This window comes from Mustela nivalis (genome assembly GCF_964662115.1).
Source record: "Mustela nivalis genome assembly, chromosome: 9".
NCBI classification, from domain to species: domain Eukaryota; kingdom Metazoa; phylum Chordata; class Mammalia; order Carnivora; family Mustelidae; genus Mustela; species Mustela nivalis.
The window spans coordinates 112,061,221-112,197,549 of NC_139028.1; the positions used below are offsets into that span (position 1 = coordinate 112,061,221).

General features: G+C 55.9%; 6 protein-coding genes and 1 long non-coding RNA gene across 13 annotated transcripts in view; 4 read left to right on the forward strand and 3 right to left on the reverse strand.

The window, feature by feature from the left end:
* The first annotated feature begins 3,494 nt into the window (after positions 1-3,494).
* On the forward strand, positions 3,495-61,775 carry MARK2 (microtubule affinity regulating kinase 2). Its single transcript, XM_082748189.1, is given in 20 exon segments — positions 3,495-4,119; positions 28,796-28,822; positions 28,824-28,892; positions 45,218-45,397; positions 45,561-45,614; positions 48,394-48,442; positions 48,745-48,810; positions 48,921-48,991; positions 49,217-49,273; positions 49,914-50,150; positions 50,847-50,966; positions 51,076-51,175; positions 51,252-51,364; positions 52,574-52,706; positions 52,981-53,159; positions 53,443-53,540; positions 54,637-54,798; positions 55,446-55,703; positions 58,822-58,866; positions 59,544-61,775. Coding segments are annotated over 20 exon segments (2,433 nt in total). The 5' UTR covers positions 3,495-4,065; the 3' UTR covers positions 59,905-61,775.
* LOC309873176 lies at positions 35,172-39,983 on the reverse strand. Of its 6 annotated transcripts, none has more exons than XR_014316208.1 (5): positions 37,285-39,973; positions 36,746-36,983; positions 36,271-36,652; positions 35,938-36,069; positions 35,172-35,848 (listed from the first exon to the last, which is right to left on the reverse strand). It is a non-coding gene; the product is annotated as an uncharacterized lncRNA (long non-coding RNA). The 6 variants fall into 6 exon arrangements; XR_014316209.1 differs by having other exon boundaries at positions 35,193-35,848; positions 36,449-36,652; positions 37,285-39,961; XR_014316210.1 differs by having other exon boundaries at positions 35,747-35,848; positions 35,938-36,652; positions 37,285-37,398; positions 37,516-39,980.
* On the reverse strand, positions 61,329-67,343 carry RCOR2 (REST corepressor 2). 2 transcript variants are annotated; one of them, XM_082748222.1, is made up of 12 exons: positions 66,504-67,338; positions 65,664-65,720; positions 65,274-65,354; positions 64,997-65,049; positions 64,749-64,910; positions 64,489-64,613; positions 64,319-64,388; positions 64,027-64,242; positions 63,607-63,684; positions 63,413-63,470; positions 63,051-63,280; positions 61,329-62,955 (listed from the first exon to the last, which is right to left on the reverse strand). In XM_082748222.1, exons 1-12 carry the CDS (start codon positions 66,628-66,630, stop codon positions 62,638-62,640), a joined length of 1,575 nt encoding a protein of 524 aa, XP_082604348.1. In that variant the 5' UTR covers positions 66,631-67,338; the 3' UTR covers positions 61,329-62,637. The 2 variants fall into 2 exon arrangements, with proteins under 2 accessions (XP_082604348.1, XP_082604349.1); XM_082748223.1 differs by lacking the exon at positions 63,051-63,280 and having other exon boundaries at positions 66,504-67,343.
* Positions 67,344-83,472: 16,129 nt separating this feature from the next.
* Positions 83,473-99,452, forward strand: NAA40 (N-alpha-acetyltransferase 40, NatD catalytic subunit). The gene is made up of 8 exons (XM_082748264.1): positions 83,473-83,755; positions 89,720-89,815; positions 91,524-91,576; positions 95,392-95,487; positions 95,567-95,725; positions 95,898-95,981; positions 96,438-96,515; positions 96,797-99,452. The coding sequence occupies exons 1-8, from the start codon at positions 83,750-83,752 to the stop codon at positions 96,936-96,938; spliced, it is 714 nt and encodes a 237-aa protein (XP_082604390.1). The 5' UTR covers positions 83,473-83,749; the 3' UTR covers positions 96,939-99,452.
* An 8,078-nt stretch (positions 99,453-107,530) lies between these two features.
* Positions 107,531-109,785, forward strand: COX8A (cytochrome c oxidase subunit 8A). The gene is made up of 2 exons (XM_082682471.1): positions 107,531-107,739; positions 109,469-109,785. Exons 1-2 carry the CDS (start codon positions 107,626-107,628, stop codon positions 109,562-109,564), a joined length of 210 nt encoding a protein of 69 aa, XP_082538597.1. The 5' UTR covers positions 107,531-107,625; the 3' UTR covers positions 109,565-109,785.
* Positions 109,786-116,443: 6,658 nt separating this feature from the next.
* OTUB1 (OTU deubiquitinase, ubiquitin aldehyde binding 1) lies at positions 116,444-123,409 on the forward strand. Its single transcript, XM_082748259.1, has 7 exons — positions 116,444-116,564; positions 118,215-118,276; positions 118,533-118,631; positions 122,177-122,295; positions 122,543-122,627; positions 122,744-122,938; positions 123,050-123,409. Exons 1-7 carry the CDS (start codon positions 116,507-116,509, stop codon positions 123,245-123,247), a joined length of 816 nt encoding a protein of 271 aa, XP_082604385.1. The 5' UTR covers positions 116,444-116,506; the 3' UTR covers positions 123,248-123,409.
* Positions 123,410-124,255: 846 nt separating this feature from the next.
* MACROD1 (mono-ADP ribosylhydrolase 1) overlaps positions 124,256-136,329 on the reverse strand; it is a 141,448-nt gene continuing 129,374 nt past the window's right edge. The window contains 6 exon segments of the mRNA XM_082748247.1: positions 124,256-124,417; positions 124,712-124,793; positions 125,088-125,161; positions 125,351-125,381; positions 125,537-125,658; positions 126,139-126,255. Coding sequence (XP_082604373.1) covers positions 124,380-124,417; positions 124,712-124,793; positions 125,088-125,161; positions 125,351-125,381; positions 125,537-125,658; positions 126,139-126,255 — 464 coding nt within the window. The 3' untranslated portion in view covers positions 124,256-124,379.

The following is a 136,329-nucleotide window of genomic DNA, read 5'->3' on the forward strand; positions in this document are numbered from 1 at the left end:
GGTAGATGTCTTTTTTTTTTTTTTTAAGATTTTATTTGTTTATTTGACAGACAAAGATCACAGTAGACAGAGAGGCAGACAGAGAGAGAGACAGAAGCAGACTCCCTGCTGAGCAGAAAGCCCGATGCGGGACTCAATCCCAGGACCCAGAGATCATGACCTGAGCCGAAGGCAGCAGCTTAACCCACTGAGCCACCCAGGCGCCCCTAGATGTCTTTTTTTGTGTTTGTTTTGTTTTGGTCAGGTTAGAAAACTTGGAAGTACCCTGAATTCCTCTCTCACACACCCCCTAAGCCAGTCCATCCAGAAACCCCCACAACCCTATTTTCCAAATACATCCCCAAACCAACCACGTCTCACTTACGTCCACTGCTGCTGTTCCTCTCCAAGCCACTATTATCTCATCCCTGAATTATTCTAAAAGTCTCCTTCTTGGTCTCCAGGCTTCTTCTGCGCCTGCCCTTCTGCTTTACCCTCTTCTCGACTCAGCAGATGGTCTGATCATGTCCCCGCAGCGGCTCTCCAACCACGCCAAGGGAAAGCCAGAGCATGGTCCACCAGGCCAGACTCCATGACGTCTTTCTGCCCTCTTCTCCTACTACGCACTCCCTCTCTACTCCAGTCCCAGTGGCCTTCTTGTTCTCTTGCCCCAGGACCTTTGCACTGGCCTTCCCTTCTTGCCTAGAATTCTCTTCCCCCAGATACCCACAGATACTCACTCCCTCACCTCTTGTAAGTGTCTGGTGTCACCTTCTGGGTGAGGCCAACATTGAGACCTTAATAATGCAACTCATACTCTCCCCACTCACCCCTGCAATCCCGATCATCCTTAGCTGACCATTTTTATTTCCCATAGCCCTTAATCCTTACTGTTATGCTTGGTGTCTGTCTTCCTGTAATTGATATTTAAGTTCCCTAAGGGCAGAGATCTTTGTCTATTTTGTTCACTGACCTAAGTGAGGAACCTAGAACAATGTCTGGCACATAGTAGGGGTGCCATAGAGATTCGTGAATGGATGGGTTTGCAGATTGAAGGGGGTAGCTGTGTGGCAATAACTAATCTTTGAGGGGAACTAGGTAAGTTAGGGGATTTGAGAAAGTGACGCTTGAATTGAATCTTGAAGTCCATCTGGGAGCCCACGGTGGCGCAGAACACCGTGAGAGAGCTTGGTGGCAGGGCAGGAACTTGGGGGGATGGTGTCAACCAGTGATACCAAGCAAGGTTAAGTTGAGGCTAGACTGTGCAAAGCTCTGAATGCAAGCTAACACTTTTCTTACCACCGGGACCGGCTCCCAAATTTGTGGGGCCCAGTGCAAAATGGAAACGCAGGGCCCCTTGGTAAAATTTCAAGAGGGTGACAGCAGAGTATTAAATCAAACTCAAGGCCCTTCTAAGAGTAGTGATCTGTGGGACCGCGTGGTTTCCAGGCCCAGGAAGCCAGCTCTGCAGATCTCGCATGGGAGCCGGTGAGAGCCTTCCAGTAAGGCAGAGATGTCATTGGAGCTGGATTTGGAGCAGATTATTCTGGCACGTCTGGTGGGATTAGCTTGGAGGGAGTCTGGGCATGGAGACCAGTTGGACAGCCTTGTGAGGAAGAGGAGGGGATGGGTGAAGTAGGGGTGGGCACTCAAGGACAGAAGGCAGGGGTGAGAACTGGAGTGAGTTAGAAGCATGGAGGAGGTAGAGTTTGCTTAGACAAGAACATGGCCAGGAAAGACCCCAGGGCATCCTCCATTGCTCTTGCAAACCCTTTGCCCCTTTTCCCTACTTTCCAAACCCAAGCCTTGGAGTGGTACGGGGCACAGGAATCAGCGGTGTGTCTCGCTTTGGCCACCAGAGGGCAGATGATTCTCATGGATTTTCCAGATGAATTTGGGGTGGGGGGTATTGGACTATCCTCCCGCCTCACCTCTTCCTCTCTTTCCCTCGCACCTCCTTCTGTGCTCCTTCTTCCTCAATGACGGGGCGCCTGACTGGACCCAGAATGGTCCATGAGGAGGTGTCCTGAGCACCGTAGGTGGCACCTGTTGCCTTAGAAAGTACTCCATACTGCAGTTTGTTGCATCTGTCCAGCTGCCTATTTCTCTGGGTGACTTGGCCAAGATGGGAGTTGAAAGTCAAGTGTCAGAAGTCCATCTAGCACCTTTCCCCACAATTCCTGGGGCCTATCTCCCCCTGTACCTTTGGGGACTTGCTGCTAGAGCCTGGTCTCGGGCTCCTGCGGGAACTCTGGTTTCTGTCCACCTTAAACTGTTGTTGAGCCCTGGGGTGGAGTGGGACAAGTTCCCATAGGTCCAGGGTATAATGGGTTGGGGGCAGCTCAGAGCCAGAGGAATGAAATCATCCTACTGCCTTGCCCTGGTGAGACAGACTAGGGGGAAGTGAGGAGTGAACTTCCTGTTGGAGGTGGGGGCTCTCAAAAGATAGGAGACCTCACTTTACTGATGAAACTGAAGTCCAGGAAAGGAAGAGAACTTCTCAATCCTAAGGAATCCTCATTTTCAACCAGTTTCTTTTTTGTGTGTGTGAGTTTTCTGGTCTTAGAAATGAAATGAAAAATGAATTAAGATGCGACTGTCTCCTCTGCCTTACCTTACAGGGGTATTTTAAAAGGTAACCGGCGTGACTCAGTATTACCATAGTGCAATGTCGTTTTGTGCTATTTTGAACAATTTAAAAAAAGAGGTAAGTGGAACTCAAAGACGTTATTTGGAATGTCATCCCTGGAACAAAGGCATGAATTCTCTTAATATAAGGACGTCAAGAAGCCTAAACTCAGAGATGTTATGTAATCTTTCCAAGATCACGTCGTATTTTTCATTGCACCGAGCTGGGGCTGGAATGCAGGGCTGGGGGAGACCCCCGTAGCCTTCCACAGCCGGGAGCCAAGGACGCTGACCTGGTGCCCGCCCCGGACCTTAGGGGACACTGTGGACTAGATGTGGGGTGTATGGATAAACAGAAGCCCAGATAGACGATGGCAGGTGAAGACAGCTAGGTAGGTCATAACGCTGCACTTGACAGGTGACACACATGTTGATAGGCTGGATGACAAAGGAGACGGATTTTATGAGGGACTGGCAGACTGATGAGCAGACACGCAGACAGGGAAGTTGCTTTAGAACCAAAGGATGCCAATCGTTGGGATGCTAACAGCCTTATTTTCTATTTAGTCAAATAATAACGTGCGCAGGTGATCCGTGCTCCCGGTTGGAGGTTTGAAAAGGCCCGGAAACTGACGGAAAGAAACGAAGAGTCAGGCTCTGGGCACTACCCGAGGGAACTCGGGGTTCGCAGGGCCTCGGGTGTTGCCGGAAATGGCCGACGACTGCCGTGCGCTGTGGGGCGGGACGGGGGCGTGGCCGGCTCGCTGCACGCGGCGCCACTTCGGGTGTTTCCGGAAACCGCAGCGAGCCTGCCTGAAGTGGGCGGGGAAAGGCCTATGGGCGTGGCTGGAGTCTCCCGAGTGGCTTCGTGGGTTTCCGTAAACAGAGACGAAGCTTGGGCTTCGGAATCGAGGCGGTGCGCGCGTCCCCGGGGGTTACCTTCTTCGGGTGTTTCCGGAATTCACCCGTAGCCCGCGGCCGAGAGGAGGAGGCGCGCCCCCCTCCCGTTCCTCGCCGCTTCGGATGTTTCCGGCTGCTGCCGGCGGAAAGAGCCGAGGGCCGGCGGTGGTGGCGGCCATGTTGGGAGCAGCAGGTCCGGCGGCGGCTGCCTGTGTGCCGGGCGCGGAGCAGTGCCGCTGAGGGCAGGGGAGGAGCGAGGCAGGCGGCCGGCTGCGGCGGCAGAGAGTAGGCGGAGCGGCGCGGCCCGGCCGAAAGGCGGCACAGCCCAGCCGGGGGTCGGGGGGGTGCGGTCCGGAGCCGCTCGGAGCCGGCGCGGCCTAGCCCGAGCGGCGCATCCCCGGGCTGGCGTGAGCGGCTGCCCGGCCTCCCCGCACCCCCGGCCGGGGCCCATGCGGCGGGTGCCCCTGCTGTGAGAAGCCCCGCCCGGCCGGGCTCCGCGCCTTCCCTTCCCTCCCTTCCTCCAAGCTTCTCGGTTCCCTCCCCTGAGATACCGGCGCCATGTCCAGCGCCCGGACCCCCCTACCCACGCTGAACGAGAGGGACACGGAGCAGGTAAGGAGCCCCGAGGGCTCCCCGAATTCTCTGGCTGGGCCCCTGCACCTTGCAGAGCCTCCTCCCTCCTCTGCTCTCCTCGTGTCCCTGCTGCCACCCTGCAAGCCTCGGCTGCCCTGTCATCTGGCTCTCAGCCTCGCACATCCCCCTCGGAGTCCTGTCCTGGGACCCACCTCGTCCTGACTCCAAGCTGCACACTTGTCTTTTCTGCTGACCCCCCTCTCCCCTCACCGCCTTCCTGCGCTCTTCCGTGTTACCTCCCTAGCTTTCCCTCCTCTTCCCTTTTTCTCTCAGGGGCCTTTCTGGTCTTCCTCCACCCACGCTTAAAGCCGCCACCCTCCCGCTCCTCGAAGAGCACCCCGCGATTTGCCCCAGATCGTCGTCCACCCCTTCCTCCATCTCTCTAGTGTTGCTTCTCCTCCTCCCGCACCGGTTCTCCCAGTCCCTGCTTATCACCCTCAGGGTCCCTGCCCCGGAGTGTTCTCGATCCGTGTCCTCTTCCAGTTCCCCCAGCCTTCCCCCCCCTTCCTTCTCCGAATTGTGCTCTCCCTCTTGCTTGCAACCCACCAGCTCCACCCTCATCACCTTTCCAAATGGTTCGCCTACTCTTTGCTCATCACTTTCCCTTCTTTTCTCCAGGAGCTCCCTGGTGCCTCGCGCTGGCATTTGTTGCTTCCGTGTTTCCCAGACTGCTGTCATGCGCATAGTTTTCCCACAGGTTGTCTTTGGGGTTCCAGTCCGGAGGGTTCCCTTCAGAGCCTGGATCCCTCGGGTTCTGTTCCCCCAGGTTTGCTTTCAGTCTCTGGGTTTCCTGTTTTCTCCCGGAGCGCTTTACCGACCTGCTCCCTGGACGCTCCCTGCCGAGGGAGAACATTCTCCCAGCCCCACTCTGCCAGTACAACCTGTTGCTGAGTCCTTTCTCTGGCCACGCTCCCTCACCATCCTTGCCCTTCTGCCTTCTCACACTGCCACACAAACCATGATGCCTTCCTGTGTCTTCACTCCTGGTTCTGTCACTTTTCAGTTTCTTCCTCCTTGCTTGATGCCTTCCGGTCTCTCTACCCTCACCCAGTCTTCCTTGCTCTACCTTTTACCCAGCGTTGCCTTTCATCTCCGGATTAGTCTCTTGCCTTTTCCACATCATATTTCTTGGCCCCACACATGCCCCCGTCCCGTCTTTCCCGATTGGCTTGTGTTTGTAACTCCCGGGGCAGGCACTCAGTATACTAGTTTCTTGAGCTACACTGCCCCCCGCCCCCGCCGGCCCCCACCTGGCAATCACTGCTATCATCTGTCACCCAAGCTTTAGCGTTTTCTGTGTCACCTCACCTGTGAGCTCAGAGGCATCCACTTTCCACCCCTCCCCTTGCTTTCACCCCGTCCCTTGCTGACTGCTAACTGCCCCGGGGAGAGTCCCCTGACTCCTTCTCACCCTTGTTGGTGGAGAACTTTACTAGGCCCAGAAAAACTTGACTTGAAAAAGGAGCTCTTCTCCCCCGGGGCTGCAGCTGCCTTTCTGCATCCTCTCCCTTACGACATCCTTTATGTTTTCCTCTTGTTGCGCTCTTTCTTCGTAGCTCGGTAGAATGTTGTTCTATTCTCTTGCGTGTTCACATCCTTCCCTGGAAAATCTGCCCTTGTTGCGTTTTCCTGAGTTTTTCTCTCGTGTCCCCCGCCCTCACTCTGTCACCTGGGCAGTCAGGAACTCAGGGGGAGTTCTGGTCCGAGTTTTTCTCTGCACCGGTTGACCCTTTTGTTGCTGATGGACTCATTGCTTCTGGGGGTGAAACGAGTTGAGAGGGGGGCCCGGTGAACTTCTGTTTCATCACTGGGTTTTGCAACTGGCTGTGCATGGGACTGAGGTCTTTGGAAACCGGAGTGTGGTCTGTATCTCCCAGCCTCGCCCCCGTTTGCCAGCTGCTAGTCTCCTTGCTGGGAACCGCTTTTTCTACGCCCTCCTGAGGTGGCCTGTTCCATTCCTTTTCCTATCACCACCTTTGTCTTAGCAGGTAAACCCTGCTAAACCGGAGAACTTTCCCAGACTGTTGATTACGAGCGGGTAGGAGGAGGCCAAGTGACTGACTGACACCCTCAGGCATGTGGGGAGTGGCGGCGCCGTGCCTGCTCGCTGGCCGAGGCTGTGGGGGGTATTGTGTTCAGCAAAGTAGAGCACGGACCGCCTCAATGTGGTTTCTTTGTGCTGTTTACTAAATGTAAATGTATTCTCGCCGTGGTCTTTTTCTTATGATGTGTGCATTGATTTCCTCTCTTCCCTGCCTGGCTCGCAGACTGCTGAGCGCGTAGTAGGAAGTCGGTGCACACCCATTGATTTTGTGAGAGCAGGAATCGGGTGAACCATTTGGGAATGCAAGCTGCTCTTTGATAACGGAGTCTGGAGCAGTGGCTGCATACTTTGTCATCCTGTTCCAAATTTACGAATTACTCATCCCGTTTGCACTTTATGGACTAAAGTGCCCCCAGCCGCTTCACCGCTTCTCCTGGCGTTCTCAAGGTGGCCAATGATGCTGTCTACTTGACGTTAAGTCTCGCCCCAGCAAAAGCACAGCCTTTGGAAAAGCTTGGATACACCTACCCCAGGCAGATGCCTGTATTTTTCACAAAACAAGGAAAAGGATGAGTAGCAGCCCTCCTGGTCACGAGGCCAGGGATGCCAGAAGCATTGGCCTCCTTTAGAGTAGATGGTGCCACCAGGTAGAAAGCAAGAAAGCCTCTGGTCCGGTTGCGATTCTGGTCCCGGAAGTTCAGTTGTTGCAGTAAGCCATAATGTTGTAAAATAAAAAGCGAGGAATTTGGTTGGGCTGATTGCTTCCCCACAAAGATGCTCTATCGCTGTATTTAGGTTTAAATTACTTACACTGGTTTCACCAGGAAGTAGGTAAACAAACTCTCCTGGTTGTCTTTAAGCTCCCACCCCTTGTTGCTCTTCCTCTCTCCCTTTCTTTATTAAAACATGTGGCTGATGAGAAGCTGTTTCCAGGAGCTCTTTGATCACATCTGAATTAAACACACATCACACACACACACACACACACACACACACAGAAAATGTGGAAGCATAAAAATAAACCTTGTGTTGCAGGGAGAGTGCCTGTTTGCTGTCGACTCTGCTTCTCGCAGGGAAAGTGGGAGATAAAAGAAAGTCAAGCCCCGTAGTCCCGAGATGGTTCTGTGACACCTGGTTGCAGATGTGCTTTCTCTCAGCCATAAACTCTTCTTTCATTTGCAGAAGGAGGGTTGTGACCTGGGGCTGGTAGTTTTGATTCTCAGTCTGCGAGGAGCCTTCTGTCCACTTTTCCAAATGGCTCTGCTGGCCCGGAGGCTTGGCGGTGGTGAAAGCAATCAGCAAGATGACTGTTTTGTCTTCCAGCCGGGGCAGCAGTAATGGGCCAGTGTGGAGGGGGTCCAGCTTCCAGAGTTCTGCTGCTGGCCAGAGCTTCCCGTAGCTACACCTGGTAGAGGGCCTACTGGCTTCAGACCTGCCCCACCCCTGGGCCTCAGGAACCAGGAGGGAGGCCTTCTGACAGAAAGCAGGAGCCTTTCAGTACCAGCCCTGCTTCGGCCGCAGTGGGCAAGGGAGGGGGTCGCTGTCATTCTGCTGGGGAGCGAGCGGTGGTGTTGATTCTTTTGGGTGGTTCTAGGAAGAGGATTGTGGAAGTCTGGCTGAAGCGAGCAAACCTAACTCAGAGAATCCTGTAACGAACAACTGAGCCACTCTAGACACACATCCCTTGGATGCCAGTGTTGATTCTGGCTGAACACTGCATCGAATAATTTGGTTTTAGCGTCGACTCTAGCAGAGAGCTGGGTTGGCTCTCATTTCCCTGACGTGTCCTGGGGGCTGTGCGGCGCTCTGCTCTGGGGCAGACTCTGACTTCTGCCCTCTGACTCTGGCCAAGGGCTCCTTAGTGGTGCTGCCTTCTGGTCAGGGGTGTGGGTGGATGACATTCTCACTTCCTGCATGGCCCTAGAAATTAGAATGAGGCCCTGTAAGAGCAAGGGCTGTAGGAGTCGGGAGCTCGCGGAGTTGCTCACCAAACCATTATCTTTGAACCCAGTAAAGGTAACCACTGAGTGAATTGTAATAATTTCTCTAATCTGTGGACTTTGAGAAGTAGCTAAACGGATGGATGCAAGAGAGTCGTTGAAACTTGGCCTGCTTTAGATTAACATCAAGTTTGCACAGGGAATGACTGCATCTTTCAGATGGTGACCAGAGATTGGGCCTAAGATTCTTTTCACTGTCAGTGTCTTAACTGATGCCGGTGAGATAGGAAAAAATTGAGAATATGCCTGAGAGGTTTGCATGGTGAGAGCTCTGGGAAGGCAAAAACTTCTCCGACTATACACTTTCCCCTTTGGACAGAACAACCCAGTTCTCAGTGGGCATTTGACCAGGACTAACCCATTCCTCCATGAACTCTTTCCCATTGCGCACTTAGCCACCTGGCTGGCCTTTCTCTTCTCCCAGGAGCTTCCCTGACTTTCCTACATATGTATTATGTCGGCTGGAATGAATATTTTATGCCTAGAGTGCAGCCAAGCCTCAGACTTTGTGGCCCATTATCGACAAGCGGGGTGGGGGATGGGCGCCACCTTTGGCCCCATGATAACTCTGCTAAATGGACTCTCCGCCACCCCACCTCCCCCCAGCAGCACTTTGAAGCCTATTAATGGATCGGGATGAAGTAACCTCAGCAGATGGAAAGGGCAAGGAGGGTGGTTGTCCTTCCTTCCCCAAGACTGCCTGATGAGGCTTTCCTGCAGTAAGCGGGTCCCGCCGCAGCCCCCCGCCGCCTGGTTAAGCTGCAGACTGGCTCCTGGGCCGCCTCCGGGAGAGGAGATGGAGAAAGGGTTTGATTCTGTCAGAGCTGGTGGTGCTGCCAGGTTTGCCACTTGCCTAGCAAAGCAAAAACCGAGAGTGATGGGGAAAGGGTGGGTGGAGCTTGAAACCTAGGCTTCCTCCTCCAGCGGAAGTTCAGCAAAGTGACAAACCAGATAGGTGGCTGGGTTTCCTTCTCTTGATGGAGATGCCAGCATTTGTACCTTTTTGCACTTCTCGCTTGGATTCTCCAGGCTTTCTCGCAGCCTTCATCAAACATGAGTGAGTCACTGCAGTGTTATCTGTGCATTTCCCCCTTCTGTCTCAGCAGAGGGAAGAGTAAGCCTTTACAAACTTTGTGGGGGAGGAAACCACCCATTTCCACTTCTGGCATGGGAAGAGGCCATCTCTCCCGACGTTAACTCTGAAAGCTCTAGCTCTTGGAGCAGAATGTCACCATCCCACCACAGCCCTTTTGGTGTTGGCCACCGCTAAGTGCCATTGCTGTCTTTTGGGCTGTCGGTGCATCTGATTCTGAGACCATACCAGGAGAGAACCTGGTGGCCTCTTGGTTTCCACTGATCCTCCACTGAAAGAAGGATCCCAGGGGGGCCTGGGAGGCTCAGTGGGTTAAGTGCCTGCCTTCGGCTTGGGTCATGATCTCAGGGTCCCGGGATGGAGTTCCGCATCGGCTCTCTGCTCAGCAGGGAGCCTGCCTCCCCCACTCTCTGCCTGCTTCTCTGCCTACTCGTGATCTCTCTCTCAAATAAATAAAATCTTTAAAAAAAAAGAAAGAAAGAAAGAAAGAGGGATCCCAGTTCTTTCTCTTGCCCACTAACCCTGCTCGGGGCTTTAGGGGCTACAAATAATCCTTTCACCTGTCTGTCTGCTTTGGCTAGAGGGTTTGAAGTTTCTTGGTCCCTAGGCACGCTTTCTCCCTACTTCCATGTATCCCTACATTTACCAGTAGAAAATGAGGGGAGAAGCGCCAGAAACAAATGCATTTCCTTTTGCTCCTCAGACGGTTAATGTTAGGCTTATGAAGCCGGGTAGGCACAGGTTTGGTAGGCGAGGGCAAGGTAGACACTGATATTGATGGCTGCTTGAGTCCAGAGGGACAGCAGATAGGAGGGGAGAGGCGGGGGGGGGGGGGAGGGAGAGAGGAGAAAAGGAGGGGTGTGTTCAATGATTGGCTCCAAGCCACCTTTTTCTTTATAACATAAGGAAGGCGGAGCAGACCTGAGGCTTCTCTGTAGAACCAGTCAAGCTGGTTTTGAGCAGCCTCGGCCTATTTTTCTTGTGTGCTCTTTGGGAAGTTGGCAATAGAAAGGTCTGCCTCCTCTGGGGCTCTGCTCATTGAGATAGGAGTTTAGATGAGATCTGTAAATATCCCCATCCTCTCCCAGTACTGAACGGGTCTCTGAGCCGGGCGTCTCTGCAGGAGCAGGCTCTCTCTACACCCAGGGATGCTCAGGGCAACTTTGTCTTACACACCTTTCACCGGACACTCTAAGATACGATTTCTGTTCTTGCCCCCCCCCCCCTGCCGCCGCCACCGCTAGTCACGGCTTGGCAGAAGGCCCTCCAGCCTGGCCCGGGAGAAGACACTGGGTCTGTGGCTTGGGATGGGAATGGATTCCTGGCTGTTGTGATCTGCTGGCTAAATCCAGTAAGACACCCCCCCTCACTCCCCCACCTTTCGGCTTGATGCAGTGTGACTATCTGTCCAGGCCTGTTGGGGAAGAAAAAGGAGAAAAAAAACTTTTTGGTCTTTGGCAGTTCAGCAGGTACTTCAGCCATGGGGACAGTGAGTCTGTTGCCGGTCTGTACCTGTAGGAAAGGTGGGAGTCATCAGTCACCGTGTGCTGGCACTTCCTGAACAGCGAAAGGGAAGTCTTCTCCGGGAAAAGACGGGATTCTAAGGCACCTATGCCCATCAGCGCTACTAATCTAGCAGGATTGTTTTCCCAGTCCCCCACTAAACGGAAAACTCCCACGTCCGAAAGTTCGCTGATTAATGAGTGAAACCACCTGCAAACATCATTCCTGCCCTTGCCCTTGCTCTTGCCCTTGTCCTTGGGGGCGGGCTGCTCCTGTCGATACTACGATGATGTACTCATTGCTCCTCCTGAGCACCATTTCGGTGAAGGTTTTGTTTTGGTTACTGATACCCTGTATGGAGAGTATCACCCTCCACCGTCTTCAGATCGGAGGGTCTGCTGGCCTTCCCCTACCCCCCCCAACCCTGTCATCTCCCCGCCTCCCCACCGCAGATGGCCATCATCTGAGTGTCTTTGCATGTGGTGTTGGATGCACTTGTGGCTTGTTGCTTTGTTTTTGCCCACAAGAGTTTGAATTACTGGTTCTCTAGTCACAGGAAGTGGGGCCCCTTAGGCCTGCTTGGTCTAGCAGTAGCATTCTAATTGAGTTGAGCTTATGGCAGAGTTGCAAAGAGATCCCAGCACTTGGAGACTTCCAATAAGTGGTGTGTTGTGATTACAGCAGGTTCTCCAGATTCCATACCCTGGACTGGAGTCTTGGTCAGTCTCTACTCTGACCTCGGGCTTACTTAATTGCTCCAGGCATGTTTGCTCATCTGTAAAAATGGGGTAATGCTATCTTGTAGGTATAGTTACTGGGGGCATTAAAAGGGGTACTGAATATAAGGCACTTAGAATAATGGCTGGCAGGACATCGTAATCACTGTCCTCACCATTTAGTGAAGCAACTCAGTGGGTTTTTCTGAGCACCAACAGCTCCGGGTCAATGTATGTTGGAATTTCTCTGAATTGATTAAAAGAATCTTGGTTTCTTTTAGTCATTAGGGTCCCTTAGGTGCTGTTTCCAACATTTTTTTTTTTTTTAATTTGTTTATTTTGGGCGCCTGGGTGGCTCAGTTGAGCATCTGCTTTTTTTTTTTTTTTTTTTTTTTTTTTTTTTAAAGATTTTATTTATTTATTTATTTGACAGAGAGAAATCACAAGTATTTGACAGAGAGAAATCACAAGTAGATGGAGAGGCAGGCAGAGAGAGAGAAGGAAGCAGGCTCCCTGCCGAGCAGAGAGCCCGATGCGGGACTCGATCCCAGGACCCTGAGATCATGACCTGAGCCGAAGGCAGCGGTCCAACCACTGAGCCACCCAGGCGCCCGAGCATCTGCTTTTGGTTCAGGTCATGATCCCAGGGTCCTGGGGTCCGCCACCATCAGGCTTCTTGGTCAGCGGGGAGCCTGCTTCTCTCTCTCCCTCTGCCTCTCCCCCTGCTTGTGTTCTCCAGCTCTGTCTCTCAAATGAGTAAAATCTTAAAAAAAAAAAAATTGCTTATTTTAGGGTTTTTTTGGTCTTTTTTGTTTTGATTTTTGTGGGTGTTTTGTGTGTGTGTTTAAGATTTTATTTATTTATTTGACACAGAGAGAGATCACAAAGTACTCAAGAGAGGCAGGCAGGGGCGGGGGGTGGGGAAACAGGCTCCCCACTGATCAGAGAGCCTGATGCGGGGCTGGATCCCAGGACCCTGAGATCATGACCTGAGCCTAAGGCAGAGGCTTAACCCACTGAGCCACCCAGGCGCCCCTTGTTTTTGTTTTTGAGCCAACCCCCTATCTGAGTGGAAATGCTGTTGGAGAGGTTTAGATACTATTGAGATCACTTTAAAAAATGGATTTTACTTTTTTTTACAGGATATCAGTATTGGGTGATCTTATCAATTTTAAAAAGAAAAAGAAACACCCCAAAACATTACCTTTTGCTTGCCCATATTTCGGTGTTATGAGTGGTGGTGTTGGTGGTGGTGTATATGCAGCCTCATCAGGGCCTAGAAGGCCAAGTCCAAAGTCACCAGAGCATGGGTTTTTCTGAGTGTTGGGATCCGGTGTTACAAGAAGCCTGCTGAGCGAGCCCAGGGGATTTCTTTCACGTTCCTTTCTTCTCAAGTGCAGTATTTACCCTTTGGCAACAGGAGAAAGCTCCCTGTTTCTCTTAAAGACCACATGGGAATTTAGCAGCTAATGATTTTAGGTTCCTTTTTCACTAGCAAGGGGGCCTTCAGGGGCAGGTCCTTGTTATCTCTGCTGGCTTCTCTGAAGTGAGAAGAGAGCCTCCCCTTTGTGAGGCCTGGAAGGGTCTCGGCCATTTCTCAGCGGCTGCTCCTAGGAGTTTGCGGACTTTGAATCTTGGGCTGAGATTTTGGTCTCAGTCCGTTCCTTGTTTATCTTTATCTTTCCAGCTTCTAGAGCCTGAATGCCTGGCCAGTACAGCAAGTAAGTTGCTTCCTTTTCTCACATTGCAACTGCCAAGGAGAAAGGTAACAGTGTCGCCTCAGAGCTCATCAGGGAATATTTCTTTCACTGTATTTTCCTCTTCCTTTTGACCCCTCTGCTGACTTCTCTCACTTCCTTTTTTTTTTTTTTTTTTTTCTGTTTGGTTTCTTTGAACTCTGTTGCTTCATTATCACTGTCCATCTCGGGTTTTCATCTCCATGGCCCACTCTGCCTGACCTGTTTCTGTGCCTCTTTTGTGGCCTGGCTCAGGAGAGGGATTCTGATAGTCTGAGAGCTCCTTCATGTATAGAATCCCAGAACCACCCAGTCCTTTCTCCTATTCGTCTGATTTCTATAAAGTTAGGGATTTGCTGCTTTAGAAAACATTTTCTTTTTATGTCTCTGGAGCCACCTTCTTTAGTAAAGCCGGGCTTGGCAATCTGACAACTTATTAGGGGCGGCATCCCGGTTTCCCTGGTGACATGGTCTAAGTTAGTTCTCGGCTGTTTTCCCGTGGCCTGCCCGGAATGCTACAACACTGGACCCTGTCCTGAAAGAGATCCAAGGAGAGAGTTGTTAATTCTGGTAATGCAATATTGAATGTGGTCCCTGAAGTGTGATTTGAGGACCCTGGGGCTCCCTAAGACCTGTTTGGTGGTACGTGAAATCAAAATGAGTTTCATCCCAACATTAATGCAGTATTTGCCTTTTTTCACTCTCATTTTGTTGGTGTACAGTGGAGTTTTCCAGAGGCTGAGTGATGTGTGCTGACATCATCACTCTGATTAATGAAATGTGTGCTTCTGTATTCTTGTGTTTTCTGGAATGTTTAAGGTAGTCCTTTAAGGTATAAATATGAAAGTTTGCAAGGATGAATTCAGTTTGTTCTCAGTACTTCTCCTATACTCTTAGCAGCTGTCTTCAGTTGTGCCTGCTGTAATCCCTGTAAACCTCATTATTGTCCTATAAATCATTATTTTGAAATGCCAGCATTTTCCTGGCACCTTCGAGGAAACAAGTAAGTACAACTTGCAAAACTTACTTGTAAAAGCTTTGGGGGAAAGGCTAGAATATTTAAAATTTCACTTACAACTTATTTTCGCACTCTATTCTAAAACAGGAAAATTTATCCTATTTCTCTTATATTTAAGAATGGATTGTTGGCTTTTAAAAAGGGAGATTAGAAGATTTGCGGTCTCTCTTTACTGAAACGGACACATCAGGACACATCAACAAGTGAACGCGAGGAATCTGAAGAACCTAGGCAGGACTGTAAATAAGAAATGAAAAGTTATTAAAGGAGATGATACTATAACGAAAGCTGTCTTCTCAGCAGTATAGTTGTTAACAATGTACTTTATCAGGTCTTATGCAACAGAACACATCTGTGTAGTATTACAGTGCTGGTTAAGTTGCAACATCGTGTCAAGACCAATCATTCAAAGCTTAAAGAAAAAGGAATTTGAGTATTTTAAGCATACACACCATGAGCTCTTTAAAAGCCAGAATTTGCTCCAGCTTTCCAGCCTAGAAATGGAAAAAATCATTTTTCTTACCGGATAACTTTTTGACATCACTTTGGCTGGAAAAGCCTGCCCAGTAGCCGAGAGACTAATAAAGTCTTGAGCAGCGGGCATTGCTGACTGCCCACTGGCTGAAAAGTCAGTAAAAATCCAGGGCAGGAGCACTTCATGTGTTACTCTGACTCGTCGAATTAAAGATCTAGCTACAAATACAAAGACTGACTTCATATCTTGTTTGCAGAATTGTTCTTTTGCCTTACCAATGTACAGACTTACAGACATGGCTCAACCTGTGTCCGCACCAACTACGAGAATTTTGTTTTTTGTGAATGCTCAGCAGCTAACGCAAGTAGTAATAAAGATGCAAGGGGCTCAGTAACGCTCTTAACTTTCACGGTTCATGCTGGAACAACTTTGTTTCCATTTGCACTATTGGTGCAGAAGCAGTGACAGAAAAATGCTGGCATCATAGCGTGAATCAAGGCAGTGAGTGGCACTGGATTCTACTAGTGGTGGTAGTCGGGGACTTCTTTCCTGCTGTCGTTTTTTTTTTTTTTTTTTTTTTTAAGCCATTTTACTTAAGAATGTCTTAGATGAAGCACTAAAAATTATTAATTTTTATTAAATCTCAATCCTCTAATAAAAGTCTCTTTAATATTTTGAGTGATGAAATGCCAAGTGTCCTTGGAGCCTCGCTGCTGGATAGCGTGGTACAGTGACTGTCCTGAGAAAATGCACTAGTGTGTTGGAACTGAACCAGCTGCATGGGTCATCGTTTTTACTTGAAAGAACAACTGGCGGATAAACTCTGGTTATTCATACTCGAGTGTTTAGTGGACATTTTCTTGACGTTGAACGGAGTGAGTCTGTCACCATTGCCAGTGATAATATCCAAGCTTTCAGGTGAAAATGAGACTTTTCAAAAACCTGTGTTTGTCAAAGAGCTTTTTGATGAGATCAGTGGTAAAATGAATGGAATATGATTTTTTGATACTGTATGAAATGTCAGTATTTGGAAATTCTTTATAATTCAACAAAGGAATATTTCCCAGATTGTCAGTAGGTAAAACAGCCCCTTACAAAGTACAAGATAACCAGTGGATTTTAACATAAAAGGACACGAAAAATTCATTGATAAATTTTCAGATTGCACATCGCAACTAGCTTTTACAAACTACTGCTTTTGAGTTTTGGTCTAGTGTCGAAGAAGATAAATTCTCAGGCTTTGAAAGGCTGTTAAACATCGTTTTCCAACTACAGGTCTGTATGAAAGGAGATTCTCTTTATATCTTAAAACCAGAACAACAGATCGAAGCACATCGAATACAGAAGCAGATATAAGAAGTCGGCTCTCGTCCATTAAGCCAGACATTAAAGAGATGTACAACAATGTGAAACAATGCAATCTTTGCCATGAATTTAATTTTGTTTTAGAAAACACAGTTTTTTCACACAAAAATGTAGGTTTTCCATATAAACATTTAGTGGGCTTAGTGTTTTGAGTGAATTAATGAAAATATTTTTTAAGTTACCATTTCAGTTTCTAACAGGGTAGCTATTGATAGCTGTAACCCCCATAAACAAAATATTTCTGCAGTCCTCAGTAATTTATTAAAGAGTATAGAGAGTTCTGGAGATCAAAACGTGAAAAAAACCTTTGTTTGTAGACAAAACTTGAGCTGATTGTCTGTCTTGAGTTGGTTACTTGCGGTGACTTCATGAGGAGCCCCTGTTTACAGTTCGTGCTGCTATATTGTCCTGTCTGGGCCCCAGAGACTTTGACCCAAGCTAACTTATTTCCTCCTTATAATACGGACAGCATTGGCCCCTTAAGGTTTTTCGTTGTTTTATCTGTGGCTTTTTGGTTTATTCCCCCTCCCTCTTTTTCCTTAAAACTTTTTCTTTTCCCCATTTTCCCATTCTCTTTATTCTTTTAAGTGTTCCTCATTTTTCCCCCTAGTTTTTTAGCGTGGAGTTTTTCGAGTTTTTGTCTGGTATTGTGTTTTGATTGAATTATGAGATAAGTTCATGGGGAGGACTTCCTTTGGCATGTGTGAAATTGTGATTTGGCAAATACAGGTATTTTTGGATGTTTTTTTTCTCTTGTTTTTTTTTGTTTTGTTTTGTTTTGTTTTGCCTTGTTTTTCATTAAAATAAGTAACTTAAGGGGCGCCTGGGTGCCTCAGTCGGTAAAGCTTCTGACTTTTGGTTTCAGCTCAGGTCATGATCTCAGGGTTGTGAGATCAAACCCCACATTGGGCTCCACGCTCAGTGCAGAGTCAGCCTGAAATTCTTTCTCTCCCTCTCTTTCTGTGCATGTGCACTCACACGCGCGCGCGCTCTCTCGCTCTCTCAAATAAATAAATATATATATATTTTAAAGTAACTCATGTTTACATGCAGTGGTGTATTATGTTCTTTTAAATGGATGGATACATAGTTAAGTCTTTTTTATTTCTTATATAGTAACTATTAATAGATATAGTGCATATAAACAAAAACTTTTGGGGGACTCCCGTTATTTTTAATAGTTGCAAAGAATTTCTGAAACCAAAAAGTATAAGAAGCACAGATGTAGACAAAATTTGGATTAATTCTCCCTGGCTTTGGTTGGTCAGTGTCTTGGTAATTTCATAAAAAAACATTTTGCAATTCCTAGCCCCTGTTTAGTCCTGGCTGTGCCTCAAAGAGGCACTTGCCGGCTTGGTTTGCTGTCACTCTGGCGGAGGAAACTGGTTCTCAACGACCTGATCCAGGACTTTGACCAAAGTTAGCTCTTTTTCTTCTTCAGATACAGAGCATTGGCCGTGTGAGGTTTTTTAAACAGGTAATTTTTATTTTTAAATTTTGAGATAATGTTAAATTTAGAAACGTTGCAAAACTTTTCTAAATTTAAGAGAGTTCCTATACATTCTTCACTCTGCGTCCCCTTGTGTTAACATCTTAGATAACCACAGAACGTGTATCAAAACTAAGAATTAATAACTTGGTGTAATACTATTAACCAAAACTAAGAATTAACCTTGGTGTAATACTATTAACCACAGTGCAGAACTTGTTCAGATTTCATCAGTTTTTCCACTGATGTGCTTTTTCTGTCCTAGGACCCACTTCAGGATCCCACATTGCGTTTTGATTGTTATGTCTCCGTAGTCCACTCAGATCTGTGACCATTTCTTAGTCTTGCCAGGTCTTTTATGACATTGACCATTTTGAAAAATACTGGTTAGTTTATAGAATGTTCCCCAATTATGGTAACCTGAAATTTTCTCGGGGCCTTATGTTCTAATTCCATTTTTTCGTCGTGGTGAGACACACATAAAATTCACATTTTAATCATTTTTAGGGGTGCCTGGGTGGCTCAGTGGTTTAAAGCCTCTGCCTTCGGCTCGGGTCATGATCCCAGGTCATGATCCCAGGGTCCTGGGATCGAGCCCCACATCGGGCTCTCTGCTCCGCGGGGAGCCTGCTTTCTCCTCTCTCTCTGCCTGCTTGTAATCTCTGTCAAATAAATAAATAAAATCTTAAAAAAAAAATTCACATTTTAATCATTTTTAAGTCGAGTGGCATTAAGTACATCCACAGTGTTATGTAACTGTCTTTATCATTTCGAGAAATTTTTTGTCATCTCAAACAAATTCCGTATCAATTAAACAAGAACTCTCATCTCCCCCTCCCCTAGCCTCTCGCAACCTCTGTTTTACTCTCTATGAATTTGACTACTCTAGGGACCACATGTAAGTGGAATCCTACAGTATTTGTCTTTTTGAGTCTGGCTCCTTACACTTAACATAATGCTTTCAAGGTTCATGCATGTTGTAGCTTTTTTTTTAGATTCTATTTATTTATTTGATAGATGGAGATCACAAGTAGGCCGAGAGGCAGGCAGAGAGAGATGGAGGAAGCAGGCTCCCTGCTGAGCAGAGAGCCTGATGCGGGGCTCCCAGGACCCTGGGATCATGACCTGAGCCGAAGGCAGAGGCTTTAACCCACTGAGCCACCCAGGTGCCCCATGTTGTAGCTTTAATTCCATTTTTTTTTAAGATTTTAATTTATTTATTAACAGACAGGAATCACAAGTAGGAAGAGAGGCAGGCAGAGAGGGGGGGAGGCAGGCTCCCCGCCGAGCAGAGAGCCCAATGTGGGGCTTGATCCTAGGACCCTGAGATCATGACCTGAGCCGAAGGCAGAGGCTTTAACCCACTGATCCTCCCCGGTGCTCTTTAATTCCACTTTAAAAAGTTAACTCAGGGGCGCCTGGGTGGCTCAGTGGGTTAAGCCGCTGCCTTCAGCTCAGGTCATGATCTCAGGGTCCTGGGATCGAGTCCCGCATCGGGCTCTCTGCTCAGCAGGGAGCCTGCTTCCTCCTCTCTCTCTCTGCCTGCCTCTCTGCCTACTTGTAACCTCTCTCTGTCAAATAAATAAATAAAAATCTTTAAAAAAAAAAAAAAGTTATCTCAGGAGGTGCCTGGGTGGCTCAGTCGCTTCAGTCTTGGTTTTCAGTCTTGGTTTGGCTCGGGTTCCTGACCTCAGGAGATTGAGCCCCACCTACTCAGCAGGGAGCCTCCTTGAGATTCTCTCCTCCTCCCTCTGCCCCTCCCCCCCACACCCTTGGGTGCGTGCATGCTCTCAAATAAATACATAAATCTTTAAAAAAAAATGTGAACACGGGTTTTACTCTGATGACATGTCTTGAGTTGTTAGAAAATCTAATTATTGGGACATGTAGTTGTAGTGAGCTTAGTAATATTTTAAATGAATTAATAGTGTAACATTTTCTCAGTTTTAATTATAATACAGTCGTTATAGCCCACATAAACAAAAGCTCTTTGAGGTCCTTGGTAATTAAGAGTGTAAAGAGAGTGTAAAGGGTTTCTAGAAGTGTGAGAATCTTTTGTAGACAAGCATGGGGTTGATCATCCCTGTCCTCCATTGGTTGGCTACTTGATATGACCTCACACTGAGCCTTTGTTTTGCAATTCCCTGAGTGCTGGCTGGGCTGCTGGAAGGTTGATTCTAGCTGAGGAAGCTGGTTCTTAGTGACCCGAGGGACTTTGACCAAAGTTGGCTCTTTTCCTCCTTCTAATACGGAGCATTGGCCTTTTTTTTTTCCCCATTAAAAGGATCATTTGGCTTACTTGGATTTCATCATGACAGATTTTTTTTTAAGCTTCTGCGTTGGCTATTGGTCAATTCCAAATTTGAAAACAGCAAAGCTTGCTTAGCTTCTATCCTTGAAGAACCTTGGTGCCCATAATAGCTGAAGGCCAGTGGGCTGCAGTCGCTCACTGCGGCCCTAGCACCAGCAGTCTGTTCCCCCGGCCGCTGCGGAGCCCACAGTCTTTGTTCCTATTTCTTCCATGCTTAACTCTTTGGTGGCCCTGTTTCTGAATGAAACATGCCCGCCAAATCCCACACTTGATGGAGAAACACTTTATTTTCTACTGTAAGAGGTAAGCAGATTTGGTAACAGGGTGCGAACTATCTTTGCTTGATGAGTCTTTAAGGGACAGGTAAAATAGCGGTAGATAACAAAGTTTCGGAAGTATTTTAGCATTCTCCGCCTTGTTCTTTGGCTCGTACTCATTCTCCAATGCCCATGACCCCCCTGACTTTGGAAGGCTTCCCTTGGGGCAGCTAGGAGTAGACCTTGGGGTCTCCTCTAATTGTCACTTGTACCAGCTTGAGGCAGATCTTTTAAAATTCATCCCATTTGCTCAGAATCACTTCTCATCGGGTCATTAAAAAACAGTGTTTAATCAAGTGCTCAACTTATATCAATTTGAGTCTGCATATGGACTTGCAGAATTATAGCTCCATTTCCCATCACTCAGCAGTCCCATAATCCTCTGCTTTTTACACAAAGCTTACTTCTTTTCAGATTCACATGTGGCTTTCATTTCAATTCCAGAATTGAATTTGATGTGCTTTTCTCTCTCTCTTCGGCCACTGGTCGGTACAGAAGATAGACTTTTGCTATCAAAGGAGATTTGTTCATTCTGTTAGCTAAGCCAGACTCCGTAACAGTGCCTCCTGGATGGCCCTCTAGTACATTACTTTTCCACGTGGTTAGGGAGCTCTAGAAGGGACCAACCCGTTGAGGGCTTGAAGGGTTGACTACACCTTCCCATCCTCGCTCACAGGGCATAGTTTCCGCTGAGGCCACTGGCTTTAGCTATAGACATCATAATAGCCAATATGGATTGAACACTTAACCAATATGGATCCCAGACACTTGTTTAGCTGTCTTACGATGATTAACTCATTTAATCTTTGTGACATGGTAGGTCCTCCTGTTTTACAGATGAGGAAACGAGAGGTCCAGAAATGTTGAGTAGCTTGCTTAAGGTTACAAACCTGAGCGGTCCAGTGTGTGTCGGTGTCAGAGCAAAACTTTCTTGACTGTGGTGAACCCTTTGGTTCTGCTTCAGTTGTATCCACGCAGTAGGAGGTAGGTAGATCCCTTAGGATTTGCTTCTAGTCTGTGAGGAGTAAAACCTGTCGCCCAGGTTGGCTTCTGAGTGGTCATGGCCTCCTTGGCCCCAGATTGTTTCTGTTCTTTGTCGCCCAAGGGTGAGATGCGGCTCTCTGGGCTTACCTTTGTGGTCTTGACCGCTCCTATAAGAGCTACGGAAAACTTTTTAAAAAAACTTTGTTATTTAATCCTGGCTTCTGATTGTCCTCTCTGTGTCTTCTCATCTTCTGGATTTTTAAGGACCATTTCAAAAAAGCCAGAGTCCCGAGACCTAAAATTGGTAACCAGCAGTAAGGACCTCATAGCATGGGACCGCTTAGATTCCTAGATTTGACTGTCTTACCCTGTAGTGCCCGGGAATTGCTGGGATTCTAGAACTATTTTTGTAGGTATTCCCCCACACCTCCCTTCCCCCAAAAAAGGAAAAAAAAAAAAAGCTTTTGTGCGTGGATCTTAACTGTATGTTTTATCACAAAAATAACGTTCTCCCTTTACAACCCTCTACGTGCCACTGACACAGAGGCCCAGAGCTGCTTGCTTTTGGCTGTGACTGCCAAGGGCGCTGAGCACCGCAGCTGGTAGTGCCAGGCCGCTGTGTGCATTCGGTTCTTGCCAGTTCAGTCCTGGGAGCTGAGCTCTGGCCGTCCTGCTGGGCCTCTCTCTCCCGTTGCTTGTTTTATGTGCCACTACTTCCTGTTTGCTTTTGTTCAGTCTTTCTTTTGGTTCCCCTCTCTCTCCCGAAGCCAGCCCCCTACAGCCATGCTTACGGCTCTCCCAGACCTCTGCTGTTGTGTCTTAGACTCATTGTTCTGTGCCCCTCTATGGAATTTTAATTAACTTGAGTTTAGGAGTTTATGATTGGATTTACTTGCTTGTCTTACCTGCGCAATAGTGCCCTTTTCTTGATCCCGTTCGGCATTTGGAGTTTTATTAGCAAAGTTCTAAAATTGTAAGGCTGTTGTAAGATGCCAGCATGGAGCGAGGTGAAGCAGTAAGCTGCTGCCCTTATTTCAAGCCTCATTTGCCCACCTGTGCCCCTCTCATTGCCCTTGCAGAGGAAGAGTCGTACTTGGCGTTCAAACCCGATTTCGCTTTTCCAAGATCATGGTTATGTGCATTTCTAAATTACTGTAGAACCCGTCTTTCTGTTACCGGGTGAAACCAAACTCCAGGTAGGTTACCTGGAGAAGCAAAGCCTGTGGGCCCCCTGGAGAGGGGTCACCCCTCTCCACACCCACCTCCAGTTCACTTTTATCTGCTAGCGGAGGTAGCTGCTGTTCACACGAAGGTGTCTTTTAGTGACGCAGGCCACCGCGTCCTTGGAGAGTGCATGGCAGTGTTTTCTTAATAATAAAAAGGCTGTCGTAATGGGTTAGGCCCATAGGGGCTCGGCCCTTCTATACTTGTATTCCCAGGGAGCAGAATCTCTACCTTAATTACCACGTCGCGCAGGTGGAGAGGTGTGGCTGCTAATTGATTAGACCACAGTCCTTTGCATTGATGCGGAACTGTTGGGGTGGTTTTGCTTTATTTCGTTTCTAAATAAACAAATAGATTTGAGCCAGGTAAGTTTATTTTGGAGGGCTGAAGAGCCGAGTAGGGGGTGAATCTCCTGTCTTTAGCGCCACTTCAGTGTCCTTTCCTAGCTTGGCGGTATGCACTGCATCGGCTCCCCTGCCGTCCTGGTGTGCGCCGTGAATGTGTCTTTCCCCTCCCTGCCGCTCTGTGTGCTCCCTCTCTGTCTGGTAGAACCAGATTCCTTTATTTGGTTTGCTGTTCGTTCCCTCCTATCTTGGAATGGCTGAACTCTATTCTGAAGTGTATTTTTAAGATAGTGTTTAAAAGCAAACACCCTGCCTTTCTTGAAACCACAGAAACTGCTTGTGAAACAGCCGCCAGGGCAAGCTGCCAGACCTGTGCTCTTAACCCACCCCAGTGACACATGTCAGACCCCGGCGGCGCCCCGTAGTCCTGACGGTGGCGTGAGGATTTTCTCAGTAATAGGAGTGTAGTGCTGAGCTCCCGGCTTTGCCTCCAGGATGCCCGCATTATAACCCTTTTCCCAGTAAACCGTTCCAGAAGAGTCTTGTGTAGCTAATCTGCTACCTACTCTATTGGAAAGGCTTTAAACAACAAACCCAATTCCTATTCCCCCTCACTTTTTTTTTTTTTTTTTAATTTTAATTTCAGGAAGTGATTTTCTTTTGAGGTGATTTGGACCAAGCCTCTTACCAGCTTTTCCCATTTACCTTAATTTTTTAATTTTTACCTTAAAGTTAGAACTGGCTTCAGAATTGTTTTTCTCCACAATGGAAGAGAACGTGGGCCTTGATCTTATCCCCAGGTTCTGAAATGACTTTTTTTTCTTTCTTTTTCCTTTTTTTTTTTTTTAAGATTTTATTTATTTATTTATTTGACAGAGATCACAAATAGGCACAGAAGCAGGCAGAGAGAGAGAGGAGGAAGCAGGCTCCCTGCTAAGCAGAGAGCCCGATGCGGGGCTTGATCTCAGGACCCTGGGATCATGACCTGAGCCGAAGGCAGTGGCTTTAACCCACTGAGCTACCCAGGCGCCCCATCTATCTATCTATCTTTCTATCTTTCTTTCTTTCTTTCTTTCTTCTTTAATGGCATAGAATTTTCTCCGTTTGTCTAGGGAATTTTATTTCTTTCCAGGTACTTTCAGAAATGAGTATTTGTTCCTCCCTACTACCTTCCAGAAGAGCTCTGCCACTCTGGTACTGCCAGCTCTGCCACTGCTGGTAGCCCGATAGGTAAGGGTCCTGTTTAAAAACTGGGATCAGTGTGCACTGAGCCCTGGCACTGATTGAGTGGGAGTTAAAGGGGGAGATGGGGCTTGACGACCAACAGTTGGAACATAAAAGGAAAAATATATAAATGTGGCTCCCTCTGCAGGGTCAGCACTGTAGTGGGGGTTCCAGATGCCGAGCTTTAAGAATCCCTTGCAAACTTCCCCAAGAAGTTTTGTTCTCTTAGTTTACTCTGACTTCATTTCCATGACCTGAGTACCTGTTCTGACTTTGTGTTTAAGCTCTTTCCCATCTTTGCTTGTCTGTTACGCCTGTCCCTAGTTTCCAGATGGGGAGGAGACCAGGAAGGCTCAGTGCTTGGCTCTTCAGTGGTTCTCCCTGGATTGGCTTCCTCTCGGGCTGTCATCCACAACTCAGCACTGTTGACTCAGTGGGCAGGCATTCCCATTCGCTGAAGGCCCAGGGTTTATACAGATCCTGGCAGAACTCTGTGGTCCTAGCTGAAAGCGGGACCTGCGACTTTCAGATCTCTTCACCCATGGTTCTTCTGAAAAAGAACAAAAGCCATAGACGTAAATTGGGAGGAATAAGTGGACTGTTAACTCTAGTTCCGATTTGGTCCCACATTGGGCTGCGTGATTTGTGCTTATTTATCTCTCCTGCTAGATAATCAGCTCTTTTGAAGTCTGGGCTGTTTTTATCTTTTTCTGTATCCCTTCCTCCCCCAGAGTCTTTTGGAGTGCTTTATGCATGGGCATGTCTCAATTATTCGTGAAATAAAAAGGCAGAAAAATTTTGAAATAGGCATTCTTTACGGATAGCCAGCCTTGAGGGAGTGTGTCCATGTTGATTTGTAAATCAGACACCTCTCTATCCAGTTTTTGGACATACGAGTCTTAATTTGTGTCTTTTAATAGGTGTAGTGATGACTAAAGAGACAACTTTTTCAGGATGAGAGGGTAAGGAGAAAGGTTAACGTTATTGGATTTTGTTAAGCACCCAGAGAAGAAACCCTAGGGGGAGAACACACTGCTGAGGAAGCCTTGTCTGGTTTCCTGAAGTAGGGACTGGAGCCGGAAGGCAAGCCCTCCTCCTTTTGCTGAGTTTTCTTCTTGCCTCTGACACACAGCATCTCTGGCTACATCGTTGCTTCTGGTTAGGTTGGCCTCATCCTTCTCTCTCTTGGATGGGTGAACAGAGGCACACTGAGTGTTGGGGATTTTGTCCAGAGGTGGTGAGATCATGTGGTCTGCATCAGAAACTGGAGTTATTTATAGTGGGCGAAAAGCTCAGGAGCATGGCACAGGAAGAACTAATTTCACACCACCTCAGTGCCTGGTGATGATGAGAACCCAGATTTTTCTTTGAGCATCTCGGGGGATGATGAGTTGCTTTTCTGAATTGACCCAAGAACTATGAGATCAGGGACCATGTTTTCCAGGACTGTTGTGGGTAGGGCAGGAATGAGAGGATGACCATTTTCTCCTTTCTTCTCGATTCCCTGGTCCTTGTGACTCAGGGTGTGAAAGCTCCACCTGACTTTTGAATCTCCTGCTTTTGAACTGGTGCAGAAGGCGCTAGTTGTGTTAGGGTGGTGGCAAAAGGACCTGTTGGACTGGTCTGCTGGGACCCGCCTTCCCCCCTCCCTGGCACAGGGCAGGGAGACTGAAACTGCTCCTTGGGGCTCTGCCAAGCCAGTCTGTCCTCGTGGGTCACCTGCCCAGGGCAGTCAGGTGGGCAGCTCCAGACTCAGGAGCTCCCCAAGGAGCTAGGCTGCTGGGGAGTCCTGCTGCGGGTGGGCTTGGTCACGGGGTGTGCCAGTGTGCCAGGAGGTGCCCATGTGATGAGGAGCACCTCCTGGGTGCGGCTGACACTCAGTGTGCAGAGCCCTGGGGCCTGCTGGAAATAGACTCTGTGTCCCCGTAACTGTCCCTTGTGCCTTAGAGCCACGCTTATGGTAGGCAGAGAGTCTGGGAGGGTTGAGGAGCTTATAAATTGTGCCTAAATGAAGTCTAGGGAGGGAGAGGATCCTTCCCTAGGGCACCCTGAGTTCAGGGTTGTAATGTTTCTAAGTCTGGGGTAGTCACCTGAGTAAACTTTAATTTTTTCAGCCCTTGGCAGAGGAGATATTCCAATGTGTGAGCCTGGTGTCCGAGGCATATTATGTATGGAACCAGACTTTCAGGCAGGTTGACCCTATATAAGCCAAGGAGGGTCAGGATGTGGTCTTGAGGATGTAGAGACCATGCCCACTTCCTGCTGCTGTCTCAGGGGCAGCCCGGAAGGCTTAGGAGCACAGAGGCCCTGAAAACCCTCATGCCCACACAGGACAGACTTCATTTTATAGGTGAGGAGATACAGGGCGCACAGGAGGGTGAATGGCTTGCTCAAGGTCATAGAACTTGTTTGAATGGGACCAGGTCTGGAATCACTCTATCTCTCTCGGGGACCTTGGCACTATACACCCCCTCACTTCCACTTCAGAGGCAGTCCTGCTGCTTAGGAGGCCTGCATAGGCGCTGACCCACAGACCTCATGGCAGAAGGGAGGCTGGGAAAGGACAAGTGGAAGGGCAGCAGGCCCCAGCTCCACACAGCGGATATGCATTCTGAAGTCCTGCCAGGCACTCCATCCGTAGAGGTGCCAGAAGGCCTTGGGGAATGGATTGAGAGCAGCGGGCACTAGCGTTCTAGCCCTGACCTGGTTGGAGGGCTCACGTGAGGCAGAGTTGTGCTGAGAGCTGTCAGGTGAGGAGACTCTGGGAGAAGCAGGAAGACCCTGACCCTGACTTTCCCTCGTGAATTAGGAAGACATTTATAGAGAGCCTGCTAGGTGCCGGATACTGTACCCAGGCACTGAGGACACAGAGATGACCCAAGTCCTGGAAATTTCCCTCAGGCTGCTCTCAGTCTTGAACAAGACAGCCACCAAGAGTTGTGAAGTAGGCCCTTGAGCAAGCCACGAAGTCCTTGTTCAAGAGGCTTGAAGTGATGTGTGTCAGGGACCTTGTGAAGTCAGAGGAGTGGAGCAGGGAAAGCTTCCTGGAAGTGATGTCTGAGCCGGGGCTAACCAGGAAGGAAAATGGGAGTGCATGGTGGAGGAGAAGTGTTCCAGGCAGTGGGAGGCAGTAGCAAAGGCCTGGAGGTCGGGGAGAACATTCTACATTGGAACACTGTTGGTTGGAGCCCAGAGTGAGACTCTAGGAAGGGACAGGGGCCAGGCTGGAACTGCAGGCAGGGAAAGGGAACCAGCCAGCTCATTACGCAGCTGAAGGAAGAATCCAAAAGCCATGTGGGTCTGGACTGAAAATCCATTTTATGGATTGCGTTGGTATTTTATGGATATGTAAACATATATGTCTCTACATAGACATTTACACACGTACACACGTGCGCACAGATACATAAATGCGTTGGAAGAGCGCTGAGCCTGTGAAGCCGGCACTTCCTCTTGCCAGTGCCCAGCGCCCTGCTGACGTGACTGTTGGTGCCCCCCACCCCATGTTGCAGAGTGAGGGGCGGGACTGGTTTTTTACCTGCTGGTTTGGGTGGAGAGGAAGCTGAGGCTACCGTCCTGGTCAGGGGACTGTGGCTTTAGCTTTGGGGCGGGCTGACTAAGGACGCTCAGAACCGATTTCCCTCTTCTCCTAGAGGAGTGACTCTCAGGCCACTGCTGCCACCTGAGGTCCTGGCCAGCTTTTCAAAGGCAGCCTGTGGAAGCCCCTGGTAGCATTGGGTGAGAAAGAGGAAGGACCTGGTGGCTGTCCCTCCTGCCACTCTGGACAGACAGTTCTGTCGCTCAACAGCACCTCTCTGTGGCAGCCTTGGGCTCTGCTCTGGCGAAGGAGGCGTTCTCTCCTCCCCGTGGGAGGGGCCGTCATCTGTGGCTTCTGCTCTGCCCTTGGTCACAGAGTCACTTGCGCAACACAGCCAGTGAGAGTCCCCCTGCCGGCCTGTCCTCAGCTGCTTGAGTGGCAGACCTTAACTTCCAAGGCTGGAGAGGTGACCACGCTCCAGACGGCAGGGTTCAGGGCACAGCTGCCAAAGCATGTGAAGAGTGACCCAAGGTTAGAGCATGGACTGTCCACCTCAGAAAGGCGTCATGGGAGGCGCCTGGGTGGCTCAGTGGGTTAAGGCCTCTGCCTTCGGCTCAGGTCATGGTTCCAGGGTCCTGGGATCGAGCCCCACATTGGGCTCTCTGCTCAGCAGGGAACCTGCTTCCTTCTCTCTCTCTCTGCCTACCTGTGATCTCTATCTGTCAAACAAATAAATTAAAAAATCTTTAAAAAAAAAAAAAAAAAAAGGAAGGCGTCATGGGACCATGTTTCGGTTCAGACTGCATACGGATACGGATGCTGCCCTGCACATGGCTGGGCTGTCCCTTCCCCTGCCAGGGAGTGAGTTTTGTTCCTTTGCTCGCCTGGCTTTTACTGTTTCCCCTTCTGCCTTTCCCCAGGGACCGTAAACCTGCCCACCTCCTCTTATGTTCTCGTACTGATAGGAGTACCATTCAGAGTTCTTGGCAGGGGACCAACTCACTTCTATCCGTGTTGGTTTCCCCTCCTTCTCCCAGTGTGTCTGATGTGCGCGTTCCCCAGAGTTCCTTCTGTGGCTGGTTGGCTCTGTAGGGCCGAGATTGGAGCGCGCGCCACGGGAACTCAGCTGCTGCCCTCCCTGGTTTTAGGGGCGGAGCTTGAAAATAGAGAATCATAATCTCCCTCCTCTTCCTCCTCCTCCTCCTCCCCCCCCTTTATCCCCCTCCTCCCCTTCCTCCCCCCTCCCGCCCCGTCCCACCCCCAAAACTGCCAAGCAAACTGGAGTGACCGGCTCAGAGGCTCCAAGCGGGGACTCAGCCCACCTCACTGCCCCGCATGACAGCAGCTCTCTGGAGGAAGATGAATGCACGCGTGAGTATGTGAGCGCCGGAGCACATTCCCGTCTCGGGCTGGTTCTGTGTGGCAGGTGTGGACGCACGTGCTGTCAGGGAGACCAGGGCTCCTTAGAGGAGATGGTGACCCAGCCAGGTATGTGTCTGCCCAAGACCCGCCCCCTGCTTCTCTGAGGCATGGGGAAGTGGAGGCCCCCCAAATAGCCCTGCTCTTCGAAAGAGCTCAGTGGGTGGTTTGGGGAGGTTGTTCTTGGAATCCCTTGCAGTGTGGTACCCCTCTTTTCCCTAAGCCAGGCTCTCTGGTTCCTAAGCCGGACTGCTACCCTCTGTTTTCATAGTAGGGGTCTATCTTCCCTGGTCTCAGCTAGACTGAGTAGAGGGTTAGGGAAGTGGTAGCTGCTCCCCTTTGCTAGAAGGGGAAATTGAGGGAGGGAGCGCAGGTTGCCAGCAGGTGTTTGACCGGCCCTCTTCTGCCCACCTTTCCAGCCAGCCAGGGAACACCCAAGTGGAAACACCTTGCTGCTAAGGCTCAAGCGCCTGGGGCAGTGACCAGACCAGAGTAGCCCAGGCTTGCCCAGAGAGGGGCCGGTTGGTTACTTAGGGGCTGTGACAAATGGCTTTGTGGTGGAACAAGGGGGGGAGAATCTCATTTCGCAGAGCCAGGGGCCAGCTTCTCTGCAACTTTGCTCTTAAGAGCTTAGGCTGCCTGGAGCCACGGACTCAGGGGCTGACCTCTCTCCCCTCCTCCTCCCTGTGTCTTGTGACCAGTGCTGCCATTGTCAACTTGACTTGCTGGTTAGAGAGGATGATCCTCATTGGGTCCCCAGACTCCCTGCCACCTGAGTCCCTCTGCCCTGGAGCTGTCCCTGATTGCCTCCCTGTTCTGGCTTTGAGGAGGCAAGAAGTGGTTTAGGAAGTTCTGTTTGGGTAGTTTGACTTCCGGTTGGCCTGTAGACCTCTGAGAATGGAGTGCTTGCTTCATCCAAAGACCCCCTCAGACCCTCCCTGCGTAAACCCCTACATAAACCTACGTAAACCCTGTGTAAACCTCCCTGCGTAAACCCTACACCTTAGACATTTCTTGGAGAGCCAGAAAGGCTTTGCTTGGGTATGAATTTAGTTTGGGGCTCTTCGTGGGGGACTATGTTGCCCTTAGTCTTGCCCCACCCCCACAAAACCCTAACATTAACCTTTCGTACAAAGAACATTGAAAGAATTGAGCAGTGCCTCAAGGTCACGGGATCATAAGTGCATTTGGCGTAGTTAGCTGGTTTGGTGTTTGGAGATTTCTGCTTTATATTTAAGCAAAAGATTTCTTGACAGGAGGCCTCTGGGCTGTGTTGCCAGTGCTTGCCCTGTGTACAGGGTTTGCCCCCTTCCCTCCCCTGACAGGTTGTTTTAATCCTCTTGCCTATAAACAAGTGCAGCAGAACGTGTCCGGCCAGCTCACATGACCTTGGTTATCTCTTCACGGGGTAACCAGCATCAGTTTTAGATACCACGGTCATTTGACGTGGCAGAGCTGTCAGGGTGAAGAGGTGGAGACACCAGGAGGAAGCCTGGGTCTGCCAAGGACGGTACCGTGGTCCCCTCTTACCCAGTGTCACTTTCCGCGGTCACCTGCAGTCCAGAAGCAGATGGCCCTCTTTCTGACATAGCGTCGGAAGGTCAGTAGTCACCTGACGCTACGTCCCTCATGGCGCTTCATCTCAGCACGCAGGCATGGTGTCCTCTCCCATCCGGACGAGAAGGGGGAATACAGTACAGGAAGATACTTTGAGAGAGCGCGTTGACATAGCTTTTATTACGGTATACTGTTAAAATTGTTCCATTTGATTATTATATTTTTTAAAGATTTTATTTATTTATTTGACAGACAGAGATTACAAGTAGGCAGAGAGGCAGGCAGAGGGAGAGGAGGAAGCAGACTCTCCGTGGAACAGAGAGCCCGATGCGGGGCTCGATCCCAGGACCCTGGGATCATGACCCGAGCCGAAGCAGAGGCTTTAACCCGCTGAGCCACCCAGGTGCCCCGTTCCATTTTATTATTAGTTTTTGTTGTCAGTCTCTTACTGTGCCTAATTTATAATCAGACTTTGTCACTGGTATGCATCTATAGGAAGATACGTAGTATATAGTCGATCCTCAACAACATAGGGGTTCAAGGTGCCGACCCCCACACACAGTCGAAAATCCGTGTATAACTTTAGACTCCCCCAAACTTAACTACCCATAGCCTAATGTTGACCTTACTGATCGCGTGAACAGTTGATTAACCCAGATTTTGTATGTTATGTGTGTTATATACTGTAGTCTTAAAATAAGCTGGAGAAAAGAAAATGTTACTAAGAAAGTCACAAGGAAGAGAAAATACATTTACAGTACTGTTCTGTATGGAAAAAAATCCGTGTATAAGTGCATCCGCACAGTTCAAACCCGTGTTGCTTATGGGTCAGCCGTATACGGGATTTGGTATCATCTGTGGCTTCGGACGTCCGCTGAGAGGGTCCTGGAGAATATCCCCCATGAATAAACAGGGACTGCTGTTAAGTGTGGGTATATGTGACTCCTTAGTGGGGACTTGGCGGCGAAAGTCAGCGCCTGTGGGACAGGGGCGAGAAGGAAGGCAGTTTCATTCCTCCTGCTTTTACTCTTCCTGAATTCCTACTTTTGGTGTCTCGTTTCTCTTTCTCCTCTATCTCAAATCCTGGCTTCGGGGCCCAGGACCTGCAGCTGTTTCGGGAAACTGCCCCTGAGACAGATGCCTGCTAGTTCATGGATACAAAACCCAACACCAAATATCCCATCTTCCCAAACAGTGATCTTGTGTTGTGTGATGGACAGCTGGTGGCAGGAGCCCGGCTGCCGAGGAAGGCTGCTGAGTGTCAGAGCCCGAGCCGCCCCGGAGCTCGGAGTGCCGGAGTGCCGTGTGGTTTCCATCACCACCACCACCCCCCGCTCCCTGCACGCCGGCTTCCCTGTCTTACTGAAGAGGCAGTACTCTTCAGGACGTGCCAGGGATTCTAGCCACACTGTGTGTGAGTTGTGTGTGTCGGTTTCTTAACAACTAGGCACATGTCCCGTTGTGACTGTTGATTTGCAAGCTTCCAGGTCCGTATATCTAGAAAATATTGCCGACATTGTATATCATGGGAGCTGTGGGGTGCACGCTAGATTTTCCTAGGGTAGGATGTGTAGGTTTAATATGTTTTCAATCAGGGCAGGGTAGAGTGGCCTTTTCTGGAAGGGATGAAACAGTTGAGCCGCTGGAGCCTTTGCTGGCTCTACCAGAAACCCAAGTCCAAGTCCAAGCTGTGCCAAGAGATGAGCAGAACCTGGTCTTCATCTCCAGAGCTCTCCCAGGCCAGTTTGAAAAGATGCATGCACCTCAGGGATCTTAGTTCCTTCTGTGCCTCTGGGGTCTTTGTGGTGGTTGCTCGGACTAGGTAGAACAGTACAATGGGTAGTAGTGGCCTCCTGCTACCCAGCTAGATTCTTCTGATCAGAGTTATCCTGGGTGGGTTTTTTTCCTCTCAGTCTTCAGATCTTTATTTAAGCCACCATGCCTGTTAGTAATTAGAGCTGCCCTTTGGGATGTGTTGGGGAGGGTCTGTTTGCCTCTGTAGGTACCCTTTCTTCCTTGCACTCTCTAGGTGAATTCGGAGGTGATGAGCTAGAGACTAGGCTGCTTGCCTCCTTCAAAATAACCAGCATTCTGCTGTCTGCAGCCTGCATAATAGTGCATTTAACAGTGCCCGACAGTGGCCCCCTCTTTCCCCAGCTCCACTGTCAGATGGTGTTGTCGTTCCAGAGGGCTTCCACCAGCACTGAGCCAGTCTGTACCAAAGAGCCCTGCTCCCAGTTCCATTTCAGAGGTTGGAAAACTCCGACTCACAGGGACACCTGGGTGGCTAAGTCGGTTGAGTGTCTGACTCTTGGTTTCGGCTCATGTCGCGATCTCAGGGTCCTGAAATCAAGCTCCTAGTTGGGCTCTGCGCTCAGTGTGGAGCCTGCTTGAGATTGCCTCTCCCTCTGCTCCTCCCACTTGGGCTCTCTCAAATAAATTAATCTTTAAAAAAAAAAAAAAAAGACTCTCTTCCTAGGACTTTCTTTGAAAAGATGAATTAACTGTTAAAAGTGCTTGTTAAGAAAGCACTTCTAATGGATAATGGCTGTCTTCTCATGTACCATTCCTTCTGCTTCCTAGGTCAACTGCACAATCACTAGGGTGCCCTGAGTAGAGTGGCCATTGCCACCAGAAAATGACCAGGGTTTGGCTTTAGGTGACACCGAGGCCTACTGACAGAAGCTGACATAGACACAGTCTCGCTGAGAAGCTTTCCAGTCTTTCCCACCTAACTTCTAATGAATGAGCCTTTTCCCAAACATCTGGCCGGCTAGCAAAGGCACCTGCCCAGGTCGTGGCCACTTAGTAACAAGGTCCAACAAGTCTCCATCCTCAGTCCAGGGATGAGGCCACAGTGGGCCCAGTGAGGTAGATGGGAAGCACATCCCAGGCTTCAGGTGCCAAGCAGGGAGACCATTCTAAGGAGCATATGCCCCTGATCTGTCAGGGGACAGTCCCAGGCTCCCTTTTCTTCTCTCTCTAGCTGGAAGAGAGAAAGCCAGAGAGGTCTTCCATGATGAGCCCTTCTTTCCTGGAAGGCAGTACCTACTCAAAATTCCTTTTGAAACTCCAGCCTCATTTCTCACCTCTGCCTGGGTTCATTTCTCCTCAGACCCTGCCTCCTACCCGAACACCCCAAGTACTTTGAAGCCTTGTCCCCCAACTCCGGTCCTTTTGTTCTAAGCCCTCACCCAAGGTTGGAAGGCTGTAGAGACTCAGTTACTGCTACCCGTGCTGCTTAGGGAGCAAAGACGTGTTCCTAGGACCCAAGGCAGAACTCTTGAGTTAGCTTTCCCGTTCTGGGCTGTGGTTTAAATCTTCGGTACGGTTGACATACCACTTCAAGTTCAATGGCCGGCCCTTGAGAGCTGGCCTGAGACAGTCACCATTTGTTCTTCTCCGAATTGAACTCTTGGGAAGTTGGGGATTTCTTGACCAATGTGCCCAGCCTATTTGTATATGCTTTGTATAAGTGTTCTCATTAGTCTGTTGGCCTTCTGGATGCCACATGACAAAGACAAACAGAAACATACAGGGGCGCCTGGGTGGCTCAGTGGGTTAAAGCCTCTGCCTTCGGCTCCGGTCATGATCCCAGGGTTCTGGGATCGAGCCCCGCATCGGGCTCTCTGCTCTGCAGGGAGCCTGCTTCCTCCCCTCTCTCTCTGCCTGCCTCTCTGCCTACTTGTGATCTGTCTGTCAAATAAATAAATAAATAAATCTTTTAAATCATCCCTACTTTAAAAAAAAAAACAAAACCAGAAACATACAGAGGTACCACTTCACACCCAGAAAGATCGTCTGAGAGCTACACTCCCTCCCGCGATCGCTCTAAGGGATGGGGGAGACCAAATTCTCAATTTTAGCTGATTGGGCTTATTGTCAGGAGGCACTGGAAACAGCCCCCACTCCCCTTCCCTGACCAGTCCCACCACTCAGGTGCTGTCACGCGCCCAGCTTAGGCTGTAGGAGGCAGAGGATGCTTCCACCTGTGAGCCGAGCAGCCCCCTGGGGGTTTGCTGAGGCCAGGCACGGCCAGTTGGGTTTTTAATGGTCACGGAAGCAGAGCAGCCTCACTGCGGCCCCACCAGGTGGGGACCATCCTGAGGTGACATGGCAGTGATGACCTTAGGTGGTTTCTCTTCCTTATTCCCCAGCTCGAGCTCCAACCTCTGGCCGTGGGGACTCCTGGGGCAAGGGCTGTCCAGTGTTCTTCCCGTATTTCTTTCTGCTCCTTCAACACCCTCCTTGAGGCTGGAGGAGCAGGGAGACAGTCTTTTTTCCACTTCCAGAGGAAGGTGCAGTGGAAAGAGGCACAGTGCTGTCTTATTCAGCACCTTCCAGTGGGGAGCTGGAACTGGATAGGACCCAGAAGGCCTGTTTCCCAGCCTGGAGCTGGAACTGCTCCTCAGCGTGAAGTCGTTCTAAGGAAACCACTTGGGAAGGGGCAAATACAAGGGGTTAAATCTGAACTCAGGTAGAGAGGCTGTTGCATAAACGCCGAGAGAGGTTTTTTGTGGGGGGTTTTTTGTTTGTATGTATGTGTGTGTGTGTGTGTGTGTGTTTTGTTTTTTTTTTTTTTTAAGATCTCGTGCTTCTTTTTTACTTTGTGTTGGCAAAAACCCCAGGAGAAGATGGGAGATTCTGGGAGGAGATGATTATGCTGGGTGAGTCAACTGAGCTCCCCAGCTGCCGTTTTTAGTTCCTTTGCTTTTCTGTAACAGGAGGCAGCCTGGGGAGGGCTGGGGGCAGGGTGGGAATGCCAATTTTTGCAGCAGGACAGGAGGAAGGTGTGTATGGGTGAATTTTATTGGCGTTCCAGGGGTGACAGGGCCTTACAGTCATTACATCGGTTCAGGGAGGAAATACGAAAGCCGAGCTCTCAGTGTGCCAGAGAATAAATGTCTCCTACAAGTAAGTCACTGTCACTTCCCCAAATCTTAGAATGGCCCGTCCCAGCAAGACACAGTGGTTTTGGATAGCAAAGCAGGTGTGAAATTGGCTATGGAGAGGCAGAGAGCCGTCTTAAGGTGCGCCCAGTGGTTTTTGGGCATCAGGAAGTTCAGAGCAGAGCCCCCCACCGCCATGATGAAAGGAGGGGCCTTGGGCTTGTTTGAGGGGGGTCAGGGACGGGAGTGTGGGGCGTAGGCCCCCCATCCCTGGCTGTGTCTGTGTTCTCAGTCTGTCTCCAGTCCACCTCTTGATGACATTTGCCAACATCATTGTGTCAGGAGAGAGCACCAAGGGCATTGTCACCACCTGAGGAAGTTAGTTCGTGGAACTAATGCTTTCTAGATGCCCTCCCTGCTTGGGCGAGGGGATCTTGTGGCTTCCTGCCCACTCGGCTGTGTCTGCAGAGGACAGAGATGCGGGTTACTGATGCCGGGCCCAGAGACTCATTAAGATGACCCTACATGTTTTCTTACTTATTCCTCCATACCCATTTATGCATTCAGTACCGATCGCCGACCCCTGCTCTGTGGTAGAGGCCTTGGTGTGGCGGTGAATCAGACCTGGGTCCCTCCCGAAAGCTCTGTGTTGTGGGAAGGCCGGATGGGGAACCAACAACTACCTTGAAAGAGGAGAAAGGGGTCTTGTGGCAAAAGGTTTTGATCTTTCTCCTGCCCTTGTCGCACCTTCCAGGAGGGGGACTGGAAAGATCAAAAACTTGTATCACTTTTATTCCTCAAGTATTTTACCACGGGCCAGCCGGGTGCAGGTACTGAGTGTCTAACTAAGGGCATTTGAGGGTGAGCAAGACACCGCATCTGACCTCTCAGAGCTCGAGGAGGCTAAGGTGTGGCGACACAGGGTCAGATGAGATGAACGGGTACAGACGGGGTGCCGTGAGAGCCAGAGAAGGGACCGACCGCACTCTGCTCGGAAGGTGTCTGGATAATTCCTCAAACAAAAGGATTTGGGATAAACTAGGGATAAGAGTGTTTACTGACCTGGATCCCTTAAAAGAAGATGTCACATGAGAGCGGGAGCCTTGCTTTCAGTGTGTGTGGGTGTGTGTGACTCTTCGTACCACACTTCCGAGCCGTTTCCTCCCCCGCAGCCAGAGTGGCGGAGCTGGGGTCCCACTGCAGACCTGGGACTCCAGCCCTTTGCTCCACCGTGTACAGCCAGACAGTGCTGAATAAAAACGTAAGCTACAAAGGAAGGAAGAGGGAGGCCCAGGCACCTCAGCTGCACTGGTTAGACTCCCATCAGCCCCCCACAATCCTCTGTGGAGTGAGCCAAACCTTTCTGCTGCAGGCTGCCTTCTGCCTCCCCCAGAGCCCTGGGCTGCTGGCAGGCGGACGCTCTCCTGTGATATGGAGGAACTTGTTGGTCTCCATGGTTACAGTAACCCACTGGTACGGGCGGCGCCGAGTGGAGCGCGAGGCTGGCAGTGTGAGCTTCCCCCAGCCCTTGGCACCATGTGGTACTGGTATGTCGGCTGTTTCTTGGGCCTCTTCTGGGAGGAAGGAGTTAAGGAGCCTGTGAGGAAAGGAAAAGCAGGCACACCTTCCTCCTCCTCTGGGCTACCTAGAGGCCAGAGGCGTGGCTGCCTTCTCATTCACCCACTTCTCTTGGCGAGAGCGGTTTGCCTGACAGCCTAGCCATGGTGGACATCGGACTTCTCTGTGTTCCAGGAGCAATACCAGCTTTATTCCACTGGTGCTTTTGGTCAAGTTCTTAGAGATGATAGCTCTTCTGGGCTCAGAGGACCCCTTGAGATGGGAAGCAGGTTCCTATCCAAAAGAGAAGCAAGATCATAGGAAACATTGTCCAGACTTACCGAGCGCCGGGCCCTGCGGTCCACCCTGGTGTGCATTTTTCATTTTGTCTTCACGCCGATCTTGTGAAGTGGGGACAGCTGCTGTCCACATGTCCCCAATGAGGAAACGGGGATCTAACAAAGTCAAGGAATCTTGGTTGTGCTCAGTGAACTAATAAGGAGCAAAGGCAAGCCTCCCGCCCCAGGCCCCTCGGCCTCCAGAGGTCTGTTATGGTATCCTGCCTCCCTTACCAAGCGAGCAGAGATACTGCGGTGAGTCTAATGTAACACTCAGTTCCCTCCTCTGTTTCTGGAAAGCAGGAACCAGATCTCTCTGAACTTTGTAACTAGCCCTGGCTCCAGAGGTAGGCCCGCAACAAAGGTTTACTGAATTAGCAACAGTAATTGGGGATTGAGATAGAGACCAGACCCCAACGAGCAGATTCTCAGGGACGAAGTGGGACTGGAAGCTGCCAAAGCTCTGGCTGCTCCGTAGGATCCGCCCTGTTTGAGGAAGAGCCCGACATTTCCAGTGGCTTTGAAGGCAGGAGATTTGGGGGATGAGCACTGTACGGTGGCGTCCACGCATACCAGGGGGCGAGCTGGAGGTGCCGGATCCGTTCTGGTCGGTTCTTGCCTGCTGGTCCTCCCAGGCACGTGCTTGCTCCTGCCGTGGCTGCTCGGAGGCCTACTGGCTGCTCCCCCTGGGCTCAGGCTGCAGTGCTAGGGCGAGGCTGGCAGCTCAGAGAGCCAGCAGGCAGTGACCCTCCGTGCTTTGGGCTTTGGGCTTCATTTGCTTGCTGGCTCTGCAGGTCCCCTCCATCAGGGGGACACCTGCCGCTGCTAGAAGGAGGGAGCAGCCGTCTGACACACACAGCCCCACCTCCCTCCTGCACCAGGCTATTAAGGGAAGGTGAGGCGCCCCCCCCCCCCGCGTCGGGTGGAGCCATCACAGTTAATTTTGGGGGCGGGGAGGTGGCACCCGACCTCTCCACTGGTCAGTGCTTCCTGCAGCCTTATGAGATCTCTCCTACCCACAATTCCCCTTGGGTTTCTTGACTCTTGGCAGTTGAGAGTGACAGTTGCTCAGGATTAAAGGGTACAGAGAGGGTTTCTGGATACGGCGAAGGAGGAAGGTTTAAAGAGCTAGCCATTCGCCACGGCCCTGTGACTTGTTAGCTCAGTCATACCCATTTCTCCCCAGCCTCTCTGTTTGAGGTCAGTGCTCGGTACTTCCTCAGTTTACAAAACCCCTTACTGCTTCCCACCAACAGGATTGAGGAAACAGTCCTCTGTCGCATTGCAGAACCCTAGGGACTGGAAAAATGAAGCCATTTGATCGTACTCTGACCTCTGAGTGAAGAGGCAGGTGGTCGCAGGCCAGCCTGAGCCCAGGGTCCAGAATAAACCCTAAGCTCTTGCACTGAGACCGGGGCCCACTTTGGAGAAGGGTGAGGAGCAGGGTGTGCTGTGGGACCCGATGGGTGTGTCCTCGCAACAGCCCTACGCACTGGCCTGAGCCAGACACTGGCATTCCTGTTGCCCTGGGTATCACCCCCCAACCCACCTCTCCGCTTCCTTAACGTCTTTTGGGGGAAGCCAGCAAAGGGGGCCATGAGGAACAGCAGAGTGCTGACCTGGACACCAAAGGCCTGAGCTCCAGTCCCAGCTCAGTGCTGGGGGGCTGTGGGACCTTGGGCAAGTCTCGTAACTTCTGTGCTTTAATTTCTCATCTTTAACGTGAGGATGCAACAGTGTGGGTGCGGAGGACATAGGGAGTGTGTGGCCCCAGAAGATAGTGTCAGGAACGTCGAATGTGGTGATCTGGGCTCCTGTGTCAGGCAAACCCTGAGTGGCATGGTCCTTCTGGGATCTGTGCTCAGGTGCTCAGAGGGCACAGAGGAGGTTTTGCCCTTCCCTAGGGGGCTTTATGGCCTACCGGCAGGAGATCTTTCAAAAGCTGCTTAGTGGGAAAGATCCTAGCCTAGAGATAAGGGATGAATTCGAAGTAGTTCTGGGAGCCAGAAGGAAGGCGTGACCAAAACGCAGAACTCAAGACAAGGGAAGGCTCCAGTCACCCCACGTTAGCAGATGCCCAGACAGGAGAGCTCTGTAGTAGGAAGGTGTGAAGACCAGCATGCCGGCTGTCCCCGGCCCTCAGAGTTCTTAAAGCAGTGCTGTTGGAGGGTGTGCTGGTGGGGACTTGTGGAGGCTGGGTAGGAACTTAGGGATGGACTCCCAGAATGGGGGCCGGAAGGGACTTAGGGGCATGTGGTTGGTTCCCCATCTTTGGAGCGAGATTTAGGATCAAATGTCTTATTCAGTCAGTGACAGAGGTTTTTAGTCTAGAACTCATCGACATCTAAAGGGGCTTCACAGGGTCCCTGAACTCCCTGAAATTATGTCCAAAATATTTTGCATGTAAGTGGAATATGCAGTTTTCTAAGTTAAACACTGCTTTTCGTGAAGCAGGAGGTCCGTCTGCCACTGTTGCTTGACTGGTTTCTGCTTAAGCCCCGTCCTGTTCTCCCATGGGTGGTTTACTGGGCTTTGGCAAGGCTGCTGCTCTGCGGGTCAGCCGGCCTGATTCATGCATACTCCTCCCAGCTAGTGGGAGCCCCTACCCAGGTCCCACCTGCTGCAGGTGAGATAAGACTTTATGGCAGCCCCGACTGGAGGGAGCCTCCTCGCCCTCTCCCAGCTGTTACCCAGCAAAGCACCGTGGGGAGGGTGGGGCAGCCCACTTCCGGGGAGGGGGAGGGGAAGGGAGAAGGAAGTTGATCTAAACCCGCCCCTCTCTCTGTCTCCCTTCCTTCCCGTCGCCCGCCTGCCCCTTTCCTCCCACCTTGCTCCCCGGCGTCGGTGTCCTGTCCTGGGACTGCATGCATCTTCTGGCCACCAGGCCCTGGCCTGCGGGAAGCCGTGGGGCTTTGCGTCCCTGTTGCTCTCCTTGCCAAGCCGGGTCTCTCTCTGCTAGTGGTGGTTTCGGTTGCGACACAGTCCAGGTTCCCAGGCAGGAGCCGCTGGGGCCTGGCTGCTTCACTGTTTTTCACTGAGGAGGTGGTGGAAGGTGTCGCCTGCTTCGGCTGAGTAAGGGTGGCTGGCAGAGCCGGCAGCCCCCGCCCTGGGCCTGGCTCTTCCCGGCCTCTGTACTTTGCCCTCGCTGCCTGACAGGTTCTGCTGTGGGCTCTGCTGAATGGAAGTTGCTGGTAGTCCTTGTCCCTTTCTCCAGCCGGGTATGTTTTCCCCTTCTCTGCTGTGGGATTGCCCCCTTCTCTCTCCTTCCCATCCCAGACACAGGATCTTTAAAGAATTGCTGAATGGAGCCAGGCGGTAGCACAGGTAGGAAAATCCCTGGAAAGAGGCGCTGGCTGGGAAAGGAAGAGAGGCCACAGAGGTTGAGTCAGCAGGCGCACCCCGAGTGAGAGGAGGGGGCAGGTGACAGGTGAGGCCCAGGGAGGGTGCTCCGGTGTTCCAGTGAGGGGAGACTGGGATCTGGGGCAGGTGTGCTGGGCTGGCGCCCAAGGGACCCTTTTTTCCCCCCACAGTGCCTGCATTTACTTTCCCTCTGGCCAGGGCATACCTGTCTCTCACCCTCCCAGCCCCGGGGAAGTCTCAGGACACTTGAGGCCGGGCCTGAATGCAGAGCCCCACAGTGTGAGCTTTGCTGGGCGAGAACTGTTGGTAGGAGCCCCCAGTGTTAGGGAAGGGGCCCTGCCTACCTGAGTCACCGCTGGGCCTCTGGGGTGGAGGCTGTCTTCCGGGTGAATCTGGCAACACGCCTCAGGCTGAGTTTGGAGATCCCAGGTTGAAGGGCCTGCTAGATAGAAGGTTCTTTCTTTTCTCCCCGGGTCCTGTATTCCACCTCCCTGCTGTTCATGTCCTGCTTCTGAGTCAGGCCTGCTAAGTCACCTGTGTGGTCTGCCGTCAGTTCCAGATGCCGCCTCGCAGGGTTCTTTCTGAAGGCTGCCTGAGACTCACGCTGGCAACTCGCAACAGAGTTTTCCAGATTCTGAGGACCTAGCGGTGGTGTTCTGTGGGCCAGGGCCTTGGGAATGTCGGGTGTTCCTACCTTACTGTGAGCAGGGAGGGCAGACGTAGAGGAAAGAGTGTGGCTTTAGTCAGACCCTGTTTCTTCCACCCAGAAGGGCGGCCAGTCCACAGCCCCCCACCTGGTGGTGAGATCTGGATCCAGGGAGGGGCCGTGCTCCAAGAAACATTTCCTACTGGAGACTTTTTCCTTTCTCCGCTCCCTTCCTCTGCTTCCTTCCCTGGGCTCTCCTCACCTTGGCCCACATCCCTGCTACGGAAATTGTCTCAGAGAAGAGAAAAGGAAGGAGAGGTCTTTGGTCTTTGAGTCCTGACAGTTGGGTGATTTCAGTCCTCTGAAAGAGGAGTGGGTGAGTTTGGGAGCAGGGGATCAAAGAGCACGGGTCTGGTCCCCGTCTGGTCGCCTCCCGTGGAGGCTAGAAGCGCTGGTGCAGGCTAGCCGCGCGGCCCGGAGGGGAGGCCATCCGCCGCCCAGCCTGGACCCCTCTCCGGCGGGGAGGGCCAGAGCATCTCTTGGTGTCTTGACCTCCGTTGAGCGACCACTGGCTTAGGAGGGCTCCGCTCAGAGATGGAGGTCTTGTTGCCAGGGACCTTTGACTTTGCAGACGGTAGTATTTGGGAACTAAAAATGATAGCAGTAGTGGTTGCTCTCCCTTGAGCCCTGGATGCAGCATCTTAACGTGTGTTCTCTCACCGGATGTGCTGCCACTTTACAGATGAGGAAACTAATGGCAGTAAGTGGGGGAGCCACGACCCAAACCTAGTTCTGCCAGACAGAGCTCCTCGGCCCCCACTGACGCAGATGTGTCCTCTTTTGGATGGTTTCCTGCCCTCTTTGTAATAATCCCATCTCCCTCTTAAGGATGGTGTTGATAATAATAAAGTTAGCTTGTGTGGAGGCATTGGCAGATTTAGGATTTGGACACTAGCAGTTCGTCTCTGGCGTTTGCGCTCTCAGCCACCCCCTCTGCCCCTGTGAGGAGGGAGGGGGATGGCAGAGCTTCTCTGTGGTTATTGATGTGCCTGACGTCCCGTGTGTGTGTGTGTCTGTGTGTGTGTGTGTGTGTGTGTGTGTGTGTGTGTCTGTGTGTGTGTGTTGAGCCTGGTGGGCGGTGCTGTCCTGCTGTGCTGCACAGACAGACCAGCCCGGAGGGCCAGAAACCCCAGGAGGCAGAGCGAGGTCGGGAAGGACAGTGGGATTCCCAGATTTAGCTTCAGAGGGGCAGAGGGCCTGAATCCTCAAGTCAGCACTAAATTCCTATTACCACTTTTGAGGACTTGAGACTGCCAAGCTCCTGCTGCCGTTGGCTCATATCCTCCTTAAAGAGGGGCATGACAAGAAACTTAAGGAGTGAATTGGAGGTTGCCAGGGACACTTTGCCACCCATCTTCCTCTCATGAGAGCTGGGGCCCCTGTTCATGGCCCCTGAGGCAGGCCAGGTAGGACGGTGGGCGGTCTGGCCGCACTTGCTGGGCGGGTGGGGCTGAGAAGACGTGGACGGTGGAGGCCCAGCCTTCGGGACCCTGATGGAGGGACTCAGGGTACCCTTCGGGGCAGGCACTAGCAGGGCCTAGGAAAGCCCTTCTCTGCAAGGGGTGTGAACCCTCGGGTTGCTTGGGAAGGGTGAAAAAGCAGGTGTTTGAAAAATCTGCTGATCTAGCAAACGCTGAGGGTCAACCAGAGGTAAGTGAGCAACAGGGTGTCTGAAGCAGAGAGGGCAAGAAAACTGTGTGGCCTGCGGCCAGCCGACTGCAAAGGCCCTGGGGACGAGGTGGACCTGGGAGGGTTGGTAAGGACTCGCAGGAGAGAGAGCATTTCCTGAAGGGCGAGAAGAGGTTGAAAGAGACTCAGCTGAGAAGTCAGGAAGCTCTTCCTTCAAAATCAACCATATGCACGGGATCTTTTTTTTTTTTTTTTTCCCTCGAATGCCTAAATCCGTGAGCTTTTGGGATCTGAGTCAGACCGCTTATCCCAAACCAGCCAGCAGCTACTGCGCAAAGAGAAAGAAAGGTCCTGCGTTGACACAAGGAAGAAAAGGGAAACATCCGTAGCGGGCTCTGTTTGCTTTGTGTTCTTGTTTTTCTGCCTGGAAAGCGTATGGTGAGAGAGGGAAGCTTCTCACGAGGAACCCTGGACAGTTCCTTGGGTGCCGTAGCAAGTCCTTTAAGCCCAGCTTGTGGAGGGCTTTATGACAGCCCAGCCCAAAGGGGCCGTGATAGGAAGAGCGTGGACTCACACTCTTCTGGTCACCCTGCTCTCCTCCACACCGTGTCCCTGAAGTTAACAGGGTAGCTCTGGATGGTTCTGGGATGTGGCTCTGGCAGTGCTTTGCCCTGGTATGTGGGAGTGATGGCATCAGGCGGCATTTCTCTTGGAGAGGTAAAGCCGGGCTCCAAAGGAGACTGAGACCAAACTCTTAACACTTTTATTCAAATATAATTCATATGCCATATAATTCACCGTTTATTTTTTTTTTTTTAAAGATTTTATTTATTTGACAGAGATCACAAGTAGGCAGAGAGAGAGAAAGAAGCAGGCTCTCGGCTGAGCAGAGATCCTGATGTGGGGCTTGATTCCGGGACCCTGGGATCATGACCTGAGCCAAAGGCAGAGGCTTTAACCCACTGAGCCACCCAGGCGCCCCAATTCACCCATTTAAAGTGTGCGATTAAGGGGCTTTGAGTAAATTCACGGAGCGATGTAGCTGTCACCACAACCAGCAGCTCATTAGGAAACGTTCGTTAGCACGGAAGGGAACCCCACACCCCTTAGTCGTCACCCCTAAATCCCCACCCTCCTCAGCCCCAGACTAATCTGTCTCTATGGATTTGCCTATTCTGAACATTTCAAATAAATGGAATCATACAATATATGGTCCTTTGTGACCAGCTTTGTTCACTTAGCGTCCCGTTTTCGAGATCCTTCCCTGTCGTAGCAGGTTGTCACTGCATTTTATTGCCGACGACGATTCCACTGTGGCTTTTCCACAGTGTGTTTCTCCATTTGTCAACTCATGGCCACTCACATGGTTTCTACTCTGGGGCTCCGGCGAGCGTGGGGTGTTGCTACCACCTCGAGTCGGATGTCCGCTCCATTTCTCTCAGGTGTGCCCCGAGGAGCAGCGCTGCCGGCTCGCATAGCCACTCTGTGTAGCCCTCTCAGGAACACACATGTCTTTGTGGGAACGTGTGTTTTCATCTGGGTCGGACGGTTTTTTGTGTTTTCTGTTTCTGCATCTGTTCAGTACCGCGTCCATTCTTTCTGCTTTGTCACACTCTCTCGTTCGAGCCACGGCCTGTCTGAGGGCAGACGATCGCCTTGCTCAGACCCTGTCGCCCAGTCCGTTCGCGGCACAGGTTTCATGAGCATCGGCCGTAGCTCCGATCGTGTAGGTGCGAGGATGTCCGTGAATAAATGACGGACGCCTGCCCTCGTGAGCCTCCCTTCTCACCGGGATCGACCACTCATGAATGTAAAGCGATAGATAGTAAAAGTAACGGTGAAGTGTTGGGTGCTGATGAGTGGCTTTGAAGTCTTCCTAATTGTTGGGCTCCTGGGACTTGGCCGTGCCCCCCTTTCCCCAGTGTGAGCCGGCGGCGGGCGGCCAGCAGGAGGCGCAGGGCCTGGTGGGTTATTGCTGGCGGTGGTGGGACAGCACAGGTCCTGAGCTCCCGCGCCCATAGGACGCTGGCCCTGGACCGGACACTCTGCTCTCTTGGAGTGAAGACTGGCTCATTTCTCCTCTCCTCCCCCTCCTCCTCCTGATCCTCTGCCTGCCTGCCAGCCCCCTGCAGTCCACCCCTTCTTCTCAGCACTCTGGCGTTTCTTGTGGAGAGCTAAGGGCAAGGGTGCGGGCACGGAGAGGGCGGGATCCGGGACCGTGTGCCTGTCTCCACCCTGCAGCCCACCCTGGGACACCTCGACCCCAAGCCCAGCAGTAAGTCCAACATGCTGCGGGGCCGCAACTCAGCCGCCTCTGCTGACGAGCAGCCCCACATCGGCAACTACCGACTTCTTAAGACCATCGGCAAGGGCAACTTTGCCAAGGTGAAGCTGGCCCGCCACATCCTGACCGGGAAAGAGGTGAGCTTCGGGGGCGTGGGGCGCGGTGGGACGCCTGCCCCAGGCGGAGATGCCATCCCGGTTGAATGGAAGTGCTGAGAGGGAGGAGGCAAAGGGAGGGAGAGCTGAGTCCCGGCTTCAGCCTGCTCGAAGACCGAGTCCGGGCCTTTTGTCTCCTTCGCAGGTAGCTGTGAAGATCATTGACAAGACTCAGCTCAACTCCTCCAGCCTCCAGAAGGTAAGCACATGGCATCTTCTGTTCTTTTCTAAACCTCTCTGTAGGGGTCAGTGACTTACTGAACCCAGGTGGGCCTCTCCTTGGATCCTTAATTAAAAAAATTTCAGGTCATTTCACTGTCCCTGCTGCTCTGTGGGGCTCCCTGTGGGGCTCTGATCAGATCCACATGTTGACCACTCTGAGTGGGCTTCCTGGCCCCAGGCACTGGCTCTTTTTAGTCTTTCTGCCCTTCCCCACCATTTGGCCTATCTATCTGACCTACTTCCTGCATCTTGTTATCTTCTGGCCTGTGGCCAGCCCTGGGTTGGTAACCATTACTAGAAACATGTGTTTGGTGACTCCAAGATTTGGAATGACCCAGAGGAGTGGCTTTAGACCTAGACGTACAGGGATAGGCGGCAGGGAGCCCTGCCACCAGATTTGTGCCAGCTACACTTTAGGGATGTGAGTCTGGAAGATGAGGGTTTTTGAAGCTAACTCCACAGTTTCGAGCCTGTGACAGTTCGTATAGGTGAAGGACAGGTACTCCCAATCTGCCTTCTCGTTTCTAGGCTCCTCTTGGCTAAAAGTCTAAGCCATTTGCATGTAGGTGAGGTTGAACTTTTTCTTCCCTCCTTGACTTACAGTGAGAAACTGAGGTCTGTCTTAGCTAGCTGCTCGGATGGGCACACATACCCCCTGGTCGGGAAGCTATGAAGAACTGGTGGGGACGCAAAAAGGAGGCTTCGGTCGCAGAATGGGACCGCTTGCCAGTGACAGGTTGATGTCGAACTGGAAACTCTGTCCTCTCCCCTCATCCTGGGCTCTGGCAGTTAGGGGAAGGAGAAGGTCTCCCATCTGGCTCCCAAAGAGTTAGCTGTCCCCGTCCAGGTCAGTCGGATTTCCTGGTGCCCTCATACTCCCCTGACCGTGGCTCAGATTTCTTGACCTTGATTCACCTAGTTCTATCAGGAGGCGGGCTGAATTTTTCTTTCCACGACTACATTGTGTTATTTGAGTTAGGAGAGGCCATAGGCTCACGGTGACTGCTGCAGTGGGATTTAGGAGCTTGGGACTAGGGGCTGATATTGGGGAAGAGGCACTCTTGGACTAGCAGGGTGGAGGTTCAGGTGCCTTGACATGCTGGCAGCCAAAACCAGAGTGGTTCCTGTTTTCTCTTAGCCCTGGGATCCCCTCAAGGTTCTTTGGTTCACAGGAAACACTACTGTCATCACCAGGGCTTTCCTGCTTAGAGCTTTCCGGAAGGAAGGGAAAGAGGGCTCCTCGACATGTTGGCTCAGCCCGTGCGGGATGGAAGCCAGCTTGGTGTGAGCCGTCCGGTCTCCGGTGCAGGCCACCCTGCCATATGGTCACTGCCACAGTCGGCCAGGCCGTCTTACTTCCTGTGTCTTTTCTCTCCTTGCCTCTTCCTGACCAGCCGGCTGGAAGGCACCAATGCCAGACAAATGTAGCCATTTTAAAAGCCTTTTAACACACACTGTTACCAAGGCCAGTCTGACGCTGGCCAAATCACTCTGTTTAAATTTGATCCCAGCAGTGATCCGTAAAGAGGACAATAGTGAAGAATCTATCCCCCAGGGTTCTCAGTGAGTCCAGAAAACTCTATCGTTCTCCCAGGCCAGTAGGACCCCAGCGGGGTGGGAGTGGGGGTGTCTGTACTGCATGGGATTGGGGGCAACCCTGGCCACTGCCTCTGGCCCCATTTCAGTGTTACTTCACTGCTGCTTACCACCCGTGAGGTGGTGTCCAGGATTTTTTGCCTCTTCATCCAAGACAGCTGCTGGACCAGGATAGAAGGCAAGAGAAACCTGGGCTCTAATAAGAAAAGGGAGCCAGGTTCAGAATCCAGTTCCCAAAGACTGGAAAACCTGTCTCTTCTCCGTTTCATGTCCACCTCACAGAAGCTCTCGGATCTCATTAAGGGGAAAAACCATGCTCATTTGATTCCATAAACTGTATCCTGAATTAGGTCTCCAGACCTCTCCTTCCTGCAAAAAAACCAAACCAAACAAAATATAAACAACTAATTCTGCTCTTTGTGCAAATGGTGAGGCCTGGAAGTTACCAAAACCCCACCTTCAGTCCTCTGGCCCCCGCAGGGGGGGATGGAGTTCGTTTCTGTCATCTTTCTTTATGGAAATACATGGTTTGGAGTCCCTGATTTTGTTTCACAAAGAGAGCGTGAGTGTGTGGAGGTGGGTTTGATTAAAATTGGCATCAGCTATATATAGGAGCGGCGGCTTCTGTCACCGCCCCAGAGGCCTGGGGAGAAGGGCCTGCCCACTAGTGCAGAGCCCTCTGACTTCTGTAAATCAGAAGATGAAGGGGGTCCCCTTCAGAAACAACCCCCCCCCCCCAACACACACACACAGAGACCAAGCTGGAGTCTGTTTTGTCACAACTTCAGTGACAGTCCTGGTCCTGAATATTCATGTACAGGGGCTCACACTCCCTCCTTCAAAGGCGCCCGGCCAAACCCGTCTGCTGTTTGGGGGTTGGATTTGGGGAGACTGCAACAGGGCACGTGGCTGGTCTATCCAGATGCTGAACCCGAGGCTACCAGTCACTGGAACCCCGCTTTCCTCCTGCGGCTGCTTCTGCTCTCGTTCCCCTGCTTCTGAGCCTCCAGGGACAGGCCTGGATGACCAGGACAGCTGCCCTCTTTCTATTCTCTGCCTGTTTTCTCTTTGGGGAGAAGAATCCTAACAGTGGCTCGGTTTGGAGGGAACCCAAGGGAAGCAAGTTAAGCAAGCATGACCCTTGGTATTTTCTTTCCTAGCTATTCCGCGAAGTAAGAATAATGAAGGTTTTGAATCACCCCAACATAGGTGAGAACAAGATGTCTTCCTTCCCTCCTTCCTTCCCCCACAGCACGGCCTCTCTTCCTCCCCGAGGGCATGCTGCTTTCTGGAGTCCTTGCGAATGACTCTGGGGAAGCCCAGCTCAAAATCCAGCTGTGCCTCTGGTGCACTGGGCTGTCCTGATGAGTAGTGTGGCTGCTGCGAGAGGAACTTTCTCTCGTGGGGGATAGGGTGAGGGCTTTGGTCCCAGGCTGCCTCTGCTCAGATTGGGGTCCTAACAGTGCCCTCTGCTTCTTCTCTGACTTGTGACTTGGCCTTTTCTTTTGTAGTTAAGTTATTTGAAGTGATCGAGACTGAGAAAACTCTGTACCTTGTCATGGAGTACGCCAGCGGAGGTAGGTGTGGAACTGCCCCTTCCTGTGGGCACACACCCCCATCCCCCATCCCCGTCCCCGTCCCTCAGCCCCAGTAGGCTCCGACCTGGACCCCACCCTGTGTCTTGCAGGAGAGGTGTTTGACTACCTGGTGGCCCACGGCAGGATGAAAGAAAAAGAGGCTCGAGCCAAATTCCGCCAGGTGGGTGCGGCTCCTGCTGCGGAATATGGGCCCGACCTCTGCGCCCAACCTCTGCGCCTCTGTGCCTTGGGCTTCGGCACGTAGGAAGGAGCTGCCGCTCTCTGAGTGGCCTGTGGAGGGTCCCTCGGGCTTTGCCTGTTGCTGTGGCAGTGCAAAACTAGCTCCCGGGTCCCAGGTCCGCCAGCCTTGGGTGCCGCTGGGCTGACCGTCCTTCCTTCCTTTCAGATAGTGTCTGCTGTGCAGTACTGCCACCAGAAGTTCATTGTTCACAGAGACTTAAAGGTAAGGCTCGCTCCTGTCCCCCATGTCTCTTGAGTCGGAGTGGGGGTCGGCAAGGATGTAACCATCTGGCCCTGCGTGTTCAAGGAAACACGAGCTTTTAATTTTTCAGAGATGATGAGGAAGCCCCTTGGGCTGCTTCTGCCACAGGCCTCACAACTGGCCTTAGATCTCATTCCAACGGGCAGACAGAGGGCCGCTGCCCCATCGTTGCCAGGCACGTCACCTTCCGGGGCTGCCAGGCATGCGGGGAGCGCGGCAGGCTCTGCTGGCCCTTCAGGCGGCCTGGCCGCTGACCGAGGGCAGAACGGTGACTGACCCACAGCGGGCGCGTGCTCGCTCAGCTCTCTCCCTGAGATGCTCGAGTGTGAAATGCCTCAGAGGCTCCTGGCCGCCCGAGTCCAGGCAGACGTGGCTGCGATCAACCCGAGCCTGATACAGCGGAGCCCCCAGAGCCCCTCCAGCCCGCTCTGCCCTCCTCCAGCCCAGCCTCCCCACACTGGGGGCCTGCCCTGGAGTTGATGGAGAAAGTCCCGAGACTGAGGATGGCTTCCTGTTTGTGCTCCCTTCCCCGTCAGGTCCTTCGGGGTCCCTGGCTTACTGTCGTCCGCTCGGTCCTGACATTTTCCATCTTATCTCCCAGGCAGAAAACCTGCTCTTGGATGCTGATATGAACATCAAGATTGCAGACTTTGGCTTCAGCAACGAATTCACCTTTGGGAACAAGCTGGACACCTTCTGTGGCAGTCCCCCCTATGCTGCCCCAGAGCTCTTCCAGGGCAAAAAATACGATGGACCCGAGGTAGATGTGTGGAGCCTGGGAGTCATCCTGTATACACTGGTCAGCGGATCCCTGCCTTTTGACGGACAGAACCTCAAGGTGGAGTGAAGTGCACACTCAGTTGTTCGTTTGTTTGTAAGATTTTATTTGTGGGTAACCTCGACACTGAACAAGGGGCTCAAACTCACAGCCCCGAGATCAGGAGTCACACACTGCGCCAACTGAGACAGCCGGGTGCCTGGGACTTAGATCATTTATATTGTCTCTCATTTCCCCTCTCAGCCTCTGGTCTTACCCCCTGACCTCTCTAACCCTTGCTGCCGCTACATTTTCCCTAAGCCAGAGCTTCAGAGAAGGGCTTGCTAAAGGTAGCAGCAGACACGGGGCCTTCTGTGCTCAGTGTCATGGCCTCCATTCTTTCCTCAAGGGATGGGATAAATTGTGTGTCCGTTCTCTCCTCCAAGGCGCGGGGATGGCAGGCCTCGGGCTGGTCAGGCTAATGGGCACAGGGTGTTTGACCCCAATGCTTCTCTAGTGGGCTGCCTTGTTCAGACTCTTGCCTCCTGCTGTGTCTCAGGTATGTCTGCCTGGTCAGCCTTCAGCTCTCAGGAGCCTGGATATTAGCTTTCTTCCCTGGGCCCTGGGGTGATTTGAATTTCCCTCCTGCTGGGGCGCCTGGCTGGCTCAGTTGGCAGAGCAGGCAACTCTTGATCTCAGGGTGGTGAGTTCAGGCTCCATGTTGGGCGTAGAGCTTACTTTAAAAATAATAAAATAATAAAATTGCCTCCTACCCAGGAGCTACGGGAGCGGGTACTGAGGGGAAAATACCGCATTCCGTTCTACATGTCCACGGACTGTGAAAACCTGCTTAAGAAATTTCTCATTCTCAACCCCAGCAAGAGAGGCACTTTAGAGGTGAGCAGCCTGGAGCCCAGCTGGCTGGAAAGTCCAGGGAATGTTCCCAGGGACACCTCCAAGCTCAGTCCCCTTCCTCCCTGTCCATACCCTTTCTTTTGCTCCCCAGCAAATCATGAAAGATCGATGGATGAATGTGGGTCACGAAGATGATGAATTAAAGCCTTACGTGGAGCCGCTCCCTGACTACAAGGACCCCCGGCGGACAGGTGAGGCTCTGCAAGCTGTGAACTTGAACTCCCTCAGACCCGGGACCACCTGTAACCGTATGTCCCCCCCTTGCAGAATTGATGGTGTCCATGGGTTACACACGGGAGGAGATCCAGGACTCGCTGGTGGGCCAGAGGTACAACGAGGTGATGGCCACCTACCTGCTCCTGGGCTACAAGAGCTCCGAGGTGTGTGTCCCCTGCTTTGTCCCCTGCCGGCCAGCTCTGCTGTCACCAGCACCCCCGTGCTTCTGGCAGCCGTGGAGGGCAGCAGCTCCTCTCTGAGTAGGTGTGCTCTCTATGGATGAATTTTAAGCCTCAGCACTGGTGGGTGAGACTCGCTGGCCTTTGCTTGCACTGGTCTCTGTCACAGAATGACTAAGAAAGCTGGTGGGGTCTAGGCCTGGGCCTGGGTTCCCGTGTGGGTGAGTAGATCTGGCCCCGTCTGTGTTGATTAGGCTGGATCAGTTCTTTGTCTTTTTTGGTTTGGCATGGTTGGGTTTTTAAAGATTTTATTTGAGAGAGAGCGAGAGAGAGCAAGCACGAGTGTGGGGAGGAAGGGGCAGAGGAAGAGGGAGAAGCAGGCTCCCCGCTGAGCAGGGAGCCCAACATGGGGCTCGATCCCAGGACACGGGGATCATGATCTGAGCTGAAGGCAGACGCTTAAACGGCTGAGCCACCCAGGCGCCCCAGGATCAGTTCTTTGTTGATTTAGAAATCTTTCTGTCTGTTTCCGTGTGTTTGTGTCCCTCGGCATCTGGAACTGTCCACCTCTGGGTGTTCGGGTGTGTGGGTCTCTGTGCCTTTTTTATAGGAATCTTGAGTCATTGTGTTGCTTCTACTTAGTGCTTCTGTCTGGCTGTGTATATCTGTGTGCATGTATGTCCGTCCTTCCATCTCTTCATCTGGAGGCCTCGTCTTTGCTCTTCTGCCCGTCTGGGTAACCATGCCTGTGTGTGAGTCTGTGGGTGTGTGTGGGAGTGGGGTCTCGCTCACCATCTGCGTGTCCCCACATGCACTCGTCTCCCTGCTCCCCGCCTGGTAGTGTTGGACTCTCGGTTCTCACCTTAGCCTGCTTGGGAGGTAACTAGCCAGGGGCAGGAGGGTGTGCTCTCCGAGTGTGAAAGTGTGTTCACACTTTCACACAGGCTTATCCCTCTATGGTGGTAGGGGGGTCCTTTGTGTGCTGGGGGCCGGTGTTGGGCGGGGGAGGTCTTAGGCTCTGTCAGGATCTATGTCAGGGCGTATGTGTCTCCTGGAGTGTTCAGGTACACCTGGGTCCTGCAGGGGCCTATCATGTGAGTGTGGGGTGGCTTTGTGTCGGGCAGGGTGGTGTGTCCTTGGGTCCATCCGCACGCATCTCCAATGACTTGTGCCCCCCTTTGCCTCTGCTTGCAGTTGGAGGGCGACACCATCACCTTGAAGCCCCGGCCTTCTGCCGATCTGACCAACAGCAGTGCCCCTTCCCCCTCCCACAAGGTACAGCGTAGTGTCTCGGCCAACCCCAAGCAGCGGCGCTTCAGTGACCAGGGTGAGTGCTTCGGAGGACTTGCAGGTGGGGGCTTACCCCTCTCCTGAAGGGGCACAGATTCTGGGGGCTGGGGATGACACCGCTGAGTTTCAGTCCCAGTTGAGCCACTTGTTAGCCTTAGGCCGAGCCATGGAACTTCCCTCACCCTCTGGGACCTGGGGTTTGCCAGGTTGCTGGCAAGACTTTTTAGGAGAGCGCCACGCGTTCGTGTGCGCGGCCGCCACTCGGTGGGCCCCTCGCCCTTACCTGTTCCCGTCACCCCTCTGGCCCACAGCTGGTCCTGCCATTCCCACATCTAATTCCTACTCTAAGAAGACGCAGAGTAACAACGCAGAGAATAAGCGGCCTGAGGAAGACCGGGAGGCAGGGCGGAAGGCCAGCAGCACAGCCAAAGTGCCTGCCAGCCCCCTGCCCGGCCTGGAGAGGAAGAAGACCACCCCCACCCCTTCCACGGTGAGCGTCCCTCGGGGCCCGCCACCACCCAGCCCTGCTCCCTTCCCCGCCCCCCTCCTACGGTGGGGTCTGCCCTCCCGGCAGCTCCATCTGGCCACCCACCAGGTCTTAGCTCCCAGGCCACTTTTGCTTCCTGTGGAAAGCCTACCCCCAAGAGGAAAAGCAGAATCCTTTCCTTTCTCTACTCTTCTGTTCCTGCTGGAAGGCGGAGGGGAAGCCGGTTCTGTGAACAGAAGAACACTTTGGTTTTCTGTGATACAGCTCTGCCCTTTATTCCCCACAGAACAGCGTCCTCTCCACCAGCACAAATCGAAGCAGGAATTCCCCGCTTTTGGAGAGGGCCAGCCTTGGGCAGGCCTCCATCCAGAACGGCAAAGACAGGTGAGCCGGCCCAGGCCCTGCCCACCACGCTGCCCCTGAGCCCTCTCTCACAGCAGTGACGTCCGTCGGCAGCCCCGCCTCCCCGCCCTGCTCTCTGGAGTTCCGTCCTGGCTCTGTCCAGTCCAGCTTGTCCACACGCCAGCACCTCCCCCTGCTCTTCCCCCACTCCCACTCCCCCCTACCCCTGCCACCGTGTCCTCTCCCCTGTGTTCCTGGGACTGCTTCTTGCAGTGGGCAGACCAAGGGAGACTCCATGGTCATCTCGGCTGCCTTCTGGCTCCTTCCTTCCTTCCTTCCTTCCTTCCTTTCTTTCTTTCTTTCTTTCTTTCTTTCTTTCTTTCTTTCTTTCATTGCTGCTGTTGTTGTTTACTTACTTATCTACGCAATGTCCACACCCCGTGAGTGGGTTTGGGGCTCAAACTTACAACCCCGAGGTTGAGTCACACCCCTTCTGACTGAGCCCGGGGGCGCCCCTGCCTTCTTGGTTCCTGACTGCAGCCAGGGCATGGCAGCCGTGCTCCTCTCGGCGTCAGCGCCTGAGGCTTTGCTTGGGGGTCCCCAGCTCAGAGCAGAACCCTGAGCTGCCCACCTGAAGGGTGTACGTGTTGAGGGTGACCCTGGCTGGGCCTAGCCAAACAGATCTCCCCTTAGCCTCGACCACCAGCATCTCTTGGTGTGTTGCCTTCCTGGCTCCTTCTTTTCTGAGCTTACTGAAAATTCCCCTTAGCAACACCCTGCTCTTTCTGTCGGCAAAACATCCTTGTTCTTAGAATTCCTAGGAGACCAGCGCAACCCGGAGGCAGTTACCTCCTGTCGGCTTTCCTGCACTTTTGGTTTCCTCCCCCAGGTTTTGGCCTGCCTCACTTTCCTCACCCGCCCTCCACTTCCCAGTCCCGCCTTCCTCCACTGCTCTGACTGGAGTCCCGTTGCTGCTCCCCAGACCTGACCTGACCTGACCTGCCCTGCACCTGCCGAAGCTCGCTCCCCACCCCTCACCCCCAACCGTTCTGCCCTGCCCTTGCTTCCTAACCTTAACCTCCTGCCTCCCCTCCCACCCACCCCTAACCCAGGCCTCTTCGCTGCTTTTGTCTCCTAGCCTAACCATGCCAGGGTCCCGGGCCTCCACGGCTTCTGCTTCCGCCGCGGTCTCTGCGGCCCGGCCCCGCCAGCACCAGAAATCCATGTCGGCCTCCGTGCACCCCAACAAGGCCACTGGGCTGCCCCCCACGGACAGTAACTGTGAGGTGCCGCGGCCTAGGCAAGTGTGCTGGGGCAGCTGGCGCGGCGGGTGCCCTCAGCCTGCCCCACCCCCTGCGCCCCAAAAATCCTCCCCCCCCCTGCCCCGGCCCCAGGGTGCTGCTCTGCTCTTGGCATCTTAGCCACAAGAAATGGCTCTGTCCCCTACAGTCAGGAAGTAGAGAGAACAAAAAAAGAGCTTAATGCCCCTCTTTTCCTCCAGTTCTCCCTCTCAGAACAGATATGCAAGAAGCCGCCCCGAGGCTCCAGAAGGAAGCCTTTTTGTTCTGAGCCTTCCTGGACTTCCTTAGGACCCCAGGGACAGTCAGCACCAAAGGGACTCAATCCTTGAGGGTTGGTCAGCATTGTCCCCTTGAGGTTCCAGTGCGCCTAGCTCCCCAGGAGCCACTTCTCTCCGGCCTGTACTGCTCTCCACACACGCATCCTCCGTTGCCTCCCTCCCTCCCCCGAACCATCTCCTTCCACCTCCGCCTAGATGTCCTCCTTGCCGGTGTCCTCGGTGGTCACACCCCTTCCTTCTGTGTCCTCCGTGATGGCTGCCTCTGCCCTAGCATCCCCTTCCCCCGCCCGGGGCGCTGCAGGTGCTCGGTGGTAATGGCGTGCTTGTGCCCTGACACCTCTCCTCCGCCCCCACCTCTTTTCCCACAGCACAGCCCCCCAGCGTGTCCCTGTCGCCTCCCCCTCCGCCCACAACATCAGCAGCAGTGGTGGAGCCCCAGACCGAACTAATTTCCCCCGGGGTGTGTCCAGTCGAAGCACCTTCCACGCTGGACAGCTCCGGCAGGTGCGGGACCAGCAGAATTTGCCCTATGGTGTGACCCCAGCCTCTCCCTCTGGCAATAGCCAGGGCCGGCGGGGGGCCTCGGGGAGCATCTTCAGCAAATTCACTTCCAAGTTTGTACGCAGGTGAGTGGGGGTGGGGAGGCGCTTAGGGTGGCAGAGAGAATAGGGCCAGGCCCTCCTACCTGCCTGGGAGTGGGGGTGGGGACTGCCGACACGAGGCTTGGGTCTTGGGGTTAGAAGAGGCCTTGGGAAGCCTAAGGAACTGGTGCTTGTCAGCATCTCACGATCCGAGACCCGTGTGTCCCTCCCAGGCTCTCCCTAGCTCCTGTACGCAGCCCTCGTTCTCCGGCCCGAGAGCAGATGGCCAGTGCCGCCTCCTCTCTAGGAGAGTGTGAACTCAGATGCTAAAATAAAAGCCCCCCCTCTTCTCTCCTGGGTTCCCATGGAAACTTATATTTGGTGACGCAGCTGCAAAGTCATGAGGCCTGAGCCAGGCTGGGCCGGCAAGGAGAGTTTTCCTGGTCCTCTGACCTCCTTCCCCCCGACCCCGTTGGCTAGGTCCAGCTGCGGTCGCTCCCTCGGCGTCAGCCGCGTCCTCCTCCCCAGGGCTCGCCAAGATGAAGGCCTGTCATAAATGAAGTAGCCGCTGGGGGCCAGCCTGGCCTCTTCCCTCGCAGCCAGCCCCGTGGGTGGACGCTTTCCGAGGTGGCGAGCAGGGTGGGGGTTCTCTTCATGAGGTTTCTCACACCTGGGCCCCAGCCGCCCTGAAGAGACAGCTTTGATTCCTAGGATGCACCCAAGCCATCGCGCCTGGCAGGATGCTCCCTATGTCCCCACCTCAGCGGAGCTCGGGAAGCAGCAGCAGGCTCGCCGCCCTTCCCGCTGCTCTTAACTCAGACGGAGAGCCAAAGCCCTGGCCCTTCCAGTCCCAGAGCGCAGGGCTGCGGGGCAGGGCGGGGCGTCTAGGACTCTAGTCTCGCTGAGCGGCTCTTCCACGTGGGGTGACCCTCGAACCTATAAAGCCCACTCCCCACCTGCTTATCCACATACTGTCTTGTTGGTTTTTTTTTTTATTTCTTTTTTTATTTTGTCTTTTTTTGTTTGTTTTTTTAGAAATCTGTCTTTCAGGTTTGCCAGAAGGTAGGCGTTCAGCCCTCTGTGTGTGTGTGTGTGTGTGTGTCTGTGTCCTGTTGTCCTACCTCCGTCATTAACTCCCCTTTTCTGGCTCTTGCTCCTGCCTCCCTCTGCTAACCGCGTCTGTGTGGCCCTCTCGCTGCCATCTTAAAGGGATGAAGACTGCCTCTGACCGGGCGGCCACTCAGGGCAGGTGACTTTGAAAATGAGGGGCCAGTCCCGAGGCACAGGGGACCTTCTCAGGGAATTCTCCCTTTAAGATTGTCTCGTCACCCCCACCCCAGGTTTGGGTTTTGGTCGTAGCCCTGGGTTTCTTCCCTGGCCCTTTCCCCCATCTGTGCATGCGCTGTGAAGGAGCTCCAGGAGGGTTGCAAGTGCATCTGGGACGGGCTCTCCTTTTGGGTCTTTGGGTCTTTCCCTTCTCTGGTCCCCTGAACACTTCAGGGCCTTGTGAGCTCGCCCCTGTCCTAGGGACAGCAGGACTTTGGAGGTGCTACAGGGACGCCGGGGTCCCAAGGCTTTTCAGTCTGACGCTTCCAGGCCCTCAGGAGCCTTTGCCTCAGGAGTGGGCACAGCACCCCCTTCTGGCAGCTCCTGCAGAACTAGGCCTGCCCCCACCCCCACCCAGCACACCTCCTGCCTCCCGCAGGATCAGGACGAATCAAGCCACGCCGCTTCTCTGGGCCCATGTTCTCTGGATAGGGACTGTGGCCTCCAGAGAGCCAGGGGCCGGGATGTTCTAGGGCTGGGGCCGTCTGCCTCCTAGCCCTGGCAACAGTGGGAGATCCCCCTCACCCCAGCTCAGGCATCTCCCTTCTTAGGCCAGAACCCGGCTCTGCCACCTCCAGCCTTATCCTCACCCTCTCTGGAAGCCTGGGTGGGCCGAATGAATACCAAGCTGAAGACCAAGGGCCGGGTTGGGAGCACTGGTTCCCCAAGACTGTCAGCCCCGGCTCTGTGCCGGGGCTAGGACACCTGGCAGACACGTCGGTGACCCAACTGACTAACGGCCAAGCCAGGGTCCCTAGGCTTTCCCCTTCCCACCCACTGCTCCCCACCCAGCTCTTCACTGCATGGCTGGCTGTTGACTCACAGGCCCTAGTGGGGGCCTGCCTTGCTGGGCGCCTCCACCCACAGGGCAGGGACCAGGTGGGGCTGGGGAGAGCAGCAGGCTCCTTCCCCGGCACAGCCCGGGCTCCCTGCTCGCAGCGTGCTTGTGTGCATTCGTGTGTCTGTTGTGTCTTTGTGTTCCTTTTCCATGTGCTGCCGCTGCTCTCTCTCATCCGCACCTCCCTGCCCTCCTCTGCAGCCCCCAATTTCCCGGCTCCAGGCACCCGTCTTCCAGCCAGGAGCTGGAGAAGCCGCTCAGCGGGGCCAGACCTCTTCCCCACCCACCGTCCCAAGGTGCTGGCCCTGCCCTGCCCTCTGTCCTCCCTTCTGCACAAGCAGATGGCCTAGCGGCCTGGCAGGCAGGGGGAGTTCTGAAAGAATGGGGGAGGCGGGCTTGTCCACGGACGGCCTCGCGTCTCTTCCCCCCCACACCCCATCTCCAGGCACCTGCCCCAGGCTTGCTCACTGTTCCAGCTCTCAGCCCTTTGAGCCTCCTGAGAGAGGCCTCCTTCTGACCCCCTCACACACACCACGTGTCCCCCCCCCCCAGCCCAGCCCCTTCCCCTCAAGAGGACTGCGGCCCTAGGGCCCGCGGGTACCGGTGTTGAAGACCCATCCACGGTGTGAGGCCCTGGTTGTGGGCTGGCGGGGGAGCGGCCTCGTGCCATGGCTGCGTGCTCGGAGCGCGCCTGCACACCCGCGCCCCCCTCCTCCCCGGGACCAGAGGCTCCGCCTCCCCAGCACTTGTCTCTGGGAGCGTGGGGAGGGACAGGCCCCAGGCGCTGGGCTCCCTGCTGCAGAGGGACAGTCCGGCTGCTGCCGGTGTGAGGTGCTGCAGGGCCGTGGTGGCCTGCCAGGTGACGGGCAAGTGGCCTCAGAGCTAGGGTCCCGCTCACCCACCGGCGGCCCCTCACCAGACCCACCCTCGCCTGGGTCTGCGGCGGTGGAAGGAGCGAGAGATCCCAGCACTAAACTCTCCCTCGCTCTGTTTTTTGAGGAACCTGAATGAACCTGAAAGCAAAGACCGAGTGGAGACGCTCAGGTGAGAGGGCTGGAGCCGGCACCAGCCCCGCCCGGGCCACCGGGCTTGCCACGAGCCTCCCGCACCTCTCCGCCTTCTCTGCCCCCCCCGCCCCCCCCCCCCCCCCCGGCTCTTCTCTGATGGCTCTGCCCTGTCCCCACCGTCCCGGGGCCTCCCTTTCCTCAGAGAAGCCCCACGTCCCAGCTGCAGTAGCTGTGGGCCCTTCTCCTCAGCTCCGGTGCCTTCTGGAAGCAGGAGCCCTAGGCTGGGTGGTTGGGGCTACAGATTGCTCCCCATCGACCAGCTCTCTTTCCGCACCTCAGCCGCTGCTTTCTGTCCCGTCTGTGAACCGCTCAGGGCTGTTGAGCACGTGCTCTCCTTTCCTCCCCGACCCTCTGCTCCTCAGAGAAAAGCATGGAAATGTCACCCTCCCCTCCTCTCCCCTGCCAGGGCCTGGCTTCTCCTCCCCTTCTCTGCCCTCCCTGAGAGACGGAGGTCACAAAACTAGCCACCCCTGTCACCCTCCCTCTGCTTCCCCCCCACACCAGGTCTGATGCTCCCTCCCTCCACTGTCGCCTCCGGGGCACCCTCCGTGCTCTTCTCTGGTCTCGGTGGGGGGGCCGGCTGCCAGGGTGGCTCTCCCGTGGGTAGGGTGCCCCGGGCCACGCCCTGACCCCCTGCCTCTGGCCTCTCTGCAGACCTCACGTGGTGGGCGGCGGAGGCAATGACAAGGACAAAGAGGAGTTCCGGGAGGCCAAGCCGCGCTCTCTGCGCTTCACGTGGAGCATGAAGACCACCAGCTCCATGGAGCCCAACGAGATGATGCGGGAGATCCGCAAGGTGCTGGACGCGAACAGCTGCCAGAGCGAGCTGCACGAGAAGTACATGCTGCTGTGCATGCACGGGGCGCCGGGCCACGAGAACTTCGTGCAGTGGGAGATGGAGGTGTGCAAACTGCCGCGGCTCTCTCTCAACGGGGTCCGATTCAAGCGGATATCGGGCACCTCCATGGCCTTCAAAAACATTGCCTCCAAAATAGCCAACGAGCTCAAGCTTTAACGGGCTGCCGGGAGCCGGGGGGGCGCCGGAGGCGGGCCGGCCGGACGGAGCTGCTGGGGCCGGGCTCCCACCCACCCGGGCGAGACTGCGGTCGGGATTGCCCTGTCTCCCCCTGCTGGCACTTCTCCCCTCCCGCCCTTCTTGGTTTTTTTCTTCCATGTTTGGGGGGGACAGGAGACGGTCCTTTCCCCCCAACATTGACCCCTGCCCGGAAAGTCCCCCTTCCCCCTTCTCCCCCACAGGAGGCAAAGGAAGGGGAGGGGGTTGGGGGGGCAGGGCTCCCCCTCGGTACTGCGGTTGCACAGAGTATTTCGCCTAAACCAAGAAATTTTTTATTACCAAAAAGAAAAAAGAAAAAAAAAAATCCCAGCGGCCACCTTTCCTCCCTGCCCCATTGGGACAGTCGAGACTGGATCTGTGGGGTTTCCCGGGAGGGCGGCTCAGGGCTGGGACACTCAGGCAAGAGTGGTGGAGTTCCCTGTCAGGCCCTCCGCCAGGCCCACTTTGGGCTTCTCCCCTCTCCTTCCCCCCTTCCCCTCCAAGCAAACCACCAGAGGTGGCCTTCCCCTGACCTCAGGCCCCAGGGCTGGAGGCCTGGATGGCCGGGCCAGGGGCCAGGGGCGGGGCGCTGCGCAGCCCTGAGGTGGGGGGGTCGGGGGTGGGGGGGTGCTGGCGGCTGCCCTGGGCTGGCAGGCGAGGCTCGGGGCTCCGCCCCCCCCCACACTGTACCCTCCGCCCCTCCTTCCCCAGAGCTGGGCATTTCCTTCCACAAGCTGCTGTGGGGACTTTTGTTCCCCTCCTCAAAAGTCTGTGCCATCTTCTCCCACCCCTCCTGGGCAGAAGGCGGGGGGCTGACCCCCCCCACTGGGAGAGGGGAGGGGACTGCAGGGCAGATAGGCTCCTCGGCCCCCAGGGGGCCGCCTGGGCTGCTAGTCTCCGGAACAGGGATGCTGGGCGCTCCGTTATGGGAGAGCCTTTGTCTGAAAGCACAGCCCCTCGCCATTCCTCTCCCCTGCCCCCTTCATTGGCATTAATCTGGGCACCAGCTAGTTCCCTAGCAGTGACTCCCCTCACCACTCATCTCCCGGCCTTGCCTTTTCTTCCTGACACTGTCGCCCCTCCTCTCAGGAGACACTGCCCAGGGCCTCCACAGCCGCCTGGTGGGGGGCTGGATAGGGCAGCGGGGGGCCGGGAGCCTCTGCCCTCCCCCGGGGGTGGGGGGACAGATCGGCCTAGTGACTCCCAGCTTGCTAACCTCCTCGGCCAGCGTGGGAGTGGCTGGTTATGGGCGCTTGGCTGGTGGCGGCCGCTGCAACCCTTAATTTATTTCTCTGCTGTTTCTGTTCCTGAGAAACTGGGGGAGGGGGGTCCTGCACAGAGGCTGCCCCTGCCCTCACCTGAGTTGTACATTTTTTTGTGATGGGTTTTATTTTTTATTTTATTTTTATTTTTATTTTTTTTTTTTGATTTATGATGACTCCACTCCTACTCATCACCCCCCCACCCCCCCAAGCCCAGGCTCCGTGGCAAGTCAAGCCCTTAGGGTCCCAGGAAGGGGCATAGCCAACCTCAGCCCTCCTGCCCCAAGCCCCGGCTGCGGGCTCCGGGCTCTGGGCTCAGGCTCTGACCAAGGGCTCCCCCTCCTTCCGTCCCTCCCTCCCTTTCCCTCCTCCTCCCTCCCCACCCCTCCTGCCCAGTGGAACAGCCCGGGTGCTCTGAGGGGCCGGAGGGCATGGCTTGGCTCCCAGAGGGGGTGGTGGCCCATGGAGGGGCTCCCAGGCAAGGTGGCCCCTCCCCACCCACCCTCCCACACCCGCACTTAGTTTCTCCTCTGGATCAAACACGTAATAAAGAGAATGTTTGGAATCTGAGCTGCCTCCTCCTGTTTCTTCTCCCAGCCGGGCAGGGACCCAGTCCCCCTGGGCAAGATGTGGCTCAGCCCGCCAGCCTTGCAGGAGAGAATGGATTCCTGTCTGGGGCCTGGGGGAGGCCAGTGCTGGGTGGCTGCTCCCTCCCATCCTCAGGGCACAGACAGGAAGCAAAGCCCAGGGCAGTCCACACTGAAGGAAGAGAGAGCACTCGGTGAACGTGGAAGATTTTATTTATTTTTAAAAAACATTGAAAAATAAACCCATGTCTGCATATGTTCCCAGCCCTCCTTTCTCTAAGCTTTCAGGCCGTGGGTCCAGTGGGCACCCTCAGAGCTCAGCACTTCTCAGCAGACTCCAGAAGACAGGAGAGCTGCCCATCCAGTTCTGCCACACTCCGGCCCCGAAGGAACCTCTCTGCCCACCTCCCCCCTCCAGCCCCCTCCCCACCTCACCCGGACTTTATTGCTAAAAGAAAGGAAAGAGGAAGAACAGCCAAGGCTGTCCTCTCCCCCATCCCCCAAGCTAAGATCACTACCCCCTCTACACAAAGGGCCAGACCCAAAGGCCAAGCCCCAGCAGACTAGGAGGCAGCCATTCCAGCCCCAGCCAGGAAGAGCAAGGACCCTCAGGCCAGCTCAGAAGGCCCCTGAGCCCCAGCCCCTGGCTGGGGTGGGCGCCGAGAGACTCCACTGCCAGAATCCTGCAGAGCCCACAGGTCCAGACTGTGCCCACTGGCAGCTCTGGGACTTTGAAAGACCTGCCCAAGAGCTCGAGTCCCTTCCGTCCTCAGTGAAGCCAGAGGTGTCCAAGGATGGCCAGCAACGGCGTTCTGGAGCCTCTGGAGGGTAGAGGGCCTCAGGGCTCAGAGTGAGGGTGCCGGAGGCTCCAGGGGGGCTCCAATCAGGGTGGGTGGGGGCTGAGGGCCAGGCCGGGCACCGTGGCGGGAGGCAGCCAGAGCAGGGCGGATGAGAGGTGGTGGGGGCTGGTTGGGGGCCAGGCGGGGCTGGAGGAACCGGCCCTGCTGGAGTGGGGGTGGCTGGCGGAGCAGGGTGGGCGCCGTGGGCAGAGGCGGCCTCAGCAGCGGCGGCGGCTGGGACAGCGAGGCGGGAGGCGGCGGCGGCGGCGGCGGCACGGTGGGCAGCGATCGGGGCACAGACGTTGAGACGGAGGTGATCTGCACCTGAGAGGTGAGAGAAGGGGAGACCAGGTTCCAGCACAGCCTCGCCCCCACCTAAGACCACAGCCGGTCCCAACCCTCACTCTCAGCCCCCTCACCTCATCGTCTTCCTCGAGGGCTGGGGCCGGCAAGGGGGCCCCTCTCCTAGCCTCCTCCATTGGGACTGGGGCTCCGGGGGCCCCATCCTGCTCGGCCTCCCATTCCTGCAGCACCTCCTCCAGGTTGAAGCGGCGCCGATAGCTCACGAAGAAGGTCTTCACCTGGGTCAGGGTCTTGTTTCCAATGACCTCGGCAATAGCCCCGAAGTCTTTGCCGTACCTCCGGATGGCTACAAGGGTCCAGAGCGCAGCCAAGTGTGAACACCCCATGACCCCTCCCTTCCCTTCTGCCCCAGGTCCTTGGAGGGTGGGGAAAGATTCCTGGGGCTCTCCATAACGCGCCCCCCCGCAGTCTAACCCACCTTGTACGGCCAAAAGCTGCTCATCAGTGGTCCAGCGGGAGTTGAACTTGGTGTTGGCCTGGAGAGCAGAGGATTTATCCTTTGAACTCAAAACTATGCAAACAGAGGGCCCTGCCCCCCCAGAGCTCCCCTTTCGGCTCCCGTGGGCAGCACGGGAGTAGCCCCGGCTGCACCCAGGCCTGGAGCCCCCTCACCTCTGGGGGGCGCAGTGGGTCGATGCCCCCCTCCAGCGCTTGGCGGAGGCTGCTGTTGGTCTGCTTCATGCTTTGTACCTGAGAAGGCCAAGCAATGACCCATCAAGCTCTCCTGCCAGAGAGGCCACCAAGACCAACTCTGGCCACGGCTGGACTGCGCCAACACGGCTCATGGCCACCCACCCACCACCCAGCTCACCCCTCCCGCCCCACGCGGTTTGTCCCCCTCTTACGGACCAGAGGAGTTTCCTCAAAAGGCCCAGAAAAGAAGACCCAGTTACCCAGAAGCCTAGATGATGCGGCAGAGGCAGTCGGGGCATCTGGACTTCTCCCCTTGCACCCCAGCTGTCCCCAAAATTGTAGCTCCCTGGGCTGCCCGCCACCCCCTCCACACGGCCCCTTCCTCTCTCAAGCCCCCACCTGGCGCTTGAGGGAGATGAGCTGCGAGTCAAGGCCTCGAAGAGTGAGGTTGGCAAGGTCTGGGCTTCCTGACACAGCCGTGAGGCCCTCGGGGCTCAGGTACATGCCCTTGGGTGGGCGACGTCGGGTTCGCAGCGGGTGGTGACGGTACTGAGACCCCTGGGCCTCCTTCTTCCCGGGGCCTGGCCGGGTATTCAGGGGCCGAGAGGGTAGAGGCTGCAAGGGAAAGGACAGGGGTGGGTGGTGTGGAGCCCAGCGACAGGGCAGGCAGGTAGGCAGGGCCAGACCTCACCTCTCTCTTAGGGTCTCCAGCATCCGGCTCTCCCTCACTAACGGCTCCCCGGCCCTCTTCAAGCTCATCGCTGTTGACACAGGGGCCCGGAAGGGAGTGAGGCAGAGGCCAGGGCCACCCCCTCCCCAGGGGTCAGTGTGCCCCCACCCCGGGGCCCCCAAGACCCCCACCTGTCTTCTTTGTCCTTTCGGCCCCCCAGCCGCCGAGCCTGTCTGTCCATCACGCTGGTCCGGCTGCGGGTCTTCTTCCACGAGTAGTAATACTTCACCAGGCTGGGGATCAGCTTGTCAGGGAGCTGGAAGGACAATGCCAGAGGCTGGGGCCCACCCCACACCCGGGGCCCACCCCACACCCTGCACCCACCCGCCGGGGCAGCCTCCTCACAACCAGAAGGGCTAAGGAACACTTGGCTGGGGCGAAGGGGCTTTACCATCTGCTGGATCCGCTGGAAGCACTTGCCATGGAAGCCAAAGGCCTGTTCAAACAGCACCTTGTCCTCCACGGTCCACTCGTCAGGGAACGGGGTGAAGTTGGCCAAGTCGGCCAGCGACTTCTCCACATCGTGCTTATGCCACAAGAGCATGCCCAGCGCCTGGTCCGGGAGAGGGAACAACTCAGCTCGGCTGCCCCCAGCACTGTCCCATCCCCACCCCGGATACCCACGGGGCCAAGGCTCACCTGCTCAATGTTGTAGCCATGCTTCTCCTTGGCCATCGCAATGTACTTGTCAACTGCAGGGATGGGAGGGGCCCGGTCTTGGAGAAGGGGTTACCACTCCCGACCCAAGCCTGCTTGCCCAGATGGAGGGAGGCCCCCAGGGGCTGGGCCCCCGAGCCTGAGTCCCAGGGCAGGGGCTGAACCCACATACCTAAGCCTCCAGCCCAGTAACTGACTGGCATGAACCCAAACCCCCAGCTCCCAAGGATGTGACCGAACCGGGATCTTGCCCACTCACGCTTGGCATCTGACACACAGTGGTTGGGCGACCACACCAACATCCCCTTCAGCTCCTTGTTACTGTAGCGGGCTGGGCTCTCTGAAACACAAGACCAGAAAGGGGAAGACCTTCGGCTCAGCCTAGCAGCGCTGGTCTGGACCCGTGGCCAGAGGGTGGCAGAGAAGTGGGGCTTGTGAGGTGAGGCCCAGAAGGGAAGAAGGGGCAGAGACCCAGACAGGAAGGCAGCGCAGGAAAGCTAAGCCCATGCCACGGGCTACCCACCCCCGCCTGCCTGCCTGCCTGCCTGTCCTCCCAGTGGGCACCAGCCAAGGGCTCCCCCAGGTGGGGCTCAGGGCCAAGCCAGGGGCCCTCCGCTCCCCTCCCTTCGCAGCCTGTCCTGCCACTCACCAGGCTTGCACTCCGGAATTACAGCCTGGTAATTGGTTCCAACGCGGATCATGCTGTCTGTGGAGCCAGGGGGAGGCAGTCAGGACTCCAGGGAGGGAGGGGGGGAGGACAGGAGGATGTGGCGGGGAGGGGGGTGGGCGCTGGCCCGGGGCTCTCCTTCTAGACCACCCAGGACCCTCACCTTCTAGAAGGCTCACTTTTCCCTGATCTTTCCCCTCAGTTACCCTCAGCCACAGAAGAAACTGGAAGATGAGAGACCCTGCCTAGTCATAGCCCATAGTGGAGGTGGTTGGGGGGCGGGGTGGTGGCGGGGACAAGGGGCCAGTTTAGAGCCCAGGCCAAGTAGAGCCCTTTGTTCTGGCGGGGGGTGGGGGGGGGGTGGGGAGGGGGGTCTGCTGCCCCTAGACCTGGACCATAGCCCTGCAGGGAAGCCAAGGCTCCTCCCCACATGAGCCTCACAGCTCAGTGTGGAAGTGTCTTTCCAGCCCCTGCCCCAGCCAGACCTCAGTCCCCCGTAAGGTGGCAAGGTATGAGCCGCCCAAACTGCGCCAAGGAGGCCTGCCTGAGTCCTTCAGAGACTGAGGGCAGGGCAGGGCAGGGCAGGGCAGGCAGGGCGGGCAGGGCGGGGGTGGGCAGGGCCGCCTCCTCGGCAGCTAGGGGCCCAGCCTCCAGACTCCCCGAGCCGGCAGACCCCGGGGCTTGGGGAAGAAGCCAGCCAGAGGCTCCAGTCCTAGGAGGCAGGAGACACGAGTCGCAAACGCCCGTGGTCGGCAACTCTCCCCCCGCCCCACTCGCGTCCCCGGTGCTGGTGCACCTTTAACCCTAGGCCGCCGGGCTCACCGTGCGAGTGCTCCTCCTCGCTGCTGTCATCCTCCGAGTGGGGCTGTCCGCCGTTGGGCGCCGTCTTGGCCCGGCTGCGGGACAGGATCCCGGAGCCCGCGCTCGGCTTCTCCATCACCGAGGGCATTACCCCGCCCAGCTGCCCCGGGGGGCGCGGGAGCCTTCGGAGAGCCGCGGTGGTTGCCGCGCTCGCCTCGAGTGCCGTGCCCGGCCCGGCCTGGAGAGGTCGCCACTGAGGCTACGAGAGGCAGGAGGTCAGCGTGGCCGGGGTCCCGCGGGGCGGGAGCCCTGCGGACAGCTCCGCGCTCTCCGCGACCCCCACGGGCGAGGGCGTCAGAAAAGTTTGTGCAGAAGTGGGGTACGCGGGGGATGAGCGCAAGGTCCGGTGCGGCTGGGACGCGCTCGCTCCAGACGCTCCACGGGATTGGGGCTCCCCCGGAGAAGTCGGGGCACCCTGCCTTCGGGGCGCCCCGGGGCCCCAACGCCCTCACGCCCACGCAGTTGAGCGGGCAGGCGCTGCGGCGCAAGTGGCGCCCCCCGCGGGCTGCACGCCTCTCGACTGCACCGGGATGCCCCCGTCCCCGGGCGGGGACCCCTGTCCCGACCAGACCCCTGCCTGCGACGGCAGACGGCGGGGTCCCGGCGGTGGCGGTGGCGGTGGCGGCGGTGGCGGCGGGACGGCGCGCACGGCGCGCCGCGCTGGGCAGAGTTGCCGGGAGGCGGGCGGAGCGCAGCCGCGGGCGCCGCCTCGCACCCACCCCGGCGCGCTCGCTCTCCCCGCCGCGCTCGGGCTGCTGCTCGCCCGCCCGCTCTCCGCCGCCGCTCGCTCCTCGCGCACACAATGAAGCTGCTGGCAGGGAAGTAGTGCCGGCTGCGGCCTCAGCACCCCTCCCCCAGCCGATGCCTCCGCCAGCTGAACATCTGGCCCTGGGGTGGGAGGGAGGGCCCGGGGGGCGGGGCCTGGGGGCCGGGGCTAGACCTCCAGGGGGTGGGGTCAGGGCCCGGGTGGAGAGCGCTTCCCTCCGCGGGGCCCCGGGGCTCCCCGACTTGCCCCCGAGGGGAGACCCCGACTGCCCCCCAGGAGTAGCCGGGGGTCAGCTCCACCCACGCGCACACCAGTCCCGCACACCAGTGGGCTCGGGTTACTGCCGCCTGCCCCCGGGGCCCTGAGGCCGCCTGCCCGCCCGCCCGGGTGGAGCCCAGCTTTTCCTTCCATTTCCCTTCCTGCCAAGGAACTCCCCGCCCCCCCTTCCGCAAGGGGGACCCCCCTCCCTCTTGCGCCCTTGGGGGCCAGAGCGGATGGGAGGCCGGACAGGCGAGGAATGAATTCCTCCAAGAGCTACTGGGCCCAAGCCTAGCTTCTGGTGCATCTGTGGGTTCCCAGGGGTCACCTCAGTTCCCTTTAACTGCTGCAGAATGCACCCCAAAACAGTGGCATAAGGGGCCGAGGACTGGGGAGTGGGAGGTGTAGGGGAAGGTCTGGACCGCAGGGAGTGGGAGGAGCCGGGTCTTCTCCCCACTGGGTTCACTGTCACCCCAGCTGGGAGCAGCATTCCCCCTCCCCCAGGACCATCGCGGGCAGAGTGACAGACCGGGAAGCGGGTAGAGCGGCACAGACGGAGATGGGGGAGGGGGTGGGCAGAGACTTTCAAAGCCAGACCCAGCCACCCTGCCAGGCACACAAAGAGCCAGCGCACACACCGGCGGCGGCTCGGAGCCTGCGAGCTGCGCCCGTGCCGGTCCCTGCCGCCCAGGGCACGTGCTGCAGCTCACACAGGCCGAAGCCCCCGCCTGCCGCCCCTCCCACCCGGAGCCCCAGATTCCTAGACACACCTCCACCGGGCACACCCCGCTGTGCCCAGACCGAGCCGATCCTGCGCTAGCACCCTCCTCTCCCTTCCCTTTCTCGGCCACTCTGTAATCAGATTCCTAAATTTAGAAGCAACCCGGGGCCCAGCCAGGGATCCCCGCCCCCACCCGCAGCCTGCGGCCAGCCGGCCGGGGTCCTGCGGTCGGGCCACGACCCGGCTGGGGCCTCCTGGTCCTGGGGGCTCCTGGGAGGAGTCCAGGCAAGTCAGGCACCACCCCACCCGGCTGCGGCGCTGTCGGGCCACATGGGGCCACCCAGCCCGCGGCCACGTAGCCCGCCACACCTCGGTCCAGACCTAGGGAGCCTTTTTCCTCCTCTTAAATCATGGATTGGGCACCAAGCCCCAGGGTGGGGAGGGAGGTCTGGTCAAAGGAGGAGAATAAATGGGCCAAGGGCAGGTCTGACTTCAGGGGGTCTGCTCCAAGATGAAAAGAGGCTCCCAGCCTGACCCCTCCTGAGTGGCAAGGTGCCACCTCCTGGTGCCCTGCACCTCCAACCCCCTCCTGGCTGGGAGGGCTGCCCTCTCCCATACGATGGAGTCTTCCGTCTTGCCCACCCCGGGGCCTCCAGTTAGGCTGGGCTTCAGTTGGACCCCTGCCCCCCACCTTTGCCTTCCTTCTGGGCTAATACCTAGCGAGGGTACGGGGCCCAGACCTCACCCCAGGCCTCAGCATCATACTTATTTTGGCCTCCTTCCTCCTCTAGGGCCACCCCAGGTACCCCCAGTCACTGGCATCCCCCCATCTCAAGTCCCCCTCTCCCCCCACCCTCCCCTCCACCCTGGCCCCTGTTAAAAATCTCTTTCTGCTCCCACTTCTCCCTAGAGTCTGGAGCTCAGGGCCCCAGGAAGATTCTGCTATGGAGGCTAGGGACAAGGAGAGGAGGCTTATTCCTTGGAGTTGGTGGGGGTGGGGTAGTCCCTAGGCCCTGGTGCAATGAAGCTTCTACCCAGGAGGTGGGACAGGGACAAGGGAGAGGTATCTGAGGAGTTTGGGGGCAACTGTGGGGGCCAAGGTGTCCAGAGAGGAGGCTTATTCCTAATGAACAGCCCCCTCCCAGGGGCAAAGGCAGGGAGTTAAGAGGGGGAGGGGCAAGGCCCCACCCTCCCACCTGCTGCCTCTGCCCCCTCCCCAGCTGGCCCCCTCTTTTGTGCAAAGCCACACAAAGGACAAGGGGCCCCGGCCGGCCTGGCCATCTGCTCCCAGCAGCCTGAAGGCTCTTAAAGAGACAGCACCCCCTCCCTGCCGCCCGGGGGGCTGTGGGGCGAGGGACAGGGGGAGCCGCTCCTCCATAAGACCTGATCTCAGTGGAACCCCAAATCCCACCCACTTTTTCCTGGCTCCCCCAGCATCCAGGTCAGGAATCATCTTCCCCCAGCCCAGGCCCAGGGCGCAGAGGTGCCACGTGGCCAGGAACATGGGGGTGTGGGAGGGGAGAGACAGAGAGGCAGCCCAGGGACCAGCCCCTCCTCTCCTCCAGCCTTAGGCGGCGGAGGGGCCAGCAAAGCTCGATTGCGCGGTCCTGGAACTGGGGTCCCTCACCTCCCTGAGGCCACCTCTGAGCTTTGTGAGAGCCGCTGCTCTCTGGGAATCACCTCCCCGCCATCTTCACTGGTGAGCTCCCACTCACCCTTCTTCGGGGAGGATGACAGTGCCTTCTTTTTGAGGGCTATAGGCCAGGACGCAGCCCATCGCCTTGCAGCAAACCGGCGATCTGGGCACCTTTATTTCCTGAATTTCCCGGTGGAGGAAACTGAGGCTTTGCTCAGCCCCGGGTGGGGTGGGGGTGGGGGGAGCACCCCCGCCGCAACCTACAGGCCTCCAAAAAGCCACCCACCCTGTCTGAGGCCTGCCTTCCTCTCCTAGGCCAGATAAGACCCCTCACCCCTGAGATTCCCCAGGGAAGCCAGACCGAATCCCAGCTTGGGGCTTCTGCCGCACTGCTAAGGGACATGAGTTTACATTATTTGTGTGATTGTTTATTTCCTGTCTGTCTCCCTGCTGGGCTGTGGGCAGGGATTGTGTCCACTGTGTTCCCTGTGTCCTCAGTGCCTCGCATACAGTAGGCACTCAATATTTGCAGAAGGAATAAGTGCCAGGAGCGTCCCCCACCCCCCGCCCCAAAAAGTCCTCTTCCCTGGGCTCCTCTGCCCTCTGCCCGTGGGGCATCTTGCCTCCTCTCGGCAAGGTGAGACAGAAGGGACAAAGGTTGAACAGGGATGCTGGGAGAGAAAAGCAGGGTGACCTTGAGAGAGCTACCGGGGCCTCCCCTTGCGTCTCCCTCCTCCCAAAGGCGGGGGCAGCTCCAGCCAATCCTGAACCCGCAGCCCTGCCAGACAGACTGGGACTGTCCCGAGCTCTGGCCCTGCAAGGCTGGCTGCTGTGGTGTGGTGCCTGGGACCCCGGCCAGGCCCTCGGTAGCCACAGCCAAGGGGCTAAGCTCGGGGAAGGAGGAAGGCAGGCGGGCAGGCCCTGGGGTGGGGGAGGGAGGTCGGCCGAATCTAAGGTGAAACCTGGCTGGGCCACTGGGGGGGACCTGAGGGGAGGTGCCTCCCTGGACTGGAGGCCTGGGGCGGGGAGATGGAGTAGGGGAAGTGGACAGGATGGCCTCCTGCATGGAAGCGGTGGGGGGGAGGGGGGGAGCTCCCCCCAGGACGCCCACCCCTCAATCCTGCCCAGACAGGAATCCCATTCCTCCGGCTCCCCAAGCCCCCTGGGGCCCAGGGCGCTGTCGTCCCCCTGTCTGGGTCCAGCTCAGGGTCCCCCGCACTAGCCCACACTCCCACCCAGGGCTGTGAAGAGCTGAGAGAAGGTGACAGAGGTGACGATCCGGTGCTTGGCACCGCCTCTGCGCTTTGGCCGCGAGAGGAGGGAGGTGAGGCCCTCGAAGCATCTGGAGTGGTGCTGGGGGGAGGGCAGAGCAGGAGGCAGGAGGTCAGCAAGGAGACCCCAGGCTTCCTGACACCCACGCTGAGGAAATCTGACTCCCTGGGCAAAGCAGGAACTGTGGAGGAAGGGTCAGCAAGACCTTCATTCCGAGAGCCCAGAAGAAGACACAGAAGGCGACAGGAGCTCCCTGGACCCTGCCAGCGGGTGGGGGGGGGTGGGGTGGGGGGGGAGCGCTTCCAGACCCAGGAGCCAGCTCCGTTTCTCCGGAAGCCAGGAAGGGGGCCTCCCCTTGCCCTCACCTGGGTGACAGCTGGCGCCCTCTGGCGGTGACAGCGCGGACCGAGGGGTCCGGCCTTAGCCTGGCCACAAATGTCCTCCCAGGGAGACTGAACCTGGCGCCCGAGGGGCCCATTCTCTTGGGCTAAGTGTATGGGATCTAGGTCTCCCCACCCCCACGCTGGGCCATTTAGAGTTACTGAGCTTTAGATCCAATCCCCAGCAAGGATCCTTGGCCCAGGGCCACCAGAACCTCCCAGAACACAGTCAGGTGGGGCAGGAACCCTTACAGAAATGGCAGAGGAGACAAGAACAGGGAAAGTGGAGCATGTGGGGGCTCAGATGGTGAAGCATCTGCCTTGGGCTCAGGTCATGATCCTGGGATCCTGGGACCAAGTTCCACATCGGTCTGCTTCTCCCTCTCCCTCTGCCTGCCCCCCTGCTCATGCTCTCTCTCTCTCTCTCTCTGAATCTCTGTTTCAAATGAATAAATAAAACCTTAAAACAAACAAACAAACAAACAAACAAGGAAACAGGGAAAGTGCAGGGGCAGTGTGGGCTACTGAGCGCAGATCTGGGGTGAGTCCTGGCTCTGTTTCTTGCTTGCTGTGTGGCCTGAGAGGAGACACTTGGCCTCTCTGAGCCTCAGTGTGTCCCTCTCTCAAAGAGAATGATAATGCTGATACCTGATTATTGGGAGGTCCCACATCATCTCGGATGGACTGTAATTAGAACCTCTATCAGTGCTGGTTTCCCTTGAAATTAAGGGTCCTCTGGAGCACCCACCAGCAGGACTGGAAATACCCTCTCTGCTCTCTGAAGGGGCCCAGGCTCTGTGGACTGCCTGAAGGCCATTGCCCCCCAGGGTTCCTGGGTCTGACCTCTAGTGCTAAAAACTCTTCCTCTGTGACCTCTGACACCTGACACCCTTCAGAACCATCCACCAACCACTTCAGATTCCCGCCTTCAGTCTGATCTCTCTAATTCATCATGCACACCCAGCTGGATACGGATTTTATTTGGAAGATTTTAAATTCATTTTTATTTATTTTTTTAGAATGAGTGGGGTGGGGAATACAGGGAGAGAGAGAATCCTGAGTAGGCTCCATGCCCAGAACGGAGCCCCAACACGGGGCCTGATCTCACAACCCCAAGATCATGACCTGAGCCGAAATCAAGAGTGGGATTCTTAACCGCTCAAACCCAAATCCCCAAGGTCAAGCGTCACATGCTCTAGCAACTGAGCCAGCCAGTGCCCCCGGATTCTTTTTTTTTTTTTTTTAAGTAATCCCTATGCCCAATCTAGAGGGCTGGAACCCACAATCCGGAGATCAAGAGTCCCATCTTCTTCCAAATGAGGCAGCCAGGCACCCCTCTGGATACGGATTCTTCAGTACAGCTTGTATCATGGCTCACTCCTGCTCAATAACCTTCCAGTTGCCTTCCAGGCACAGTTGGAACTTCTCTCCCAGCCCAGCGACTCAAGGGCCTTCTAGCCTGGGGTGTTTTTGTTTTGTTTTGTTTTGAATTTATTTATTTGACAAAGATCACAAGTAGGCAGAGAGGCAGGCAGAGAGAGAGAGAGGAAGGGAAGCAGGCTCCCTGCCGAGCAGAAAGCCTGATGTGGGGCTCGATCATAGAACCCTGGGATCATGACCTGAGCTGAAGGCAGAGGCTTTAACCCACTGAGCCACCCAGGCGCCCCTCTAGCCTGTTTCTGATCCAGCCAAGCAGGTCTGTTCACCATCTGCTGAGCCCCACCTGGTGCCCCAGGTGCCCCATCTGCCCTGGATGCTGGCCCAGCCCACCTATTTGCATGCCCTACGCCCGGCCCCTCCCTTGGGACCGCTGGCTCCGGAGAACAAGTCGGCTCCAACCTGGCACATGCAGGGCTCCTGACCCGGCAGCCAGCACCCTTCCTGCCCCCTCTCACACCTCCCCGACTGCCCCATCTGCTGCATGGCTCTTAGCACACGACCTCGCCTCCCACTTCCAGAAAGAATTGAGGCCACTGGGAGGAGCCCCCTCCAAGGCCTGCCCGCACACCCAGAGCTTCAGCTCTTTCCCTCTCCCAGATAAACCTGCATCTTCTCTCTTCAAGACCAACTCACCCCCAGGCTCCTGGGTCTCCCCCTCCACTGACGGGCCCACAGGTAACCCCCCCACACACACCAGCACACCAACACACACGCACCCCTCGGTCTCATGTTCACCATCCCCCGGCTATCCCTTTCAGCTAAGCTACTGCTGCCTTCTCCTCTCTCTCTCTCTCTCTCTCTCTCTCAAGCTGGGCGTCTTAAAAGAGTTGTTCACACCCTTTATCCTTGTCTTCACCTCCTACTCACTCCCCAGCCCACTGCAGTGCGGATTCACCCTCTGCCACTCCGCAGAGAATTTTCTTGCCAAGGTCACCAGTGGCTGTTTTCTCTAAATGCAAAGGACTTTTGGCAGGCACGGGTCTCCCTCCTTGTCTGAGCAGGACTGGACGGAGAGGGGCCGTCCCACTCCAGATGTGAGTCCCCCCCGCCCCCCCGCCCCAGTCACCCCTCCTGCCTGCCTCCTGATCGCCCTTGATGCTTCAGGTCCAGCCCACATCCTTAACTCCTGGACTGTGGACTCTCCAGCCTCCACCTCTAGCCCAGACTCCCTTCCCAGGCTCTGGACCGCCATATCCAACCGACTGCCTTCTGGATATCTGCTGGTGGTTATCTCAGGGACCTTGTGCTCATCCTGTCCAAAACAGACCTCAGCCTCTTGACCAGCCATTTGCATTCCCACTTCCCCTTCCCATCTTTACCCAAAGTAGAGACAGAGATATTGCCCTGCACACCTCTCTCTGCTTCACTTCCAAGTACATCAGTTTCCAATTTCTGTCAATCCCCTTGCCCTGGGCTGTCCCCATCCCATCACTGAGCCGGCCTCCCAGCTGGCTTCCTTGCCTCCTCTCCTGCTCCCTTCTAATCTGTCCTTTATTCAGCAGCCAAGGTGATCTTTCTCAAATCCAATCTGATCGAGTCAGTCCTCCACTGCTGGTTACCCTTGGCTGAAGTTCTAGCTCCTGATCATGACCTATCTCCTTCAAAATCTGACCTCCTCGGGTGCGTGGCTGGCTCAGTCGGTGGAGCCCGCAACTCTTGATCTCAGGGTTTTAAGTACGAGTCCCACGTTGGGTATAAAGATTACTTACAAGTAAAACCTTAAAAAACGGAAAGTCTGACCTGCTGACATCCGTTCCCACTTTGCCTTTCTCTTCTGAGAATCCGTATGGTGCCATTGAACCCCAATGTCAGCCTTTCCCAAGGCCCTGGACAGCATGATTGGTTGAGAAAGAGGACTAGCAACCCAATTAGCATGTTGCAAATATGGAACAAAGGCCAGGGAGCTGAGCCAGGAGTGCTGGCTGCCATCTTTGATCATCAAGGAAAGCCAACACTGTGGATGTCACCATGAAGAGAATGGTGGGGGGGGACTGATTTCTCAGTGGCATCGTTGAGCTGCTGGATCAACTTACCTGAAGCCACTGATCCCCTGAAGTTTTAGTCATATGAGCCAATACATTCCCTTGATCAAGCCTTATTGATTTCAGTTTTCTGTCACTTGCAACCATAGCCTCTAAAGCAGCACATCTGTCAACACCATCCCACTGGAATTATGCTTTTTTTTTTTTAAGATTTTATTTATTGACTTGACAGATCACAAGTAGGCAGAGAGGCAGGCAGAGAGAAACGGGGAAGCAGGCTCCCTGCTGAGCAGAGAGCCTGATGCGGGCTCAATCCCAAGACCCCAAGACCATGACCCGAGCTGAAGCCAGAGGCTTAACCCACTGAGCCACCCAGGCTCCCCAACAACCTGCAATTCCTTTGGAGTCTTCCTATGTGTCATTCCTTATACCTGGAACGCTGTTCTCCTTTTCCTTGTTGGCCAATTCTCCATTTGAGCAAAGGGAAGCCCTTCTGACTGCCCCAGCCCCTCTCACTCCAGAGGTTCCGGGAAATCACTTCTGCCAGATCTCCCCTGATTCACACTGCCATGTTGGGAGCTCCTTAGGAAAGGCAAAGACTTACAAAACAGTAGGAGCAAGATCCAACTTCTTTTTTTTTTTTTTAAGATTTTATTTATGTATTTGACAGAGAGAGGGCAGAAGCACACAAGCAGGGGGAGAGGCAGAGGCAGAGGGAGAAGCAGGCTCCCCACTGAGCAGGGATCCCAATGTGGGGCTCGATCACCGGACCTTGGGATCATGACCTGAGCCAAAGGCTGTTGCTTAACCGACTGAGCCACCCAGGCGCCCCAAGAGCCAACTTCGTATAATCATGTAACAGCCAACTTATTTGATGACCAATTATTTGTTCACAGCCACATGCCCAGATCCTAGATTAATACAAGTGCATAGTAGAAGGTCTGATAACTATTGGTTGAATAAATTGGCAAATAAACAAATGAATGTTTATAGGCATCAACCACTGTGTGCAAAATGCCTTACCTGGTTTTTCTCACATCCTCCACAGTAGCCCCTCCACAGTAGCCCCACGAGGTAGGTATTCTAGGAATCTTTTTGTTGTTGTTGTTGTTTAAGATTTTATTTATTTATTTGACAGAAAGAGAGCACAGCAAGGGGAGTTTCAGAGGGAGAGAGAGAAGCAGGCCCCCCACTAAGCAAGGACCCCCAATGTGGGGCTCCATCCCTAGACCCTGGGATCATGACCTGAGCCAAAGCAGATTCCCAACTGACTGAGCCACCCAGGTGCCCCTAGAAATCTTCATTTTATAGGTGAGGACCTGAGGCTTCTGAAGATGTCCTGCCTTAGATCACACAACTTGTGTGATCATCACAACTTGTGTGATCTAAGGCACCCTGGGATCGTGACCTGAGCCAAAGGCAGAGGCTTTAACCCACTGAGCCTCCCAGGCACCCCTAGCAAGTCCATTCTTAAACCAATCTCTGGCCAAGGATTCCAATGGCTGGATTGGACCAATTGTGTTGGTACTCTGGCTGATCTCCAAACAAAAGGAAGGGGGGGGGAGTGGAGTTTCTTTCCTGGCAGACATGGACTTTGGACCTGAAGTCATGGCTCCCAGGTACCCACCTTTCCTAAGATGAGAACCACAAAAGAGAGCTACAGCTCCTGATGGAAAGCAGGCTCATGGGGCCCAATGGTGAGCCTGCAGGGACAGATAACCCAGAACAGGCAGACAAGCAGTGGTTTATGAACTCTTATAGTTAGAGGTATCCAGTTATTCATTCAACATGAGTTTACTGGCCATTGTCTCCTCCTCTGCCAAGTCTGCATTAGTGGGCGGGCTACCTGGTGATGGCTGATGAGGGGACTCTGTGTCCACACTTTGCTTCAGCACAAACAGTGCCAGGAGGGATTAGTAATGTCTGTCCTGAGTGCAAAATGGGAGGGGGTGAGGCAGAGAGAAGGAAACAGAGTGAATTAGGGGTAGAAAGACCTTGATCCTATATACAGGATCCTGGGGTGTTGTTAGAGGCTGAATTGTCCTTCCCCAAAATTCATGTGTTGAAGCCCTAATCCCTAGGCCCTCAGAATGCGACCCTATTTGGAGATAGGGTCTTTATAGAGGCAACCAAATTAAACTGTGGTCATTAGGGTGAGTCTTGGTTCAATATGACTGATGTCCTTGTAAGGAGGGGACATCTGGACGCAGAAAGCCGTATAGGGAGAATGCCATGTGAACATGAAGACGGCCACTTCTGTGGGTCAGAATCTCAGCAGTGAAGTTGGGCAATTCTGCCTTGGGGTCTCCCGTGGGTTTGCCATCAAGATGTTGGCTGGGGCTTCAGTCATCTGAACTCTTGGCTGGTGTGGGACCAACCTCTTCCAGTGTGCTCACTCACTTGGTTAGCAAGTTGGGGTCAGCTGTTGGCGCAAAACCTCAGTTCTCCCCCATAGGGACTTCTCCATGGTGCTGCTTGTGCTTCTGGCTTCCCACCCCCTCTTCCCTCTCTCCTCCTACTCCCCACCCCAGCCTCTGCCCCCAAGGGACCAATCCCAGAGCCTCAGGCAGAAGTTTGGTCTCATCTTAGAGATCTTGGAAACCCCACCCATCACTTCTACAGTATTTTATTATTACAGAAGTCAGCCCAGAGTTAATGTGGAAGGGAATTGGGTAAGGTAAGGGCACAAAGGCCAGGAGGTAAGAGTCACTGGGGCCATTTTGCTAGCTGACTGCTATGTGCTGGACAAGAGCTCTGGTCCCGTAGAGGATTCTGGGGGCAAGAGTCATGAAAAGTCTGACAGAGGGAGCTTAGGAAAGATGGAGCTCAAAGAGCATATTAGTTTCCCAGGACTGTCCTAACAAAGTACCCCATACTGGGTGGCTTAGAACAATAGCAAGTCAACTTCTCACAGCTCTGGAGGCCAGAAGTCCAAAGACAAGGTGTTGAGAGGGTTGATTCCTTTTAGAGCCTCTCAGGGAGCATCTGTCCCATGAAGGCTCCTGGAAATCCTCTCGTTCCTCGGCTGCTAGCTGCATCCCTACAGTCTCTGCCTGTCTGTCCTCATAGGGCCATGTTCCCTGAGTGTGTCTCAAACCTCAATCTCTCTCTTTTCTCATACAAGATACCTGCCCTTTGGGCACTTGGGTGGCTCAGTCGTTGACCGTCCGCCTGTGGCTCAGGTCATGATCCTGGGGTCCTGGGACAGAGCCCCTCATTGGGCTCCCTGCTCAGTGGGGAGCCTGCTTCTCCCTCTGCCCCTCCCCCTTCTCGCGTCCCCTCTCTCTCTAGTAAGTAAAATCTTTAAAAAAAATATCTTCTGGGGCACTATTCAAGCCTATTATAGGAGGCACCTCTGTGGAGGAGCTGGCTGAGGCCATGACCTACTGGCACCATCTGCCAGGACTCAGGTATCACCTCTAGGGAGCCTGCTGCTGCCTGTCCTTTGTGCCCCACAACACCTGTGCCCCCCACCGTCACTGCCACCATGATTCCTTCAGCTAACATTTACTGAGCACAAAAGCCATGTCAGACGCTGAGCTGGGCCCCAGGGGTACGGCAGTTAGTTAGTGTTGCCAAATTTAGTGCACAAAACTATGGGACACCCAGGGGGAGAGGAGAAAACAAAAAACACAGGACACCCGGGGAAATCTGTATCTCAGAGAGTGAGTTGAAGTTCATTCCCCGAATGGTGTTGGCAACCACGACGGTGGTGGAAGAGGGAGGCACAGCCCCCAGTTACAGGAAGCCCATGGTCTTATGGGGGAGCTGGTGGCAGCGAGGGGCCTCGGTGCTGTGAGAAGAACAGCAGCCATGGGGAGACCCCCAAGAAAGCGGACCCAGGCTATGTCAGTGAGAGTGAGAAAAGGGTTCTGGTATCCAGGCTGGGACCCTAGGGGTGAGGACCAAAGAGGGTTTCTGGTGAAGGGAACACCCAGGCGAGTCTTTGCAAGGAGAGGGGGACCCCTGGGCAGGTGTGCAGGGGCCAAGCACGCAGGCACCCCCCGGCTCTGAAATCCTAACAGAGGCTGGGACCTCAGAATGCATCACTGGCCTGATCAGATGTGCATTTTAGAAACAGGGGCCTGCAGGGTATCACAAAGACCAAGGAAAGAACGGTGTTTGGAAGGAGTGAGGAATAGGTCAGATCCTGCAAGGAGGTCTAGAAAGATAAGGACAGAAGCGTGTTCACTGGCAAACTGCGGGAAGCATCTGAAGGGGCTTCAGGAGGGAAAGGTTGAGGGAAGGAAGGGACCCTGAACGGAGGAGGCCTGGGAGGAGGCTCAGCTCCCCAGGGGGTGGGAAGGGGAGGGTGGGGGCACATTCAGATTCTTTTTGGGAAATCCTGGGACTCTGCTTGTTGATGGCACGATATAGATATAAAGTCGGCCTCACCCCAGTTGTGCTTTGGTATCATCTCCCTGGCCTGTTCCCCAGAACAGAAGACAAGCAGCCTCCATGCCTCCTTGGTGGGTAAATGAATGAAATACTAGTGGGGAGCAGTTCAGGGCTGGTAGGTAAGGGGAGGCAAAACACAGTGTTTGGGCGAGGGGCTGTCCTGGGAGGAGCTGGAGGAAGAAGGGTCTAGGAAGCAGGAGGGAGGGGTACGGGGCCTGGGAGAGAGGAGCAGACAGTGGCCCTGTACCCAGGGATGTGAGAGGGGGTGGGGCAGGGGTGGGGGGTGGGGGAGTTGTTGCCCGGGAGTGGTTTATGAGGCAGTGTAGACATCCTGGTCTAAAGGGGCAGAGGTTTGTCAGGGAGGGGAGGCAGGAAGGGGTGGAATGGGTGGGGAGATGAACTTTTGTACCTCGGGAGGGAATTCGGGAGGGAATTCCTTCGCTGCCTCAGGCCAAGCCCGGTGCCTTCCCACATCCCATCACATTTAATCTCCTGAAATTCTCCCAACCTGCGAAGAGGAGACTGGGAGGAAAATGATTGCTGTGGGTAGTCTCACTCTAGAAATAAGAGAACCGAGTCTCTGATTCTTGAAGTACTTTGCCTAAAGTCACAAACCTTCTACACAAACCTCTCTCTCTCTCTCCCCGAGAGAGAGAGATTTTAAACCCAGGCTGGTCTGACCCCAAAGAAGGCTCAGTCCTCCACCACAGGAGACCAGGGAAGCCCCAAGGAGAGAAAAGCCCACAATCAGCAGGGAAGGATACTGATGGAGGGCAGGGATAGGGCATTGGACTTTCTCAGGCCTCTCAGGGGCGCAGGTGATATCACCTCCCCAGGGGACTGCTGGGCTCACCTCCCAGGCTTTGTCAGGTGTCCAGCAAATTCCAGGAGCCTGGAGGAGGGTGGACTCAAGAGGAAAGAGAGAAGAGACAGGGCACGAGGCAGTCATGAAGGAGGGATCTGTTCCCCGAAACTAAAGTGGGTAAGGCGACCAGGGAAGTCTGGGTTAGGAGACAAGGGAAGTCGAAACAGGGTGGGGACTGCTCTGGGGTGGGGGTTGAACCTGATTCCCACCTTGCCCCTCCTCCCTCTGTAAACACCCTGGCCCACTCCTTCATGCTTCCCTGGCTCTGCAAATACTGTTCCCTCCCCTGGAATCTCCTTGCCTCCTCCTTCAAGGGCAAGTTCACAGGTCCCCTGTTCGGACCTTTTCCACCCTCCTCCCTGCCTTAGCTCCCTCTTCTGGTCCCCAGTGTGGCGGCAAGCAGGCCCCCCGCCCTTCCTCTTTCCTTCCTTCCTTCTCACTTTCTCTCTCTCTCTTTTTAAAGATTTTATTTATTTGACAGAGAGAGATCACAAGTAGACAGAGAGGCAGGCAGAGAGAGAGGAGGGGAGGAAGCAGGATCCCTGCCGAGCAGAGCGCCCCATGCAGAGGCTTAACCCACTGAGCCACCCAGGCCCCTGTCTTTCTCTCTTTCATCTTTCTTTCTACTTTTATTTTTAGTAATCTCTACATCCAAGGTAGGGCTGGAACTCATGACCCCGAGATCAAGAGTCACGTGCTTTTCGGAGAGTGAGCCAGGCACTCCAGGCAAGCAGATTTTCTCACCAAGGAACAGGGTTCAGACTAAAAGATTCATTCATTCCAGTCTACCTACATTTCTTCATAGTCTCGTCCAGCTTGAACTACCATCACACGCTGGCTGCGCGAAAATGTGTGTCTCCTGTCTGGACCTGATCACTCCAAGTCTCTATGAGAATGAACAAAAGACATCTCAAGGGGCGCCTGGGTGGCTCAGTGGGTTAAGCCCCTGCCTTCGGCTAAGGTCATGATCTAAGGGTCCTGAAACCCAGCCCCGCGTCGGGCTCTCTGCTCAGCGCGGAGCCTGCTTCTCTCTCTGCCTCTGCCTGCCTCTCTGCCTGCTTGTGATCTCTGTCTCTCTCTCTCTCTGTCAAATAAATAAATAAAATCTTAAAAAAAAAAAAAAAAGAAAGACATCTCAAGCCTGACATCTCAAACCTGAAGTGGTCCAAACGCAGTTCCTGATCTTCCCCAGCCCCGCCCTCATCTTGCTCCTTCCAAATTTTCCTGTGTCCGTTGAGATCTCTCCACCCTTCCCATCGCACAAGCTAAAAAACTCAAAAGGGGCGTGTGAGTGGCTCAGTCGGTGAAGCATCTGCCTTTGGCTCAGGTGTTGATCCCAGGGTCCTGGGATCTAGTCCAGCATCCGGCTGCCTTCAATACACACCAGGCCCTGACTGCCTTTTCCATGTCCACTGCTGTCCACCTGCTACAAGCTTCATTGCTCTTGCCTTGACAGGACCAGTGGCCTCTGCATAGGTCCTCCTGTGACCCTCCCCTTACACTCTCTTCCCATCTCAGCAGCCAGCTGGTCCCATGAGCACAAAAGCCACTCCTCGGCCCCTCCACTCAGACCCTCCAGTGGTGTCCCAGCCCATTCTAATCCCAAAGTCTTTCAAAACCTCTAAGCCCTAGGGCACCTGGCTGGGTCAGTCGGTACAGCATGTGACTCGATCTCAGAGTTGTGAGTTCAAGCCCCATGTGTGTTGGTGGGGGGCAGGCAGAGCTTACTTAAAAAACAAAACAAAATGTACAAGTGCTATAAATGATCCTCTCTCTACCTGTCAGATTTTTCCTCCTACTTATCTCCCACTGGCTCGCTCTGCTCTGGCCACACAGTACTTAACTTCTTGCAGTTTCTCAAACATTCCAATCATATTCCTGCTTGGGGGTTTTGAACTGGCTGTACCCCCCAGCCTGGAATGCCCTCGGGTATCCATGACTTGCTCCCCTCCCTCCTCTAGATCTTGATACAAATGTTACCTCATGTTTGCCTTCTGGAGTATCCTAGTTAAAGCACTAAATCCTGGGGCGCCTGGGAGGCTCAGTGGGTTAAAGCCTCGGACTTCAGCTCAGGTCATGATCCCATGGTCCTGGAATCAAGCCTTACATCCTGCTCTCTGCTCGGCGGAGAGACTGCTTCTCTCTCTGCCTGCCTCGGCCTACTTGTGATCTCTGTCAAATAAATAAAATCTTAAAAAAAAAAAAAAAGCACTAAATCCTGACCTTTCTTATCTCCTTTCCCTGCTTTATTTTCCTCCATAGGACCGATATCATCTACCTTATCACATATTTTACCTGTTTATTTAGTTTATTATCTGCCTCCTCCTTTTAGCCTACAAGGTCTGCAAGGCAGTACCTTTTCTGTTTGCTATGGTTGTTTTCTTCGCTGCGGGGTCAGTGCCTAGCCTACGGTGAGGACCCGATAAATATTGCTTGAGTACCCGTTTGGGGGCCACCACAGCGCTGGGCACTGAAGATGGGCTCAGGAGCAGAGCCAGACAAAGTCTGTGAAGCGTAAGTCTTGGGCCGCGGTTGTCTCACTTTCCCAAGTATGACCTTACCCGGGGAGCTCTCAGGAGACTGGCTCCAACCCTGGAGATCGATCCTGGGGTAGGGCGCAGGGGTGTGTAGAGCGCACACAGCTCCCCGTGGGACTGGGATGCAAGGAGCCACACTGGCCTGCTGGGAAGAACTGCACGCCTGAGGTCTCATTGCCACAGCACCAACCCCTCTCCATTAAATAGTTGTTACACGCCCGTTTCCTCTCTAAACAGTGAAGTTTTGGACTGCTCCTCTCTGTGGCCCCCGGGGTTAACACAGCGTAGACGCTGGTAAATGTTCGCTGAGACTCAGAGCCAACGGACGGAGGGTGAATGAATAGAAGACGGATGAATGAATAACGGGACTCCAGTTAGAAAAGGAATTTCAAGAGTTCAAGATCTAGAGGGTGGGAACGTTTCCAAAGAGCTCCCCCGGTGCCCGAGGGTTTGCAGGAGGGGCTGGGGCGTCCGAGGTCAGGACGCGTTTGGTCCTGTGCGAGGGTGGCAGCTTCGCTGGCGGCCGGCCCGCCGCGGAGGGGAGGAGCGCAGGGGTTAGCGCTGCCACTCACCCAGCCGCCAGCCCGCGCGCGTCTACCGGCCAGGCGCGGCCGTTGCCATAGCTACAGACACAGCCGGGAGACGAGGGGGCGGGCCCGGGCATACGTCATTCCTAGCGCGACGCTGCTCCGCGCCTCCCGCCTCTTTAGGGTGCGAGACCCTCGGCCCGCCTCCCCGGCTCTCCACCTGCGCGCTTCCCCCGCTCGCGCCCTCCCCCGCTCTGCGCCGGCGCGGTGCCCGCCAGGGCGCGCAGGAGAGCCCGCGAGGCGCATGCGCGGTGCGGGGCCCGCCGCCGCTCTGGTGTCGCCGCCACCGCCGTCGCTGCCGTTGCCGCCTCCCTACCGGCAAGTGTGGGAAGGAGGAGCTGAGGGCCGCCGCCGCCGCTGCCGCCATGGGGGTGAGTGAGGCAGGGAGAGGAGACGCGAGGGCCGGCAGCGCTCCCCGTTCCGTTCGTCCCCCTGAGCCCCCATTGTTCCTTGAACCCCCTCTCACGTGACCCCGACCCCCTCCGGCCTCACGTGACCCCCAACCCCCACATGACCCGACTCCCACATTCTTAGCATCCCCACACTCGGCGCAGCCCGGGGATCCCTTGGGGAGCCCCCTTCTCCGGGCCCCACCCCCTTGGGTGTCCCCCGTCCCTCGCGTCGCGCCCCCCCCCAACCTTTCTGACTGACCTGTTATCTTCTTGACCACCCCCTAACCCCCGGGGCTGACCCTGGGGTACCCCTCGCCCCCAGGGGTCACCCATCACTTGGCTGTCACCGGCTTCGCGTCTTCCCACCTCCTAGGCCGCCCCCTGGCTTGCAGGGAACTGAGGCCCAGAGAAGAGGCACCCAGCCAAGGTCACACAGACAGTGAGCAGGGACCAGACCCTGCCTCGGGCCTCCCCAGCCCTCAGCCACTGGCTGTTGCTTCCCGCTACCCGGATACTCGGTGAAGCGGGGTCCCCTACACCCTTTGCAAACCTCTCCACCAGGATCCTCCTGCTCCTGAAACGCCCTCTTCCCCTCCAACGGAGGCCTGCTCTCTCGGCCCCCCAGACATAACAGAGTGGTTTTGATTATTACTTGGGTCGTTAGTACTCTTAAGTGCTGCAGGTGGCTTTGCAGGGGGAAGCTGTGCAGAAGGTGAGCAGGGAGGGAATTGATGGGGGGTGGGGAGGGGCACTGATGGCTCCAGACCCAGAAGAATAGCGACCACCTGTTCTGTGTGTGGCAGCCTGGAGGTGCGCCCTTCTCTGGCATGTGCCGATAGAGGGCTGGGCAGAAATTGTTCAAATACTTCTGCGAACTCACCTTCCTAAGTTCCAGTTAGAGTAGTATCAGTCACTCTCCTGCGAAGGGAACCGGTACTCCCTGGTACTTTATAGTTTTTACCTGGAATTTTTACCACCTTTAAGGAGTCCTGACTTGGGACCCAGAGATGCCTCGGTTCCAGCCCCATCTTCCTGGCTAGCAGCATGATACTGGGCCTGTGACGTGGCCTTTCTGAATTTGAATTTCCTCCTCTATGTGAAGTGGATGATGATACCCGCCCCCCTCAGAGAGGAGAGGATTAAATGAGATAGTGGATGCGTGAAATTGTGGCTGTTGTTTCTGCTTGTATTCTCAACCTTGATTGGAGTTATCTAAAATAGATCTGTGCTATTTTTAACCCGTTACTTTGTCCCTACTGTTGTTAACCTAGATTTTCTCTCCAGTGATAATTGAACAAGTCAACTTGTTAGGCCAAAATGGTAGTTCCGATCCATGTCCAAGCACTTTAGGTAATCCATGTCGTCTTGTTTCAGCAAGGAATTTGGGGTACAGTGTACTTCATGTGTAGAAAATCAAGGTGTATTTAACCCAGGTTTTGGTGAAAGGTCCCAAAGCCCAGCTCTTGTTGAAATGAGGTAAATATCTGTGTCCCTGGGATCACTCAGTATCTACCCAGCAAAGCCACTGCAGACGGGGCAGCAGACAAGAAGCAGAACATGCCATTCTGGTTCAGCACTTCCTTTGTTGGTTGAGTTGAAAGAGCAAGACTCAGCGATGCTGCGACCCTTGCTTCCTTTCCTCCTGTTCCTCATACTCCACAGATGTGTTTCTCAGAACGGCCCCTGCCTAGTCTCTTCTGGCGTAAAACTCACTACAAAAAAAGAGGGACTTGAATCTTCCTCCCTGGAACAGTGCTGGAACCCTGTCATTATCCGCCTTCCTCCTGGGTGGGGGCAGCAGACTCCCCACCTCTGTGTCAGGAAGGTCGGTGTTTGTGGCAGGCGCCATCGATGGGGAGGGCCCTGCTCTACTAGATAGCCGACCTCAGGCTAAGAGAGAGTAGCCTCAGCTGGATCACCCTTCTCTTCAAAGTTCCTTCACCCTTGCTGCCACAGACATGTTGTCTTTTAGGAATTGGAATGTAGATCTCTGGCTGCCTTCCCAAAAAAGGAGGGTTTTTTGTTTTGTTTTGTTTTTTTTTGTTTTTTCTGGATCCTGGATACTTTGCGGGGTGAAGGCTTGACACTGAAATCTAAGAGATGCCAAATCTCTTGTCTGAAAGGTGCCTTCCGTCCCCATCTGTGCGCGTTTTGGTTTTGAGTGTCTCTGTGAGACCTGGCAGTCCTGACTGCATGTGGAGATACTGCTTCGAGAGAGCTCGCGGGGGAGGGGGTGGGTTCCCAGCTGCAGGTGAAAACACCTGCGTCACACTTTAGAATGCATGCTGCACACGTGCAGTTGATGTCGTGGAAGAAGCTTGGATGTTAGGATTCGGACCTGGATTTGAATGTTCGCTGAGCCATTCGACAGGTATGGACTTAGTACCTGCTGTTTGCTGAGTACTGAGTGGGTGTGCATTGGCTAATGAAGCCGGTGTGACCTCTGGCTCGTGGAGTGTTACCGTGTGGTGTGAGTGGAGGGAGAAGGTGGCATGGAGAGACCTCTCTGAGAATTCTGTTCACTGGCTCTGTGACCCTGAAAAGTTCTCTGACCTCTCTGTGCCTCAGTTCTCTCATCAAAGAAGTGGGCACACATAGCTTGTTACTGTAAAGGCTAAAATAACACCTGTTTATTAAAGCATTAGCAGAGTATGTGATGTTAGTGGATCCTCCTAACCAGAAATCCTTATTTTTTATATCTAGTACATTGTATCATTTTGTCTTCATAACAGTCCTGTGAGGTAAAGGCATTGTTAGCCCCTTTTACTGATAAGGAGATGGAGATCCAGAGAAACTAAGTGACTTGCTGAAAAGAGATTAAGTAACTTGCCCAAAGTCACACAGCTTCTAAGTGGAGGAGCTGAGAATCAAATCCAAGTCTCTTGACTCAAAAATCCCACACTCTTTTTATTATATAGAGCTCCCTTGGGAAAGACACTTAACCACAATGAGCTTTACTGTTCACTGTGCTTATTTCCCATTTTAATTAGGAGAATTTTCCTGTGTCCCTGCAGGATAGCTTTACCTACACGAGGCAGGGCAAAGCTAATTGGAACAGCAGGAGACCACTTTTCCTAGTGTGTGCTAGGTTTGAGGGAGAGCCCCTGCCTGTCTGCCCTGGGCTGCTACGGCCTGCCACATACACCGTGCGCGGGCAGCTAGGCACGTAGGGGTCTCTCTCATCATCTGCCATCTCGGGCCATGGCAGCCCTGAGCCTCACACTGAGGATTGTCTGGCTGGCCTGTTCCCTTGCATGAATGAGCCCATAAATCTCCTGGAGGCCTGGGGGCGGCCCTCCTGCTGCTTGTGCTTAGGAATTACTTACTGCTTGTGCTTAGAAATGAGATGCTGTGGAGCGAACCCACGTTTCAGTGCTTTCTGGGTCCCGGGAGTCACACTCGCCTTCCAGCACCTTTTTTTTTAAAGATTTTTTTTTTTAATTTTATTTATTTGTCATAGAGAGAGAAGCAAGAGCAAGCACAGGCAGACAGAGTGGCAGGCAGAGGCAGAGGGAGAAGCAGGCTCCGTGCCAAGCAAGGAGCCCGATGTGGGACTCGATCCCAGGACGCTGGGATCATGACCTGAGCCGAAGGCAGCCGCTTAACCAACTGAGCCACCCAGGCGTCCCCTTCCAGCACCTTTGATCTTAGCTCTGTGTTGTGTGGAGAGAGAACTAGGGCGCAGGGTGGAGGAGGGGGTTTGCCTCTACCCTAAGGTGACTTCTGACCTGTCCTTTCAGGGAGTCGGTGAGGCCAGCATCCGTGTCCCCATTTTTCCGGAGACAGACTTGCTTTCCCAGGTCATGCGGGGGCAGCAGGAGGAGCATTGGCCTGGCGGGAGTGATGCCAGGGCTCATGTTCTTTCCTGGAGGCCGGCTGTCTCGGGTTTCCGTTCCCCTCCCTCGGCGCAGAGGTAGGGCCGGGGCAGCACCGAGCTGGCAGGGTGCATCCGCCGTCGCCGAACTGGAAGGGTGATGAGAAGTGAATTGCCCAGCGGCTGCCCTAACAGCCGCGGAGGTCTGGACTGCACCTGGGCGAGACTGAGAGGAAAGGTCTGTTGACATTGATGTCGGCCTTCCCACTGGAGACAACGGGGCTGGAGGAACAAACACTAGGTCCGGGGCCCAACCCCTGGGAGTAAGTCCCCCTCTCCCATTTGTTCTTGGGGGAACACTGTGCCTTTCAGCCTCAGTTTTCTCATGTGGGAATGGAGGTGCTGGTTGTTGCCCTGAGAACCGAAGCAGACGTGTGCGGAAGTACTCTGCTAGCTGAGCGCCTTTCATGATGTTGTTTTGAAATTCAAACCCCCAGCGGAAAAGATGGGTGCTCTAAAGCCTGTGTGTGGTCGAAGAGGCCTGGTTCTGTCCCCTCCAGTTCTGCTCTTCTGTCTGCTCCCTGCTTGAGGGCATAGGGGATGGGAGCCCGGGGCTCGGCAGCATACAGTAGCTGCTGTAGGACGAATGGACACCTAGAAGAGCAGTCCCTGTGAGTTCTTTGTGTCTGGACTCTTGCCTCCTGGTCCCTGGAAATAAAAGACAGTGTCATTCCCAGAGAGCTGAGGGTAGAATTTATCCCGAGAAACTTTTCCAGCATCTGGCTTTTCGATTGGTTCCCCCTTAGCCGGTGCCAGCGTCAGGGCTCAGGTGCATTTGGAGGGAGTACAGCCTCTCTCTGATGAGCTCAGGAAACTGAGGTGGAGTCAGAAGAGGCAGTGAAGTGGGTCAAAAAGCAAAGCCATCCCGCCAGTGCCTTCGGGTGCCTTTGGAATTTGGGCCGGGGGGTGAGCAACTCTGGGGGCATGTGCTGCCCTGGTCTTCCTAGGGAGCGAGAATGAGAGAACTCTCCTTGGTTGTGTGAGATGCCGGAGTTAAGTCTCACCAGCCTCCTACCTCAAGGGAGGTTTTATGAGCCTCATGCACCTCCTGCAGACGGGGAAGCAGACACAGAGGAGAACTGGTTGGGGCCCGAACACCACTCTGCAGAGCAGGAAGAGGCTCTGGGTAAGGTCTGTCAGATTCCAGAGCATGGGCTCTTTCTCCTGTGTTACTAGCTTTTTACAGGAGGGTGACAGGATCCGTGTAGGCCTGAGAGACCCCCCATGGGAGCCATAAAATAGGATTTGCTCTATATGTGGTTAGGGGTGGTTTGCCATTGGAGCCCCTGTGCAAGGACCTGCTCCCTTTGCCCCCCCCCCACTCTCCCCGCTGCCTGTGTGCCCTGCACCATGGCTTGCGGACCATGGGTCAGCATGGCCTCTTTGCGCAGGTGAACCCCTTGAGGCCCCCTGTCTGCCCTTGTCGATACTGGGTGTGCAGGGTGCCTGCCACTTAGGGCTCTTGGCCGAACAGTGCTTCTGGGGAACAGTTCTGTCTCCTTAAGCTAGAGTGCTCTGGTCTCAGCTTATAAAGGGGACCCAACACCCCGAGGGGCTCCCCCAGACGGGATCTCTGTCTTCTGAAGCTGGAAGACACTGAGAAGGCTGTGAATAAACCTGTCCTTAGGAACAGCTGTCAGCGGCTACCTCAGATGGCATCTCCTCCTTGAAACCTGCCCTGAATGTGTCTAAAATTAGTTGTTCCTTCCTTAGGAGCGAGTGGATGAGTGCATATTTATTAGGCACCTGCTGGGGGCCAGGCCCTACTGCGGGCATTGTCATGTGCTCTCACTGGGTCCTCACGGTGACCCTGCTTCCCTGCTTCCCAAGGGTCAGTGCCCTTTTTGACAAGGAAGCTGAGAAGTCTGGTGACGCTCCCGAGCTCTCACGACTAGAAAACACGTGCGGCTTCCCCATCCCAGCAAGTGTGCAGCAGCCAGGGTTGGCAGTTCCTGCCACTGAGGACAGGCCTGTGGGCTCGGGGCCTGACTCTAAGGTTCCTCAAAGGGAAAGAAGAGTCTTTGGTTGGCCACAGCCCTTCCAACCAACTTTGCTTTTCCCTGCTGCAGAGGAAGTCAAGCAAAGCGAAGGAGAAGAAGCAGAAGCGGTTGGAGGAACGAGCAGCCATGGATGCTGTCTGTGCCAAAGTGGACGCCGCCAACAGGGTGACTCCCCTGCTTCCCAAGTCCCTTCCTCCTAGAACTTGAGCTTGGTGTTTCATTTGACTTCTTTTGGCGCCACCCTGTGGCAGAATTTTGTTACTGGCCGACTGAGGAAAATGAGCCCAGCCTGAGAGTTGCGGGGGGAGGGCCAAGGATTGGCCTAGGTGTGCAGGGAAATGGGAATTCAGATGAAGTGGCTGGGTGGAGTATGGAGCGTGGGGTTCTCCATCTCAGGGTCTTGAGTTCCGGCCCCACCCTGGGAGGGCAGCCTACTTAAAAAAAGAAAAAGTGGCTGCTTCTCTCTGTGGATCTCCTTCCATAGCAGTGGAAGAGGGTCTGGAGAAAAAAAAACATTTTTTTTTTAAAGATCTTATTTATTTATTTGACAGAGCGAGATATCACAAGTAGGCAGAGAGGCAGGCGGGGGCGGGGCGGGGGGCGGGAAGCAGGCTCCCTGCTGAGCAGAGAAAATTTTGTTAGGATTTTGCATTTTGGAGAGGAAACGTCCCTGGTAACATATGGTATAGTTTTCTCATTCATTCCTTCAGACATTTATTGACTATGAAGTACAAAGGACTGTGCTGGCACCGGGGGCAGGGGCAGCAGCCTGGTTCAGGGGCCAGAGTCCAGGAGGGAGGAGTGGTGAAGCGGCTCACCCAGGCGGCCCCGCTGAGAGCAGGCTTGGCTTTCAAACAGGACTGAAGAGGCTCTGGCCATTCTTCCTGCTCCCATTCCATATCCTATTCCATTTTTGTTTCTCTCTTTTATTATTTTTTAAAGATTTTATTTATTTGACAGAGAGCATAAGCAGGGGAAACGGCAGGCAGAAGGAGAGGGAGAAGTAGACTCCCTGCTGAGCCGGGAGCCTGATGCGGGGCTTGATCCCTGAACCCTGGGATCATGACCTGAGCCGAAGGCAGAGACTTTAACCTACTGAGCCACCCAGGTGCCTTTTTGTTATCTTTTTAGCCCACCCTGTAAACAGTCCACATTTATAAAGAGGTGGTTCAGGGACATGATTATGCCATTTTGGGTTTTTGACATGGTGGGATTAGTTGGGGGCTTCTTAGAAGTATGCAGGTAAGGGGCGTCTGGGCAGCTCAGTCAGGTAAGTGTCCAACTTTTGATCTTGGCTCAGGTTATGATCTCAGGGTCTCGAGACCCAGCGCTGTGCTGGGCTCTGCACTCAGCATGGAGTCTGAGATTCTCTCCTCCTCTGCCCCTCCCCCTGAGCCTGCACACGTGCACAGCCTTCTGAAAATAAATAAGTAAAATCTGAAAAAGAAAAAAAAAGTTTAAGAAAAAAGAAAAAGAAAGTATGCGGGCAGATGGGGCACCGGGTTGGTTCAGTTGGTAGAGCAGGCGACTCCTGATCTAGAATCACGAGGTCCTAGCCCCACAGAAAGGAAGTTTGCAGGTGGATCACGTACCCTCCGGTTTGGGGGTCATGTGACCTACAGGCCAGTGTTCGTGTTAGGCTAGCAGAGTCTCTCCTTACCTTGTGAAATGAAGCTGACTTAACTGTCTTGGGCCTCCTTACTAGACCCTGCCTGCGTGTGCTTTCAGAGCCGAGGCAGGCGAGCGCTGTCTGGCGGCTGCTCCTGGATGGAGGGCCAGGCCCCGCAGCGTGGCTCTGCACCGTGTCTCACCGCAGGGAGAGCCTGCGACGGCACCGCACACGTTTGTGCTACTCTTTTCTTTCCCTCCGCAGCTTGGAGACCCTCTAGAGGCTTTCCCAGTGTTCAAGAAATACGATCGAAATGGGTAAGTGTTTAGCACTCCTAATTGTTGTCTCCTTGAGTGTCTGAAGGAATTTACTTTCCCGGAGTGTGCTTCCTCCGACCCACATTTTCTCATTTTTTGTTACAAAAAAGGAGAAGCTGTGTTGAGTGTCTTGATACAAAAGCACCTGATTAGGTGACAGAGAAATCTGTAAATGAACAAAGATTGCATCATCTTAGACTGATGTTTCCTTAGGATTTGATATTCTCTCCGGGTGTAGAATCATAGAGCTGACTGCCTTCAGCTCAGGTCATGATCCCAGGTTCTTGGGATCAAGCCCCACATCGGACTCTCTGCTCAGCAGGGAGCCTGCTTCCTCATTCCTCATCTCTCTCTGCCTGCCTCTCTGCCTACTTGTGATCTCTGTCTGTCAAATAAATAAAATCTTAAAAAAATAATAATAATAATCATAGAGCTGAAACAAACTGGAAAACTCGTCTAGGGGGCGCCTGGGTGGCTCAGTCGGTTAAGCGGCTCTCTTCCGCTCCGGTTATGGTCCCAGGGTCCTGGGATCGAGCCCTAGGTCCTGCTCCCTGCTCAGCAGGAAGGCTGCTTCTCCCTCTCCCACCACCCCCTGCTTGTGTTCCCTCTCTTGCTGTGTCTCTCTGTCAAATAAATAAATAAAATCTTAAAAAAAAAAAGAATTAAAATCATCTAGGCTGACTTCCTCCTTTTGTGCAGAGGGGAACCAAGGCTCAGAGAAGCTGAATAAGATTCCTAAGCCACGTAGTTTCTCCCTGGCTGCTGAGGGGGCTTTTAATTCCCAATCTAGGGCTCTTTCTGGGAGTGTATGGTGTAATTGTTAAAAGCCACTTACTGGGGCACCTGGAGGACTCATTGGTTAAGCATTTCAGGTCATGATCCCAGGGTCCTGGGATTGAGCCCCACTTCTGTCTCCCTGCTTGATGGGAAGCCTGTTTTTCCCTCTCCCATTCCCTCTGCTTGTGTTCCCTCTCTCACTGTGTCTCTCTCTAATAAATAAATAAAACATATATATATATGTGTGTGTGTGTATATATATATATATTTAAAGCCACTTAACTGGCTGTATGACCCTTGACCCTGGACTTAACCTCTCTGTGCCTCCATTTTCTAATCAGCAGTGGGTCTGATAATAGATGGTTTGGGGAGGATTAGGTATGAAGTGCCTCATACCTGGAGCTTACCAAAACCTAGGTCAGTGTTATCACTACTATTACTGCTACTAATCCAGTTTCCTGCCGTAGGATCTGGGTTAAAGCCCCCTTCCCCTTTCTGTCCTTCTGGTTTATAAAATAGGAAGCATAATCTGTCTTATCAGAGCCGCTCTTGGCTTAGGGAAAAATGGGTTATGGTTTTATTTTATTTTATTTTATTATTATTTTTTTAAAGATTTTATTTATTTATTTGACAGAGAACACAAGTAGGCAGAGAGGCAGGCAGAGAGAGAGAGAGAGAAGCAGGCTCTGCACTGAGCAGAGAGCCCGATGTGGGGCTCGATCCCAGGGTCCTGGGATCATGACCTGGGCCGAAGGCAGAGGCTTTAACCCGCTGAGCCACCCAGGCGCCCCTTATTTTTTTAAAGATTTTATTTATTTTATTTATTTGTCAGAGAGAGAGAGAAGGAGAGCGAGCACAGGCAGACAGAGTGGCAGGCAGGGTCAGAGGGAGAAGCAGGCTCCCTGCCAAGCAAGGAGCCCGATGTGGGACTCGATCCCAGGACGCTGGGATCATGACCCGAGCTGAAGGCAGCTGCTTAACCAACTGAGCCACCCAGGCATCCCTGGGTTATGGTTTTAGAGAATCACAGCTATGGGTTTGAAATAAAACTGTTCTTCTGATTAATTGTATTCAGGCCAGCCACACTCCAGACAGCCCCATTTTTTGGTCTGTTGAACGGAGTGATGAAGCCAGACTTGTAAGGTTGTTTTAAGGAGGAAAGAGGATTATGTCCAGTTCTGTAAGTAGCAGCTGGTTTGAGTGTTTCAGTGAACAAGACAGATAGATGTAAATATATGAACTATGAAATGATCACTTTTTTTTTAAAGATTTTATTTATTTGACGGAGATCACAAGTAGGCAGAGAGGCAGACAGAGAGAGAGGAGGAAGCAGGCTCCCCGCTGAGCAGAGAGCCTGATGTGGGGCTCGATCCCAAGACCCTGGGATTATGACCCGAGCCGAAGGCAGAGGCTTTAACCCACTGAGTGCCCCATCACTTTATTTTTTTAACCCAGGCACCCCATCACTTTGTTTTTTAAAAAGATTTTTATTTATGTGACAGAGAGAGACACAGCGAGAGAGGGAACACAAGCAGGGGGAGTGGGCGAAGGAGAAGCAGGCTTCCCGCTGAGCAAGGAGCCTGATGTGGGGCTCTATCCCAGGACCCTGTGATCATGACCTGAGCCAAAGGCAGACACTTAACGACTAAGCCACCAGGCGCCCCATGAAATGAACACTTTAGTAGGTGATCCTATATCTGCTTTTCGCAGCTTTGTCTGAATTTCGTAGTACCACGTTAACGTGTCCTTCCTGTGATCAGACGTAGTACAGTTCCTCCAGTAGCCTCGCCTTTCAGTGTCTGGGAAGTCCTCTGGCACAGTTTAGAGATCCCTTACTGTGATGTCTTCTGTGTTCCATATTCCACATTCCTATTGACTTTCAGAAATACTGGAACAGTTCTGAAGCACGCATTGCCAGCTAACTCTGGGCTCCTTTGGTGCCTGGAATTTTGTGTGATTTGTGTGGCTGTGATCCTGCTTTAATGTACTTAAAGAACTAAAGTGAAAGAGAGAGAGAGAGAACTCAGATTAGTGGAGAATTCCTACCTCTAGACCAACCTTTGGAAAATAGATGGCTGAGCCAGAGGGCATGCCGTGTTGGGGTGTTTCTGACTATGCCATGGCCAGCACTTAGAAAGAAAGGAAGACTCTTCAGAGCCAAGATGTTCCAAATTTACAAGACTGCGCGCATGTGCAGCTCATATGGCGGGCCAGACAGCAGAGGCGACAGTCATTTCGAATGGAGACATTCCCTGAGGGGTCGTGTCGAGGGCCATTGGAAGGGCCTGATCTGGGACCTCTTTAAGGACTTCGTGTCACTGACTTTGGTCCTGTCAGAATGTGGCACTGCCTGGAGATTGGGGTTCCACAGTTTGGCCACAGAGCTGAACTGTGCTTTACTAATGTTTCTTTTGGAGTAAATAAATGATGAGACCTTAATGTTTACGGCATCTGTGAGTGTAAGAAAACCTCATGGTGTTGGACCCTGCTCCACCTGGGTTGGTCAGCCGAGAATACCTGCTGTGTCCTCAGAGGAAATGGCAGGCAGGACCCCTCCGGGGGCCTAGGGACCATGGTCTTCTCAAAAGGCCTGAGGTGACCCAGCCACTTTCAAGGTGCTGTGGCTGCCCAGTGAGGAGTCAGTTCAGAGACTAAACACCCACGGGCAGGAACTGAAGGATCCGAGAAGACTTCAGGATTCATGGCGAAGCGCGGCAGAGGCTGGAGAGAGCAAAGCGGTAGCAGAGAGGGATGGAAGTTTACAGAGTGCAGACACCGCTGAGGGCCTCGCAGGGCAGGCAGGAAATGGGACTGTGGTCAGGGCCGTGGGCCGGCCATGAGTTGTCAGTCTCAGCCCGAAAAGGCTTCGTTCCTTCAGTGGCACCTTCTCTAGTCACTACCGGGAAGGCAGGGCGCAAGCTCGGCTTCTCTCTGTGGGTGAGCCGAGACCAGGCCCGCTGCGCTGGGAGGCCGTCTGGGCAGCGGGCCGCCCTCAGGCCTGCCACCGGCTCCACTCGCCACCCTTCCGTCTTCTTCAGGTTAAACGTCTCCATCGAGTGTAAGCGAGTGTCCGGACTGGAGCCTGCCACCGTGGCCTGGGCCTTCGACCTGACCAAGACCAACATGCAGACCATGTAAGTGCGCCCTGACGGGAGGGGGGCCTCGCTCCTCCCCTTCCGGCCCGCCCCGCCCTGACTGCCCCGTGTGTCCCAGGTATGAGCAGAGCGAGTGGGGCTGGAAGGACCGGGAGAAACGCGAGGAAATGACGGATGACCGAGCCTGGTACCTCATTGCTTGGGAAAGCAGTTCGGTCCCTGTTGCCTTTTCTCACTTCCGGTTTGACGTGGAGTGCGGGGATGAAGTCCTGTACTGGTAGGAGCCCCAGCCTGCGGTCGGCCTTGGGGAGGACGTACTGGCGCTGGTCTGGGCACTCAGCCGCGTGGTGGGGTCCGCTGCGCCGGTCCGGGTCTGCGGGCTGCCGGGGCCCCGGGTCCTCTGATGGGCCCTGCCTCCCCGGGCTCACTTGGCTGCTTTCTTCACCCAGCTACGAAGTGCAGTTGGAAAGCAAGGTGCGGCGGAAAGGCCTGGGGAAGTTCCTCATCCAGATCCTGCAGCTCATGGCCAACAGGTAAGGGCGCCCCGTGTGTCGCTGTGTTGGAACAGTCTTCTGAGCCATCCTCACTGTTCTCTGAGCCTCGGTGGAGGACAAGGCTCATAGGAATGTTTCAGAAGAGAGGCATCTAGAACCCTCTCAGTAAAGCTGCTCTCCTCCCTGCTGGGATTCCCGGGTTTGTATGCGTGGCTCCAAGCAGCAGGTGCTTCTGAGCGCCTCTTGTGCCTGAAAAGTGGGGTGCAGAGAGAACGTGGCGAGGAAGCCAGTTCATTGGGGGCCCAATGCCCGCGCGGTCTGATCAGCCCCGGAACAGAAGCAGCGGGTGCTGTGAGCGCCCAGCACGGAGGCTAGATGGGGCTCAGGGGCGTGCTTCTCAGGAGCAAATGGGAGACAGCAGGCAGAGACAGAAAGAGGAGGCATGAGTTAGCCTGTGTTTCTCTTTCTGGAAGGTGTTCTCTGCTTTCTTCTCAGCACACAGATGAAGAAAGTGATGTTAACTGTATTTAAGCACAATCATGGCGCCTACCAGTTCTTCCGAGAAGCGCTGCAGTAAGGAGCTGGGCCGGGGTGTGGGGCCCTCTGGGTGGTGGGGGGTGCCTGCCCCGGGGGCTTTCTCCTGGTCCTGGCGCTCATTCATCCTGAGGGCTGAGCTCCTGGTCCAGTGGTCCTGGGGAGTGGCCTTGGAGTTGGGGGGATGGTGCAGGCATGCCCGGGGGCTGCGCCCTCACTCCTAGGGGTCTCATGAGTGTGGCTGGTAGAAAAGTTTTTGGGCTGGGAAGGAAGGCCGTCCACTACCTGCAGCCAAGCCTCTCCTCCTGCCTGCCTTGCAGATTCGAGATCGATGACTCTTCCCCCAGCATGTCTGGTTGCTGTGGAGAGGACTGCTCCTACGAGATCCTGAGCCGGAGGACCAAGTTTGGGGACAGCCAGCACTCCCATGCGGGCGGGCACTGTGGCGGCTGCTGCCACTGAGCTCCCAAGCTAGAATGCTCTCTCCAAGGCCTGTCTTCTCCCTGGGCTCACGTTACTGGCCAGGTGCCCTCAGAGCTGTGGCCTCCTCAGCCCTGCGCGTGCCCGGCTGCAGCCCGAGCGCACGAACCCTGGGGTGGAGCGGCCCGAGCCGCCCGCCCTCCGCCCTCCTGGAAGGACAGTGTGCGCTGAAGGAGCAGAGAGGAGACGGGCTGAGGGAGGGGCTGGCGGAGGCCGGGCATGACGCGGACCCTCGCGCAGCGGCTGCCTTCTCGCTCGGCCCTTGTGCCCTCGAGCACGAGGTGCCCCAGCTGCTCTGCAGGTGGATTCCTGACAGACCCTCCCCTCCCCCCGCCACACACACACTTGGACAAATGGGCTGTTTTATACCTATCTTTAGAAAAGCCCAGGAGCCCCGGGTCGGGGTCTAGCTGGTCCCCAACGAGGACTGGACTGGATGCAGGCTCTGGACGTCGAGACCAGCTTCGGAGGGAGTCCGGGTTTGTAGCCGAGTGCTCTGATGGAGATCATGGGAAGGTCTCCTGTGCCACGACACTGGGAGGCCAGGGAGCTCTTTGTAGCTGTGCTTCTGTGGACCGACACTTAGTGTGGAGGCATCCCAGGGGACCGGCCCGGTAGGTTCCATCCATCTCTGCCTCGTCGTCGATGGGAGGACCAGGAACAAGGTGTGGCTGGGGGCCGGGGGGTTTCCCCCGAGGAAGAGAGTTGCTCCTCTGGGCTTCCGGACTTTGCTGCATTCTAGCCGAACCTCTTGATCTGGCAGTGACTTGAGCTGTCCCGTCACAGAAACAAGCCAGAGGTCCTGCCAGTTCCTCTCTGTCGCCCCCCTACCACTTGTCCTCCCCCGACTCACCTCACCCAGTACCTCTGTTCTTACTCTCAAGGGGAAGAATTACTTTAGGGAGCCCTTCATCTTTCCCCAGAAGGACCCCTCAGGTTCCCAGCCTCTTCAGTGCTGTTGCCTCTCATATCTTGGTGCTGATCGCTCTCTGAGGGGGCACAGCCCTCCCTTTGCAGAGAGCCCCCAGCCAGCAGCAGGCCCCACTGCCTGCACTCCCCAGCCTTGCCCCTCGCTGCCTCAGTGAGGCCTGGTGCCACCGCCCTGGCCGGCAGCCCCCCGGCTGCGGCAGGAATGCCTCTCGGTGGCCAGACTGCGCTGCTCTCCCCTCTCCAGTGTCCCCCTGTGGCCGCGGACTGGAGCGGGGGAGAAGGCCTTCCTCTTCTCTCCCGGGATGGGGAGACGGGGCGGTCAGAGCTTACACTTGCCCTGGTCTCGGGGCCTTGTGTCCCTTCCAGGGAAGAAAACGACCAAATCCTTATCCAGGAAAAAGTACCTGCCGCCTCCCTTTGGACATCCTTGAGCCCTGCTTTAGGGAGTGTCTTAAAGGTTCTAGCCTTTGTGGAGTTGCGCTCTTGGAGGTCTGTCCCGACTTCAGAGTCAGCCCAGACCCCACACTCCGCCTTGACTCAGGTGGTCTCTGCTGGCAGGTCTCCCCAGAGCTGATCTTCCCCACTTTCCTGCTCGTGCAGGGGCCTGTGCGCTCGGCCTCCCCTGCCCAGCCCGGCCTTCCGCAGAGTGCTGTGCCTGTGCGATGCTGTTGACCACACAGGCAGCATGCGACAGGGCACTCCCTCAGAGAAGGCCTGGCAGCTTTCCACTGGAGTGAGCCCGTCTCTGCCCCTGCCTTCCGCCTCCCAGGGGATTCTGTGGGGGGAGGGGTGGGGGGCATTTTAAATTGCCGGGGAGGGCATTGGTGGGCTCCTTCCAAGAATCATGGAATGACAGAAGCATGTTTAGGAATTTTTTTTTCCTTTGATCCCTGTCTGTTGACACAGAACAGATAAATATTTATTGTCTTAGATCATGGATTTCTGATACCTCCCACTCAAGGGGATCAAAAGGAACCCCACTGTAAATTCCTCATAAGGTGAGTTCAGTGTATGTTGCTTTCTCTGCGCTTGTCGGACACCTGCCCGCAAGCCCACCGGCAGATGGAGGGCTCAGTGCCTCACCTGCCCCTGCAGCCTCTGCCGCCTGTTTCTGGGCCGCTCCGGGGCCCTCGTGGGGGCAGGAGACCAGCAGCTCCCTGTGTTTTGGTGTTGGGCCCGTTCACGTCTCAGACAGCCATCTTTCTCCACTTCGCCAGGTCTTGGTTTTGAGAAACAGAGCAGGCCTTTTGTTCTCTGGCTGTTTTGTGTGTTTTGTTTGGGGCATGTTAAAATATTTTTTAAGATTTTTTTCTTTTTTTTTTTTAGTTGTATTGACTCTATTTCAGGTTATTTTTTGTTGATGTCAAATGTGTGTATGACATGTATATGATTCTTTTTAACCCTTTCTGGGTTTGGTTTTTTTTTTTTTAGAGGAAATTGAAGATAAACTCCTTGATATATATATTTTTTTCTTTAGCAACTTCTTATCACTGGAATCAAAGGGAAAAGTGATCTCTTTTTGCATTGGTTGTATTTGTATGTCACAAATAAAAGACACTTTGTTCAGCTGCTGGGATCGTGTCCTGATACTGGGGTGCCAGGGCCAGTGTGGTCTCAGGGGACACCCCGGGCCGTCATACTGTCCCATCGTTGGGCCGAAACCCTGGGAGGCACGAAGCTGTGAGGCCCCATGCCCCTTGCTGCGAAAGAAGCCTTGGCTTGAGGAACCTTGAGGGTGTCTGCGGTGAACGGTCAGAGGGGGGAATGTTTGTGCCACTTCCCACTGGCCCTGGGTGGGGGTCAGAAGTCTTACAAGGGTTGCCTGCTTTGCATCTTGGACAGAGTCCCAAACCAGGCTTTGCAACATTTGACATCTTTGGCTAAATGTGTGTGCACTTGTGTGGGAGTTCACTAGATTGAGAGTGTCGGTGTTCCTTTCCTCCCTTTTACACTATCGGCTTACTCCGAATATTCCTCTTCTCTTAAAAAGATTCCAAAGCCCTCTTCCCTCCACTCACAAAAGAAAAAGGCTCAGAGGAAGGGTAACTGGTCAGGCCTGACAGGACAGGAAAGTTAGAAGCTGGGAGAGGCTCAGCCCCTGGCATGTGACAGACGGGGCCACGCAGCTTCTCCCGGGCAGACTCTTGCCAGTCCTTGGCCCTGGGTGAGCTGGGAGGAGAGGCAGGAAGTAAGCTAGGCCAGGGCTTCTGGGGTTCAGAAGCGCTAACTGTGGACACTGGGGGGGCCTGCCTCCCCAGGCTTCTGCTTGGTGATCCTATCTGCTAGGAGTTGGGGGGGAAGGAGGAGGGTGGGGGAGCCCCAGGCCATGGGTATTGTGCTCAGGCAGGGCCCTGATCTGGGGAAGGGGGAGCAGGGTTAACAGCTGTTTGGTGGGTGTCCCTATGGGTGAGACCAGCCGTCCCCAAGTGTCCTTCCTCCTGGGGATGGCTTGTGCTATTGTCTTACCTTGGGAGCAGCAAGAGAGGCATCACAACCCTTAGGGAGAGAGCATTTCACTGGGCTAATCATACAACAGATTTCCCATGTGACAAAATTCTGTCCCCGCCATCCTCAGGCCCAAGTTCTTTGTTCCTTGCAGGCTGCTTTAATCCCAGCCAGGAATTCCTCGGAATGACATCCGCTTGTCACAGGGCAAATGGGCAGGATTGGAAGAGTATGGGACCCCTCCTTGGTCCCTGCTGCCTGTGGTCTGTGCCCACCTCTTTGAGGGGCCTGGACCCCTCTTTGGTCCTCCAGTGATGGAGCCCTCCCTGCGGCTGCAACAGAAGCTGCTTCTCCAGTGGTACGGGGTGACACACCGGCGAGCGGACAGAGCAAAAGGCACCAACCCCGCAGAAGTCTTCCCTTTCACTCAGGGCATGAGCTGGTCTGAAAAGGACTGTGTTTTGCCAGTGGAAGCAACCATGATTGCCTGGTGATTTCCGCTACCAGGTTTTGAAGGTGTTGGTTCAACCGCCTTGATGTTCGTGGTGCGGGGGACTGTGATTTCCTGTGCCCAGTCCGCAGTGCCCCAGTATATGGTGGCGCCTGGGCAGGATGTGGTCCTCAAAGGGCTCTGTGGACATCGGCGCCACACTTGCTGATGGAGTTCTAGGTCGCCTCGTGGATCCAGGCTCCTGTTGGTCTTAAGGCCCTGTCTTCCCTCTCAGGGCTTGGCCTAGAGAAACAAAGCTGGCCTGTTGAGAAGGCCAAGGTGGAGGAGACAGGCTTGCTGCAAAGGAGATCTGGAGGAGGGTGTTGGCACGGGTGGGCAGTGCCTGTGGCCTGTAGTGATGACTCATCTGTCAGGCAGCTGTGTAGCTCTTCTCCAGAGCGGGGCAGGCAGCTGAAGCCCTCTGGTCCTCACCGTAGGGCTCCCTACCTTGGCTTTTCCTGGATGTCCTATGGGTTCAAGGAGAGGCAGGCTGTGCCAGAGCTCACCGGATGTCCCAGCTTCAGAACCTGCAGCCCGCTTAGTCCCCTCAGACTTAGTCCCCGCTGCACCCCATCACCCGCCCAGATTGGAGAGCAGCCCCTGAGCGAGCCTTCCCACAGCACATGTGCACACGTGGCTTTCCGTTTCCTGGAGGTGCCCGTGTGGAAGCAGAGATGAACCTGTAAACCTCCACTGGCTCTAGGAGTCCCTGCGGTGCGATCTTCATCCTATGAAGGTGAGCATTTGCCATGGGTCCGCAGGTCCTCGGGGCTATGCTGCCATGGGTCCGCGGGTCCATGGGTCCACGGGTGCCACTGGTCCTCAGGGCTACAGCCAGAGGCAGATGGCAGCAGCACACAGACTTGGCAAGAAAGGTCGAGGCCTCTACCATGACCTGGATCATCTTTTCCCTCTTGGCCTTGAGGTTGACTGAGTCCTCCATAGCAGCGCAGGATGCTCCTTTAGGCGCAGGCCCACCAGCACACCCTGGGGAGATGGGGCTGGGGGTGGGAGGGGGGCTTGGGTGTGCTTGGGGCGTGGTCCAGCCTGGCAACTCCACGGCTCCTCTGGTCCCAGGTACCCATCTAAATCATGGAGCCGGGAGCAGCTTTGCGGACCTGCTGAGGTCCTCCCGGGAGGCCTGTGGGCTGTCAGCCGTGGCGAGTGGGCAGCCCCTGCCATGCCTGCGCCCCTGGGCTTCACCAAGCCTGAGTGCCTGTAGTGTGGAGCCCGTGAGTGCCGTCACACATGGTTGCTGGCTGTGGGCTGTGTGGGCTGTGTGCCGGAAGGGGTTAACCTCGGCTTGGCTCCTGGAGAGGGGGGGGGGGTAGTGGCTGAAACTTTCCAACCAGCTGCCACCCCCTGGGGTGCTGGGCAGGACAGCTGCATTCCACGGGGGAGAGCAGCACCCCCTTGTTGCTCTACACCTCCCTCCCTCCCCAAGCCGCCTGACAGCTGTGCCCCAGGAAGAGCAGATGCCCCTCCGGGCCTCTGCCTGCACCCACCCCGTGACTCCTTGCCCTGCCTGGACCAGTGCCAGCTTAGGTTTACCTGTCAGCCTTTGCCTTCTGATGATGACAGCACCTCCTGCCTCTTTCTCCCCCTGGACTTTGCAGGAAAGCCCCCATTTTGCAGATAGGGGAACCCCTGGGAACCAGGAAGGGAAAGGGCCATTCTCTAGGTAACCCAGCAAATTAGTTTGAGACCTACAGCCCCTTCTGGATAGGCCTCTGCTGCCACCCCCCACCCCTGGGGGACAGTGCCTTCCAGGCCTATGGACAGGTTATGGCTGTCCTCAGTGAGAACCCTGGCGGGGGGCGGGGGGGGCTCCCTCACCTGTAGCCCTCCCCTCTGCCCGGCCTGGGTCCAGTGCCTAGCACCCACTCCACATGCCAGGAGGAGAGTCTAGGCCAGGTTCTCAGCAGCTCCAGGGTGGGGTTAGGTGCTCCAGGAGGTGGTGAGTTCCGGAAGGGGTGTGTGCTGCGGGAGGGGGCATCTGAGGGGGCAGCCCCTCCCCAGGCCTCATGGGTTCCATGTTTGGACAGAGCCGCTGTGGGGCCAGCACCTTGAATAAGGTCCCAGGCCCGAGGTGGGGGTCCCCAGTGTTTCTCTTGCCTGTATGGCTGGTGGGGCCGGGGGGGGAGGCAGCTGTGAGATGGTATCTCACAGTACCTGGTATCTCCTCAGCCCACATATGACCCTCAGGACCTTTGGGGCCTGGATGGTGACACTGGTCTCAGGAGTGGGGACCAGCGGCCCTATCCAGCCCCAAGGCTTGCGATCTATTCCTACCGCCCCATTCAGGGAGTGGGGAGACAGTCCGGGCCCTGGGATCAGAACTAGGACCCAGACTGGGACCTCTAGGCCTCATGCCCATAGAGCTAGAGCCAGAGCCTTCCAAGAATCTGAGTGTGTGTGTGTGTGTGTGTGTGTGTCCCCTCTCAGCCTTTTATCCTTGGACACCTACCTCTCTAGATATTTATTTGTTTTATGACAATGAGATCATGTCACACATTTGTTTTCCTTGCGTTTTCTAATCTGTTCTGAACTTTTTAAACTGAAGTGTCGCAGACAAACAGAAATTTGCATAAGACGTGAACAGACAGCCACACTTGTGATGGAATCATCGCAGTGAACACGATTTTGTCACCTGCGCGCCTCTGGGGGATCCTGTGCCCGCCCTCCTCCCCCCAGGAGTCCCCCCACCTGACATCTGCTCCCCTCCCCCGCTGCTGCCCTTTGTTTGCGGGGGACCACGCAGTCCTCAGCGTGTCTAGCACGGCCTCTTCTGCTCCCCAGCACGTCTGTGGGACTCCTCTGCTGTCTGTGGCTGTAGTGTGCTCTCTCGGGGTTCTGCTCGGTGCTGTTTTGCTGTATCGGTGCACCACACCGGGCTGTCCCTGGCTTGGGGGACAGGTCCGGTTGGTAAGAATCCGAAAGGCAGACCCAGGTGCAAACCTGCCCTGGGGTTTGTAGACTTCAGGGGCGGCCCTCACGCCCCACCTGGCTCTTCCTTGCTCAACTTCTGAGAGAATCCGGATCACCAGGGCGATCAGGAGAGCTGGGGAACAGAGCACAGAAACCTCTCCTTTGCCTCCTGCCAGAGAATGTGTAGCTCCCCAGGGAGTAACCCAGGGAACCCCAGAAAGGCCCGCCCTAAAGTCTCTGGGCCTCCTGCCTGGCTGTGCTCTAATCTGGGCCTTATTGCTTTGGCGGAAGGACAAAGCCAGGAGGGCAGCAGGGAGGTCCCTGCCCTTCCTTCCTTTCAGTGACAGACAGCCACCAGTGTCTGATGCCCCTATGCTGTGCCTCTTGGGATGGAGGTGGGGGGGGGGGCGCAGTTTGGAAGCATCTGTCTTGGGCAAACTGTTTGCCAAGGCCCGGGCAGGGTGAGGGAAAGGGGCCTTGTAGCTAGGGGGCGGGGCGGGGCCCAGACCGCAGGGATGTCAACGATTGTCAGGAAGGGGAGGAGGAGGAGGAGGGGAGGAGTGGAGAAGGGTCCTGGGTAGTTCAGGGCCTGGGAGCCTGTTCCTCCAGAAGTTCAGGCACAGTCTGTTGGGGGCACTCTGGGTCTGCTGCTACCTTTCTGTGAGCCTCCCCCCCCTCCCGCACCCCGACACACACTCCCTGCCCCTCTGGGGCTGAAGTTTCTCTTCCACAGCCCTTGTTTTCCCAGTCCCTTTGATGCAGGCAGGCTGGGTCCAAAGACCCAGGGCAGGGGTCGCCCATAACCAGCCAAGAGGGGCCTCAGCTTCACACAGGAGAGAAACCAAACAGGAGCTAGAGAAACTGGAAACAGTTTATTGAGCAGTGTAAGTGACAGCTAGAGACTGGCAGATGGAGTGTCTGGGAGAACTTGGAAGGGAAAGGAGAGTAAGTTTCAGCATCGCTGGGGATAGGGACTTGTACTGGGAAGGGGTCTAGGGTACGTGTCCCTCCAGGAACCTGGGGTAGGCTCCGATCACAGGCTAGCGTCGAGCGAATAGTAGGTATTATCCATAAATTACTGAAGGTGGGGGTATTGATGCCAGTGTCAGCCAGGGTTGGTTGGAAGCTAATGGCCTGGAACGTGTTTGGGATCTGGCTCTTAGGCGTTACCAGGTGTTTTGGACCTAGGACAAAACTCAGAGGATGATTCACTTCCTTGCTTCCCCCTTGAAGTGGGAACAGGTTCTTTGGCTTATTCAGAAATGGGGCCTAGCGGAAAAGAAAAACAGCAGAGACAGAGCCATTCTAATTTTTTTTTTTTAATATATAGATTTTAAGTAAACTCTGCACCCAATGTGGGGCATGAACTCACATACCTGAAAGCAAGAGTTGCATGCTCTACAGACCAACCCAGCCCAGTACCCAAGACACAGCTGCTCTAAAATGAAGTCGCTTGGGGCACCTGGGTGGCTCAGTTAGTTGAGTGTCTGCCTTTGGCTCAGGTCCTGGTTTCAGGATCCTGGGATAGAGCCCCGAGTGGGGCTCCCTGCTCAGCAGACAGTTTGCTTCTCCCTTGCCTTGCCCTTTGCACATGCTCATGTTCTCTCTGTCGCTCTCCTCTTTTTTTTTTTTGTTAAAGATTTTATTTGTTTGACAGACAGAGACCTCAAGCAGGCAGAGAGGCAGGCACAGAGAGAGGAAGGGAAGCAGGTTCCCTGTTGAGCAGAGAGCCTGATGAGGGGCTCCATCCCAGGACCCTGAGATCATGACCTGAGCTGAAGGCAGAGGCTTTAACCCACTGAGCCACCCAGGTGCCCCCATCTGTCACTCTCCTCTTAAATAAATAAAATAAAGTCCCTTGTAAAAAATAGAGGTAATTAATTAAAAATAAAATAAGGGGCACCTGGGTGGCTCAGTGGGTTGAACCTCTGCCTTCATCTCAGGTCATGATCTCTGGGTCCTGGAATCCAGCTCTGCTCAGCAGGGAGCCTGCTTCCCCTCCTCTCTCTCTGCCTACTTGTGATCTCTCTCTCTCTGTCAAATAAAAATTAATAAATAAATAAAAATAAAATGGAGCCCTCAGTTTCCCTGCCTCATCTTGCCATCTCACCCTACCCCATCTCCACCCCCTGCCAGAGTCTCTGATGCCATTGCCCATGATGTCCAAACTGGAACTTCTGGAAACTCCCTCTGCAGTAGCTTATGTGACCATTAAAAGCATGGGTTTTGGAGCAGATAGACCTGCCCTGGAATCCTGGCGAGGCAGCCTGTAGCTGTGTTATCTTGAGCAGATCAGATCACCCAGGTCTCTAAGCTTATTTCCGCATTTGTTAAAAAAAAATCAAAAATTAAATTTGAAATAATAGCAATTCCCTCGTGACGTGTGCCAGCCTCTTTGGGAACAACAGTGGCAAACCAGACACATGTTCTGCTTTTGTGGCCCCCAATCTAAGGACAGAGACTGACTCTGTGGGTAGTGCTTAATAGGGGCTGCTGGGCACAAAGGTGGCACAGGCTTCCTGATGTAGTGCCACCCTCCCTGCCACTTCCTAACACATCAGAGCACTTTGGATAGCTTCTCATTAAGTGCTTGTTTATTGTCCGTCTCTCCCCGCTGGAATGTCAGTTCTGTGATAAAGGAGTCTTTGTCCACCTTGTCTGCAACAGTTCCTGGCAGACGTAGGGACTAGTAAATATATGGCAAATAGAGGCGCCTGGGTGGCCCAGTGGCTAAGCGTCTGCCTTCAGTTCGGGTTGGGATCCCAGGGTTCTGGGACGGAGTCCCACACCTGGCTTCCCACTCTGTGGGGAGTCTGCTTCTCCTTCTCCCACCCCCTGCTTGTGTTCCCTCTCTGGCCGGGTCTCTCTCTGTCAAATAAATGAAATCTAAAATCTAAAATATATGATAAACTGTATCAGTAAGTAGAGTCATGGAAGTAGGGGTTGACTTGAAAGAGGAAGGCTAGCTAAGTGAAAAGTGTTCTACGTAGAACTTAAGATACAAGGAAGCAAAGGCTTGGGGGTGGAGAGGATCAGAGAGCAAGGAGGAAGGTGTCGAGTAAGTAGAAATGAGGCTGGACATTGATATCCAGGAATAGGGATTTTGTCTAGCAGTGGGGAGCTACTGAGGGTTTTTTAAGTAAGTGTATGACTTGGTTAGATTTATGTTTAAAAAAGAAGGGGGGTGCCTCTGCCTTCAGCTCGGGTCTCAGGGTCCTAGGATGGAGACCCATGTTGGGCTCTCTGCTCAGCGGGGGGCCTGCTTCCTCCTCTCTCTCTGCCTGCCTCTCTGCCTACTTGTGATCTCTGTCTGTCAAATAAATAAAATCTTAAAATATATATATTTTAAAAAGATGAGAAGGGAGGGAGCCAGGAAGGAAAAAAGGAAGGGGATGAGAGACCGGTTGCCACTGCATGGAGACTGGAATTGGAAAGGGTAACAGAATTCAGTTACAAGGTTGGTGTCGGGGGTCCAGCCAGAAATAACGGAGGCCTGGCGGAGAAGGAGAATTTCTGAATAGAGGGATTTAAGAGTATGAATGGAGGGAGGAGTCAGGAATGCCGCCTCATTTCTGGGTATGTGATTGGGTGGTTCTGGTGTCACTCAACTGACATTGGAGGGGGAACGTGACTGAAAGAAACGCCCCTCCGTGCCCCGCCCATCGGTGATGGGATGGCGTCGATTGGCTTTTTCGAGGAACGCGCCAAAAAATGACGGGGGCGGGGCGGGAGGTGTGTCCCCGCGTCATTTCCGTGAGACTTCCGGGCCGCTCTTTTCCGGCCTCCCCGCAGCCGGAATTTCCGTCCCGCACGGCCATTTTGACTTCCCGACCTTGGGCTACTGCGGGCTGCTGTCCGTAGTCGTTCCGTGCAGCTATGTCTTTGCCCGCGGTGCAGCTGCTGAGGGGCCTGACGGGTCTCACCCGGAGGCTCCCGGTGCAGCGTGCCCAGATGCATTCCAAGCCGCCGCGGGAGGAGCTCGGGACCATGGTGAGGAGTGGGGCGGGAAGGGCACGGGAGATGGAGCGGGCCAGACTGGGGTCCTGCGGCGAGTTCGGGGCTGGCGGGTCTGGTACCGCAGCCTAGCGGGGGGCGGCAATGCTGGCTCGGGCATGTCTGGAGGGCGTGAACTGTGCCCGGCAACAGTCGGGGATCAGTCAACCCCAGGATCTCGGGTCAGATCCTGCCAGTCACATTCCTGTCGCTTACGCGCTGCGCAGTCTCGAGCCCTTTGCCCTCTCTCTAAGCCTTATCATTTACTGGGGGTGCCTGATGACTGTCAGCGACGATGATGGTTGCTGCCGCTGTTCATTATTAGGGAAGGTGGGTCTTGGTAATTTCCAGAAATATGGGAGAGTTTAACCCTAAATGACTTTCACCTGTTTGGCACTTTTATGCATTTGCCTCCGCGGCGGAACTCGACCTTGAATGCCAGTCTTGAGAATCCAAGGCGGCGGGCCCCTGTGAGGATCAGAGGCCGAAGAGCTCTGTGATTGAAGAAATGGTAGTGACCCTAATTGCATCTGGCGTCTGCTGAGCGCCTGGGGCGTGCTGGGCACTAGCAAGACTGCTGCGCCCGTCCCTGGGACCCTGAGAACAAAGGGCCATCCTTTCTAGTTCCTGGTTGAGGGATCGGAAATCTAGGAGCACTGTCTTCAGTTGTCAGAAGTCAAACCTCCAGTAGCAAAAGTAGTAATTTGAACTCAGGTCTAACCACCAACTTGTGCTGTGATCTTAACTGCTGTGGGGAATATGGAGGTGGCTGTGAAAAGTCTTTTGTCCCCAGCTTCAAAGGTTGAATAGCAGTCCTGGAAAGGAGATTGGAGGAGAGAGGTTCTTTTGGGGTTTTTTGTTTAAGATTTTATTTTTTATTTTTAAGTAATCTCTACACCCGGTGTGGGGCTTGAACTTCTAACCCTGAAATCAAGAACTTCATGCTTCACTGACTGAGGTAGCCAAGCACCCAGAAGAGATGGGGTTATTTTAAGGCAAAGAAGGGGAAGTACATTTTACCTTATCAGCCTGTGCAAGGTTCCTGGATCCCAATAAACCAAACAGGTTTATTTATTTATTTATTTTAAAAAGATTTTATTTATTTATTTGACAGAGAGAGATCACAAGTAGATGGAGAGGCAGGCAGAGAGAGAGAGAGGGAAGCAGGCTCCCTGCTGAGCAGAGAGCCAGATGCGGGACTCGAGATCATGACCTGAGCCAAAGGCAGCGGCTTAACCCACTGAGCCACCCAGGCGCCCCAACCAAACAGCTTTAAATACTTGTTTCTGTCCCTTCACTTTATCATCTCATGGTGGATTGATTGTTCTGTGGATCCTAACCCAGGCTGCTCCCCACCCCCATATCTGACCCTTTACCTCAAGGCCTAGAGTAGGCCTTGGATCTGCTGTGTCCCTCCTCTGGAGCCGGAATCTTGACTCCCTGAAAGGGGCTTTATTTATTTATTTATTTATTTAAAGATTTCATTTATTTATGACAGAAATAACGAGTGAGGGAACACAAGTATGGGGGAGTCGGAGAGGGAGCCCGCTATGGGGCTTGGTCCCACGATGCTGGGATCATGACCTGAGCCGAAGGCAGATGCTTAATAACTGAGCCACCCAGGCGCCCCTAAAAGGGGCTTTCTGCTGCCTGGGAAGACTGCTCAGACTACGGGAAGCCTGGGGGAGTCCTTATTCTGCGGTTCCTTCTTTCTTGTGCTCTGTAGGATGTCGCTGTTGGGCTCACCGCCTGCTTCCTGTGTTGCCTCCTGCCATCGGGTTGGGTCCTGTCGCATCTGGAGAGCTACAAGAAGCGGGAGTGAAGGGGGCTATCCTGTCCCTCACCCTGTGACCTGACCACCCCGGCCTCTCCTGATCATGTCTGCTGCATTCCTGGCCGGATCATGTCCTTCAATTACAGTGACCTCTTCCTCAATCATGACCTTTCCATTTCTCCATGGTGACATCCTGGGACCACGTATATCGATTTGAGGCCCTTCTGGGTAGGGCCCTCCTTGTGACAATAAAGTCTACTTAAACCTTGCTTCTGAAACTCAGTGTGTGGTTGGCCTGGGCTCCTGCCTCCACACTTCAGCTGAGGCTGCTGCTGGGCGGGGGTGTGGAGAAGGAGGCCCGGCCAGCCGGCTGTCCCTGCTGGCCGGCGGTCCTGTGGTAGGTCCTGCGTGCTCAGCCGTTCCTGCTGTCTGGGAGTGCTGCTTCCTTTGCCTGCTTTCCTGTGTTTGAGTGCTTTCTGGCTTCTGGGGAGGACACATGCTCCTGTTGTCACGGGGCAGCCTGCCTTGCTTGTCCCCTCTGGCTCTCTTGCTTGTGCCAAGCTCAAGGCGGTGCTGTGCGTCCATCTGTGTGTCTGCCCTGCTCCCCGGGGCCGGCCCTGCAGCTGGAAGCCCTGTGCGTGGGGCCAGCCTCCGCTTTGCTCCTCGGCCAGGGGCTCCAGCCATTTCTCCGGAGCTGCTTGTCCTTCGTAGATGGAGGCGTTGCGTCGTATCTTGCTTTTTCATGTCAGCCCCAAGGCGCCTTTTAGTCCTGTGTCCACAAATGCCCGTGGGCTGACTGGCTCCCTCGTTCCCTGCCTGCTTCCCTGTCTCTTCCCTTTCTCGGCTTGGGGCCTCTGCCGCTCCTCCATCCCCAGCGCCCTTCCTGGGCGACCCTGTGCTGGCTGTGGGTGTCTCCCTGCTGGGATGGGGCCTGGGAAGCGCTCCACACTGAGCCGGAATAAAGACTGCATGCGTCTGGAAAGAGCGCTCAGACCTGTGGAGGCCGCCGCAGCTCTGTTGGGGTGCGCTGAGTGACTCAACAGACAGGTTCAGTGTCTCCTGTGGATCTGAGGCGCGAGTGTGTGGCTGACTTTAGGCCCCGGGTGCCCGCACACTGCCCCCCCCGACCCTTCTTCCGAGGGGCTTGTGTGTCCTGGCATCTGCTAACAGAAGCTGAGTGTGGCTCCTGCCCCCCCCCCCCCCCACTCGGCCTAGTCTTTCCTGGCCTTTTCGTTCGGTCTCTGATGCTCACGAGCCCAAGTGTCGCCCTCGGGACCCAGCACCCGACTCCTGCCCATGCTTGCTTCCCTGAGGGGTGGGGAGTTGGTTGCCTGCTTCCTAAAAGGCTTTCCCTCCACACAAACCAGACTTTGTTGTCTGGAGTTGGGCCCAGAGGTTGTGCGTGTTGGGTCACTGACCAGGGAAGGGGGACGAGCCATTAGCTGAGCGCGGGGCGTCCACGGTCACCCACGGGGACCTCAGGAGCCCTTGTCTGGGCGGGGATGGCGATCCCCTCCAGAACAACTGGGGGGCTTCCGTCTCACGCCTCACTCTGGGAGGCTTTCCTGGTCACGCTTCCTGAGCAGAGGGTTCCGAGCTACTTGGGTCTTGGTTGGCTCAGGTTTGTTGTGGGCACAGAAGAGGCCATGAAGCTGCTGCAAAACGATGTGACACCAGAAGAGCGTTTCTATGGTAACCGCAAGGCCTGCCAAGACTTCCTACTGGGTGTCCCCCCATTTTTGTGCCTGTGGAACGCAGAGCGACAACTTCAGCCCAAAGCTGTGCATCTCAAGCCACTGCTCAGGTTGGTGGGAAGCCAGTGGTCAGGGCCACGTCCTCCAGAGTCTGCGTCTGAGAAGGTCCTCAGCGAGCCCTTCAGCAACTCTGGTTCCTGTTCTTCCTCCGCTGGCTGAGTCCTGCAGCAGACGTGGGGCTGGAGGAGAGTGTGGGGGTGCAAATCACCTGTCACGCTTGAACCTCATCCTCCCCTTGGTGTTCAGTGTGGCCACCAGGTCTGACATCTGGCCACCTTTCACTGTTCCTAACCAAATTGGGGCCCTGGGTCCATTCCCTGCCAAGAAAACAAGACTCCTTGTGCTCCCAAATAGCATTTAATCAGTCGGTGTGGGTGTGTGTTAGATCCCGAGCCTGGAGGTGTAGGTGTCTGCCCTGGAGGGCACGTGGGGCTGAGGGAGGCTGCCCTTGTAGATGCTAGAAAGTCAAGAAAAGTGTATTGAGAGTCAGCAGGCCTGGGTTTGAGGCCTGGCTTGGCCATTTCTTATATGACCTTGAGCAAGTCATCTGGCCTCTCTGAGCCTGTTTTCATGATTGTAAAGGAACAGTAATGTGGCGGGCAGAATAATGCCCCTTCAGAGATGTCCGTGTCCTCATCCTGGGACTTGACAGATGTGATTCTTGGTAAGCTTGTTGAAATGGGAGATGATCCCGCAGGCCCAGTGTGACCACAGGAGTCCTTAAGTGGGACAAGAAGAACAGCAGATGGTGGATATCTCAAGAGATGCCCCCCAGAAGGACTCTGCCCATGGTGGTTGGCTTTGAAGACAGTGAAAGTGGGTCATGAGTTCAGAGATGCAGTGGCCTCTGGGAGCTGGGGACAGCCCTCAGGTTACAGCCAGCAAGAACAGGGGACCTCAGTCGTACAGGCGCAGGGAACTGGCTCTGCCTGCCTGAGTAGAAGCAGGTTCTCAGAGCTTCCAGAAGGAAACGCCACCTGCAGATTCCTTGACTTCCATCTGCTGAGACCCATACCAGAGCTCTGACCTCAGGAACTTCATGTGAAGTTAAACATTCGTGTCATTTTTAGCCACTAAATTGGTGATTTCTTACAACAGCAACAGGGAAGCTCTTGCAGCCTTCTCGGGCTATGAGGAGCTCCGGGGAGGGGCTGGCTCTGGGGCATCGGATCCTGAACGGACAGAGGTGATCAGGGATGTAAGGCATTAATGGAGGGGTTTGCCCCAGTGAGAAGTGAGGGTTATTGTGGGTGTGGGAGGAGGGCAGTGGGGGGCTTTCTCTTTGCCATCTCCACCCGTCCTCTGCTTGCTTTTTGCCTTAGGTGGTCTGAATCCTGCCGGCGAGTGTCCGCCCAGCCAGCCGCCTGAAACTACAGCCCCTGCCCAGCCTCGCCGGCCCGGCCTCTGCACCAAGGCCTTCCTAGACCATGACTTTGGAGCGGGCTGCCTGTGGACCATCATGGGTTCCTGGGGCGAGAGCTGCCACGGTCCACCTGGGGTCCGGGTCCCCCCATTCCAACAGATGCCCGACTCCCAAGCTGGCCCTGGGAAGGGCCACCAAGCCCTCATCTTCGGCCCACCCTGAAGGTTTTCTTCTGCAAAGCTGTCTCCTACAGCCTCTGTGCTGTTCGTAAACTCTGTCTCTGGGGCTGAGCTTTTAGTCTGGGTCCTGGTACTGTGCCCCTGATAGCGCCCATGAGACATGGAAGCGGGGGGTGCCCGCGGGGCTCTGAAGAGGCACCTGTTGTGTCTGTGCAGTGGAAAATAAAGTCCTCTGCTGCTTGTCACCTTTGTGACTGTTTTCAACAGCAGTTGGAACCCAAGTGCCAGCGCTGCCTGTTTTGTTGCAAAATTTAGTCATGGCCGGCGGCGCTGCTCCATTTCTGAGGGGCAAATGGGGAGGGAGAGATATATGCCCAGAGCTCCACAGTGACCCCTGCGAATGTGCAGTGGGATTCTAGATGCTTTGGGATAGGGAATCAAAACCCTAAAATGGTAAAAGTAATAGAAGAGGCAGAATGAGGGTAAGAGAACAGTTATTAACTGCCACATAAATCAGCATACAGAAGATCAGGGTGAAAGTTAGCCATCCTGGGCTCGATTTGAGAGCCAAAACCTCCCTCTGGCCATTTCCTACCCCCCGCTTTTGTTTTTTAAATATTTTAATTTTTTTTTTAATTTTATTTATTTGTCAGAGAGAGAGTGAGTGAGAGCGAGCACAGGCAGACAGAGTGGAAGGAAGAGTCAGAGGGAGAAGCAGGCTCCCTGCGGAGCAAGGAGCCCGATGTGGGACTCGATCCCAGGACGCTGGGATCATGACCTGAGCCGAAGGCAGCTGCTTAACCAACTGAGCCACCCAGGCATCCCAAATATTTTAATTTTTTTTTTTAAGATTTTATTTTTTTGAGAGAGAGCAAGAAAGAGTATGAGCAGGGGGGAGGAGCAGAGGCAGAGGGAAAAGCCGACTCCCCACTGAGCACAGAGCCCAAATGCGGGGCTTGATCCCAAGGGCCCACGATTGTGACGTGAGCTGAAGGCAGACACTTAACTGACTGAGCCACTCAGGTGTCCTTTTTTTTAAGATTTTATTTTATTTTAAAGATTTTATTTATTTATTTGACAGACAGAGAACATTTATTTGACAGGCAGAGAGGCAGGCAGAGAGAGATGGGGAAGCAGGCTCCCTGCTGAACAGACAGCCTGATGCGGGGCTGGATCCCAACTCTGGGATCATGACCTGAGCCGAAGGCAGAGGCTTTAAGCTACTGCGCCACCCAGGCGCCCCAAGATTTTATTTTTTAATAATCATCTTTACACCCAGTGTGGGGCTCAAACGCTCTACCCTGAGATTAAGAATCTTACCCTCCACCAACTGAGCCGGCCAGGTGCCCCTCCAAACCATTCTGCCTAAGAGGGATAGGGCTGGGCAGCAGGTTGAGAGGACCCTTGTTTACAGGTCCTTTTGTATACTGAAGAGACAAGTCTGGGTTTTTTGTTTTTTTTTTTTAATCCACGCATTTGTCAGAGAGACAGCGAGCACATACAGGGAGAGCAGCAGGCAGGGAGAGAGAAGCAGGCTCCCCGCTGAGCAAGGAACCCCAAGTGGGATTCGATCCCAGGACCCTGGGATCACCACCCAGGCCACAGGCAGAGGCTTAACTGACTGAGCCGCCCAGGTCTGTTTTTTAAGCCCGACACCCACCCCCGGGGAGGGAGGTGTTTACTTGGTGTTGGCAGCCTGGCTGGGCTCTAGCACCGGGTCACAACTCGCACTCCTTCTCACTTGTCAGAGCAGCTGTTTCCTGCCCTCACCGTTAGTCCCAACCCCAGCTCCCTCATGTCCCTGTCTGCCCCACGGATGCCCTAGTCAAAATATGAAGGTGTAGAGGCGGCGTGGTCTTAACGTAGTTTTCGTTTTCAAGATTTTGAAAAGCCAAATAGAAATCATGTGGCTGTCATCAACTCTCTTAGCTCCTCCTTGGGGAATACCAGTTCTGCTAACTGGAGAGCTCACTGGCAGTTCCAGATTTCGGTGTCAAAATGGGGAAAAGGAATGAAGAGTTAGGTAAGCACCCGTCCAAACAGGGTGGACACTTTGCTTTCTTGAGCTCTGAAGCAACCCCAAGGCTCAATGATCCAATAAACAGTAGTTTGCAATGCTGCTGGAATACAAATCTGGCTGCACCTACCCCAGGACTGGGTGTAGCTCATGAGAATATTCGGTCATATTCCACTCCTGCACAGCCAGACTGAGGGGTCTGCTTGGGACTCAGGCACAGCCTCCTCCCGGCGCTCAGACACTGCTGAAATGTCATGAAGAAGTTGGGAAACTGAGCCACAAACTAATTTCTCTAAACAATAGCATCTTTAGCATCTAAGACCTGCCGCCTTTTTTTTTTTTTAAAGTAAACTCTATCCCCAATATGGGGCTTGAGCTCACGACCCCAAAATCAAGAGCTGCACGTTCTACAGATTAAGCCAGCCAGGCACCCCGCCCTTGCTGCTCCTAAACTTATTTTTGGGTAATTCACAGGCAATTTTAAAAAAAAGATTTTATTTATTGATTTGACAGATAGTACAAGAAGACAGAGAGGCAGGCAGAGGGAGAGGGAGAAGCAGGCTCCCTGCTGAGCAAGGAGCTCAATGTGGGACTTGATTCCAGGACCCTTCGGATCATGACCTGAGCGGAAGGCAGCCACCCAACCGACTGAGCCACCCAGGTGCCCCAATTCACAGGCAGTTTTAATAGGCTACACAGAGACATCCTGAGTGCTCTTTACCCAGTTTCCGCCATTGCTAAATCCCGCAAAACTACTGGACAGCACATACCAGAGTACACTGTCAGGATATAGAACATTTCAGGGGCACCTGGTTGGCTCAGTAGGTAGACCATGTAACTCCTGATCTCCAGGTGGAGAGTTCAATACCTGTCTTGGGGGTAGAGTCTCTGAATCTCTGGTTGTGAGTCTGAACCCCACATTGGGTGTAGAGATTACTTAAAAATAAAATCTAGAACATTTCCATTTCCGCCATTTCTAGAACATCTCCATTTCCATCGCTCCTGCATCCTTTTTACAATCACAACCACTTCCCTCCGGCCTCCCAACCCTTCCCTTAACTTCTGACAACCACTAATGTTTTCCATTTTTATCAACTCATAAAGAGAAGGGGGGACTCTGCTTTTCTCCTAACCAGAGAGGCACCGAGTCCAAAGTTAGGTTCCAAGACTTTGGCCTTGACCGTAAGGGACGTTCTCCCCGCCGGAACAGGACACCGACGTCCGCTCAGAAGCGAGACCCCGTGGAGCCGGGCGGTGATGCCCTGGGGCTCCCACGTTAGCAAGATCCTCCGCCAGGCTCTCCCCACTGCAGGCGGTGCCAGGAGTTCCGGGGTCCGCAGCAGCACCGCTGCCTCCGGTGATTTTAACCTCACCTTCCCACTCATCTCGGTAACACAATCCGCGCTTCAAACTCCAGTGCAAAGAAACCTGAATTGCCTCCGGGAGGCTCTTGCCGTCGGGAACGTCGGGCAACGGGAAGATGGAGACCAGCAGGAGTGCGGCTGGCGGGTGGGCGGGGCGGCAGCCGCACCTGACTGCGAGCCCCACAGGTGACTGCGCCCGAGGGGATCCCGTCGCTAGGGGCGTTGCCAAGGAGGGGCCACGAGGAGGGGCTCCCTTCCGGGAGGAGGGCAACTGCTAACCCGGAAGCGGTCGGCAGTGCGGCGCTGTTTAAAGATGGCGGCGGAGGAACCTCAGCAGCAGAAGCAGGAGCCGCTCGGCAGCGACTCCGAAGGTACTGACCCGGGGAGGACCACCCGGCCCGGGCTAACAGGGGCGATGCCGGGTCGCCGGTTCCCGAGGAGGCTGGGCACGGGGCCGCCGGCGGCCGGAGGCGAAACGCACGGATGGCCCTTTCTTCCACTGCCACCGCCTCCCCTCCCCCTCACAATGGAAGGAGCCGCCGCCGCGACCCTCGGCCGGCCGGGCCGGCGGTCGAGCGAGCGAGCGGGGCGGGCCCAGGCCCGCGGCTCTTTCCCTCCGCGCGCTCCCGGGGCGGGGCCTGAGCCGCCCCGCCCCCCGCCCAGCCCCTCCGCGCCGGCCGCCCGGCTCCCGGGTCCCCAGCCCTCCCGTCCCAGTCCTTGCAGTCGGGCCGGGGCCTATAGGCCGGGCCCTGGCAGCCCGCCTTCTCCAGAGCAGCCGGCGCCCGGCAGGGCGTCGAGTTACGCCAGGCCGCGGAGCACAAAGGACTGGGCGGGCCGCTCGGGATGCTGCGGGCGGCCGGGGGCTGCGGGCGGCCGCCGTGCGTGCCCCTGAGGACTGCAGCCTTCGTTTCCGGTAGAGCCCCCTCTTCTGGCTTTGCAGCCCCTTTCCGCCTGCCTGGGCATTGTTTTCTTAGACCTCTGGAGGGGGACCTTTCAAAAACGGTGCCGCCCTCTCCCTTTTCACCCACGGTTAGGCCGCGGGGACCGAGTAGGTCAATTGAGTGGGAGAGACTGCCGTGTTGCAGGGCAGCGTAAGGGACGGGTCAGGGCCCCACTGAGGATCCGGGATGCCCAGGCCCGAAAGGATTGGTCTTAAAAATCATTTAGCGCACACACACCCACTTCTAACCGCACACTGGAGAGACTGAATGCTGGGAGGCGCAGGCCCCCGGCAGGGACTTGTTCGGGATCACACGAGAGAGGGACCAGAGTTCAGGTCTTCTGGCTTCTCACCAGTGGCTGTTGAGGGTGGGGTCCACAGGTTCACTGATGAACACTTACCAGTGTGCCTTCAGGGTACCCCCCCTCCCTCTTGACACTTCAATGAGGGGAGAAAGGTGGTGGTAGCCCCGCTTTCCAGCCGAGGAAAGGCCTCTGCAGCGAGGTAGCAGAGGAAATACTGTGATAAGGAGCCCAGACTTTAGAATTAGGCACACCTGGGTTTGCGCTCAGGCCTTTGCTAGTTATGACCTTGGACAGGTTATTTCGCCTGTCTGCGTTTGGTATTTGTAAAAGGGGCATTAAGAAAACCCAGCACAACAGAAGGCGGAAGGGTGTGATGGACTAAAGTGCAGGTTTATGGGAAGCTGTCCTCCAGCCCAGAACTCTGCCTCCTCATCTTACTTTCCCCAAGAGACCCTGCCTGGCCCCAGAGCATTCTTGGGCTGCTGGGAATTGATGTTAGAAAGTGAGGGTCAGGGGAGGGGGTGTTTAGAGCTGAATGAGTACACCTTGGGGCAGAACACATCTTTGCCCTTTCATTTTAAAGATGAGAAAACGAGGGCCTGGGAGCCAAGGGACTTGGCCAAGATCACACCATCGGGGTAGAGCAGTGTTTGAAATGCAGACTTGCAGATTCCAGGCCTGCCCTTCCTGGTCCTGGCTGCTCGTCACTGGCCCAGCTGCCTGGCATGGAGAGAGCTAGGGCCCACGGTAATCCTTGGCTTGCTTCCTTCTTCCAGGTGTTAACTGTCTTGCTTATGATGAAGCCATCATGGCTCAGCAGGACCGAATTCAGCAAGAGGTGAGGGGCTGTGGCCATTGGCCCTGTTGTGGGGAAGCATAGCCTGGGCCTGAGGCCTGTTACTTATCTCTGCTGTGGAAGCCTCCTCCTCTCCAAGCTGTGCTAGGTTCTGGATGTCTTGGGGAGGGACAGGATGGGGGGTGTCATTGTGGCACGGGGTGATTGCTTTAGCTCTCCTCCTTTAGGTGTTCTGGCCGTTAGGTGTGGGTCACTCCATCTGCGTGCCAGAGCGTGATAGATTTCCTTCCCCCTGCAGATTGCTGTGCAGAACCCTCTGGTCTCGGAGCGGCTGGAACTTTCGGTCCTGTACAAGGAATATGCTGAGGATGACAACATCTATCAACAGAAGATCAAGGTGGGAGCCTGGCTGAGGGGGTAGGAGTGTGTCTGCTTCAGACCCGCTCCTTGCTGGCCTGGCCTCAGAGAGGGTTGCGTGTTGGGGGAGCCCTCTGCTTGCCTGTTCTCAAGTGTGCGGGCTCAGGAATCAAAAAGACCTCGATTGCCAGCCTGACTCTGCCGTGCAGCAGCTGTGTCCTCGGCAGGTCCTTCAGTGTCTCTGAGCTGTGGAATCCTCTGCTGTGCGATCAGAATGAAGCAAGCATCTGCTCATGGGGTGGTTGTTGAGGCCTGTGGGGCCTGGTGCAGGCTGGGTAGGAGCTGCGGTCTCCTGCTGCTCGCCAGGGGGCTGAGCGGCTGGGAGAGGCGGGTCCTGGCAGAGGCACTTCCTGCTGCCTGTCTCTGGGATCTTGTGGAGCGCTAGCCAGCAGTGGGGCACAGGGGCCTGCGGACCTGTGCAAGGCCCAGCTCTCTCACAGCCTGAGGTGAGACCCTTAACCACTCGCTCTCCTTGGGAGCCCACACAGTGAGTGTGTGTAAATAGTATCCGGTGGGCACAGCTTGAGGGTTTAGTAAATCTCCCTACCCCCATCGCCTCCCCAAGATCAGAGATGCTTCAAGCCTTCCTCCTGAAGGGAGGGGCCTTTGGGGTTATGCACATCAGGGGCCAGGGAGCTTGGTGATGGAAAGTGGCCAGGGAAGGTGGTAGACGGTACCGCAGCTCTAGCAGAAGCCCCCAGGGCAAATAAGAGTGTCCATGCCTATCACTCTATTGTTTCTGGATTTGTTTTTCCAAAACAATCCAGAAATAATGATTTTGATGTGAATCTCCTACTTCTAACAGAAGGCTGCGAATTCAAATGTAAAATATTCTGTGGCCCAAACAGCACACCTGCAGGCCAGATCCTGTGGTGTGGGGCCTGTGGTCTACTCTGACCCCCGGCTCAGAGTGTGATTTACCCAAGAGGACTATGGAGAGCTGACGGCACTGGCTTTGGGGCCTGATAGATCAGGATTCAAGTTCTGGCTTCACTTTTGGCTGTGTGAATTTCGGCACTGAATTTCTTGGAGCCTCTGTTGTTCTTCCCGCTGAGTCATTCAGCAAATGTGTGAGTGTCCACTGTGCGTGGTCTGTGCGGGAGGTCTGCCCTAGTGCTGGTGACACCCCTACTCTGTGCCGGGAGGGTCCTCAGCCTGGACAGCAGAACCCAAGCAGACGTGGGCGCCTCTGCTCCTCTGTGAGGGTTTAGGGCAGTGGACACTAGCTGGCCGCAAAGGGCCTGGCACGGGGCAAGTACTTGGGATGATTCTAGTAGCTTTTCCAATAGCTACAACAATCTGGGCTCTTCGTGTGCATTGTGTGCTGTAACTGACCGTTTGTGAGCACGTGCTGGGGGCCGGGCACTGGTCTGGGTACCGGCAGCAGAGTGAGGAGCTGACTCGCTCCTGCCCCCACAAAGCTCGTGTGTCCCAGTGGGAAGACGGAATCAGGCAGAGGGACTTCGGGTGTCGATGGCAGAAGGTGGTGAGGGCTCTGGAGACAAGTATAGCTGGGAAAGGAGAGAGGGAGTGGGAGGTCAGGTGGAGGGCCGAGCCGAGAGGGTGGCGTTGGCGTGATATCCTGGGAGCAGCCGGGGAGCAGGCTGTGGGCGCTGGGCGGAGTGGGGCAGGCCAGGGCCGGGCTGAGGTGCGGCGGGGAGCAGGACAGGGCTGGGAGCCGGCCCGGGGCCAGGGAGAGGAGGAGTGTTCACAGGTTTCTCTGGTTCCTCTGGCTGCTGGAGCAGGGACACCTGGGAGGAGGCCTGGAGGTGGGAGTGGGGGTGGGAGGAGTGCCCGAGGGTCTCGAGAAGCTGCCGACAGGAGACTTGGTGGATTGAAGCCTTTGGATCTGTGTTGGATTGGGGGTGGGGGGCGCTGGCGGTGGTGATAGGTTTTGGCTAGAACAGCCAAGGGGCCGCGCCTCGCAGTTGCCCCCCCCCCGGGGGTGGGCTCTGAGGTGAGGGGCCCCGTGGGGGTCAGGATGGGCCCATGGGGTTGGGCAGCCCAGACAGGACAAGCAGGTGAGGCACGAGGTTGGGAGTCAAGGGCCGAGACGGGGCAGGCGGGGAGTTACATTTGTGGCTGTTGGAATCCCGAGAGCAGCAATGGTGAGGGATGAGTGACGCTGTCCCGGGCCCTAGTGGGGCCCCCCCCAACCCCCCGCCGCCATCCCATGCAGCCACTGCAGCGGGAGGGCGTGTGTGCAGGTGGCACGTGCTGTGTGCTGTCTTGTGTAGTTTGGTAGCGGCCCTGACAAGGTGAAAAGACAAGGAAGACACGGCGAGGCTAGGGCCTGTGTGCTGTGCATGGGACAGGCTGGACAAGGAGGGGTGGGGCGGTGGGTGGATGGATCACGTGACGGGGGGCGTTTCCCCCACCCTTGTGGCAAAGGCTGTGAGCAGCCAGTCTGGGGAGGAGCGGGCTTGGCCCTTGGATTGAAAGGGCAGGTGTGGCCTTGACTAGAGTGAAAGCCTGCTTGGGTCAAGTTCGTGGGAGAGCAGTGGGGACTGTGGGCGCCGACGACGTCCAGAGCAGTTTCGCTGTAAAGGAGAGAAATGGGGTGGTAGCTGGAGAGGAGTTCGTTCTCGTGAAGCAGAGGATTTTTTTTTCTTTAAGCAAGAACCAGCCTTATATTTGTATGTTGAGTCTAAACCAGTAGGGAGAGGGAAATGCGTGATGCAGGAGGGAGGGGGCGCTTCCTGGAACAATGTCCTTGAGCCCAAAGGAGGGGACCGGCTCTGAGGTGGACCAGGGGGGCGGCTGGGGGAGCCTCAGCCCCTCCGGGGAGCAGGAGAGAAGGCTGCGGCAGGTGTCCCGGGGCTCAGGGGTTCTCGGTGAAAGTCCTCAGGAAGAAAGCGAGGTCACTGGGAAGAGGGGGGGTTAAAGTGAATGGAGCGAATGGAGCGGGCGTGAGAGGGCGCAGGGGAGGGAGGCCTGGCAGCCTCAGTGGCCCATGTGTGCGGGGACGTCGGTCAGACGGAGGCAGTGGCGTCGCGTGACGGGAGGAAAGCAGAGCTGGCCCTGAGCAGGGGCCTGTGATCAGGCAGCGCCGGGTGGAGGAGACCAGGGATGCTGTTCTCCAGGCGGGGATTGCCGTGTGGAGCCCAGCCCTGGACCCGCATCCTAATTTTTTTGCCCTCGACTCATGATTTGAAAGACCGCTCTCTGGAAAAACCGTGTTCGACCAGCACGAATTCATCTGGCCATTTTCAGGAAGAAACGGCCCGTGGGCCCAGTTGCCCGGCAGGCCCGGGTGCTGGTGACGACGCCCGGATGCCCAGCAGTCAGTGTGCGCCTAAGTTCTGGGGTCCTGAGGCTGCTGGGGCTCCAGCCAGTGGGTCTCCCATCCGACTCCCATCGCCGGAGTCAGTGGCCAAGGATGGCAGGATGCTGGGAGCTCCGTTGGCCCTGCTATGGTGTGACCTCTGTCAAGGACAAGGATGGGGGGTGTTCCCTTGGTCTACCCTGGTTCTGGCCTGGTGTTGACGGGCCTGGGGGTGGGGTGGGGGTGCTGCCTCTTTGCAGGATCTCCACAAAAAGTACTCCTACATCCGCAAGACCAGGCCTGATGGAAACTGCTTCTACCGAGCTTTCGGATTCTCGCACTTGGAGGCGCTGCTAGACGACAGCAAGGAATTGCAGCGGTGAGGCGGGTGGGCGCCTGGGCGCAGTGGGAGTTCCAGGAAGGGCCGCCCGGGGCTCCCTCCCACTCTTGGGGCCTAGGAGGTACAGCCCCCAGCTAAGGCCCTAAGGCTGGGCTCCTGCTTTGGTGTTCCGTGCTGAGCTGCACCCCTGTGCCCCCCTGCCAGCCTTGGCCGGTGCCCCAGCTCTGGGCCAGCCTTGCTGCTGCCCCGTGAGCCCATGCCGGCCTCCCTTGCCCCCTCCCCCTAGGTTTAAGGCGGTGTCTGCCAAGAGCAAAGAGGACCTGGTGTCCCAGGGCTTCACTGAGTTCACAATCGAGGATTTCCACAACACGGTGAGCCCAGCCATAGCCCCATCGCCCTCCCGGCCGGGGTGGGGGTGGGGTGACCCGGCCGCGGCGGGGCTGACCCCTCTCCTTCTCCACTGTGCCCTCTGTCTCTCGGGCGGCAGTTCATGGACCTGATCGAGCAGGTGGAGAAGCAGACCTCCGTGGCCGACCTGCTGGCCTCCTTCAACGACCAGAGCACGTCGGACTACCTGGTGGTGTACTTGCGGCTGCTCACGTCTGGCTACCTGCAGCGGGAGAGCAAGTTCTTCGAGCACTTCATCGAGGGCGGGCGGACGGTTAAGGAGTTCTGCCAGCAGGTGCTGCCCCCCCCTTTCCCTCTGGCCGTGGGGCGGGGGAGGGGCACGGGGGGGCAGGGTGCCCCCCCCAATGGGCTCTGACCACCCCACCCCGCCCTGCCTGTGCTGCAGGAGGTGGAGCCCATGTGCAAGGAGAGCGACCACATCCACATCATCGCGCTGGCGCAGGCCCTCAGCGTCTCCATCCAGGTGGAGTACATGGACCGCGGCGAGGGCGGCACCACCAACCCGCACATCTTCCCCGAGGGCTCTGAGCCCAAGGTGTACCTCCTCTACCGGCCAGGACACTACGATATCCTCTACAAATAGGGCCGGCCCCGGCGTGCCACGGCCCCGCCTGCCCTCCCCTCTGCCAGGCGCTAGACATGTACAGAGGTCTTCTGTGGTTGTAAATGGTCATATTTCACTCCCCCCTCCCCCCGCCCCATCACGCAACCTTCCACGTTTTATTAAAGGGGATGCTGGTGGTGAGCCGCGTGTGTGCGTGTCCCTGCTCTGCTGCTGCCTGCCTGGCCGCTGTGTGTCTGGCTGTCCCCCTGCCGCCCCCTGTCCACACCCGAGCCCCCCCACCAGGAGCAGTTTTGAGGGGCCTAGGCCTCTTGGGGACCCCTCCTGGTTACCTGCTTCCTTCCCTTCAGGCACCTAGGCCTCCCTTCCTCTCCTTAGCTGGCTCAGGGGCTTCCACGAGAATCTGGGAGGTTCTTTGGGGCCTTGCCCAGGGACCTAGGATTTGGGCTAGCCCAAGCTTCAGGCTGCTCCCTCCTAGGCCCTGACTCCACCAAGCTGTCCTGCTCAGGGCCGCCCTCCCCTCGGGGTCTGCCTGGCCCAGCCCCGGAGAGGACTGAAACTGTGGGGCCCGGCTCAGGACAGGTGGTGAGGCTCGGGCACCCCCATGGACCCCGCAAATGGTACCCACCTGGCTGGGGAGGGGCAGCCTTCAAGCCGGCGCTTGGTCCGTGGTCCTGAAGTCGAGGCAGGGCTTTGCCAGGCGCCGTTCCTCCCCACCTCTCCCCCTGCCTGTGCCTGCTTTGCACCCCCTTTGCTTGGGCCACAGTGTCTGCATCGCCTGCCTTTTTGCCTTTACCTCTCTCTTCCTCCAGCCCAGCACATGTGGGCTCTTGGCCCCCAGGCTGTGAGCTCCTCGGGGGCAGGCCCTCAATAAATGTTAAGTGCTGCCGCCCACCTCTGCCGTCCAGCCCGTCCCTCCGCCCGCCCGGCTCACCAAGCGCTCTCGCCACCCTGTTAAGCCAGAGCCACTCATCCGCACCTCTGGGCTGCAGCCTCCTTCCCCAGCCAGCACTCAGACAGGAGGCCTGCTGCAACAGGGGTGGTCTTTATTAGAAGCCTGGGGGTGGGGGTTGCTGGGAGAAAGGGGAGGTGCTGAGGGAAAGAAGAGGGTGGGGGGTGGGGCCCAGGCCCAGCAGCAGCCTTCAGGGACCTCTTAGAGCTGGGAGCGAGGTCCAGCAGGCCCCGGCGAGTCTGTGGGCAGAGCAGAATGGTCAGGGAGTGGGGGCCCTGGGCTTCCCCCAGCCTCCCAGGCTGCCCTCCTGGCTTTTCTGCGTGGGGGTGAGTGGGGGGCAGGGAGTGAGCCCCTGTGTTAGTGGTCAGGTTAGTGGGCAGCCACGTGGTGGGCCAGGCCCTGCTTACCGGTCCTGGGCAGGGTGGGCGGCCGGTGGTTAGGCTGGAAGGCAGAGGACAGTGAGAGCCTGCCTGGGGTGGCTGGGGGCGGGGTGGAGCCAGCGAGGGCGCGGGGGGAGGGGGGGCGCTACTCACCCATGGGGAAGTAGTGGGGGAGCCGCTGCAGGTAGATGCTCTCGTCCTTCTCCAGGAACACGCAGATGATGAGCCGGTCCACCTGCGCCAGGACCGGCTTAGCCTTGGCGGGGGCCACCCGCACCCAGGCTGCCTGGCCTTACTGCTGCCCCCACCGCTGCAGGTTTTCACCTGCCTTGCTCCTGGGGGTGGGGGAGGTGCCCACAGACCCTTCACCGAAGCTTCGCAGTTCACCGCGCTTCACCGCCCCCGCCCGGGCACAGGAGAGCAAACTGGTCCGAGGGAAGGGGAGGGGCTGCATCGAGGGCTGGTTAGCGGAGTGGGGGTGCACCCCCCTCACCCCTGTCTGATCCCCTGGACCGGGCCCAGGACTCACCTTGTCCTTGTGTTGCTCCAGCCACTCGCGCAGCGTGGCCAGCACTACCTCCGCCGCTGCCTCGCTGGGGTAACCTGGGGACCCCGCCGGGCGGGTGTGAGTCCAGGGTCTGGCCCGCCCCCTCACCCTCTTGGGACCCGCCCAACTCCACCCCTTTCCCCCGTCGGCCAGGGTCCCTTCCAGCGTCTGGGCCCACCCACTTCCTAGCCCCGCTCCGCCCCCTTCCACACCCCCCCCCCCTCCACGCACCGCCCCCAACTCACCAAAAACGCCGGTGGAGATGCAGGGGAATGCCTGGAGCGGGCGCGGGAGGTGAGAGGGAATTGGAGACAGCGTCACTCTCCGCCCACCTCCCGCCGGTCGCCGGGGTGGGGGGTGGCGCGGGGCTCCAACCGGGGGCCCAGGATCCAGGCCGCCCCCACCCACCGCCTGGAGCCCCGCCCCCTCACCGCGGAGCGGAGCCGATGCTCGAGCAGCAGGTCGAGGCTGCTCAGGTAGCAGCTGCGGAGCTCGGCCGCCTGGCTGGCGCTGGGCTCTCCGTGGGCGATGGGTCCCACCGTGTGGATGACATCTAGGAGAGGCGACGGGGTCAGACCGGCCGGGGTGTCCACGGGGTCAGAGGCTTACTCCCCCTGCCGGCCTGGGCCTGGAGGACACAGGAAACAGGACCTCTCCCCAAATTCTGAGAATCCCCGGGGAGGACCCCACCCATGCGGGGACTCAGGTGTGCCCCCGAGCTCAAGTGCTCTCTTCTATAGTGACTGGCAGGCCCGCCCTGCCCTCACCACGTCTGTACGGGCCCGGCTGAGACGTGGGGCAGAGTGGGCGAGCGAAGGTACTGCTCGGCTCCCCTCCCCGGCTCCACGCATTCCTCTCCCGCCACCCGCTTCCCGGTGGGTTTGAGCGGGGGCCGGCTCCTGGCACTAAAGGTTAATCAGTGACCCCTGAGGGGGCCTCCAGCAATTCTGTGGGGGCTGCTCCCCTAACCCCGCAACTCCAAAAACTGCCCTGTTTACGCCCTACAGGAGTGGGGGATGGGGTAGGGACTCACACTTGGCCGGCAGCCGGTAGCCGCCGGTGATCTTGGCCTTGCCGGTCTCACAGCTCTGCAGGGTCCGGCACTCGTCAGTGAGCAGGGGTCCGGCGGCGCGGTGGATGCAGCCGTCCACTGTGGGGCAGGGGGCAGTGAGCCCTGGGGCTCCCCACGTCACGCCTGAGCCCCTTTTACAGAAGAGAAGGCAGAGGCCCGAGCACAGAATACTCCAATCCTCTCGGCTGTGCCAGGACTCACCGGGCCCCGCGCCCCCTCCCGCGGCCTCCAGCCGCCGGCAATACCCGTCGCCCCCACTTGTTCCACATCTGGAGAGGCCAAGGCGCCGAGGCAGGCCGCGGCGGATCCGGGAGGGAAGCGGCGCGGGGCGGCCGGCAGGGGGCGCGCCCGGCCCACCCTGCTCATTCCCCGCCGCGCGGCAGGTGCGCGCGCGGGGCGGGGGCCTCCCCCTGCCGGAGTGGCTCCGTTAGGCGGGTCCGCGGCAGCAGGCTAGGGTGTCTGGCCAAGGGGAAGGTCGATCTTCCGGCTCTGACCCGGATGCCCCACCGTGGGGCCCGCGACCAGGGGCCGCCTCCGCCCGAGAAGCCCGGGGATGCCGACAGGCACCGCGCACCCGATCGCAAGGCGACCCCTCCGGGCCGCGTCCAGGACCCACTTCACAGATGAAGAACCTGGGGTCACCCAGTTACAAATGGCAGATGCGGTCGGGGCCTGGAGCCTGGGTCTTCCAGCCCCTTCCGTGCGCCGCGCGGGGAGGTGGACGGGGCCGCGGATCCGGGGAGCGCAGGTGGATCCGGGAGCGCGCCCCTGCTCGTTAGCGAGTTGCCTCGTTAGAGCATCCGGCTTAATTGCAGCGGGCCTGGGCTTGTTTATCTGAGGGCGGCTCCGCAGCCTCAATAGGCAGCGACCCTGGGGACGCGGGCCCAGATAAACACCTCGGGCCCGGCGGGAGGCGCGGAGGAGACGCTCCTTCAGCCCGATCTCACTCAGGCGCCACAGCCCGAGCAGCCCTGGCGGGCAAGGCCAGGCGAGGCTCGAGTCCGCTATGCCAGTGGGGCACCCCGGCGAGTCCTTTCCCCTGGGCGTCCACGCCTCATCTGGAAAACAGCCACAGCGACCCCACCTCCGGGGAGGGGTTGGCACCCTGGCCAGGAGAACGTGACCCACCTCCGGCCGCTCTCTAGGTCCCGGGGCACCCCAGGCTCCTATCAGGAGCTCCTTGGGCTCTGGCTGCCTGCGCTCACCATGCCCAGCGGCAGGATAGAACCCCCATTTCTCCATTTTGCAGATGCGCAAACCAAGGCCCTTCCTCCTTCATCCCAGCCCCACCCCTAGTGTCTTGGCCCAGGTCCAGGGACACCAGCTGGACCACCCCCTCTTTCTTCTCTTTTCTTTTGTGCCCTGTGGGGCCCAATTAAACCTAATTTTGTGACTTCACTTGGAGCCGGCACCAGGCGATTTCCCAGAGCATCCCGCGGGGGTGGGGTGGGGTGGATAGGGTAGCGTCGTTGGGAGAGCCCTGGGAGGGGTTGGATCCTATCCCCTCCTCTCCTGTGCAGGGATAGGTAAAGGCAGCCCCAGCCGTCGGAGGGGGCGGAGAGTGGGACCAAGGCAGGGCCCCTGAGCTCTGAGTCCAGGTGGTGCTCAGCCTGCATTATACAGTGTCCCTGCGGGGTGGGCCCCATTCTGGGTGAGGTGCCAGGTGACTCCTGGCTCGCGGGTCCAACAGCGGGGCCTGGGGAGCTGGGCAGCCTGGGTTCCAGCCCCGGCTCTGCCAGTCACAGATATGTGGCCTAGAACATATTACTTAACTTCTCTGGTTCTCAGCGGCCCCATCTGTAAAATGGGCTAATAGTAGACATCTATCTCCCAGGGCTTTGGGAAGGATTAAGCAAGTTAATTTCTGTAAGGGGCTTAGGGCACGGGTGAAGGTGACATGTGTGTGTTGGCTGTTAGGGCAGTGTGATAGCAGGAGAATGTGCTCCGGGTGTGTATTCCTGGGAGTGAGGGGAGGTGGGGTCCAGGCATCCAGGGCTTGGGGCGGTGGTAAGCACAGGCACGGGTCTGAGCCTCCGCTCCCTGGGGCTTCCCCACCCTGCCCCAGCTGTGTCAGCCACTTGACACCGGGCTGCCTGCCACCTCCTGGTGCTGTCCACCCTGCAGGCGCCCTTGGCCTGCTGTAGACACTGTGCGGAAGTGAAGCTCGGCGCCCTCTGTGTTGCAGGGACTTAATGTTTCCTGCAGGGGTGGACAGGCCTGCAGTCAGGCCCTTGGGACTGACCTAGAGGCATGAAGGGGCAGAGGGAATCCAAGCTCGAGGAAGCCTTGGGCCAGAACACCCTCACCCCCTCCACCATCCAGGCCAAGGGCAGGGCTCGGGACTGCCATGCCAGTGCCTAGGGGATCTGTTCCCCGCCCCCCGGCGCCCCCCCTCTGGGCCCCAGCCCTGCCACCCTCCCCTTCCCCAACAAGGTGGAGCACAGACACCCCCCCCCGCCCCCCGCTCCTGGGCCCCTCCCTGTCTACACACCAGCCTGGTGGCTCCACGGATCCAGGGTCTCCAAGGGCCAGAGAGCTCCACAGCCTGCTGTTCTTAGCCACAGGCGCAAAGGGTGGCCCCGACCTGTCTCCCTGTGTGAACCGTAGCCCCCCAGGGCTCTGCTTCCTAGGCCCTGTCCTGACTCTTGCATGGGGGGAAGCGGAACCCTAGAACCTGCAGGACATGCCTTCCTGGGGTCTCTTCCAAGGGAGACGTTCTCCTCTCCCCTCGCCAGCCACCTGACCCGGGGGCGACCTGGTGGGAAGGTGGTGACCCCAATTCATACCAGTTTACCCTTGATCCCTTCCCGGGGACCTTCAGCCACATCCTAACAAAACTCCATCCTCCAACTCATCTCCTGCTCCATCCCAAGTCAGCAGAAAACCTGTCCCCCCCCCACCGGGGAGACAGAACCATATGCAGCGGGGGGGGGGGCGGGGGTGTCGCCTTCCTCTGACGTCTCTGCTGGTCCTTCCCCACCAGCCTGCTGTAAGGGCCACTCAGCCTCCTCCCCCAGCGCCCCCCGCAGCCCCCCGCCCCCGCTCCCGCTCCAGGCTCCAAGCTCTGGATCCTGAGTCCGAGCCCACACAGCCTCTCCCAGACCGCCTCTGGGGGCTCAGCGGGTCACATCCCCCCTTGTCGGTCCTGCCAGCCACCCTAGGAAGTGTTACTATTTTCCCTGCTTTACAGAAGACCACACGAGGCACAGAGAAGATGAAAGACTTGCCCAGGGTCACACAGCTGGACTGCTCTACTTCCTCTAGGAACACAGAAGGCTTTCTCCGCGCCCCCCCAACCTCCCTCCCATCCTGGCTCCCCCCTCCCTCTTCGCCCAAACTCAGTCTGCTGTCTGCACACCGCTCTTTCCTGCAGTGGGGCCCCGTCCCCCTCTTCACAGTAACACATCACCTTCCCAATGGAGAGACTTTGGGGCTCTGGTTGCCCCGTGGTTGGGGGGTCTCAGCGCCCCCCACGCGGCTGACCATCAGCCACCTCTGTCCAGCAAGGCTGCCTTGGAGATCGTCCACCTGTCTCCTGGACCTCTTCTGTCCTGGCCTGTGCACGTCAGATGGGGTCTGGGGGCCCTGTCTGTCCCCCACACCACCTCCCCATCTCTGACCCTGCCCTTCCTGGCCCTTCGGAAGGCCCCTGCAGAGCCCACCACAGCCCTCCTGGGTTCCCCCAACCCGCCCCCCTCCGCCCTGCTGTGTGGCCTCTGCACCTGCAAGGGGCCTGGGGGTTGCTCAGCTCACACCCTGCCCCTTCCTAGGAGGTTGGAGGGGGTCAGGAGGGCCCCTGGGAGTGGGCAGGGGCTAGAGCCAGACCCCCCCCAGAGCCCACAGAGGCTGACGGCAGGCAGGGTCCTGTGGGGGCCATTTGCCAAGGCGCTTAGGAGAGGTTGGCCGCTATTAGGGTGCTGTAATATTCATGAAGGGAAGATTAGATATTTAAATTTATTCAGCAATAAATGCGTCTCAGTGGGGGAGCATTCCTCACGCTAAACAAACAAGCAAGCAGGGGCTAATTAATTATTTACAGGAACAGGAGGCTGCCTGTGGCCTGGGAGAGGGGGGGCAGTTATGTCCCTGCCAGGGGGCAAGAGACCCCAGGCCCTGGGTCGGATCCCCCCCCCCTGCTGCCCTGTGGGTCTGGCCCCCTGAATGCCCCCAGAACTGGGATTTCTTTTCCCAGAAATCCCACCTACAAGCCTGCTGATGGCTTTGGGCAAGTCACTTCCCCTCCGTGTGTCTCGGGCTCCCCACTCTACCAGGTAACAGGACCTCCTTCCCCATTCGGCTGAGGATTCAGTGAGAGACGCATCAAAATGCCCTGCACTTTCTCACATGGTCCCCCTGGGTCACTTGTCTTCCAGGTGGGGCGGGGGAGACCTAGGCCCAGTCACCCACCCTGTAGGCAGAAGGCTGCTCTGCCCAGCAGGCTCTTGGGGGCCTCTTTTGCCCCAGGGACAGATGCGCTGCTGGTGGGAGATGTTACTGAGAAAGCCCTGGGCAGAGAGGGCTGGGGCGCTGGGGATGAGCTTGAGGCCTGAGGGGGCTGGGGGAGGGGCCCGCCTCTTAAGCGCAGAAAGCCACCTGGGTCTGGGCCTTAGGGACCACTCCCAACCCAGACACCTCCCCCTGAAGGTCCCCTGAAGGTCCCCCTGAAGCCCAGCCTGAGGAAAGGCCCCCTGCCACCAACCAGCCTGGGTCTGGCCTTCAGTGGCTCCCGGGCCCCCACCACCTCCAGAGAGATCCCAAAGGCCAGGGCTGAGAGAACTGAGTGGCTGGGGAAACTGAGTCCCCGAGAGGGTACCAGTGGGGTCAGGGACAGATGCCTAAGCCGCTGGGATGTCTCCAAGCCCCAGACCCTGAGGAAGACAAGCAGAGCCAGAAAGCCCGGAGAAATGACCTAGCCCAGGGGCACGGAGCCCCCTCCTCCCTCTGTCCACCCTACACTCTCCATCCCGGGCCTCCAGCCTCGTCCTGGGCCCCAGCTGAGCCTCGGGAGCCATGAACCTATGGGATGCCCATTGCCAGAACCACCTCCGGCCTCTGCCCACAGCCCCGCTCACGGGATTCACAAGCCTGCACTGGCCCCTGTTCTGTGAGGCTTGGCCTATTGGGGGAGACAGAGCCCACCTTGGCCAGACCCCACCCTTGTGGTGCCAAGGCTGGTGGGCACCCCAGGGAGAAGATGGATGGACAAGAGCTCCAAGATGTGATGCGAAGTTCATTACCGGGTGAGATCAACTCCTTAAATGGGGATTTGGAAACATTAGGCTTCATTACATACACAAAGGCGGCGTCTCATTCATCATGCAAAAATCACTCCCGTTATTAAAATCCCCACGGCAGCTGTAGGAAGGGGCCTGGCAGCATCTTGCCCGCTGAGGGTGGGGTGCGAGCCCCGGAGGCCTCTGCTAGAGTCTCCACTGGGTTAGGGGGGCCTGAGACCTCCTGTCCCTCCTACCCAGGGAGGAGGCCTTTGGAGGGCTAGGAGTTGGGAGCACGGTTCCCTTCAAGGACCCAGTGCCTCAGAGTTGTCATCTGCAAAGTGGAGCAGTTAGTGGTACCCCCAAACCCCGGCGCTGTGCTGAGGGTCCCCGGGATCCTGCAGGAGAGGCTCCACGAGGCCCGGTCCGCACCCTGAGCGCTCAGTCCAGGCATGCTGCTGCTCACGACGCCATTGCCACCTGGGCTGGGGCAGAGACGCCTGGGGTCTTTTCTTGGGGAAGGACACGTCACTCCCTCACCCCTACCTACAACCTCCCACGGCCTCCACAAGCCCATGAAATGAAGTCTTCCACCCCAAGTGAGGCTGGGGTCCCCTCCAGCCTCCCCCGGAGAGGACTGGCCTCTGCATCTCTCCCACCTGCCCAGCTGCGGAGTGGGGGGGCTGCCAGCTGCTGGCCCCATGCAGGGAGGGGATGGGGGGGTGGTCTACCTCACTGCAAGCCCTGAAGCGGGAGAAGATGGAGCTGGACAAGAGGGAAAGGGGGGTGGGAGCAGGCAGGCCCTGAGTGCAGTTGGGAGGGCTCCCCTGAGGAGGTGGCATCTGAACAGAGCCCTGAGTGATGAGAAAGAATGGGCTTTGGAAAGCTGGAGGAGGCGGCCTCAGGCAGAGGCATGGGTGGGCCACAGGGAGAGTCCAGGGTGGGCTGGGGGTGAGGGGGAGTGGGAGGTGGGGGAAGGGGGCAGGGAGGGCTGCAACTGTGGGACTCATAGAAGGAGCTAGAACTGCTTCCATGGCAGCCCTGAGAAATTTGAGCAGGGGCAGGGCGTGGCCTGGGACAGCCTCTGGTGTGGGGCTGCGGCGGGGGTGGGGGGTTGGGGGGGTGGGTTTGCTGTTCCCCATGGAATGCTCCTGCGGGGTCTGCTGGGCTCAGGCTCAGGCCCCCCCCACAGACCAGCCTCTCCCCCAATCCCCACCTGGCACACAGCGGGGCTCCAGACTAGTTTGGGGACTGGGTGCTCAGCGCTTGGGGCCCCTACTTCCCCTGAGTTCAGCCCCTTCCAGGCAGGGTACGGAGGCCACCCCGTCTGCCCACTGTGCCCCGCCGTGACTACGGCCGTGGGCAGCCACTAGGCAGAAGTGGAGGCCCTGATGATGCTTGGAAGCTCCCATCCGAGGCTTTGCTAATCCCCCCCCCCCCAAGCCTGCCTGGCTCTGAGCAGAGGGAGCCAGCGGGAGCGGGGAGAGAGCAGGGAGGAGGAGAGAGCGAGAGGATGAGAAACGGGGAGCGGGCACGCGAGCTAGAGAAACGGGGAGCGGGCCAGAGACGCCCTGTGGCTGGGAGAGACAGAGAGGCAGAGACAGAGAGACACACAGAGACCCAGCGACAGAGGCAAAGACAGAAAGAGAGACAGGGGCAGAGACAGGGAAAGATAGAGGCAGAGATAGGCAGAGACAGAAGCAGAGAGACAGAGAGACAGAAAGAAAACGTGAGAGATAGGAGAGATAGGAGAGAGGAAAGGGGCTGGGGCCACAGCCCAGGCCAGGGCCTCAGTGTGGTGAGGAGAAGGTGGGCCCCGGGGTGGTGGGCTTTCCTCAAGCCGCCGCCGGGGGCCAGGGCTGGGCTGTGAACATGTGCCCAGGTGCCCAGGCTGGGTGAGCGGGGCCCCTGGGCACAGCTGGTCTGCACACAGGTCAGCCCTGAGCACCTAACCTTGGCCAGGAGGTGGATAGACAGACACCCTGTGCACGTCCCGTCGGAGCAGAGTCGGACAGGGAGGTATTTGGTACCGAAATAATCACACAAATGGGAGTCTGATGACCACGGGTAACAGAATGCCAGCCCACGAGGTGCCGGGGCTGCTGTGTCCTCACACCCAGGACGGTGGCAGGGCATTAGTAAATGGAGCAGGACAGAGGGGGTGGTGGTGGGAGGGGCTGCCCTGCCGTCAAGGTAAGGAGGCAGGACGGTTGTGGTGGGAGGCAGAGGAGCCTTAGGTCCAGGAGCAGCACATGCAAAGGCCCTGTGCCAGGACAGGGGGCTGGAGGAGCCGTGTGCCCAGGGTCAGGTGTGGGCACAGGAATCGGGGCTGCATGGGCCCAGCGGGCGGGAAGGTGGGCAGCTGGGCCGCGGTGGGGCCGGGGCTGTCTGCTGCCGATTTGCTGGGGCCACGGAGCTCTTGTTGGCAGTGAGCGGGCACGGAGGGGACCAGCCCTTCGGGGAGCCGGCCAGGCAAGAGCAGAGATGGCGGCCGCGTGAGCAGAAGGCGGCCCTGAATTAATCTGTCACTAAAGCTTGGCCGTGGCAGGCGCAGTCATGATTTAGATGAATAATTGAAACGCTCTGATACATTTATTATCCCTTTAGTGCAAAAGTGGCAGAGAAAGACGAGGGGTAATTGAAAAAGAGCGCACAAATCTCCGCGAGAAAGCCGGCTCCTTATCGCCAAGTAAACATTTCAGTCCTAATAAACAGGAGAGACACGCGTCAGGGCCCTGTCGATTCCCATCCTGATTTAGGGCCCGCCTCCCTTCTTACCATACAATAGGAGAGCGGTCTGTTTTTTAAAAATATACGTTTATCGAGCCAGTGAAAGTCTCTCCAGGAAGGAGGCGGGGAAGCAGGCGTGGCTTCCCGAGGTCTGGGGACTGAGGGTCTAGTGGGTAGGTGGGCCGAGCCCACCCAGTCTCCCCAGTGCACCTGCCAGCGCTCCGCGGGGCCTCGCCACGCCTCCTTGCGCATCAAACTCCTATTCACCCTTCAGGGCCCGAATCAGATGCCCCCTCTGCTGGGCAGCCTCCTACCGAACTGGGTCTCTCTGAGGACAAAGCAGAGGAGCCTTGAGTCCCCACCGCCACCCACACTCAGAGAGCGCCCTGGAGAGGAATGAGGGTGAGGCCGGAGTCGAGGGGCTTCCCAGAGACTCACTGGGCTCCCTTCACCAACGCCCTGCAGGCCAGGCCCCAGGCCTCCTCCCGAGTCACTGCTGTCCCCACCCCCTAACTCTACCTCCCCCCATTCCTGCCTGCTGTCCCTCTCCTCCCCACCACCCCAGGGCAGGGCTGTGGGACCTGTGTGCCAGCTCGGCTCTCTGCTGGCTCTCAGGGAAGGGCCCCACATACAGAGAGTGCAACAGCCCGCCCATAAATGGGCTTGGAACCCCCTAGAACCCAGTCCTGAGGAGAGTGCGTTCTTGTGCGCTCTAGTGGGGAGATAAGCGATAAGACCGAACCTTTCCACTAAAAGGGGAATCTGTGCTCCGGAAAAAGCCACAGAGCAGGGGGAGAGGGTCGGCTGGGGCCTGCAGCCCAACTCCGAGTGGCCGGAGCAAGCCACCCTTGCCTGATGCTTGCGTGGATGGGGGGACAGGGGGATGGGGGTGCTGACGGTGTAGGTGGGTGGACAGGTGGCGGGAGGCACGTGGTTGATGGGGAAGGAAGACAGATGGGTGGTGGGGGTAGACAGAGGAGTCGGGGGTAGATTGGTGGGTGGTGGGGGTAGGTGGAGGGGTGGGGACAGGAGGGCGGGGAGTGAGCAGAGGCTGAACGCCCGTGGGGTTGGACGCAGAAAGAGAGGGAGAAGCCTCAGGTGACCCCGCAGGAAGACAGATGCGGGGTCTGGGTAGAGCCAGGTGGGCCACCCAGTCCCTGCTCCTGCTGCCCGTGGCTCCCACCCGGGCAGTCAGGGGGAGGTTAAGGCTGGATAGAGCAGCAGGGGGCACAGGCGGCAGACACAGAGGGCAGAGGACATCTCAGAGGGCTGGGACCATCTGGGCTCCAGCCCTAGGCAGGCTCCAGGCCCCCAAGCCCCAGCCTCGCCCCGCCCGCGGTCCCCTCCCTGCCACCTCCACCTTGTTCCAATCACATTAGCAGAGTGACAGCCCCAGCGAGCTCTCGCGGTGGCTCCATAAATCTCGGCCGGTGTTAAAAGGCTGGACTCCAGGCCCACTTCCTCCTGGGTCCCGGCCCACCCCATCCATCTCTGCCGCAGGCAGGCAGCCCCTGGGGCCAGCGCTGCCGGAAGGGGAGCTGGAGGACCCCTCCCTACCTCCCCACTCAGTCTGGCCAGAACAGGTGCTCTTTGACCTCTCAGAGGGAGGTCGCCAGGCCACAGCTGAGCCCCTCCCTGCCCTACCGAAACCCTCAGTGGCTCCCACTGCCCTCCCCAGCAAGTCCTTCGCGGAACATGGGCCATCCCTGCCTGTCTGCAGTTCATTCATTCACTCAACAACCCTTTCACTGAGCACCTGCCACAGGCGTCAGACCCAGGTCTAGCTGCTGGAGACCTAGCAGTGCCCTCTGGAGCTTTGTTCTCAGAGGGGCAAGAGCCGATCAGCAGTGACAGCGACAAGTGAGTTACAGGGCACGCGGGGCGCTGGGAGACAGCAGCTCCGGGGCGGGCTGGGGTGGGGAAGGCAGGCTGCAGCAGCAGTAGACACAGGCAGCTGCGGTTTCAATGAGGGTCAGGGAGGGCCGCCCCGAGAGGGTGGCGAGCCCATGGGCCAGAGGCAAAGGGAGAGGCCGCGGCCGCAGCTGGGGAAGAGGGTTCTGAGGCGAGGGGACAGCGGGTGCGCAGGCCTGGGGCAGGGGCAGCAGGGAGGCTAGTGCCCGGGGAGGGAGGGCTGGCCAGTGGCAGGGAGTCTGGCAGGTGGCTGGGGCCCTAAGAACTTGGCCTTGGCTCTGAGTGAGGGGAGAGCCCT

Excerpts from the sequence above, each read along its gene's own strand:
- RCOR2 (XM_082748222.1), bottom strand. The coding sequence starts at position 66,630 with ATGCCCTCGGTGATGGAGAAGCCGAGCGCGGGCTCCGGGATCCTGTCC. Across the intron at positions 65,050-65,273 it reads CTGTGTGTCAGATGCCAAGC|TTGACAAGTACATTGCGATG; the intron begins GTGAGTGGGCAA and ends CCATCCCTGCAG. Across the intron at positions 64,614-64,748 it reads TCCAGCGGATCCAGCAGATG|CTCCCTGACAAGCTGATCCC; the intron begins GTAAAGCCCCTT and ends TTGTCCTTCCAG.
- NAA40 (XM_082748264.1), top strand. Across the intron at positions 89,816-91,523 it reads AAGTGGACGCCGCCAACAGG|CTTGGAGACCCTCTAGAGGC; the intron begins GTGACTCCCCTG and ends TTCCCTCCGCAG. Across the intron at positions 95,488-95,566 it reads AAGACCAACATGCAGACCAT|GTATGAGCAGAGCGAGTGGG; the intron begins GTAAGTGCGCCC and ends CGTGTGTCCCAG.
- COX8A (XM_082682471.1), top strand. The coding sequence starts at position 107,626 with ATGTCTTTGCCCGCGGTGCAGCTGCTGAGGGGCCTGACGGGTCTCACC. Across the intron at positions 107,740-109,468 it reads GGGAGGAGCTCGGGACCATG|GATGTCGCTGTTGGGCTCAC; the intron begins GTGAGGAGTGGG and ends TGTGCTCTGTAG.
- OTUB1 (XM_082748259.1), top strand. The coding sequence starts at position 116,507 with ATGGCGGCGGAGGAACCTCAGCAGCAGAAGCAGGAGCCGCTCGGCAGC. Across the intron at positions 122,628-122,743 it reads TCGAGGATTTCCACAACACG|TTCATGGACCTGATCGAGCA; the intron begins GTGAGCCCAGCC and ends CTCGGGCGGCAG. Across the intron at positions 122,939-123,049 it reads TTAAGGAGTTCTGCCAGCAG|GAGGTGGAGCCCATGTGCAA; the intron begins GTGCTGCCCCCC and ends CCTGTGCTGCAG.